Source organism: Zeus faber (genome assembly GCF_960531495.2).
Source record: "Zeus faber genome assembly, chromosome: 20".
Lineage (NCBI taxonomy): Eukaryota > Metazoa > Chordata > Actinopteri > Zeiformes > Zeidae > Zeus > Zeus faber.
In genome coordinates, this window is record NC_137207.1 from 20,943,842 (window position 1) to 21,060,073 (window position 116,232).

The following is a 116,232-nucleotide window of genomic DNA, read 5'->3' on the forward strand; positions in this document are numbered from 1 at the left end:
TTAGTCCCAGCTACTGCTTTTTAACTTGACTTATCCTGTGCATAGTATCACTTTTATTTTGCATTTTGTATGTTTGTATTTTTGTTTTTTTAATTTGCCTATTTTTTCTTCTGAAATTTGCCTATTTTTGTACGTTGGGCTATTCTTGTTTTATTTTTTCAAGCTGCCCTTTTCTTTCTTATGCAAGTAGTCAGTTCAGCAATGCACTGACTCTCAATGCAACAAATTCCCCAGTATGTGAATATGTATGAAATGACAAAATAAACAGATTCTGAACCAAACATGTTATTTTACTTTGTAAATATAGCTGAATGGAGCGTTCGTCAACACAACTGGATACATCAACTCGAGCGTGCGGGCGCTCCAGTAAGTGACAGAGTATTTGTCTGCCTGTCCATCTATCCGTCTGTCTGTCTGTCTTTCTGTCTAACCATCACATTTCATCCCAGGTGTATTATTCCAAATGAGGCCCGCAGCCTCTGGTCCCTGAGGAATGGTCCCTCCGTTAATGCCGAAGTTGAAAACTTCTTTACATTAAATGCCCCCGTCTCGACGGAGGTGATCGACCAAGTCATCCAAAGTGCAGCCACTGACAGCGACTCCCCCAACTGTCTGCTCTGTGGGGCGGTGTTCAAAGGTATGTAAGACACACACTGATGGAGGAAAAGGGACCTTCATGCTCTCGTTAATATAATACATTATCTATCTATCTATTCATCCATCCATCCATCCATTGTGCCAGCTTTGCCTACCACACGCCACCCAAGTGGTGTTTTAAGGGTCTCTCGCCACAAGGACACAAAATACGGGGTTTCAGACATAGTTTATTGTAGAGAGTGGGCTGAGTGGAATAATTCGCGGAGCAGATGGACACGTGTTATGACAAGGGCTCATCTCCTGGATGTGTGGGGACGGGGGTTTTACCTGTTGCTCGTTAGACCCACCAACGAGCAACAGCTATGCAGCCACACTGATCCTGGGCCCCAGTTACCTGGACCCAGGACAGGTGTGGCTGCTCAAACCATACCATCCCCACACCGCACCATCTATCTACCCAAATAGTTTTTTTTAGGTTCTTAAATATGAAAAAAACATTTAAGCAGGGATACAGGCAATATCATTCGGCAACGCCAACTGTTTCATTTCAACAGGCAGTCCACAAACAAATGAGTCGGCCTAATTTGAGATGTGTTTTACATTTATTGACTATTTTCAATGTATTCTACCTAACCCGATGTGTGCGTCTATAAATACCAAATGGAATAATAAGAAGGCAAGGTCAAGTCCTTGAAGAGTTGTAAATAGAGCATTTTTTTAAACATCAGATATCAAACTTAATTCAGATGGAAATGCACTCAAATCCATGTGTTCTTAGCCAAAATTTCAAGATGTTTATTTGTCACATACAAATACATACAAGCATACATACATGTAGTGAAATTACATCCTCGTTAACAGTTTGGGAACCCCTGAGCAAACATAATGCTTGTTGTAGCTTAGATCACAAAACGTGTTTTGGCTTTTCTTTGTTTTTACTGTAATTGCATTTCATTGCTTCCTTTCTCCGCAGACACTCCAGTGTGCAATAGAAATCCCTGTTCTGTAGAAACAACTATGTGCAAAAACACAAACAATGGCATCGCCTTCTGTGAATGTCAAACCGGTTACATCATGCAGATTGTCAGCAACAAAATATGCGGAGGTGATATTTCTTTAAATACTTGATAATGTTAATTTACAGATGAATGTATGTGTGTGTTTGGATGTGTGTAGCAGCCATAACTATGATCTCAATGTTCACACGTTTAAAGTTAAAATCTTTGAACAAGCAGACATTATTTGTGTTTAAATGAAAATTTTCTTCTTATTTCAGCTTGTCCCAGCGGTCAAATGGCAATAGGAAACAGCAGTTGTGATGAGTATGTGCTTAAAAGTCATTCTTAGTTTTACAATTTTCATTCAGCCAAAAAAAAACAAAAAAAAACTTTCAAACTACAATATTTACACACTTGATTTACACATTCTGATGTGACCTGAGCGGACAGGATCGCTCAGAAAGTAAACAGAATAAAACGGGATTTGCTGAGATTTTCGATCCGGTATTAAATTGTGATCCAGTTCTGCTGTCGTAAAATTAAGCTGAATTTAAACACATTCAGGTTTGGTAAATGCCACGCAAAATACCTTTCCATGTCGCACTGTAGTCGCCAACAATGTAGAGCTGAATTTACACTGAATGTGAAAATGTATTTGACAGTTGGATCCTACCGAATATGGTGACGTCCAATGTTAACGTTAATAACGTTGTTATTTTATATACGTAACCTATTTACTTCGTTTTAGGCCAGTTCCAATTTAAAGAAAAAAACTACTTCCAGGAGCACCACCTCAGTGCGTCGTAGCTTTTTGCTTGTGTAATCAAACTCTTCATGGGAATAAATGGACTTTGTTGTTGTCATTTGTCGGATTCAGTGTAAAGCCGGCTTAAAAGTAAACCAAGAGATGGGAAACAGAGAAATTGGCCACCGGGGGCAGTGGAAGTACAAAATTAATCCGCCTTTGGACCTGGATGCTGAGAAAAAGCGTTGCAGTAGTTCTAGCGTAATCCACCCAACACGGACGATCTTATGGTTTGCCACTTTAAAATGATGTAGCGTGTGGGGAAAACGCAAATTAAAACCAGATTTCATCTAAGAGCATAAATTAAATGCACACTGACTTGTGCATGCACGCATGCGAGTATTGAGCCGCATATGTTGAAATGCGAGTTTCACGGCATCTGTCTTGTGTCTGTGTTTTTTCTCTTTTTCAGTTGTTCATTTGGTCGATCTGGATTTAACTGCAACGAATGTGAGTACCGACTGACACTAGACAAAAAAAAAATGCTTTGCTTATTTAAATGATAACAGTACATCTCAATTTAAAGTGGTCATCCCAGCCACCTCCAGAATCTCAAATCTTTCATTTCAGTTCATTGGAGAGTAAATGAATCCTCCATCCAAATGAGAGTCTTCGTAAGAGTTGTTTGATGGTTGTAGCCCCGTAGCTGAGGCTCATTTGTCCGTTTGCGTCCTCCCTGATCATGTCTTTTTTTTGTTTTGTTTGTTTTTAGCCTGGGAGCTGCTGTTGGTGGTGATTGGCTCAGCGTTTGGAGGACTGCTGCTCATCGTGACCGTCGTCCTGGCCGTGGTGTCCAGCAGGTGAGCCTACCTGGTTGCCATGGCGATCACCACACGCACGCTTTGCGTTGCCTGTCACTAATAACTATTCTGTTCACGTAACCATTTGCATAATCAGTGTGTTTCAATTAAAGTGGTAATCCGTGAGATTCTTTTGGTCAAAAATCCCATATTCGATCCTATTTCATCCCATGGTTAGATATGTCCCCCTTTCTATTCATTTTTATTTGAATTATTGTTATCTTATTATTATTATCTATTAAACTAGGACTATAAGAAACAGCCGTTCAATGTATTTGTGTTACGGATGTGCTCCCTTTTATGCTGTTTCCATTGTTGCATTGCAAAAATCAGGCACGGTGAATTTGTCAAACCAATTGTACCATTTGACAACCAAGAAGAGAGTAAACCAGATTTTGGAGGCCGGACGGAAGTGGGCCGGGCCGGGCCAGCTCGTCTCTTCCTGTAGGCAAGATAGGCGGGGTGCGGAGAGGGAGCGATTGGGGTGCATTTTGCACACCTGCCTCCCTCCCCGACGGTACAGATGTGAGCGCTAGCGACGGGATGCCCTTGATCGGCGCGCCAAAACAGTGTGGTTTTTTTATGTCTGCTTATGGAACTTATGTCTGCTTACCGTGCGTAATAGGAACACTTTCTCCGCGACTTTCTCCCTGATAGCCGCAAAAAATGATCTTCAGGAGTCTACGAGTCATGCCCCGTTCCTCCGAGCTGTGTTTGATTGACACATATAAATCTACTGTATATTTATAATTCCCTTTTATTAATAATTCCTCATTACAATGTTATCCCTGTGCATGTTGTAAGCTTCTATCTGTTTTATCCTGTTATTGTAATGCACACTGACTCAAACACACCCCCCCCCCCAAAAAAAAAAGACTGCTCAACTTGAAGAATCTCAGTCGACTGACGGGTTTCTGACTGATGATTCGACTCGTCGACTGCCTTACTAGTAAATTTCCTCCAACATGAAAGCGTACTTGGCCAAAATAAAGCAGATTCTGATTCTGCTGATCTAAATACCCCGATGTTCAACTGGAGCATGTGTCCATTGGAACGAAACGTGACAATGGACATGTGACTCTTTCTCTTCAGACACCCAAAGAAATCCAGGGCAGGGCGAACGGACACTGAAACTCAGGCTCAGCCCTACATCAGCCACCCTCCGTCTGCCGATGCCACAGTGATGAGCCATGCGTCGGGCAACGGCAATGGCTCCTTCCCCGCCGCCGGGTTCCCCAGGATCCCGAGGGCCACGACCGCCAGCAGCTGGGAGCGCGGCACCAACTTGGAGATGATCCCGAGCGACAGCCGGCAGAACCTGACGCCCAGGGTCAGCAACTCGGTGAGTAGGACCTGGCGGGTGCGTTTTAACCGATACTTACTGTTTTTTAAGCAGGATTTGAGAGGAAAGAAATCACCAACCTTTTTTTTTTAATTTACCCGTGGACTGCATAGCGGTTGCTACGCGTAGACAGACAACCCGAGCCAATTCTGTGTTTAAGGGAAACTCGGAAAACTGTAACTCGGGGCTGCGTTTCACTGAAGCCCGAAAACTATAATAAATCACAGCACGATCATGATTAGGGATGTACCTGTATACCGTTTTAAGGTATACCTCGGTATCAAGCAACCATGGTTCTGAACCGTAAGCCTTTCCCCGTACTACCTTGCCCACGGTATAAATTTATGTTGCAAAATTGAAGACGTAAACTTTTTTTCGCCTCACCTTATGTTGCCACAGCGCTGTGTTCCGCCAGAGCTGCTTCCACCAATATTTGACGACACAGTGCTTTACATTACTTGGGGGAGCAAGTGTAAACAAAGATGGCAGGATGCGGTGCTCGGCGAAATTGCTCAGTGGATGGATTATTACAACATTTGGCATAAAGTTTATACTACACCCGGTAAAGACGCCCGTTTGTCGTTCATATTTGAGCCCGAGGCTGCAAATTTGTCGGCCACAACAAACTCGGGTCAAAATTTTGGGCTCCAGCTAAATTTGTGTCGAAATTTTTTCGGAAATCTTGGGAAAACTGTAATACATCACAACACTGGACCCTGTATATTGCTGCCTGCAGCTATATTTTTTATTTTATTATTATTATTACAAAACTGGAGCAAATCTCTAACCGGTGTCTTGCCCTGCAATGCATTGTGGGATAGGTTTGCCAGAATATTGTGCTGTTTTTGCGTATGAAGATATTTCAGCAGGTGTAGTAGTGCATCATCCTAGTACTTTTCACATACTATTTGCTGCATACTATGGTTTCAGTCATACTAAACACTAATGTGGCTCGGTACTCATGACAATACTAGGATGACATTCACCGTGAAAATAGAGTAAAGAAATAAGTTGATGTCATGTAACTTTATCTTGATATCAATATAAATGCACAACTGATGTTTCCCCTTTTTACTTTCCAGCATTCGTACGACAACGCCGAGGGCGTGAGGAGGGCGAACCCGCTCGCTCCGAACCAAGCGGAGGTCAACCCCCACGTGCAGAGCCGGGCCCAGGACAATCCGTACGGGCAGAGCCGCGCCCAGATCAACCCCTACGCCATCAATCGTCCCCAGACCAACCCCAACGCTCAGAGCCGAGGCCTGAGCAACCCCTACTACATGCACGACGACGGGAGGCATTACACCTGATTCAGAGCGTTTCAGTGATACTCCCGCATTTTATGATTTGATGCAAGGTTGCACCTTCTTTCTCCACCAGCACTGGAACACATAATGAACAAAAGAAGTGTTTTTTTTCATGTTGGTTAATTTTCGTTCCAAGTTTGCACTTGTGCTGTAAGTAGTAGTTAATTTATGATATAATATAATAATATATTTTATTCGTCAATATCAGTCATAAATAATTGATCTGAAACTATTACTAAGTGATGTAACAAATGAGGTATGGATTTAGCCTCAGTTGAATGTCCCTTATTTAGGAATGTGTGGTTGTACAGTATAAGGATATTTCAACCCCCGCTGCCAAACACACACACACACACACACACACACACACACACACACACACACACACGCACTCTCTCTCTCAGCCTTGTAGCGAGCCCACATGGCATGAACTGCTGTCTGTTGCTTTTGGATCAAGACCCGTTTTGAAAACAAAGAAAGAACGTATATTATAACTACCCCGGGGTTGAGGTGTCCCTTTTTACTGCAAACTTCTCTTCAGACACTCTCTCTTTTGCTTCCCACGCACAAGTGTTGGGTCGATCCGGTTCTTTTGAACGGCTCGATTTTGGGAACGAGGGGAAACCAAGTCTCGCCCACCCCCCCACAGTCAGTCACACAGAGCGTTACACTATTTATTTATTACAGACTACTATTAAATCTTCTTTTAAATTTTTTTAACAAACAAAAAAATATTTTATATATATTATTATTATTATTTTAAATATAAAGATACCGTAGCCCAAAAACCACGATACATACTGAACCGTGGGCCCACTGCACCGTTGCATCCTGAGTAAAAACGTTTGATTATTTATCATTATTTATCTCTCTCGCTATGCGTGTTCATGGCCTACCTTATGCATGAAGTTGTGTCCTCTGGTTGGTTCTGTTTGGGTCCCTGAGTAAAACTTGTGTGTTTGTCCGCTGTACTTGAGCTGTAGGCCGCACACCCCTGTCAGGGAACACGGTTTCTACTGTTTCATTAAATTACTGCCTTTGTTTAATTTCTTTCAATCAGTCAGTACCTTTGTTTCAATCGATGTTTAATTGAAATGGTCTTGAACCAAAACTGTGATTCGTTAGACTTTATATTGGAACACAAAACTGAAATGACCTGGGGGCCACTGGCAAGGTTGTCTTGTCCTGGGGGGGCCACGTCGACCATCAAGGGAATCAACTGTCCCGTGTTTTTTACTTTTATTTATTTTTTATTATTATAGTTAATTGCCTGATAATATGTCTGTTAGAAATAGACATCAGAAAAAAAAAATTGTGTTTTATTTTATTCTGTTTTATATCCTGAACACATTAAGTGAGATTGCTTGGAATAATCAGGCATTGTTTGAAAATGAATTAATAATACATTATAAACATGGCCGGTAGAGGGAGACCCCTGATCTAAGGTGACCTTTATCAGCAAGGTGCCCCGCCTGAATTTCAGTGCAACAAATTATAAAATTTGATTTGCACATCTTTTTCAATGGAAAAAAAACCTAATCTATATATATATACAGTATATAATATATATATATTTTATTCAAAAAAATATTAGAATAACATTAATAGACAGGAAATATCTGATTATTATGTTTTTAATATATTATTATAAGAAAAATGATGGTATATTGGATGTTATAAGGATTGTGTAGTGATGCTGTAGCGGCTGCCAGTCTCCCATTGCAAAATAAAAAAAAGCAAACTTTTATTAATTAAATAAAACATAAAAAAGCAAACTTTTATTAATTAAAATAAAAAAGAAATATATAAAAAATAAAAAAACAACTTTAATTAAAATACAAAAAAAAAAATAAAAAATAAAGAAAACTTGTGAATTAAAATGAAACATAACAAAATAAAGAAAACTTTTATCAGATTTAAAAAAAAAAAAGAATAAAGAAAGCAAACGTTTTAATGAATAAAATATTTAACAAAGAAAGAAAACTTTTATTATTAAAGAAAATGATAATAATAAAAAAAATGGATAAATCAATGTGATAAAGTACGTTTTTTCGTGCCAGTCTGCTGGCAACTGCTCCCCAGGGAGCGTGGAGAGGGTGTTAAACGGTCACGACACACGGGCAGACGGGGGCTCCCGTCCGGACCCAGTGGTGAGTGGAACCTGCCATGATACGAGGTGATGGATCGGTTATTTCAAGCGTCATTCTTTGCCAACTCTGTGTCATGATATGAAGATTATGAATCATTATTATTATTATTATTATGGTTATGATTATTAATTATCATTATTAACATGCTAGCTAGCGCGTTGTAGCAAGCGATGTGGCTACAACGTTTACATCCTTTATTTCCAGGTGGCTGGAAGTAGCTCACTCACAACAAGATAATATCTGGACTACTGCAGGAGTCTGATGGATTGTTATAGAGGTGCCGTGTGTACTTTTTATTTATATTTTTTATTAAAATGGTGTAGTTGTTTGTGTACAAATAAAAGTAAATAAAAGCAAAATTATTTAGTGCTTGAACAACTTAGGTAACTAGTCCGTCAATCCGTCCCTTCAAATAAATAATTTTCCGTATTGGAGAAACGTAAAATGACGTGTTCCTTTTTTTTATCGATAGTTCAACTGATGTTTTTAATTTAAAAAAAAGTACGCAAGGTATCGATTGAATTAACCCAATACCAAGTAGTATCCAAACTTCTTCAGTCAAACAATACCTGCATTTGGTCCTTTTTGTACACAGACCTAGAAAAAGAAATACTATTTGTATGGTTTTGCTCACAGCCAATCACCGTAAACGTTCTTGGATTTAATGCGACGTGCGATTGGCTCACTACCGCAGCCGCTACAAGCCGGCCAATCACCGCAAGCCTTCTTCGATTGAATGAGACGTGTGATTGGCTCGCTGACGCAGCCGCTACAAGCGAGCCAATCACCGCAAGTGTTCTTCCACTTAATACGACGTGTGATTCGCTCACTACCGTAGCAGCTACAAGCGAGCCAATCACCACAAGCGTTCTTCCATTGAATACGACGCGTGATTGGCTCGCTACCGCAGCCACTATAAGCCGGCCAATCACCGCAAGTGTTCTTCCATTTGATGCTTGTGTGATTGGCTCACTACCGCAGCCGCTACAAGCCAGCCAATTACCGCAAGCATCCTTCCATTTAATGCGACGTGTGATTGGTTCACCTCGGCAGCAGCAGCGACAACCAAACAGCAGTCAGGCGTCCGTATGAACAGTGAAAGAGGTTTTCCTCGCTTTAATCATTCCTCCTGTACAGACTATTTCTTCAAAATCAGAATCGTCCTTATTCCCAAGTAAGTTTACACGTGCAAGGAATTTGTCTTGGTGTACGGTGGTGCACATGAAACATTGATGTAAAATATATAAGAGTATGTCAAATAAGGCTGTTTATTTTTTTATTTATTATTTTTTTTTAAATAAAGCTGTACAGTTTGTGCATAAATGTGCAAATGTTTTGAAGGGAGGGCCGGATTTGAAAATGTGAAGATGCCCGGAGGCCAGTGGTCCCTACTGACATTCTTTTAACAATAAAAGTTACATACAAATGCACTGTTCTATAACAATTTTATTTTCATTGTCACAATCATATTTTTTTTTAAATGGCAATGTAAGCAAATCTAAGCCAATCAGGCGTGAACAAATCTAAAAAACAATTCTGCCTGTCTTTCACATCTGGAGTCAGATAACACAGGACAAACTGTATGGAATACCTTAAACTTCCATGAAGTTGATAAATATCTTAACCTCATGTTAATTTTAAACATGACTTATTATGAGTAATGCAATGTCTGTTAACATTAATTTAAGTCCAGGTGCATATATTTATAACTGTGCTTTTGGCTTTTCACTGTTAATTGTGACAGATGTTACCATTCAAAACACTCAGAATTTCAGATTGACCAAGAAACAGGTAACTTACTGACACTAATGTGAAGGGTGATCTGGATTTCAGTTGACAGGCCAGGTCTGGTTTGATGGCAGTGGTTGAGATGCGTAACATGTCACGTAGGTGGACGTCACTTAGTCTTGACCTCAAGCAGTTTTTGTTTAAGTTAATGACAGAGAATGTCTGCTCACACAAATATGTGGAGGCGAACAAGCTCAGCATTTTCTCCTGGCACGGCCATCAACAAGGCCAGGTCCCGGGCCTTGGTGATAAGGCCAGTTGCAGACGGGAAGAAACTGTTCTTGTGGCGAGAGGTTTTGGCCTTGTTGGACCGCAGCCTCCTGCCAGAGGGAAGTGTTTCAAACCTTTTGTGTCCGGGGTGGGAGGGGTCAGCCACAATCTTTGCTGCACGCCTCAGGGTCCTGGAGGCGTACAGGTCCTGGAGAGATGGTAGATTGCAGCCAATCACCTTCTCAGCGGAGCAAATGACACGCTGCAGTCTGCCCTTGTCCTTGGTGGTTGCGGCAGCGTACCAGATGGTGACGGAGGAGGTGAGAATGGACTCAATGGCTGAGGTGTAGAAGTGCACCATCATCGTCTCAGGCAGGTTGAACTTCCTCAGCTGCCGCAGGAAGTACGTCCTCTGCTGGGCTTCCTTGACGATGGAGCTGATGTTCAGCTCCCGCTTGAGGTCCTGGGAGATGATGGTTCCCAGGAAGTGGCAGGACTCCACAGAGTCGACTGGGGAGTCACACAGGGCGATGGGGGTGAGTGGGGCTAGTGTGCACAACCATCTCCACTGTCTTCACAGCGGTGAGCTCCAGGTTGTTCTGGCTGCACCAAGTCACCAGATGGTCAACCTCCCAATTGTAGGCAGACTCATCCCCACCAGAGATGAGCCCAATGAGGGTGGTGTCGTCCGCAAATTTCAGGAGCTTGACAGACTGGTGGCTGGAGGTGCAGCTGTTGGTGTACAGCGTGAAGAGCAGAGGAGAAAGAACACAGCCTTGAGGGGAACTGGTGCTGATGGGCCGGGAGTCAGAGAAGTGTTTAGGCTAAGTATGCTGAGCTCACCAGTGAGTGCCGGAGCAACGGCTGGAAAGCCCGCTGTGAGCCTGTCGAGATCGGGTGCAGAGGTTTCGCAGGTCATTCACTCCAGAGAGTGTTCAAACTCCTTGGTATTAGAGGACTGCAGTTGAGGAGAGCCACTAAGAACATTCTTGAGGCCGCAGAAAAGGCCTCGTGGTGGCTGTGGATCCGTAGGGGGGATCCGCGGTGCGCGCTACTTGTACACAAGCCGGGGGGTTGATCGCCCCTGGTTGGGTCGCCTGGTGGAGGGTGTCCGATGATTAAAGACCCGAAACACCCTGAGAACCCAGGTCTATCGCTGAAGATGTGTGTCCAAGTATCACTGTAAGGTATATTAAAGTTCTACCCAGCTTCACGTGCTGCTTCCTGTCAGACAGGAAATCTGTGATACACCTGCAGGTGGAGTCAGGCACGCTCAGCTGGGAGAGCTTGTCCTGCGGAAGAGCCGGGATGATTGTGTTGAAGGCGGAGCTGAAATCCACAAACAGGATCCTGGCGTAGGTTCCTGAGGAGTCCAGGTGCTGGAGGATGAAGTGGAGGGCCAACTTTACTGCATCGTCTACAGACCTGTTGGCTCCGTAGGCCACTGCAGGGACCAGGAGAGGGTCTGTGATGGATTTGAGGTGGGACAGCACAAGGCGTTCAAAAGACTTCTTCACCACAGGGGTGATGAAGTCTTAATGATGGTGATGGTGGAGGATTTAAAGCAGGCTGGTACATGGCTCATCTCCAGTGAGGTGTTGAAAATGTCGCTAAAATGACACGGCCCAAATACTTCATTGTACACCTTTGTCAGTTATTTAATACATTTTTCAAGAATAAAACTTTCAAAATATATGTGTGGAAAAATCATTTGGATTGAGAGGGGAGGAGTGGTGGCATTTTAGGCAACTGAATGTTTCCATTCACATGATGGGTATAGCAGAAAAAAAAAAGGTCTCGAGTGAAGTACTCTTGGTATCAGTATAATTTTAAGGATACTGGTATTGGGACTGGTATCGTCATTTTATTAACGATACCAAGCCCTACTAATCATGAACACTTACGCAGTCCACAGAGTCCATTTTTCAAGGATCAGCGCCGTTGAGGGCATACCAAAAGTTGTTTCGTCTGATATGCCATTTACTTCATTGCTTTGCCAACCAATGAAGTTGATCATGATTGGATTTACACGATTGGATTTTTTTCATCATGAAATAAATGTTTAGATTTTCAACTCAAAGTGCACCAGATTTTGATGCGTTTAGCTGTTAGCTGTTACAAGGGTTTCAAACTACAGGCCCGGGGACCACATCAGGGCCCCTGAGTCAATTTAATGCAACCTGGTACTGATAATGCCCAAATGTTTATAAGTGTACAGTATATATGTATAAAGGGGGTCTTTAAGGGGTTTAACTGAGCAGGAAGTGTTGATGTGGCCTCCCACTTGAGGAGTGGTTACCGTCAGTTACCGATACTGAAGCTCAATGGTGTGAATAGTAACTGTCTCCGGTATGTCCGATCAGTAACTGTCCAACGAGTGATGAAGCAAAATCAGACAGAGAGACGTTCGATAATGTCCAAATGTATATAAGTGTGTATATATATATATATATTGTGTATATACATACTGTATATACATACATGTACAGGTGTGTTGACGTGGCCTCCCACTTGAGGAGTGGCTCCAGTGAATAAAACTCCCAGTGGGCGACACCTGAGTCCACATCACATCAGGGCAACGCACTGAGCGCTCAGCTCTGCTTCTCACTCTGGGGGAAAAACATTTTTTGGGTTAATTTCAGTGCAAATGCCTAAAATTATGAGGTATTTGATTTTGTTGGGGCTTGCAGTGGCAGTCCTCGGATCAGGTGAGACCCACCTTTTTATTTATTAACTTTACTTTTGATGTTCACTCTCTCTGTTTATTTTTTAATTTTTTTAAGATCTACTTACTAACTTTCTTAACTTAAATGCTTATCTTTTCTTAACCAAATACTAAACTTCAAATAACAGATATGTATAACAAAGGAGTAAAACAGATATGTTGATGGAGTATTTAGTCTGTGTTTATACCTCTTTAGCTGTTGGGTTCAGAGGTAATACCTGGTATCCAGTGCAAGTAGTTGTCTGAGTTTTTACTTCTACCGTGACACAAAATGACTCTAGTAGAAGTAAAAGCATCACTTTGACATATATATATATATATATATATATATATATATATATATATATATATATATATACAGTATATGAGTGGCTGTTAGAATTATACGAAAGTGAAAAAGCTGAAGTGTTTCTTTCGGGATAACAAAAAGAGTCCCATGTTGTAATCCCGCGCGCTGTTTAATGTGCATTAAACTCAGTCGTTTTCAAGGTCGTCAGAGGTAATAAAAGGCTGTGTGGCCACACTGAGGGCAACGTCCACCTCTGTTGATATGAGCTGTTGCTATGTTCCAATAATCTACAAATAATCTCACCTCAGGAAGATACGTTTGTGATGATCCTGATAACAAGTATTGATCATAGCGTGTGTTTTAAACCTTGATACAAAACACTGATATCGCCTTCAACTAAATTAAGGCTTCGTAAGCGCAGGGTTTTTTTTACGTGGTTTAAGAGTAGAGGTACAAGAAGGTAGAGTAGATGTAGATTAGAGGAAAAGTAGAGTAGAGAAGAGGGACATGGAGTAGCGTAGAGTGTAGAGTACAGGGGCGTAGAGGTTAGAATAGAGGATAGGTAGGTAGAGGAAGAGAGCAGAGGTAGAGGAAGGTAGATTAGAGGTCCAGTAGACCTCAACAATAAAAGCAGTCACAATAATAGCAAAACAAACAAGCAAAAAAAGAAAGAAATGATCATGATAATTCTTTTTTCAATTGATTTATGCGCAATTTATTCTCCATATTAATTTATTTTTACAGTGGATAATATTACACTCATATTACGGACATGTTCTTTGATTTGGTTTATTCATTTCAAAATAACCTCAATAAAAGTCTGAATTAAAGAAGGTTTTTGTTTTTTTTATCGACCTACTACAGTTTCCATGGCCTCAACTACTCCAATCGCCACATCCCGACCTACTACAGTTTCCATAGCCTCAACTACTCCAATCGCCACATCCCGACCTACTACAGTTTCCATAGCCTCAACTACTCCAATCGCCACATCCCGACCTACTACAGTTTCCATAGCCTCAACTACTCCAATCGCCACATCCCGACCTACTACAGTTTCCATAGCCTCAACTACTCCAATCGCCACATCCCGACCTACTACAGTTTCCATAGCCTCAACTACTCCAATCGCCACATCCCGACCTACTACAGTTTCCATAGCCTCAACTACTCCAATCGCCACATCCCGACCTACTACAGTTTCCATAGCCTCAACTACTCCAATCGTCACATCCCGACCTACTACAGTTTCCATAGCCTCAACTACTCCAATCGCCACATCCCGACCTACTACAGTTTCCATAGCCTCAACTACTCCAATCGCCACATCCCGACCTACTACAGTTTCCATAGCCTCAACTACTCCAATCGCCACATCCCGACCTACTACAGTTTCCATAGCCTCAACTACTCCAATCGTCACATCCCCACCTGCTACAGTTTCCACAGCCCTAACTACTCCAATCGTCACATCCCCACCTGCTACAGTTTCCATAGCCTCAACTACTCCAATCGTCACATCCCCACCTGCTACAGTTTCCATAGCCTCAACTACTCCAATCGTCACATCCCCACCTGCTACAGATTCCACAGCCTCAGCTACTACAAGTGCCGCACCTTCAACCACAAATGATCCAGCTCCTACAACCCCAGTTCCAGGTCCTATAACACTTACACAACACTCACACTACCTATTTTACTTTGATTCACTTTTGTGCCTTTCTAATGTCAGTGAAACCATCATTGGAGATGTGTTATTCATTGTCTTATTGAAAAATATTTTTCTTTTGTTAATGCTTTGCTTCTGTAGGTCCTTGTGATGGAAGCCCTTGTGGCGGTGGGAGCACATGTCAGGCTCAGTTCAATGGAACCTTCGTCTGCCTGTGCTCTCCTGGCCAAAATTATGACGAAGAGCGGGGACATTGTGAGGATGGTGAGTATCTTTTGTTTCCAAGGGTTTGGGGGAATTCTACTCATATAGAAATACAAATATTGTTTCCGATTACATGTAAAACGCATTGGTCACATGAATTACCCAAGTAGTCCCATGACTAAAAAAGAACTATACACTAACAAACCCCTTTAGACCTGCTATTAATGTGTCTGTAGGGCCGCTGTAGCGCCCCTGTAGCGCCGCTGTAGGGCCGCTGTAGCGCCCCTGTAGCGCCGCTGTAGTGCCGCTGTAGCGCCGCTGCAGCAGCACTGCTGCAGCGCCGTGACGTCCACCCTCTGGCTGGGAGAGAGATGTTCACTTACAAGGGCCGTGGTGCAATTGGCTGATTTTGGAACCTCCAGCCCCAATTCATCCCTCTCAATTACCGCTGTAGCCAGTGCTGCGGGCACACCTTCCCTCCAATCTTTTAGAAGATTTAGGTGGTAAACTTGGGCGGACCCAATGGTGCTCTGGGAATTGCTGCTGGATTTCCCAGATGACACCCAGGACAGGCAGTATAGCGCGATGCATGTCCGCCCAGATGCCTGGCCAATAAAAATGAGCCATTATTCGCTCAAGTGTTTTTTCGTGTTTTTGTAGTTTTTTCTTAAGTGACTGGCCATCGGGTTATAAAGAGCTGCCTGGAAGGCTAAACGCAGACGACTTTTGGGAACCAACAATTGGGCTATCTCTTCTCCTAACAGAGCATCACGGTTTACTCTATAAAATTTATCCCTAATCACCACAAAATACGCAGTGCAGCGTCTGGGCTCACCAACACGCCATCGATTTTATCTACCAGCTCAAAGGCCCCGCAAAGTGTATTGTCCCGCGACTGTTCCAGAGGAAGGTCCTCGATAGGATGGACTAGGGGGTCCGGGGAAGTTCCCATCAGCCGCTGAGCCACGTCGAGGAGCTGCTGGGCGTGCAGGAACGGCCGGCCGGCGGCCTCATAGGGGAGGGACCGGAGGTGCAGGCGGTGGCCTTGTGGCGCTCCCCCGACCGGTTCCATCATCCCCTCCGGACGACAGCGTAGCTCGTCCATTGCTCCAGGGGTAGGGCATGCGCAGCCAGCTGGGCTTCGCCCGAGTGGTGGGGGACTAGCCGCCACGTCTGCTCGCGGTCAGACCAGCCGGCCGCCTGGGCCGTTTGTTCAAAGTTGGCGATGAACGGCACTTGGACCGTCTTTCCTCATCATCTTCTGTAGCGGGGAGACAGGCGGGCCCGGCGATCGTTCCTCGCTCTGTCCGGTGCGTTCCCGGAGTATGACCTGGATGGCCTGCCGGCTCTCTCCTGGTCCTGCTTGCGGATGCTCACTATTTCCTGGAACTGCAGGGCTTGCTGCTCCTGCATTGTGGCGAGGGCCGCCACCATCTTTTCCAGGGGGGGAAGGCATCTGCCACTCTGCCCCCCTTGGCCCGCCACAATGCTTCTTAAGGCTTAAACGTTGGACTGCATCTAAGCCACTGAGAAGCTGCAGCAGATTGGTACGTTTCTCATCAGTAAAGCGTTCAGCGAGGTTGTTGTATGAAAAGTTATTAACGATGGAAACCAACAATTTGATAAAAAGGGGTTGAAAATGAAAAATGTCAAAGTTGTATTGTTTAGGTGGTGGATAGTGCTTGCTCATCACAAAACCAACATATTTTCCACCCACAGCCAAGGTCTTCCCCGGACTTCTCACTGTACCAAGGGATTGTAAACCAACGATACAGGACAAAGATAAAGAAGAATTCAGAACCGTGTCCCAACAGATTATTTCAGAGGTGAGCCTTTGTGTGTCAATATTACCTTCCTTGCAGATGCCAGGTTGATAATGGATTCAATTAACAATAACATAGTAATAACTTATACCTACCCATTGTTATCCATATTCGTTGTGTCCTATTCATATTTATCTAGCTGTACAGTACACCCACCTATATTTAAATGTTATATTTTAATTTCGTAATACCCATAACAATACAAGCAACCACACTGCAGCTTAGTCCCAGCTACTGCTTTTTAACTTGACTTATCCTGTGCATAGTATCACCTTTATTTATTTATTTATTTATTTATGTGTATTTGGTTTTTGCTTTTTTGTTTTCTGAAATTTGCCTATTTCTGTACGTTGGGCTGTTCTTGTTTTATTTTTTTCAGACTGCACATTATTTTTTTGCAAATTGTCACTTCAGCAATGCGACAAATTCCTCGTATGTGAAATTGTACGAAATGGCGAAAAAACAGATTGTGATTCTGAACCAAACATGTTATTTGACTTTGTAAATATAGCTGAATGGAGCGTTCGTCAACACAACTGGACACATCAACTCGAGTGTGCGGGCGCTCCAGTAAGTGACAGAGTATCTGTCCTTCTGTCCATCTTTACGTCTGTCTGTCTGTCTGTCTAACCATCACATTTCATCCCAGGTGTATTATTCCGAGTGAGGCCCGCAGCCTCCGGTCCCTGAGGAATGGTCCCTCCATTAATGCCGAAGTTGAAATCATCTTTACATTAAACGCCCCCGTCTCGACGAAGGTGATCAACCAAGTCATCCAAAGCGCAGCCACTGACAGCGACTCCCCCAACTGTCTGCTCTGTGGGGCGGTGTTCAAAGGTATGTAAGACACACACTGATGGAGGAAAAGGGACCTTCACGCTTCATGCTTCATGCTCTTGTTAATGTAGTTAATTAATGTAGAAGCTCTATCTATCTATCCATACACCCATCCATCCATCCTTCTATCCCAAATAGTATTTCTTAGCTTCATAAATATGAAAAAACGTTTAAGCAGGGATACAGGCAATATCATTCGGCAACGCCAACTGTTTGTTTCAACAGGCAGTCAACAAACAAACGAGTCGGCCTAATTTGAGATGTGTTTTACATTTATTGACTATTTTCAATGTATTCTACCTAGTCCTTGAAGAGTTGTAAATAGAGCATTTTTTTAAATATCAGATTATTAGATATCAAACTTTATTCAGATGGAAATGCACGCAAATGCATGTGTTCTTAGCCAAGATTTCAAGATGTTTATTTGTCACATACATATACATACAAGCATACATACATGTAGTGAAATGACATCCTCGTAAACAGTTTGGGAACCCATGAGCTAACATAATGCTTGTTGTAGCTTAGATCACAAAACGTGTTTTGGCTTTTCTTTGTTTTTACTGTAATTGCATTTCATTGCTTCCTTTCTCCGCAGACACTCCTGTGTGCAATAGAAATCCCTGTTCTGTAGAAACAACTATGTGCAAAAACACAAACAATGGCATCGCCTTCTGTGAATGTCAAGCCGGTTACATCATGCAGATTGTCAGCAACAAAATATGCGGAGGTGATATTTCTTTAAATACTTGATAATGTTAATTTACAGATGAATGTATGTGTGTGTTTGGATGTGTGTAGCAGCCATAACTATGATCTCAATGTTCACACGTTTAAAGTTAAAATCTTTGAACAAGCAGACATTATTTGTGTTTAAATAAAAATTTTCTTCTTATTTCAGCTTGTCCCAGCGGTCAAATGGCAATAGGAAACAGCAGTTGTGATGAGTATGTGCTTAAAAGTCATTCTTAGTTTTACAATTTTCATTCAGCCAAAAAAAAACAAAAAAAAAACTTTCAAACTACAATATTTACACACTTGATTTACACATTCTGATGTGACCTGAGCGGACAGGATCGCTCAGAAAGTAAACAGAATAAAACGGGATTTGCTGAGATTTTCGATCCGGTATTAAATTGTGATCCAGTTCTGCTGTCGTAAATTCAAGCTGAATTTAAACACATTCAGGTTTGGTAAGTGCCACGCAAAATACCTTTCCATGTCGCACTGTAGTCGCCAACAATGTAGAGCTGAATTTACACTGAATGTGAAAATGTATTTGACAGTTGGATCCTACCGAATATGGTGACGTCCAATGTTAACGTTAATAACGTTGTTATTTTATATACGTAACCTATTTACTTCGTTTTAGCCCAGTTCCAATTTAAAGAAAAAACTTCCAGGTGCACCACCTCAGTGCGTCGTAGCTTTTTGCATCCTTTTTCTTTCCTCCCTCATTTACTGCCATAACTATGACAGGAAGAGGCCATGTGCCCAGTCGCTGTTCCAGCTTTCCTGGACCTAATTAACTCTGTTTTTTTGATACATGTTGTCGACTGATGTTTATGTTTTGGCGTGTACATGTTGTTTATTCCATGTTTATGTTTTTCAACGTCCATGTTGTTGTTTGTTTCCAATTATGTATGTTTTTCCGTGTACATGTTTGTGGCAGTTCCGCTTGCCACACGCCAACCAAGTGGAGTTTTCATGGCCCTCCAGCACAGAGACACAGAAGACGATGGGTTGTAGACATGAGTTTATTGTAGAGAGGAGGCTAGGTGGAATAAGCCAGGAGCAGATAGAACATGTCATGACAGGGCGCCTATCCTGAGTGAGTGTGAGGATAGGGGTTTTAACCTGTTACTCCCCAGCCATACCAACGAGCAACAGGTATGCAGCCACTCTGATCCCAATCACCCAGATCCAGGCCGGGTGTGGCTGCTCAAACCATCCCATCCCCACACCACAATGTTGTTGTTTGTTTCTCTGTTTATATTTTTCCGTGTACATGTTGTTTGGTTCTATGTTTATTTGTCTCACCCGTGGTGATTCTCCCCTCTTGGAGTAGTGATCAGTTGTTTATAAACCCAAACATGGTAAAATAGTTCACCAAAGAGGGGGGTTGGGTGCGGGTCAGTGTAACAGAAAACTGTGCTCTTGTCATCCTCCAGGTCGTCCACAGGACAGAGTTATTGCACCAGTTCTTGATGATTTAATAATTAATAAAGCGTTGCATTGAAGGTTGAGAACTTGAACTCCACTTGCAGACTAACACATGTCCTAGATGCAAGAGCACAAATACTCCGTGTTGTATGTCCAAAAAAAAAAAAGGAAAAAAAAGTTACTTACGGTCGTCGTGTCGAAACTGAATTTGTCGCAAGAGTTGAACATTTTTAATACATCCCGGAGCACCACCTCAGTGCGTCGTAGCTTTTTGCTTGTGTAATCAAACTCTTCATGGGAATAAATGGACTTTGTTGTTGTCATTTGTCGGATTCAGTGTAAAGCCGGCTTAAAAGTAAACCAAGAGATGGGAAACAGAGAAATTGGCCACCGGGGGCAGTGGAAGTGCAAAATGAATCCGCCTTTGGACCTGGATGCTGAGAAAAAGCGTTGCAGTAGTTCTAGCGTAATCCACCCAACAGGGACGATCTTATGGATTGCCACTTTAAAATGATGTAGCGTGTGGGGAAAACGCAAATTAAAACCAGATTTCATCTAAGAGCATAAATTAAATGCACACTGACTTGTGCATGCACGCATGCGAGTATTGAGCCGCATATGTTGAAATGCGAGTTTCACGGCATCTGCCTTGTGTCTGTGTTTTTTCTCTTTTTCAGTTGTTCATTTGGTCGATCTGGATTTAACTGCAACGAATGTGAGTACCGACTGACACTAGACAAAAAAAAAATGCTTTGCTTATTTAAATGATTACAGTACATCTCAATTTAAAGTGGTCATCCCAGCCACCTCCAGAATCTCAAATCTTTCATTTCAGTTCATTGGAGAGTAAATGAATCCTCCATCCAAATGAGAGTCTTCGTAAGAGTTGCTTGATGATTGTAGCCCCGTAGCTGAGGCTCATTTGTCCGTTTGCGTCCTCCCTGATCATGTCTTTTTTTTATTTTGTTTGTTTTTAGCCTGGGAGCTGCTGTTGGTGGTGATTGGCTCAGTGTTTGGAGGACTGCTGCTCATCGTGACCGTTGTCCTGGCCGTGATGTCCAGTCGGTGAGTCTACCTGGTTACCATGGCGATCACCACACACACTCTTTGCGTTGCGTCATCCATTTACCCGGTACTTTAAAAGAAACAGCCATTCAATGTGTTTGTGTTCTGTATGTGCTTCTTTATATGCTGTCTCCGTTGTTGGTGGCGGGGTCCACCTTTTCTGGCACAAATGCAAAGATCCGGCACGGTAAATTTTACAAACCAATTGTACCATTTTAAAGCCAAGACGAGGGTAAACCAGATGTTGGGGAAAATAAACCTCAAATGATTTTGAGTGGAGTTCTTCGACCTGTAGTGTGATCCACCCAACAAAGACGATCTGATGGATTACCACTTTAAGCTGTTCATGACTTTCAGTGCTCACTGTCTTTCTCCATTACTTATGTCTTTCTTTATTTCTTATTCTTTATTCCTTATGAAATGCCCTGCAATAACTGCAATACATTGTCAATAATTTGGACCTTTCATCCAGATTTATATATCCAACTAGGTTTACACTCAGTACTAGTAACTTGCTGCCACTTAGCGCCTGCCATAGCCACTTCATTTATCTTGTGCATGGATCACATTCTGAAAGTGATCCATGCACATCCATCTCCAACATGAAAGCGTACTTGGCCAAAATAAAGCAGATTCTGATTCTGCTGATCTAAATATCCCGATGTTCAACCGGATCCTGTGTCCATTGGAACTAAAACGTGACAATGAAAATGTGACTTTCTCTTCAGACACTTAAAGTACTCCAGGGCAGGGCAAACGGACACTAAAACTCAGGCTCAGCCCTACGTCAGCCACCCTCCGTCTGCCAATGCTGCGGCGATGAGCCATGCGTCGGGCAACGGCAATGCTGCCTTCCCCGCCGCTGGGGTCCCCAGGATCCCGAGGGCTACGTCCACCAACAGCTGGGAGCGTGGCACCAACTTGGAGATGATCCCGAGCGACAGCCGGCAGAACCTGTTGCCCATGGTCAGCAACTCGGTGAGTAGAACCAGGCGGGGTTATTATTATTATTATTATTATTATTATTATTATTATTATTATCGTTTTATTATTATTACACTACTGGAGGCAATCTTTTTGCCCTCACAATGAATTGTGGCATACGTTTGCCAAAATATTATGCTGTGTTTGTGTATTAAGATATTTTGGCGGATGCAGTAGTAGTGTGTCATGCGGTACTTTTCACATACTATTTGCTGCATACTATGGTTTTCAGTCATACCAAACACTGTATTGGCTCAGTACTAAACACTACACTAGGATGACATTTGGATGCAGCGTTTGTGTTTGACTGGAAATGTTAAAAAGGGTAAAGAAAGAAAGAAATATAGTGTTGATATCGTATACCTTTATATTGATATCAAATCAATAAAGGTATTCAGGTGCATTTGGTATAAATGGGCGAACAGGGCTAAGCCCTCCCCATAGTTTTTTGAGGAAAAAGATGAGAAAATAAGTTTAAACTAAAATACCCTTGTAGAGCACATGTCCTCATATTCCATGTGGTGAAAAAGAATAAAAACACAGGGTCTGAGTAATGTCAGGTTGGGGCTGGAGGGTCTAATTCCTCACTAGCCCCAAATTCTGCAGCATATTATTCTGCATATAATCTGTCGCGTGTTGCAAAAACAACATAAATGACACAGTGACACCCCCCCGCCCTAAATTTTGATAAACTTTAGCCCATTTATTTGAATACTTTCATTCCATCGGTTGAAACAACGCGATGGAAGGTTTGGCTCTGGATCGGTGAGTCGAGGGTTTAGCATTAGCATCGATATGAACGCTGTTGGCTGCTTCATCAAAAATCCAGTTTCCTGTTTTATAAAACATACAAAACATTTTATCAGCGAAAATATAAAAGCAGCGATGCAGTCGAACTGTCCGCTCGATGAAGGTTCCAGCTCTATGAAGACACAACAAACGGTAGGGAAGGTGTATAGGCTGTGGATGGTTTTATTATATAGTGATATTAATGGAGTGACATTTTCACACCGCGTTCCAAATTATTATGCAAATGAAATTTTTCTCTGAATTTTCTAAATAGCCGATGCAAATGACAGTCAGTATAATTTTCAAGTCATCAACCGTTATGGTTTAATTCCAGTGTTATTGAACAAACCTCCCAATGATAACAGTATTTTCAAAAATTAAAAACTCAAAAAGTACTGTTCCAAATTATGCACAACAGAGTTTCAAAACATTTTATAGGTTGTCAAGAGCTGAAAATGGTCATTTGTTGAATTTGCAGCATTAGGAGGTCATATTGACTGAAATCAAAAGCTATTTCAATCAAAAACTTCTTAACAGGCCAAGTTACATGTTAACATAGGAGCCCTTCTTTGATATCACCTTGAATTTCTTTGCAGGACGTCAGAATAGCCTCCCAGAGCTGCTGTTTTAATGCAAACTGCCTCCCACCCTCATAGATCTTTTGCTTGAGGATGCTCCAAAGGTTCTCAATAGGGTTGAGGTCAGGGGAGGATGGGGGCCACACCATGAGTTTCTCTCCTTTTATGACCATAGCAGCCAATGACACAGAGGTATTCTTTGCAGCATGAGATGGTGCATTGTCAGGCATGAAGATGATTTTGCTACGGAAGGCACGGTTCTTCCTGCCGAGGTCATATTCACACCTTCAGGGACCCTAAAGGGGCCCACCAGCTCTCTCCCCATGTTTCCGGCCCAAAACATGACTCCGCCTCCTCCTTGCTGACGTTGCAGCCTTGTTGGGACGTGGTGGCCATCCACCAACTATCCACTACTCCATCCATCTGCACCATCCAGGGTTGCACGGCACTCATCAGTAAACAAGACTGCTTGAAAATGAGTCTTCATGTATTTCTGGGCCCAATGCAACCGTTTCTGCTTGTGAGCATTGGTTAGGAGGGGCTTAATAGTAGGTTTATGCACAACTTCAAGCCTCTGGAGGATCCTACACCTTGAGGTTGGCGGGACTCGAGGCACCAGCAGCTTCAAATACCTGTTTGCTGCTTTGTAATGGCATTTTAGCAGCTGCTCTCTGAATCCCATGAATTTGTCCGGCAGAAACCTTCCTCATTCTGCCTTTATCTGCACCAACCCATCTGTGCTCTGAATCAGCCACAAATCTCTTCACAGTACCATGATCACTCTTAAGTTTTTGTGAAATATCTAATGTTTTCATACCTTGTCCAAGGAATTGCACTATTTGATGCTTTTTGGCAGCAGAGAGATCCTATTTCTTTCCCATGTTGCTTGAAACCTGTGGCTGCTTAATAATATGGAACGTCCTTCTTAAGTAGTTTTCCTTTAATGGGTCTCACCTGGCAAACTAATTATCACAGGTGTCTGAGATTGATTTCAGTGATCCAAAGAGCCCTGAGACACAACACCATCCATGAGTTTAATTGAAAAACAAAAAATGTAATGTTTATGACACTTAAATCCAATTTGCATAATAATTTGGAATGCGGTGTAGCATTAAATGTTGTGGACACATGGTCATTACTTGGAGGTGTACTTCGCCACTTAGTTGAGCAGTTATTTTTCGCAGCTGATGCTCAGTTCACATCAATCGCCATTTTGTACCAAAACCAAAGTGCAGCGTCGCCCCCCTGGAGGTGTTCCCTTCAAGCACAATTAACCATTCGTCAGCCGCACAACTGATGTTCCCCCTTTTTACTTTCCAGCGTTCGTCCGATGACGCCAAGGGCGAACCAAGGAGGGCGAACCCGCTCGCTCCGAACCGAGCGGAGTTCAACCCCTACGTGCAGAGCCGGGCCCAGGGCAATCCTTACGGGCAGAGCCGCGCCCAGATCAACCCCTACGCCATCAATCGCCCCCAGATCAACCCCAACGCTCAGAGCCGAGGCCTGAGCAACCCCTACTACATGCACGACGACGGGAGGCATTACATCTGAGTCACAGCGTTTAGCCACGGAGTGACACTCCCGCATTTTATGATTTGATGCAACTTCGCACCTTCTTCCTGGACCTGCACTGGAACGCATACTAAACACAGGGAGTGGTTTTCCCCTTCTGTCATGTTGGTTGTTTTGGTTCCCGGCTGGCATCTGTGCTGTAAATCACCATGTGTATTAATGACACGCGACATCAGTCGTCACCATGGAAGACCATCGGCAATTTTCGTGAGTCATAAATAATTGATCGGAAACCGTAACCACCACGATGTCACACATGCTGTTTGGATTTAGCCTAATTTGAACGCCCCTCATTTAGGAATGTGTGCCTTTTTTAATTATTGATTCCTAATTTCCCTCTCTCATGTGATCCTGGCATTACATTTGCTGTGTGACGATTTTTGGACGTCTCGTAATGATCAGTATGATTTTTAGCCCGAGCTGAGGATACAGCAATAATTTGACTTGTTTACTGTGGATGTCCCCAATGAGGACTGGAAGTCCGTAACATTATCTGGTTGTTATTCTCTTTTTTTTTTAAGCCATAATTATTATATCAATGTTTTGGCTGGCACTTTATGAGAAAACAACCGTTCAATGTATTTATGTCATGCATGGGATCATCTATTGCTGTTTCCATCGTGGGTGGCGGGGTCCGCCTTTTAAACTCGTATGTCGAGGAGAAACCGTTGTAGTGGTTATGCCGTGATCCAATCAACACAGAGGATCTTATGGATTTGCACTTAAAATGACGTAGTGCGTGAGGAAAAACACTCATCAAAAACCAGATCTCATCTTCAGAGCATGAATTCAATGCACAGCCCACACACACAGATTTGTGGAAGGTTTCCGTAAGTGGATTTTGACTAATATCTAAACCGTATATAAACAGTATGTATTGAGCAGTATATGTTGAAATCTCTCTGGTGTCCGTGTGTACTTCTGGAAACTAACCAAGTGTTAAAATATTCAAAGTAAGCTAGGTTTCGTTAGTTCTGACGGACAACCTGGGTGACGCTTTTCGCTTCCGCGCTCCGATTGGTCGGCTCACTCAAGCAGCCAAACCCACCGGCTCGGCCTGCTTCGCTTCGAATTCAAATTCATCGCTTTCCATGTTTCAAAACTCTGAATGTTGCGTGTCGGAAAATGGATCGTAAAAGATATATGGTTTTTTTTTTGTTCTGCTGTATGATCAAGATAAGCCATACCCAATAAACTAACCACCGTGAAGAAAGTGGAAAATGGAATGCCAAGTTGTTGCCTCTATTTGCTCCGAGTTACAGAGTCCAAAGTTGATTTCACGACACATCTTTGTTGTGCAAGCGCTTCTTGGAATGTCCTTATCGCAGCTGGCATAATAATGTTGCACAACGTTTAGTGCGGGGTGGATCCCTCCGTTCTCTCTGGTGCCGCTGGATGCGGTCTACAACCTGAACGTTTTTCTGATAGAAAGGTCAGGGCAGTTGGCGTAACGGATCTGGATGTAAAGTGATTGCCTGGCCCTCCGGCTGCGATATCCCAGGGAGACGTGACATCTGGAACACCTCCGACAAGCGTTGGGCGTGGTCCACGGATGTCCGGGATGAAGGTTGGCTTCGCGTTAGGTTTGGTGTTAGGCAGAAATGGCTGAGTTTCAGTCTCTGTGGCTGACAACAGGCTGAGATAAGACAGCCATTTACAAACCAATTGGGGGTCATAAGGAAGCTGGGAGCGCAGGCCACACCTGAGTTTCCTACACCAGGACAAATCCTTAAGCAATTTTCATTGTTTTACGATTTAATGACGGCCGGGTATAATGGTTGCACAGGATCTTTTTATTTTTTTATTTTTATGGATATATTCATTCCGTAAGCATTTTTTACAAAATGTTCTCCCTCTTCCCATCCTAACTTCAAGTCCCACATACAACACAATAAGGGATTAGAAGAGAACATTTGACAATTAAAATAAATATCTATTTTTTAAAAACAAATAAAAACAATACAATACAAAATATAATTATACGTTTAAAGAAAAGATATTTGGTTAAACCCTGTGACCCATCAAGCAATTTGATTGAATTAAATAATAAATAAACAAATTTAAATAAATAAATAAACAAACATGAGAACAGAAGAGATTACTGGAATAATGCACAGGATCTTCTAAAGCAGCACCATACCTAAAGGTAGAATGAGATGAAGTGTTTTCAAACCTGCTGTATATTCTCATGAAAGGTGTGCTCCAGAACAATCGGGGGAAACTGGATTGGAGGCCATATGCCCTTCTCAAATCATCTCAAAGAAAGATGATTTTACTGTATTCCCAGAATGTTCACATATTAGGCTGAGCAGAGCAGGACTTGGGGAGAAATTGTCAGTTTAACGATCCTCCCTCCTTCCTTCAAAGAGCAATTGAGTGTAATTTGGATTCAAAGCGCGCTTCCTCTGCTCCTTTTTACACATGTTAATATATCTGATATCTGACGTTCCCAAAACACGTTTTTGAATTTTTCTTTTGCTGAAAATACTACTCAGATGATGCATTACAGCCATTCTAACATGCGTCCAATCCACCCTGTCTGAAAACGGGGCTGATTCAGTGGGTGGAGCCGCCCTCCCGAGACCCCTAGTCATGCGAGCCAATGGCGTTTACTTTTTTTTACTTTTGTACTCTGTTACTTTCACTGATTTCACCTTATCATTCCACCAAAATGTGTTTCTGGGGGGTGGGGGAACTATGTGATTGTCACCAGACTGGTCTCCAAGCTCGGGGAACTCGGACTGAACACCTTCCTATGAAACCAGGGGTCCTCGACCGGCAGACGCCCGGCGCCGAGGCCGGGCAGCTACACCTCAAACTCTCTCATCGTCGACGCAGGCGTCCCCCAAGGCAGTGTGCTGGGCCCCAGGCTGTTTCCTCAAACACGACCCCGGCACCATAGTAACATACGTTTGAGGGCGGTGCTGGTCACCGACAACGGCGACAAGGCCTACCCGGAACAGATGGAGGAACAAGGGCCCCCTGAGTGGGAGCGGCAGAGCAACTACACCCCGGCTACAGGTACCTTGGCGTTCACATCCCTGGGGACCACACGTGGACACCGACACGCCTACACCCTGGTGAAGAAGCCTTTACTCCAGAAAGCCTTCACCTCCCTTTACTTCCCATATAGGGAAGCGCAGGGGGAGCGCTGAACATGATAGTAAACAGTGCTCTCACGCCCTCTAGTGGCGGGTTCCAGTACAACACCTAATTCAAGCCATTCCCCTTCACTGATGTGCAGACAGGGTCGCAGAACATTGAGCTTGGAAATTTATATCTTATATTTCTATATAATACATTTCAAAGATTCAATGATTACAAATATTTATTTGTCACATACATATTGCACTGTACAACATCTAGTCAATGTTTTTTGGCAACCTCCAGACACTGTGCCGGGCATAGTACAAACAGAAAACATTTATAAATATAAAATAAAAATATTGTAATAACAAAATAGGAATAAGTTATAAAATTGAAATATAGATTAAAAAAAAAAAATACAGACTTAAAAAGAAAAATATAAACAACAGAACCTATGGATACAAGCATATACAAATATAAACATATTTCTATGTATCTATGTGTATGTATATATTTGCATATCTATATATATATATGTATGAATATAGAATATATCCGGAGCTCAAATGAGCACAAATGCTAATTAGTTCGATACATTTTGTATTTTTGCTCATTGAGATGGGATCAACATATTTTTGATTGAAAATGGATGATTAAAAATAAAGTTAACTTAAGTGTTACAAGGGCTTAATGGCACCCTGATGGTGGCATCACCCATACACAGTGATTGCAGTGGAAGTGGGGGGGGGTTGTACTTTGAGAATGAATGAACCTTTGACCTTCATTCTGTGAAAATAGAATAAGAGAACTTCCTTCACTTCTTAACACGGCCTTCAGGAAATTAAATCCATGCAAATTGTTGTTGAATATTTGATTCGTGGAATATTCCAAATTAGGATGTGGGGGTAGGGCAATGAGGAAACAGATGAAAAAAATATACATCTATGAAATATACATCTAAAATAAAAACACACTGTTTTTATTTGTTGGCAGCTTGTGAGAGGTGCAGGTGCCATCCGGGGCGTGTTGCATTGCCCTGACCACCGCATGGTCGCCGGTCAGGGCAGTTCAACACGTGAGCTGCCTGCCACATAACTCCCACACTAAAAAACCTCTGGTGCTGTTTTTCTGCTGAGGTCGACAGCATCGCAGCCGGTAAAAGTTAATCTTAGATGAAGTTTACGCAAAACACAGAGGGCCATAAAACGCACAAGTCGGTCGGACCCCTGGGTCATTTGGAGCCAGGCATCCCGGTCCCGAAGTCACCGCTTTTTCGTTTAGAGGGGGGTGAAGCCGATTCGGCGGACTGCGGAATTCGAAGAGCCCCGGGAGGAAGGAGATCTAAATGATGGACCGTAAAGGTCTCCAGGCTCTGGGCATCATCTTCATCTTCCAAGGAATTCAGCTTGTTCAAGGTAGGGATGTTTTTATAAAAAAACAAAAAACAAAAACAACATTGTTTTTTTAAATGATTTCATACAATAGATATTTTAGGATCGTATAATTGTATATTGGTTATATAACGTGATATAGAATTGCAACGGAATGTATTACATATTTATCTCGTTTGTTTTTTTATTTTGTTTTATTTATGTGGTCTACGCACAGTGAAAGACAAACAAAAACATGAGATAGGGGTCATTGGATCAACTTAGAAAAATGACTTTAATTAGTTAAACCTCTATATTTTTTAAAGCTTTTCTCAGCTTAGAATTGACACTTTATTCATTTAACTTCAAGTTGAGAAAACCTAAAAAAAGATCTAGGTTTTTACGTATATATGTATACAGTATATATATGTATATACTGTATATTAAGAGTTGATCCAATGACTCCAATATAATTTTTTTTCCCCCCCATTTTTCAGTGTGTATAGACAATATGCAAATAAAAAACAAAAAAAAACAAAAAAAAAACAAAACAGACAAAACTAATATAGCAGAAATATTTTACATATTCTTTTGCGATTCAATTTCACGTTATAGAACCATTATACAATCGACCCGTTCTCTCGGTGCATGGAGACGTCGTCTTCACCCTGCGGTTCCATTGTGTTATGATGACCATTTAATTCGTATTTGAACGGTCTGGGAAGCGCCCGCTCTGAATCCTGAAGTGCGATTTGCCACCGGTGACTCACTGATAACTGACATTTCTCCCCAAAGTGAAAGTCTAAGCGGTCGACTCCTCCCGTGGAAATGAAACCACCCGCGTCGCTCCATCGGCTGGCTGATCCGAAGCCGCCCCGAGGAGGTCATCGTGGGGGTTTTTAACGATTGAACGGCCGGCCGCGTTGAGCTGCGTCACGTGGGGTGTGAAGGGTCGGGGGTCGGGTCATAAACTCGGCGACTCCTCACACCAGGGAGCGGTGGAGGCTGCGACCATCTGATGACGTCGTCACAGTCACGTGCCGATACTGCACATGCACATGGCCGGAAAATCACTCTACTACGATGACTTTATTGTGAATTATCTGTTAATTCTATCCATCTATCTATCCATCTATCTACCTATCCATCCATCTATATATCCATCTATCTATCTATCTATCCATCCATCCATCTATCTATCCATCTATCCATCTATCTATCCATCTATCTACCTATCCATCCATCTATATATCCATCTATCTATCTATCTATCTATCTATCCATCTATATATCCATCTATCTATCTATCTATCTATCTATCTATCTATCTATCTATCCATCCATCTATATATCCATCTATCTATCTATCTATCTATCTATCCATCTATCCATCTATCTATCTATCTATCCATCTATCTATCTATCTATCATCTATCTATCTATCCATCTATCTATCCATCTATCTATCCATCTATCATCTATCTATCCATCTATCTATCTATCCATCTATCATCTATCCATCCATCTATCTATCTATCTATCATCTATCTATCCATCTATCTATCTACCTACTTATCCATCTATCTATCTATCTATCCATCTATCCATCCATCCATCTATCTATCTATCTATCCATCTATCCATCTATCATCTATCCATCTATCTATCTATCTATCCATCTATCTATCATCCATCCATCCATCCAGGTTGTAGTAATGCAGAGTTCCAGTGCTCCAGTGGACAGTGTATTGACATCGACTGGAGATGTGATGGAACTAAAGACTGCACGGACGACTCTGACGAACTCAACTGCCGTGAGTATCCAAACAGATGCTATTCAGTTCAATGTCAAAGGGACGCATTCACATGCTGCCTAAAAATAATAATAAAAAAATGTTATATATAAAAACATTTGTTTTTTAAATGAAAGTCAGATGATATAAAACTAGTATATACGTCAGTTTGGTGGCAGTGCCGTTGGGACACACTAGGTGGCGCTGTGACATCATCTTCCTTCCATTGAACAGACGCGTTCCAGGTTTCCGTCCCGAGGCCTTTTCGTGGGTCTTGAAATAAAGTCCTGAAGTTTATCCACAAATCATTTCTGTCGATCGGAAAACTCGGATCCGATCTTTTTAAACTAAGTAAAAAAAAAAAAAACAACAACAACAAAAAAACAAAACATTTAATGACTGGGAACTAAATTCAAAGTTAAAAAATAAATCAAATGAAGAAAAAGGCCGAAGCGTCCGTCCCAGCTCATCCAGAATGTGACCGATTTAAGTGTTTGAATTCCACCCCGAAGTAAATAAATGCACCGACGAACGGAACGACCCCTTTCGACCGAGTGAGCCGCCAGGAACCGAATCTCAGGAACGGAGGAGTCGAAAGCCTTCAACTGCCGCGGAGCGTCCGTGGAACTCGGGCTCGAACGGACGGGTGCTGCCGTTCGGCCGGGGACGTGCGGGACCACCCGGGGACCCGGGGGCCTTCCACGCGAGGGCCGAGTTTCTGCTGTTTGTCTACGTTTTACTCCAGTCGGAGAGGTTTCCACTCCACGCCGCGGTGCCGCCGCCCGCGGCCGGGGCCCGTGTCGCATCCAATTAACCGCACTAGCTTGCAATTCGAGTCCGCGTCCGGCGGCGGCGGCGGCGGCCATCTTTGGGAAGCGTGAAACTTCCCTCCCTAAACACTTTCGACTCGACTCCCATCACGGAAACGTACGTAGAACAAGTGTACGTATCCGGATGTTTCGCCCCAACTGGTGAAGACGACATTGCTTTCTGAGTTTAGCTCCTATTCCGCTGCCGGGTGACGTCCGCGGAATCCGGTGTCGCGCCAAGGAGCCGTTGCCGTCCGCCCAAGAGCCGTTGCCGTCCGCCGGGTGGGTTTCAACGCGTGAACCACAAGCCTCAGGAGCGAAACCCGGTCGTTTTGAGGCACAAAACGACTTTCCAGCCACGCGGTGGGAGCTGCGGTCATTCCACTTTGGCAAGTGAAAGTGGGAAAGCAGCATTTTAAGGTTTGGGAAGTGCAAAACTGCATTTGATGGGTTGTGCTGTCCATTTAAATACATTTAAACGGGTAAAACGAGACGGGCTCCGCTGTAATCTCCAAAACATAACCCTCACGCACGAAACCAAGTTATTTCGAGGCATAAACAATCACTATAAGGTGATTTATGCCTCAGAATAACTTGGATTCGTTCGAGGTAGACGCTGCAATCACCTTTCGCCGGACGATCACTCTTTGGCGCCTCGGCCTCTATCGGTGGAGATGAACTTTAATATTTTGGAATGGAATCTTCTGCTAAACTTGTCCCAATTTGGGGGGGGGAAATACCCGAACAAACAACAAAAAAATATATCGTATTTCATCAAAAATAAGAGAAGGTTCTCCACACACACACACACACACACCACTATTTGTCCACGAAATCCACAAAATAGCATTGTCAACTATAGCACCTGCCAAAGTTACTTTTTGGGGCCTTAGGTTCTTAAAGAGTGGTTAAATGTATGTGTGTACAAAAATGTTATACAGTACATAATTTTCCTTCAAGTATTTTACATTTTCACAGTTTTAACGTCGTTCATCGAATTGGAAATTATGCCTCGACTCGTTGTTTGTCAAATATTCGGTGTCATGGTATCCCTGCGGGGTTTGGGATTATTATTTTTATTATGATTATTATTAATAACTTTTTATTCAGACGTTTTACAAGGATATTCCAATATAATATAACATGATTTATACCCAAGATTAAGCTTTTACCACTGAGTTAGACACTTTTCATTCTGAGAAAGCTACACTAAAAGGTGTAACAGCACAGTTTCCCTTCAGATTAACACTTTTATTTTATTAACTATTATTATCTTATATTTATTTAAATCATCTACCGTTTGTTTTTGTTATTAGGGTCCTATTAGCTATTAGGGCCTGAACAACATTGTTATTCTTCGGGCTCAAATTCTCTGTATTTTGAAATCTAAAAACTATCTGGAACACAATCTTCGGCAGAACCTACGAACGCGGTTTACGTCTCGTTTGAGCCACGTTGTCACAAACCTCTCGCGGTTGAAGTGTCATCCAAATTGATCCACATAGGGAGCAGATATGGGCGAAAAATTGACCAAATTTAGATCGACATTACAGAGACGAGCCAATGCACTTCACGTCGAAATAACCTGGCAAAAACTATCTGGTGGACGTTCTTCAGCAGAACCTACGGATGCGGTTGAGGTGTCGTTTAAACCGGTACGTCACAAGGAAAAGAAACGCAATTGGAGGGAAGATGAAACAAAAATAACTAAATATATTTGATGTACATTACAAAAGGGATTTATTGTCTATTCAACAACTATTACGTATTTAAATTTTAAATTAGTAGGGAAAATAGAAATGTTAAAAAAAAAAAAAGGAATGAGCCGTGATTGTGTTTTTGTGTGTTTGTTTGTTTCCTGCCACAGCGCCTCCCTCCTGCAGCTCCCTGCAGTTTAAGTGTGTGACGAGTGGCGAGTGCATCTCCTCTGACTTCGTCTGCGATGGGGAGGGAGACTGCGTGGACGGCTCGGATGAGCAGCGAACGTGCGGTATATGAAGACCTTTGCTCCCCCCCCCCCCCCCCCCATTTATTTTTCCCCATGTTGTGTACGGCTTCCCAAGACGTTTGATTACTTTTGTTTCTTAACATGTAAGAAACCATCGATAAGAAACACAAGAACATGGTGGAAAGAAAACATTCAAAAATGATTCACAAAATAATGTAACATCAAAGAAGTCACATTTATTTTCTCCTTGCACGTTCCTATATACTCCTATATTCCTATATTTAATTAAACTCTTAACTTAAATAAAGTTAAAAGTTACCATATGTAGTGTCCTGACACGACGTTTGGGCTGTTTGGGTCCGGTTTCTAAGGTAGCTACCACAAAGGTTTGCCTATGTTGAAGGTGAAACTTATAATACCGTACTAATAAACAAAGCGAATGCAAAACGTCACAGTCTCTATTCACATTGGTGAGATGTTGTGTAAATAACTGACCCAGACAACTCTTTTGAATGAAATTAAGTAACAGTTTACTACCTGCTTGGCATATGTACAAATAATAACTACCCTTTTAATTGGGGGAAAAAAAACCCAAAAACATCAATAATGCAAATCAGACCGCTTTTAGATGGAAAAACAAACAGTACACACACAACTTAAATCCCTTTTCTTTACTCCTATTTCGCCAATAATCAAACAGGTCAATTGAGCTACCTAGCACGACATTAACCAAAACTGTGGGCACACACACACACACACACACACACACACACACACGTGTAGATGGATACCATTGCAGGCCAGTGCGTTGATCAGGTGCGGTGCTGCCGAAAAACCCCTCTTGCCGAAAAACTAAGTCCAACTCACAAGCCCAAAGAAAACCCGGTAAAACAGGTTGTGGTCTGAAAGAATAAAACAGTGGCAGAGGTGAAATCCTCATTAGGAATCACTTGAAAAAGTCCTTCACAAGTCCGTCGGCAACGGCTCTCCCTGATTCCTTCGCTTCCTCCGTGCACCCGCACACGTCTCGCTTCCCAGCGAGTGAGAGCGGGGTGACTTCACTTCCGTAAACTGATCCCAGCGAGTGAGAGCGGGGTGACTTCACTTCCGTAAACTGATCCCAGCGAGTGAGAGCGGGTCGACGCCACTTCCGTACACTGAGCCGAGGCGTTGAACCGCGTGAACGTCGATCAATCGTCTCCCATGCCCCCATCTCTCGTTTCCCCGCCCTTAACCTCTGGCCAATTACCACAGGTGGCACTGTCGGATACCTCCAGTAACCGATCAAACAACTTAACTACTTATTAACCTATTTACATTCTACCCTATTTATGATTTAATTGTCTTACTCTTTCATTGAACCATTTTTCTATCTTTATTAAACTAAATTAATTTCAGTTTAATTGCCTTTTAACTTTTAGGAAATAACTTGTTTAAATCCTTTTAATTTACACTGGGCTACACATATCACTAAAATATCATAACCGTGATGTGCAAATATAATATATTATTGTTTATATACAGTACTGTGTGTGTGTGTGTGTGTGTGTGTGTGTGTGTGTGTGTGTGTGTGTGTGTGTGTGTGTGTGTGTGTGTGTGTGTGTGTGTGTGTGTGTGTGTGTGTGTGTGTATCTATATATTATTGACATAAGTTAATATTTGATCCTCCAGTGCCCAAGTAAATATTCAATTCTTTCAAAGGAATGGCGAGGAAACAGAGCCCCTATCATAATAACGCAATTACTCGTATATATATTCTTAAACTGATTTATATTTTTACTTTGTTTGAGTTCCACATCTAAACTGCTCCACAGATTCAAGCCACAGATTGTAGTACACAGCATCCTCTTAAGAAGGGTACATTCCGTGCGTTATACATGCTGTTCCTGGAGCATTCCAGAGCATCGCTGAGGAATCCCAGCTCTGTTTTCTCTGGTTCCAGGGGGTCGGACGTGCAGCCCGGAGCAGTTCACCTGCCACGAGGGACAGTGCGTTCCCAGCCGGTATAGATGTGACCGTGTGAAGGATTGCCTGGACAACTCTGACGAAGACAACTGCGGTACGGTTTTTTGAACCCCTTAAGCCAACTTTACACCGACTCTGACAAATGACAGGAACAGACCGGTAGTCCATTATTCTTATGGAGAGTCGGATTCACGCAAACGCAATGTAATTTTTTTTTTAATTTCTTACCAGAAAGTAATTTAGTGGTTTTGTTCCAGACTATCCAAGCTGTACAGAGAAGACATGCACTAACAGAGCGTGCTACAACAACTCTCAGCACTGCAACGGGATCCAGGACTGCCGAGACGGCTCAGACGAGTCCAACTGCAGTGAGTAGCGTCACCCAGATCTGATCACATTCAGATTTTAAATCGCATGAAGATACAATGATGACGGCTCTGAAGTGTCACTTCGATTCTTTAACTCGTTTGAATTAAAAATTATGGTCTCATGCAGTAGCATCCATCTATCCATCTTAGCTTATCTTATCTATCTACCAATCTTTTGGAAGTAACTAAATTTTTCTTGGGACCACCGGAACCTCTGGAAGAACCCCTGGGGGGTCCCACGGGACCCCGTGTTGAGAACCACTGCTCTGGAAGTGTATGGTTTAAGTGAGGCTTCTCTTTTTCAACCCGCCCTGGCAGCTTCTCAGAACTGCCTGCTGCACCAGTACCAGTGTGCAAACGGCTTCTGCATCCCCAAACCCTTTGTGTGCGATCACTGGGACGACTGTGGCGACAACAGCGACGAGTCCGACTGTGGTAAGGACCGGTTTAGGTAAAGTTAAATTAAAAAAAATATATCTTAATTGATTTTTTTTTTTTCTCGATGGACAGGTTCCCTTATATTTTAGTGTTGTCAGATAACGGTTAATGATCGATTAACGAAGGTCGGCTATTGGTCAGAATTGTTTTTTTTTTTTCCAAAATAAGCATCCCTAATCCAGACAACATTTTCTGTGATTTGCTACTACAGGAAAAATATCTATTCTAACCGAGCACTTTATAAAACATTAATAATGACTTATGTATTACAAAATGTGCCTTTCGTCCTTGAAATGGCCTAAAAACACCCGTTTACACATAGTCATAACTTATATGTAGTCATAACTTTTTATTAACTGCGCAGAGTAAAAAGTGGTTTGTACTAGTGTATCTTGTTAAAGACTGGAATAACATGGATTTTTGAAGTTATCACTACTTTCAGGAAATCAGGACTTCAAAGCTGAAATTGATATTTTGCTATCCCTTTTTACAAAGTGCTCTGAGTGTACATTGTGGTTTGGACTATCGTCATAAAGCCGGAAGCCTCATGCAAACAAACATATTGCTAGATGTTCTATTTTCTGTGCAGAGTACCAGAGCTGCAGCGGCAGTGAGTTCACCTGCACCAGCGGTCGCTGCATCCCGCAGAGTTGGGTGTGTGACCGATTCAACGACTGCGGAGACTACAGCGACGAGAAGGGATGTGGTAAGACGGAGGCTTCTACACGTCCAAATGCCTTTCGTGTGTGTGTGTGTGTGTGTGTGTGTGTGTGTGTGTGTGTGTGTGTGTGTGTGTGTGTGTGTGTGTGTGTGTGTGTGGTTAATTTGATTTAAAATAAAAAAAATTTGATTCGATTACGGATTACTGTAGACATTGTTGCATTAGCCTTTTTTTAAATAGATTTTCTTTTTATAGTATTTTCTACGCTTACTTAAAAAAAAACGTTTCATTGACTTTTCAGAAACACAATACAACGGTTCTGATAAGTTATCAAAACATTATTGTTTTTTTGTTTATTGTTTATTTTTTTACGGTATTCGTATTTTTTTTTAATGCCTTTAAAGCTATTCTTGAACTTATTCTTTAACTTACAAAATATATCTTGCTGTAACTTGTTTTCGTCTTGGTTCTTCTTTGAGTATTGATGTCCCAGCGAAGCACAAACTGATGCCCTCGCTTGTGATTCCCTCTATTTTTAGACAGCAACTCTCGAGACTGTTACCCTGGTGAGTGGGGGTGTCCGGGCTCCCCGCTGTGCATCCCCGTGGACAAAGTGTGCGACGGCACATCCGACTGCCCCGGTGCCACAGACGAGACCAACACCACAGCGCAACACACCTGCAGTAAGAATCCAAATCACAGTCATGACTTAGTGGCGCAGTACGTTTTTTAAATGTGTATGGAATACGACCTGGTGGATCGTGGGATTATTGTGAGAATGATACTGTTTAGTGCGGCAAACTAGTCTGTGAAAGCCTGCAGTGTGTTCGAAACCGGTATGTGAAAAAGACGTGATAAAAACTTTGTAATATGCAAACGCTGCGCACTACCCTGCCAAGAGTATCCCACAATGCATTGTGAGGGCGTGATGCCAGTATAAGCATCTATATAAAGCTATATGATGGTGAAAAAAGAGAAGACGTTGTTCTGGGTGAAATGTAACTATTAATAATTTTTTTCTGGGGACCCCCTGGAACGGTTGAAGGACCCCCGGGGGTCCCCGGACCCCATGTTGAGAACCACTGCTCTAGAAGTGTATGGTTTAAAGGAGGCTTCTCCTTTTCCACCCACAGGTGTGGACCAGTGTTCTGCCCTGAGCTGTGAGTTCCGCTGCCATATGTCCCCCCAGGGGGGAGCCTGCTACTGTCCGGATGGGTTCATAGTCGCCAACGACAGCCGCTCCTGTGTGGGTGAGTCCTGCCTCCCAAATCAGGGTGGGGAGCGCTCAAAACGGCCTCAGGCCTTAGTTGTAAGTGTAGACTGTATTCATGAAAAAAATAAGAGGACATAATGATTTCTGAAAATATGTTTTGAAGCTTTGAGTTTGGCTTTGTGTTTGTGTGGTGGAGTCTTGGTGTGCCGGATGGTGGAGACTGAATCCTTAATATATTGTTTAAGGAACAATACTGGTCAAAATCACAACCTGGACACCCAATTGATGGAGTGAACTTACATGCTGAGACCCTAAATGCTTGTGGAAAAAAAATAGACTATTTCTATTAAGAACTTTCCTCTTTTTCTGTTGACTTCCGTTCAGCCTGGGGTTTTTCTGGGGCACCATCTAGTGGTCATTAACCAAACTGCATTTAACACCCAATTTAAGCCTTGACAAAGAATTTAAAGCGATGGTGTGTCCGCAGAAACGGTGTGTTTTTATTTTAGATGGTTATTTTATTTTACGTCTGCTTATGGAACAAAGCCGTGCGTAATGGAGACACTTTCTCCGTGACTCTCTCTCCCCGATCGCCCCCTCTCCATGCAGTATGCGCCGAAAAATATCTTAATGAGTCTACGAGCCGTGCCCCGTCCCCACACTGTTTACTTGTTTTATTTGGAGGAACTGGGCAGGCGAACTGGGTGCACTGAGAGCCGTGTAAGATTCACATACAGTATATGAATATATTTATTTATTGAGTTTCAGGTGGCAGCCCTACAAGAGACCAAATGATCTGCCAGCCATTTAAAGAAACACTAAGTAAATTTTTGACCTTAGAATAACAGCTTCAGAATAATTTTGATGGCTTGTAATATAGAGAGACTGTCACTTTGGTGTTTTGGTACGAAACTGCGGGAAAAGTGCGTTAAGCTTTACAGCACTATGTCACTTCCTTGATGCTTGGTTCTGGTAATTACCGCCAAATCCCAAATACCAAAAGTTACATAGTGCTGCTTTAATTAATATTGCAGAGTCCTACATCTATCACTAACTACTACAAACCCCATTGTAAGCATTGTTGCCTATTTTTGGTTTGTTTGTTTTTGGATGTTACCTGTACGAGAAATCAAAACAAAAATCATTTTCCCTCACTCCAAATACACTTTGAACTTCTCAACCTGATGTTGATTTATTTCAAATTCAAAACCCCAATTTAAATTGGAAGGGCTCTGTTTATTTTTATTTCACAGATTACAATGACTGTAACATCTGGGGGATCTGTGATCAGCTGTGCGAGGATCGTCCGGGGACTCATCACTGTAGCTGTGCTGACGGCTACTTCCTGGAACAGGGACGCCTGTGCCGGGCCAACGTGTCAGGTACCGCGAGCACCGTCGCATCAGAGGTCGTGGGTTGTTACAGAAGGAAGCAAAAGGGAAACGAGAAAACAGCCCATGTTAATTACGATGTAGGTTAAGATCACTGGAACATCCATTGACACTTATTCAAGCACTTTTGGCAATTCTGCCAAATTAGATTTAGCTTTTTGAAATATTAGTGTTTTTTTTTTGGTTTTTTTTTAAACGTGTGTGTGTGTGTGTGTGTGTGTGTGTGTGTGTGTGTGTGTGTGTGTGTGTGTGTGTGTGTGTGTGTGTGTGTGTGTGTGTGTGTGTGTGTGTGTGTGTGTGTGAGATAATATACCTGTATATAATGTTCCAAATGTTATATAAACATAATTATATGATGTGTTATTGTATTCTATATAAATAGTGTTGCAATTGTGTATTTTAAACAGTTTAGTTCAGGTACATAAAGTGTTTAACTTCACAGATAACTCTCTCCCAATAATAATAATAATCAGCATCATCAAACTCCTTACACCTTGTGCTTTTAAGCTGGAATGCCACAGATCATCTACACCAATGGCGGGGATGTGATGATGGCCGACATCCACGGGCGCTTCACCAGGACGCTGGTGCCGTCCCAGGGAAGAGGCTACTCTGTAGGGGTGGCCTACCACTGGCAGAGCCAGACCGTCTTCTGGACCGACACCAATACTCAGAAGGTCAGACCCAGAAAGATTTAGTATTTAATATTGTTGAAACATACAGGAAGGATCTGTGCAAGGCGAGAAACTTACCAGCTCAGCTGCAGCTTAAATAAAGAATCTAATGAAAATAAGTTAAACAAAAGAAAGCTCACAATATTTTAAGACCGTCTTTATACGTTATTTTCTAGAAATGGTTGCAAACCGTGCATTTTATCAAGTTATCCAGGGTTTTTGTTTGACTCTTTTGGACTTCCAGCAGCTCTTTTGTTCCACGCTTACATAAGAGAGGATGTAACATGAAAATTGCACAAGTAGTTCTAAATATGATGTGATATTACTGTTATTCAAAACATGTCAAATCAAAAAAAAAAAAACACAACACATTTTAAGTTTGTATATGATGGGTATGATGGGAACCAACATTTTAAGACCCGGGTCAAAAATGCTGAACAATAAAGAAGGGAATCACTTCCTTGCACGGGAGCACACAAAGAAATAAATTTCCCCTGTTCCGCCTGTCTCTTTCTCCAGGTTTACTCCGCCAACTACGACGGAGGAAACATCCGAGAGGTTCTGACAGCAGCGGTCCACAGTGCCCAGAACATCGCCGTGGACTGGATCAACTTAAAGCTCTACGTCCTCGAGGCTGGGGTGGAGCGCATCGACATGTGTGACTTCGACGGAGGGAACCGCGTCACGCTGGTCGCCGAAAACCTGCAGACGCCTCATGGACTGGCCCTTGACCCGACAGTGGGGTGGGTGCTGGAGTTATTAAAAAAAAAACCGCTCCACTGTAATGTAAGAAATGGTGGTTTTCTTATAGGGCCGGGCCGGTTATTTCATAATTGGGCAATTGACGGTTGTCGACGGTCACCAGCACACACGCAACTGTCAAACGCCAGATGTTAATGTTTTTCTAAAATGAATAAAATAATCTTCCTTTCCTATAAATATACATAAATAGCTTCATGTATGCTTCAACACCATACCATCCCTCTAAAACAAAGCCAACCATACTTGGATTGCGTGTGACGTGTAACATACACTTGAGGAGAATCCCACTGATATAATAAACATATTATTTAAAATGATAAAATTATTTGAAATGATGCCCCGTTTTGCCTCAGCTACTACAGCCACTGCCGGCTCAGTGGTGGATCTTCAACGTCCCCCCATTCCCTGTTTGTACTTTTACACAGAACTAATAATAATAATAATAACCTAATAATAATTAAAACAATTCGGCTACTACTACTACTACTACTACTACTACTACTACTACTACTACTACTACTACTAATAATAATAATAATGATAATAATAACCTAATAATAATAACCTAATAATAATTAAAACAATTGGGCTACTACTTATAATAATAACCTAATAATAATTAAAACAACAACTAGGCTACTACTAATAATAATAATTAAAAGTACAGCTAGGCTGCTACTACTACGACTACTACTACTACTACAAATAATAATAATAATAATAACCTATTAATAATTAAAACAATTTGGCTACTACTACTACTACTACTACTACTACTACTACTACTACTACTACTACTAATAATAATAACCTAATAATAATTAAAACAATTGGACTACTACTACTACTAATACTACTACTACTAATAATAATTATAACCTAATAATAATTAAAACAACTAGGCTACTACTAATAATAATTAAAAGTACAGCTAGGCTACTACTACTAATAATTATAAAAATAATAATAACAACCTAATAATTAAAACAACAACTAGGCTGTTGCTACTACTACTACTAATAATAATAATAATTAAAACTACAGCTAGGCTACTACTACTAATTATAATAATTAAAACAACAACTGGCTATTACTACTACTACTACTACTACTACTAATATTAATATTAACTGAATAATAATTAAAACAATTGGGCTACTACTACTAATAATGATAATAACAACCTAATAATAATTAAAACAAAAACCAGGCTACCACTACGACTACTCCTGCTGCTACTACTACTACTACTACTACTACTACTACTACTACTACTAATTATAATAATTAAAACAACAACTAGGCTACTACTACTACTAATATTAATAACTGAATAATAATAATTAAAACAATTGGGCTACTACTACTACTAATAATAATAATAACAACCTAATAATAATTAAAACAAAAACTAGGCTACCACTAAGACTACTCCTGCTACTACTACTACAACTAATAATAATAATTAAAAGTACAACTAGGCTTCTACTACTACTTCTATTAATAATGATAACCTAATAGTAATTAAAACAACAACTAGGCTACTACTGCTACTACTACTACTAATAATAATAACCTAATTGTAAATTTAACAATAACTAGGCTACTATTACTAGGTCTACTACTACTAATAATAATAAAAACAACAACTAGGCAACTACTACTACTACGACCACTACTACTAATAATAATAATAATGCATCCAAACGGGTTTTTAGCACCGCCTGAAACGTAGTAACACCCCCCGCACTTGTGCCTCAAACCAGAGAAGGTGAACATGCTCGTCTTCTTGGCATGGAACCTTGATAAAGTCAACCGAAAATCAAACAGGCCTGACATTTTCTTTTATTGTTTGTTTGTTTGTTTGTTTGTTTGTTTATATTACAGATCTATTTGATTTTGTTTTATTTGTATCTGAGAATGTTCAGAAAGGCTTTCATTTTATTTGACGGAAAGCCTGACAAAACAGTGTGTGTGTGTGTGTGTGTGTGTGAGAGAATAAAATTTTGTTTTGGATTGTTGTATATATGTGCATATTTACAACATTAAACATAGTCCCTCTCCAAATTGTCTTAAAATATACTATTATTATTATCATTATTCATAATAATAATGATAATAAAATAGCTGCAGACAGCAATACACAGGCTCCGCTATCGACACCAATTTTCGAGTCCCCGTGGAACATAGCATCCGTTCGCCTTGTCGGATGGGATGGACCCCTGACGATACATTATTATGCCATCACAGCCTTGTAGTTTTATGTACTCCTGTGAGCATGGTACAAATAAACCTTCAAATCTTTGAATCTAGAAATCATCACTTTATTCATTTGATATTATTTCAACCTGCACTAACCTTCACTCCATCCACTACCACCTCATGCCAGCAACATTTAATTCTGTACAATTTGCAGGTATATGTTCTTCAGCGACATGGGCTACATCAGTGAGGACATGAAGCTGGAGCGTGCATACATGGACGGGAGCAACCGTGTGGAGCTGGTGAAGAACAGGCTGGGGATGCCGACCGGCGTCACCCTAGACATAGTCACCCAGAGGGTCTACTGGTCCGACAGCCATTTCGACATGGTGGAAACGGTCACCTACAACGGTTTGGACAGGTAGACTGTGTGTGATCAACACTGTGTTAGGTGCTAGGTAGGTTAGTAGGCTGTCACATATATTCAAGATTCAAGATTCAAGATTTTTATTTGTCACATACATATACATACTTCCATACATATATGCAGTGAAATGATATTGATGTAATGTCAATATTGTGTGATGAGACAAGGTATCGTCTGGGGCTTTGGTTATCATTATATCGTGATATAGCTTAATGTTGTCTTTAAGGCGGAAGTACAGTAAAATAAGACTGTATTTTCTGAAGTCCATACTGTTCTGCTCAATCAGCTGTTCTAATCAATGGTGATATTATCCACATTAATAAAAAGGGTTCTTAAATATTTATGCATGAAAATGCCATGAAAGTACCAATAGTCATTCCCGAAATATTGTCAAATTATCAATATTGAGGTATTCGTCCAAAAATATTGTGATATTTGATTTAGTCAATATTGCCTAGCCCTATGTCCTAGTGCCGGTGTCCGGACATTGATTAAAAAGTTACGTTTTTAAATAACTTTTCTAAAATGGAGAGGTTTGGTTTAAAACAGGGTTCTTGCCAGGTCCTTGACGCAATGGCGGAAGCGGAAATTGTATTTCGGGTTGGCAAAGTACAAAATTGGGTGGGCCATCTTTTCCCAGAAAAAAATGTGGCTCTGGGGGGGTCTGTCCTGCTGACATTCTCCTCTGAGCAAGTTCTGATCAAATGACTCTTTTCTACACCCAAAGCATTTCATCGTGTCTGATAAACAAGTGTGACACAAACAGTGTAATCCATCTCCCCATTCTGTACTTCAACGTTATTTTCAGTTCCAGACTTTTTTTATATTTTTTGTGACAATGTATTGTAATCAAACTTGGCTGTGGCCCACCCATAGCTACCCACTTGCCTCGAAGTGCTTGAAGTGCTTGAATTTCACCCTCAGAATTTGAAGTACTGGAATACCTTGAAAATAGCCCCTTTTGTGATCATTGAAAACTTGTGATATTCCCCCTCGTTGCTTTTTTTTTTTTTTTTTGTTAAAATGGGAACGTAATAAAAACATTTCCAGAATCGCTTTTACAACATAGATGATGCAGGCAAATGTAAATTGAATCCAGCGTGAGATTGAGGGAAATCACTACAAACTCAGCTTTTTTTTCTCTATATGGCTCCGTAATCTGTTATCTCTACTATCTCTATTTGACCCCAGGAAAACTATATTGAACGGCGCCGTGCAGGTTCCACACCCGTTCGGAATCGCTTTGTTTGAGAACCACGTGTTCTTCACCGACTGGACCAAGATGGCTGTGATACGAACCAACCGCTTCAATGGCAGCGACCCCAAAGTCCTGTACCGCACGGCCAAGAGGCCGGGACACCTCGTCGTCTCACACTCCGTCCTGCAACCCCTCGGTAAACTTTTGATTGGAGATGAGAAATATTAGAAACAAGCCAGATGGTTTGATGTTGGAACTAAAGTAAATGCCTTTGTAACAATATGCTACTCTAATCCCCTAATTCTGACCTAAAATCTACATAATTGAGGAAGGCAAGGACAGAATCAGGGAATGAGTCAAGTTCAGGCACTGAGTACGACTTATAGTCCTTAAGTTAGTAGAACTTAATACCCGATACTTTTTTCACAAATAGCTTAATAATGAGAATTTTTCAATATTTTGGGGATGGCTGTTGTGCTTTCATAACATATTTACTCCAACAATATTTAATAACGTTGGTATTTTGACCAAGCAGGCAGAAACGTTGATTAGAACATGAAATTTGGAAAAGTTGCATCACTTTCCCGTAACTATAATCACAATCCCAGACGGTGACTCCTCTGTTTTCTCCGTATTCAGTGATGAACCCTTGTGGCCGGCACAACGGCGGCTGCCAGCAAATTTGCGTCCTCAGTCATCGCTCCGACAACGACGGGCTGGGCTTCCGCTGCAAGTGCCGCCTCGGGTACGACCTCCAGCAGGACAGGCGGACCTGCTTCGGTGAGTTCCTCTCGCTTTCGGATCCGGTTTCACACCGAAAATGTACATCATGTTGATCAGCATGAGGCCCGGACAATCACCCAATCATTGGATGTTGTGAATGAGTCTGTATTGCATGGGAAAGACACAGCGATTTATTTGTTTGTCTCCATGGGGAATTTTAATTGTTGCACCTAGGAATGCAATTTTAAAGGACTGTCCTTAATTGATAGTAAAACTTAACCGCTAATCGTCGACTAATTGATAACATAAAAGCTAATTAAGTCGCCAGGGGGTGCGTCACCAGACCTACGCAACGTCGCGCACCTCCGAGATTTTGTGACGGGGTGCGAAATCTCGTTTCAAAATGGAGAAGTTGAAGGCAAGACTCGCTGCGCTGGGTCGCTCATAACAATTCATCACTCACAAATATTTACGACCTGTCTTTGCGAGAGTTAAATATTTGAACTTTTTGCCGACCTCTGCGACGGAATGATCTTACGTTGCAGATCAAGGCTGGTGCAGATATGGACAACCAGAGGCTGATAAAATGACTGGACATTACTAAAGTTTTTAAATATAAACAGACACAAAAAATATTAAACATTTAGTTTAATATATTTTTTTGGGAGTCGTTGCCATAGCAGCACATTGCTTGTTTTGGTTTTGTCGTACCTCTCCCTCGCTTTGAGGTCTTTATTCTCCCCCCGTACGGTTCAGAAAGTGCCGTTATCCGTCTAAACGCAGCTTTAGTTGTTGAGCAACAATGAACATAGTTTCCTCCTCAGCATCGAGACGTGCGCAGCCATGTTTGTTGTTTGTCGTTCTTCCGAAAGCCTCCATCCACTTCTTACGCTACTGGGCCTTTTTTTTTTTTTTTCTCCACTGTCCCCTGCCGTTCTGGTGAGAACTACTTCCTGGCTGTCTTTTTTTTTTTTTTTTCCCCCTCTTTTCTCGAAACGCCCTGTGCCCCATAAAGACGGCCGTTGATACAATTACAGCAAGACCGCAGATTGTTCAGTTCTCAAAATCTTAATCGTATAATTCTTATTAGCAACGAATCGATAGTCGATTCATTGTTAACATCCCTCATCCACCATCAAGCTAAAGATACACAGTTGTGATGAAGTTTGTTGTTTTTGAGTCTTGCATAATAAGCAAACAAACAAACCCCAAACCCCAAAAAACAATTGAATATACTAAAATAAAAACATATCCAGAGATAAAATTAACAATAATAAACAATAAATCAACCATAATATAATGTGAGCATTTCACAGGTTCTGATCCTTCTGATGTATTGGGTTCAATACAGTGGCGGACCAAAAAAAAAAAAAAAAAAAAAAGATACATAAAACTGAACAATGTTGTTAATGTTCGAATCTTTCTGCAACTCCACAGTTCCATCAGTTATCCGATTTATTTGAAATAAAGCAGCGATTGCGGTTTTAAAAGAAAACGACGAATAAAAGATGACAACAGCAAACGCGCCCAAAAATCTAAATCATTCCTCAAAGTCAGCCATCTTACTGTCTCGATAATCTAGAAATGTCGTAAGGCACGTAGCCAGGGGCGACGAAACAAAAAAGGAGTCACCGGTCTGACCCAAAGCTCTGCTTGGAACAGAGCTGAAGGACTACCTGCTGCTGGCCACCTCGCTGGCGGTGCGGGGCATCCCCCTCAACATCTCCCAGCAGGAGGACGTCACGCTGCCCCTCACCGGCCTGGGCGTCACGCTGTCGGGATCCGCCGTGGAGTACGACGGGAACGAGGGGGCCATCTTCTACAACGACAGGGGCAGAGGCCTCGTCTACAAGTCCAACCTGAACGGCACCAGTGAGTCTGGAAAACTTTCCCGGAGAACAGTTTGAATGCAGTATCATTCATCGGAACACGCGTCGCTCCGAAAGTGATGACTGTGCTCTTTTATTTTTTATTATTATTATTATTTTTTTTTTAAGATTTGGTTCTCGACAAGTCACTCGGTAGAAAGGCTCGTCCTGATTTTTCCTACTCTTGGTTCAGTGATTATTTTCGGTCTGCGAATTGAAGATTCACTCCTGTACTGACGTGGCTCCTGAGCCGTTTAAAAGAATTGTTCGCTATGAGCAAATTGGTCCGCGTCTTGTTCCCGATGTTTTGAGTGGATAACAGGATAGTGATGTGCCGTGGGAATACTTCATTGTAAAAAGTGTTCCACGGCGGAACACAGGTTGGGGAGCACTGGTAGATGGAGGAAAGAAAAGAGAGAACCAATTTACAGGTAGAATTCCTCCACCCTGCCATCTAGCAGACACATCTTGGCACACAAATAAAATGGAGACCTGCTTCCCCAAACACCTTTCCAATGTCTTTTTTCTTGCTCATCAGGTCAACAGATTTTGACGGGTTACAGGGTGGGTATGGTCGACGCCATGGCCTACGACTGGACCTCCAAAGTCCTGTTCTGGACCACAAGCTCCTACAAGGCGGTGGTGGCATTCAGGGTGACGGACAAGTCCAGAAGAGAAATTGCGAATGGCTTGAGGAACCCCAAGGGAATCGCAGTGCATCCCAGCGCTGGGTGAGCGCACGCCCGACGATCCAAACCAGGCTTTTTACCGTTCCCTCAAAGGAGAGCTTTGCTGTTCGTTACCGTACTCGTTAGATGTATGGTTCCCATCATTTCCATTTTTGAAAAGCAGACCTTTTTTTTTTTTTTTAAATGCTTAAACATTGACCCCCATCGGATGAGGTTGAAACACATCCTTGTAGTGTTCTCTTTTTTTTCTTCTTCCCCCCATCGAACATAGTCCCACAGAAATGACTGAGACCCTGAAAAACTCCAGTGAAGGCCCCCCACAACCGATTAAACCCCGTGCTCTGGTTCATCATGGCGGCCTACACCATTGTTTTTGTGTGTCCAGTAAAACACTATATTTTATTGAAGATGCAAATCAAACGTGTGGAATATATAATTGTTTTGTTATTGGTTTGGTTCTAAGTCTTTCCTGTTTTTTTCCCTCACTTCTATGTGTGTGGCTGTTGTGTAAATGTTGACCTGTGGATCCCTTTGAGCCTGTAACTGTGATAAAGGGCCGATACACAGTGAACACAGGTGACTTGACCGACACTTCATCTTCCCTTTTTTCTCGCCTATCCCTAGCTTCCTGTTTTGGTCTGACTGGTACCGCCCGGCGGTCATCCTAAGGGCCTACACCGACGGCAGCAATGCAATTCCTCTCGTGAACACAACGCTGGGATGGCCGTATGGACTCAGCATTGACTACACGTGAGATTGTTGTGTCCAATTTTAGGAGGCGGTCATTATCACACATTTTGAAAGGGTGAATTCATTAAAAGGGATTTGATGGGAATCCGTCCCTGTAACGGCTTGGACTGAGAGAGGATCCCAAAACTCGGCCCTGGAGGCAGGTGAAGTCTTTAACGAAACATGCATAAGAAAGACAGGCTGCCTCTGAAATGACATTATTCATTTAGCTTTAGTCCAAAGCGACTTACACGAGAGGCGAGAAACAATCAGAACATTTTGCACATTGACCATTGAAGCAACCTCAGATTTAAGTGCCTGAGTACCTGTTTCAAAGTGCAAGATCGCTGTAAGGAATCAGTATAACAGTTGTGTTATTTGTGTTTTGTTTTTTTTGTGTGTATTTTATTTATTTTTTTAAGGATATGTTAGTGCAATATGATAAGCACTCATGTGTTCTTAGTGCAATAAGCCAATACAACAGCTTAAAACTACTAAAATGGCATACTAGCGTACTATTTAGTATGTGAACCTTGGCAGTATATCTAAAACCATGTCATGCTCAAGCTGTATGTGAAAAGTACCGTATGAAGGTTTGGTGGATTCTTTGTGTGCCGTCACTGGCAGAATGGACCGGCTGTACTGGGTGGACGCCCTCCTGGACCAGATAGGACACATCGGGATCGACGGATATGATCGACAGACGTTCACCAACATTGGACAGATCACTCAGCCCTACTCCCTCACGATTCACTCAAGTAGGACCGTCATAGAATCTTGACCAGATTTCCAAAAACTGAATGGTTTAAAATCATAGAAATACAAAAACCGTTAGGCTTTGCACTCTTAAATAGGATTTCTAACAACCACAGTAAGTTTCCGGTACCATGCCGACCTACCATGTAGATCCCTTGACTTCAAGTAAAAAATCGAATAATTGGTGGAGATGATTTTATTGTATTACATTGCTTAAAAACAAATCTGTACAAAAAAATGTCTTCTCAAAATAATGACAGGTTAAATGTCTTAAAAAAATGAAAGATGTCTTGAAATGTTGTCTTTCAGAGTGGAGAGCATCATAAGTTTAAAAGGTTAGCCATTTCTCTAAAATATATCCTGAGACTAAGTAATCAAATAATGTGATACACAATTTAAGATCTGTTGTTTATTTTCAAGATAGATCCACTCCCTAAGGTGAAACCTAACTGTCCGCTAACTGTCCGCTAACTATCCAGTAACTAAATAACTATCCAACCAACTATCCACCTACAATCATATAACTAACTATCCACTAACTGTCCGCTATCTATCCAGTAACTTATAACTATTCAATTAACTATCCAACTAACTATCAACATACTATCCAACTAATTATCCAACTAACTTTCAATCCTAGTAACTCAAGTTTGCTGTTAGGCGATCTAATCGCCAGGGGGCGGCAGGCGTAGTAGGGGATGGGAGGAGTTACGTCATAATACCCCAGTGAGATGCCAGCATGGACGACGTGGAAATAAAAAAATATTTGTTTTTATTACATTTATTCTCTGTTTAGCATTTATTTTTATCATTGATGTTAGAATTGTATCGTGACTAAAAGATTTTGGATGATCATCTTGAGCATGTCTGTCTGGCGGAGCTTTGACATAATCATACCTTTAAGCCTCCTGCAATCGGTGCTCCAGAACAGTGTTTTTCTATTTTAGATGAAGGTTATTTTATTTTACTTATGCTTGTGCAACAAAACAAGTGCGTATGGAACGGTATGGAATGAGGCCGTCCATAACGGGGAAACTTTCTCCGCGACTCTCTCCCCAATCGCCCCCCTCTCCATGCGTTACACAGCAATTTAAAAACCTTAACAAGTCTACGAATCGTGCCCCGCCCCCACACTGTTTTGAGTTGTTTTATTTGGAGGAATAGGGCGCGGCTCTCCGTGTTTGCCCTCTGCAATACGGGGCGCGGAGAGCTGGGTTAGCGTCCGGATGCGGACGATTCAAAATATAAAAACACATTTACGATTCCCCTTATTTATAAATCCCCCAATGAAATGTTATCCCTGTGCGTGTTGTGAGCTTCTATCTGTTTAATCCTCTTATTGTAATGCACACTGACATAAGAAAAAACAAACAAAAAAAAAAACGACTGCTCGACTTGAAGAACCTCAGTCGACTGACCGGTCGTTTAACATTATTATCTTATCTTTGATATTACAATCCAAATCATATCCATAATGTTAACTACTCTTACGGAGCGTGTACCGGTGCGTACCGGCACTCCTCACGAGCTGCTGATACTTGTCGTGCCCTCTCAAGTAAACAAATGAACTGGACATATTATAAAATCCTCATATTTTATTGAATCCGAGCACACTTTTTCTTTAAATTATTAGAAGGCAAAAGCTGCGAGCTCTGGCTCCTGCGGCTTCAGCTGCGACTGACAATTTGTTCACAGATAACGTTACATTATGGGATCACATTTATCTTTTCACTCGCGTGATCGACAGACTCGAATACAGAGTTGACTTGCCCCGGGATAAGCGGGCTCGCGTTCATGTTGAGCCCCGTGAGTGTATGACCAACGGTCCACTAATGGGTTTTGCCCTCTGTCAGGCTACCTGTACGTATCCGACACCAGGATCAGGGCGGTGTTCCGCATGAGGAAGCGCGACGGGGGAGAGAACGTCATGATCAGAAAGGGCCTCAATGGAATCATGAATGTCAAGGCCTACGCCGCCGACCTCCACCGCAGTAAGGACCCCGTCCCACCACAACACTTAGATATTGGGGCATGTTTCGAAAGTCCCTGACATTTTCAGCTGACGTGCGCGCTTGCCGACCCTCCCGATTCTGCTGGGAGAGTCCCGATTTTCATTGCCTTCATCCGGCGTTCTCCCAAGGGGGGGGATCCTGGATTTTTTCCTGAAATTTCTCTTTCTCACGTTGGGACATGTTTTCCTGTCGTTATCACAACACAGCAACGGCAATGTGACCGGTAGGAGAAAATACATTTGTGGTCAAAGTCAATACAGTGGATTTGCTCTTTGTTCGGGGGCTTTAGGGCCGTTTTTGGCCGCCTACAAGCAACCACCAATAAATAATAAATGAATAATGTAATAAAACGTATTTATTTATCTATTTATTTTTATCTCTGGATTGATATGACTCGGTATCAGAGGTTTGAATCGGGGATAATTTAAGTTGCAATGTCGCTCATGGCAAACACGCCTGACCTCACGTTAGTCCCCCGCCATTAGTCAACAGCCGGTGCAGCCAGGTGCCCAACGGACGTTGCAGCCACTTCTGCTTCCCCACACCCTCGTCCAGCCGGGTGTGTGGCTGTCCCTACGGCATGAAGCTGCAGGACAACCAGAGGGACTGCATCGAGGACGACTCCGTCACCCCGCCCGACACCAACTGCGGGGACTTCTCCTTCGAGTGCGACGAGGGACGCTGCAGACCCAACGCCTACCGCTGTGACGGCATCGCCGACTGCATGGACAAGAGCGATGAGGCCAACTGCACCGATACAGGTTTGGGTGGGCGGGTGTCTGGTTAGGTTGGGGGGCGGCGGCATAGAAAGTTACTGTTGTTAACAGGACATTAACATTGTCACATAAAATTTTAGCCGATTTGGCACACACATCTTACACGACCCCTGTTGGACCAGGAGATTTTTATTTATATTTTTTTAATATTAAGGAAGGTTCCTCACCATATCGAATTTTCCAAAACGTACTGTTTGGTGAGTTTGACACCTTAAGTTCAAAATAAAACAGAACATAGAAATAATGGCTTTGGTTACTAATTACCAATTAAATGGCAACTCAAGTTATTTTCAATGAACTGAATAAATTACTTAAAAAAACAAAAATAACGTCAGATCTGACCCGTGTATAAAACCCCACCCCCCCATCTTATTATTTTTAAAATGTTTTTTATTTCCCAGGAATGACCTGCTCTCCACGTGCATTCACCTGTGACAACAAGCACTGCATCCTCTCGTCATGGCGATGCGATGGCAACGACGACTGCGGCGATGGGTCGGACGAGGCCGACTGCCCCACGCGGGTCCCGGCCACCTGCGCCGCCGACCACTTCACCTGCGACAACAACAGGTGTATAACCAAGATCTGGCTCTGCGACGGCGACAACGACTGCGGAGACGGATCTGATGAACTCAACTGCAGTAAGAGACGAGGGTTTTGTTTATTTATTTATTTTTGTGGCCGTGGTTAGTGATTAAGATACTATAATCAGTAATAAAGTAAAGGTTGGTAGAGTTTCCAGAATTTAATTAGCACTCTGGATAATGGAGGTTGTATAGGTTTTTCCTCCAACAGAAAACCTTTTCCAAAAATATGTCCACCAAATGTGGAGACTAACAACCCTTTCCCACTGCGCCAAAAACACGGTAACGCCCGCCAACATCCGGCGTTTGTCATCAGTGGGAAAGGTAAAACCCTGGTTTCGGTCCCGAGTCAAATGACCCGGCATTAGACACAGGTTTTCATCGGCTCCATCTCCGATCGGCTCCGAGATGAACAGTAAACCTGTGTCGAACGGCTCATTTTTGGTGCCTTTACCCACGTGTTGAAGTTCCATAGGTTGTCGCGTTAATAGACAGGAATATCTGTGTATCATTCCATCATTCCATCATTTCATTTCCCATTTAGAATCCAAAATCTTTTTTTTTTTCCGCACGGGGTGCCAAGAAATGTTTTGGGTAAAATGAAATGAATTGAGGTGAATAACATATTTTATTTAATTTTTGAATTGTAAAAAGAAAAGCCAATCACAGTAGAATATTGACTGATTGATTTAACTTCAAGCCTTGTCATTGCTAGAATCAAAAAGTTAACATTTGAAAGATATGCAGTGTTTAAGCAGAAATTGATTATTTTTTATAAGAATGTTGCACGCATACATGCACGTGTGCTCAGGGACAGCTTTATGTTTATTAAATAAAAAATAAAAGGGTGGGGGGAAAAAAACAAACAAGCAGACGCAGTGTTCTGGAAGAGGCTCTGTCCGGACTCTACTGATGTTCCGGGCTCTGCCAGTAGCACACGCCCTGCACGGGGCTGTTACATAATGAGACGTAAAATAAAAACCCACCGTTTTGGTGCGCTGATAGCCGGCACCCCATCACCGGCACTCGCACCGCTGACAAGCGTATCGTCTGTACCGTCGGAGGAGGAGACAGGTGCACAAATATCGCCCCGATCACTCCTGCTCCACCAAACACCGATAGGAGGCGCAGGCCCTGGACAGCCTTATTGGTTAGATTGTGTAACTTGAAAAAACACCCCACTTTATTTTCTAATCGCAGCCTTTGTGATTTAATAATTGCGTTCTATTAAATTGCAATGTCAGTTTGAATTTGATTAATAATTCAACCCTAGTACACAGGTTTGTTTTGATGATATAAATGAACTGAAAGTTGTATTATTGGAAGAACAAGCTGTAGAAAGCTGTAGTATTAAAACCAATTATTGAGTTAGAGTAGAGATAGATTGGTAGAATGGATTCTGGCTATTCCATTAGGATACTTTTATGAACAGGTTTGTACACATTCTTATAAGTGGTCTGTTGAGACTTTTGTACCTGTGCCAAGTCTCAAATAATAAATAAAACAAAACATTTATTATTTTTATTTTATGTATATATTAAAGTATTTATTAATTAATTCATAATTTTTTTTTATTATTTATTAGTGTTTTTGTTTGATTGGCTTTAAAATGAACCTGGTTTCCGTGTGATCTCTACGTATGTGTGCCTGTGCAGATTCCACCATTTCCTCCTGCCCTCCAAACTACTTCCTGTGCCCGGACCACCGCTGTATCTACAGCTCCTACGTGTGTGATGGGGACCTGGACTGCATGGACGGCTCGGACGAGAACAACTGCGGTAGGTGGAAAATTTCTGCCCAGTCCCGCTCGAGTCGCCATCAAAGTGTGAGACTTAAGCAGAAAATGTTATGACACATGTTGTAACATTGTCAATGTCATGACAAAAATAGATGATGTAGTTTGGATCTTAAATAAGTCGATATACAATACAATGTAGAAATTTGTGTGGCACGGTGTGGTTGTCTATTTGTCTCATAGGCGTCAATATGTGTGGTTGATCATGAGACTTTGTAGGAAAACACTGTCTTAGTTTTCAACTTTTAATAACTTGACGTTCTGAGTACAAAACTTAATCTGGCGTACATGTTTGCAGATACTGGTATTCAGATATCAGTCTAATACCAAAAACTGTGTCAAATGTGATAAATAAAATATTTTTCTTGTGTGTTTGCTTTTTTGATGCTACAATATATGGAAGCATATTAAATGTTATGGAGAGACATTTTGTTCTCATGATATTAAGCTGCAAGCCTGCACCGTTCAATAAGGTAGTCGACCAATCAGAGCCGATACAGAGTTCTGATCTATTCTCACGTTTCCTTTTCTCGTATTAGAGTTTGCCTGTGCGTCGTATGAGTTTGCGTGTGCGAGCGGGGACCAGTGTATCAACTCCAGGTATCAATGTGATGGAGTCTTTGACTGCAGGGACCACTCTGACGAGAGAAACTGCCGTAAGTTAACATGTCTGTTATTTAAACAGAGCGGTTGTGACCATTTTTTATTTATTTAGTTATTTTTTGAATCATAATGAATGATAATTGTAAAAGCACAATTTGTAACCAGGTATTTTTTTTTTTTTTTTTTTTTTTTTTTTTTTTTTATGTCCGTCTAACTCCACCCTCCTCAAGCCACCCGTGGTCCTGGCCTTTGCCACGACGACGAGTTCCAGTGCCAGGCCGACGGCTTCTGCGTCCCCGGCGGTTGGGAGTGCGATGGACACCCGGACTGCGAGGACGGCTCAGACGAGCACAACCTGTGCGCGCCCGTCACCTGCAGGCCCGGCTATTTCCAGTGTGCCAACAAGATCTGCGTCCCGCAGAGTTGGCTCTGCGACGGGGACAATGACTGCCGGGACATGAGCGACGAGCACAACTGCCCCGCCCCGCCGTTCAGCTGCCCCTCGGGGCAGTGGCAGTGCCCCACCGACCAGCTGTGCATCGACCTGGGGAAGGTGTGCGACGGAAGGAGGGACTGCCCCAACGGTGCAGACGAGTCCCCCATCTGCAGTGAGTGATAATCATAAAACTGTGACAGAATTAAGATGGGTGAAACAACATAAATAAAAAAAATTTTAATGAACATTTCATTCGTTATTAAATTAACATTTTTATTTTATTAAGAATTTTAATTCAAATTTTTAATAATGCTGGGTTATTTGTCTGCTAGGCTTGGGCAGATTCACGATTCAATCGGCGATCGACTCAATCAATCGCAAATGACATTGATGACAGACAGTTAAAAACAAAAAATGGATCCGCCAGGATAAATCTGAGCATTGAAACGGCGTAAGTGCAGTTAATCATGTTCTGAGAGAGAGAGAGAGAGTAACCACTTGTGATCGGATCTCACTTCCCTGTTCTATATGCAAATCTTATAATCATAATTCAGCAATATATAATATAACATGTATTTCATTTCCTTAGTTTCTTACTTGTAAGGAAATTGAAAAAAGGAAACCTAACTCAGAGAATTTAAGCAGATTTTTATTTTTGCTTATTTCTCCTCCGGACAGCGGTGCACCGTGCGCCCGCCGGTTCCTGACTGCCATGCCTGTATCTTTATTTCACATCTGTTTGTTTGCATTTGTTTCCTACATGTGTGACAACATTTTTAAACCCAACCAAGTTAAGGGACTGTCTCGTTCTGCACGTTCCAGACAACCTATGTGTTCTCACTGTTTGCTATAACTAATTTAAATTTGAATCTATAGAATAATCCTTCAGGGAATACAACAATAATGGACTATGCCATCTAACTATGCTGTCACATATCTTTTTTTTGTTGGAGGGAAGGTTTTGTAGATGTGTAATAATCCCAAGGCGATCAATAAAAACGTCTTGGTAAAAATTCTCATAAAGGAAAAGCAAAACTAACTGACAACAATCGAGACACAAGTGAAGTACCTTGCGTACATAAATAAACCCATTCTAAACTCCCCTGCGAGGAGAAACACGGAGGGTTAAAACCAAGACCCAATCTGACAAGCCGTTTCCTTTCCCCGCGGCCTCGCCGACAGACCAGAACGACTGTGCGCTGAACAACGGCGGCTGCAGTGACGGCTGCGTCCAGGGGCCGTTCGGCGCTCAGTGCACCTGCCCGCCGGGATTCCGGCTCCTCAACGACTCCAAGACCTGCGAGGACGTTGACGAGTGCCTGATCCCCGGCTTCTGCAGCCAGCACTGCTTCAATGAGCGGGGGACGTTCAGGTGCTTCTGCTCGGGCGGCTACCTGCTCGAACCCGACGGACGCACGTGCAAAGCCGCGGGTAAACGGAAAAAAAACACAGAATGACCAAGTTTTGAAATCTATCTGACAGCTGGAAAAATTGGTGGGTGGGTAGCAGAGGTTTACCCAAATACTGAAAGTGCAACATTAAAGGGATGGCTCCAGCTTTCTGAGATTCAGATGAGAAAGCCAGAACCAATTTCATCCCTTTGTGTCCATAATCAAGATATATTTACATAAACTACTCAGATTTTGAGATGCTGCAGGGTCGATTTCTCAGATTTTTCAGGAGCTAGGCTAGTCAATCCCATCTGCAGCCTTGCTTTGAGCTGTTAGCATGCAGCCCGTCCCTATCTCTGTACTGGACACACAGGGATGAAATTGGTATCACCATCTCATCTGAATCCGGGTAAGATCAAGCATAAAAAAAAAGCATATCTCCTGTAGCCCATATTGCCGGGAAAACATTTCTTCCTTGAAGTTGTGATTAGGCCACGTGTTTCATCAAGGGAAATGCTGATTAAAATACTTTTCCTGCTTTGGGTCCCGTCAGACCCGACGTCCGCTGTGCTCCTGGTCACCAAGCGGAGTCAGATCATCGCCAACTCCGTCAACCTGAGACCGCCGCAGGTGCGGCCTGTCATTAGTGGATCAGGAATCGTGGCCGTGGACTTCGACCGCGTGACCTCCAGAATCTACTGGGCGGACGCGTCGCAGAAAAAGATCTGGAGTGCCTTCCGGAACGGAACCCACAGACGAGAGGTGGGAAGTAGGATCTCACTCAGTTGGCCTATTCCATATTTGTTGTGCACTTTAATACGGCCCTGTTCCTCAAATTGTAAGTTATTCACCTGAATTTCTAATGAATTCCCTCAAATTATTTAATTCTTTCAGTCAAATGACTCATTTATTAACCTCCAGTGTTTCCCAAAGAATTAGATTCTATTTGCGGTGGTAGCTGACCAGGGGGTGGGTAAGAGAGTGACTGAGAGAGTGTCTCCGTTACGCATTGTGCTTTTTTTTTTTTTTTTTTTCGTTAAATGTGGAAATTTAGTAAAATAAAATACATCAAAAATAAAAACACAATGCTTAAGGGCTGAGGAACACATTCCTCTGCAATGTCTCCATTACGCATGGAGAGGGAGACGGGGACCCAAAATGTACTTGCATTTTTGGTCATTGATTTCCTATTATTTTCGAGGGCTTTAATGCATGATTGGAATGACAGATGAATGAATCCAGGTATATATATATATATATATATATATATATATATATTTTTTTTTTTAATCTTATTTTTGTGAAAAATCTAAATTTTAATTCTATATCTGGATTATTTTAGAGATTTTTAATGAACTTAACCCATTTGTCCTTAAGTACTCTTCATAAAGTTTTAATATATTAATGTTATATGTCACATGTTAACAATTAACTGACAGTTTGTGTGAACTTTTACGACGCCTCTTTTGTCTGATTGGCTAAGTATGGTATAACGTGACATTGACGTGCACTGCTGCTGAGACTCTTTATTTGTTCTTTCAAATGACTTAATTTGTTTCCCTCAAGTTTCTCAATCGGTTGTTTGAATCACTTCATTTGCTCATTTGTGCCGACAAATGTGTCCATTTGATCAGAACGCCGCGTTTCCGCAGGGGGTGCTCAAAGGCCGTTGTCGATGTTTCTCCCTCGCTCCAGGTGTTCTCCGCCGGTCTGATGGTTCCAGAGAGCATAGCCGTGGACTGGGTGGGTCGAAACCTCTATTGGTCCGACTCGGTGATGGAGAACATCGAGGTCTCCACCCTGGACGGCCGTTTCCGGAAGGTTCTCCTCGCCGAGGACGTCGTCAGCCCCCGGGGACTGGTCCTGGACCCACGCAACAAGTGAGAGCTTGTTCATTCCCTAAAAAGGGTGACAGGGTTGTTTCTTTGAATGCGTTCGATGCTAAACGTGCACTGAAGCGAGAGGTTGTGATTGTTTCACCTAGATTTCCGCTCCTTAGGCTGGGTGTCGGTCAGGATCTCGTGACTCGATTGGATTTAGATAAAAATTGTCACAATCCATCTCAATATCGATTCAATCTCAGAATGATGACATGGTTCACGATACCCTTCTATATTGATATATTGACAATATTTCCCGGGCCAAATTCAGTCTTAAATATTTCAACTAGTTTGATCATGGTGCTATTTAAGTTAAACAGTAAATGCTTCATTAACTTGTAAAGAGAGTATTGATACTACAATGTAAATTGATTGAAACAATAGAAATTCATCGTATCATTTCTTTCTAATCGTATAATACTGTAGTGCTGTAATGTCTGTGATGAGTTCTGTATTCATCATGTCATGACTTCATGTGTTGTTTTATGTTGTGTGTTCTCTGAAATGGTCCAATGCTTTCTCTTGTCAAAGACAATCTGAATGAGGCTCGACACACAGACCAGATAACATAACACGACTCACTTCAGGACAAACTGCAGGTGATAGCTCACATTATTAAAGCAGCACAATGTGACTTTTTTTTTTTTTTTTTTTTTTTTTTAACCTTAAAATAACAACTTCAAAATCATTTTGATGGTACACTGACTTGTACTTTGGAGAATGGCACCTCTTTCATTCCCGCCCCCCGAGGGCCTGTTCTTGCACTATGTAACTTCTGTGTTCGGGTTCGAAACTGCGGGAAAAGTGCGTTACGCCACTGAGTCACTTGATTGATGTTTGGCTCAAGGTTTCTGTTAGCTGGTAATGACCTTTGTATTTTTCTTAAATTTTCTCTTCCTGGTAAAGGTTATAAAATAAAATTAAAAACTCCGGTAATAGACAACATAGCCGCTCCACCTCCCCGACAGCACGGGAGGGGCCCGCGGTGCGCCCGACACGCATGCCGGTCATCACTCTCACTTTCATTGCGCCACCGGGATTGTGTCACCCTCTGCCTCGCGTTGGCGAGCCGACCTGGCCAGGCCGAGCACATGGAGCCTTCACCGGCAGCAGGGGGTCCCGTCCCTCCCCACGGCTTCCCGGCGGTCCATGCCAGGGGCGGTGTAACCTAGCTGTTCATTGTATTGGCGTTGAAAACATAAACTGTTATTGAAACGTGACCGACAAGGTTGAATTTTATCCGGTAAAATAAACTTCTTTCAGACACCGGACCCAATTTTACAACAGTACGACACTGTAAAAGTGCAATTTTTATATATATTTTTTCCTCCCAGCACCAGATTCATGTTCTGGGCCGACTGGGGCCAGAACCCCCGCATAGAGCGGGCTGACATGGACGGAGCCATGAGACGGGTCATCGTCAGCACCAAGATCTACTGGCCCAACGGCCTGGCGCTGGACTACACCACGCAGAGGGTCTACTTTGCCGACGCCTACCTCAAGTACATCGACTACTGCAGCTACGACGGCAGCAACCGCCAGCAGGTCATGGCAAGTGACATGGTGGGTGGAGTTAATTAGACCTTATCAATTATGATTCATGTGCTTGTTGACGGGGAGGAATTTAGATTGGAACAGATTCCAACATCTTCGTGAATGCACATTGCAAATGATTTCTGTTGACTTTCTATGTGTGAGACTGTGCAATGTCTAGTTGCTAGTTTCTATGAAACACTTTATACACTTTTTAACAAGTGCTATGAACCCAGTTTCCCAAACTGTCAAGGTCCGCTTGGCAGACTAAGCTCAATGGACCCCTCGTGCAAAATAAGTTGTACACACGTGGTTTATGTGGAATGTGATAAATGCTGGCATGTAAATACAGCATTTAACTTCAAGTTTACTGACAAAATCAAAGATCTAAAATCCGAAATCTCCATCTTGGGTGAGTTTATGAAACGTATGCATTCAAATGAACAGATTAAAATACTAAAACAACTAACAATTTGGCTGCGAATAACCTGCGCTCCTTCCTCCACTGCCCTGTTGGGCGCCGCTGACCCCAGTTTGGGGACCCCTGTAGTGGGCTACACTCCCTGCATCTCCTCTACCTCTTCCTTCACCTACCCTCCAGGTTCTCCGACACCCGCACGGAATGACCGTCTTTGAGGACAACGTCTACTGGTCGGAGCGCTACACCAGCAAGGTGATGCGGACCAACAAGTTCCACGGTGGGAATGTGACCACGCTGCTAACCAACGTCTACCAGCCCATGGGCATCGTCATGGATCACCACGTCAAACAACCCGCAGGTAGGCAGGGTGCACCAGCTGCGATAATGGTTGATTTGTTTTATTTCTTTCAACCTTCAAAATGAACGATCGGCAATACCTTCAATCAGAAGATAATCAAAGAGATTATTGGGTGGATTACACTAAGGCCCAGAATTCCATCCCAAAGTTTGCCTTCTTTTGATTGATTGATTTGGGTTTTTTTTTTTTTTTTTTTTAGGTGGTGTTGGATATTTCTTTGTTCTTTTTCTGAATGTTCATCCACATTGACAGTTTTCTGACCACATTGAGCTGCGCTGCTTTACCGAATTCACCACTGCTGCATTTCACTTCTTCACACTCCACACTCTACTCATTTTTTGCAGGGAAAGGCGGACCCTGCCACAAACAATGGGAAGGACATACACTACTCACAAAAAGTTAGGGATATTTGGCTTTCGGGTGAAATATATGGAAAATGTGAAAAGTTCACGATACAGTGATATTATATTATGAAAGTAGGGCATTTAAGTAGAAGCATGCAATGGTGATTTCCTCATCTCAAACAATTTATTGAAACAAAAGCCAACAACATTAGTGGGTATACCACAACAAAAAATGTCAATGTCTCAATAACTTGTCATGCGCCCTTGAGCATCAATTACAGCTTGACAACGACGTCTCATGCTGTTCACAAGTCGACTTATTGTCTGCTGAGGCCTGGCCCCCCCACTCTTCTTGAAGGGCGGCCCTCAGGTCAATGAGGTTCTGGGGTTCAGAGTTACGAGCATCTACACGGCGACTCAGCTGATCCCATAGGTTTTCTATGGGATTCAGGTCTGGAGAAAGTGCAGGCCACTCCATTTGAGGTGCCCCAGTCTCCAGCAGCCGTTCTCTAATGATGCCACCTCCATGAGCTGGAGCATTGTCGTCCATGAAGATGAAATGAGGCCTGTGTATTTCATGCAGGGGCACAATGACTGGATTAATGATGTTATTCAGGTAGTATGGGCTTGTCACTGTACCATTCACAAAGTGTAGGGCAGTTCTGTATTGACTAGACACACCTGCCCACACGATAACACCACCACCACCAAAGGCTCGTCTGTGACAACAGTGGCTGATGCATAGCACTCTCCTTGACATCTCCAACATTGTTGGCGGCATCATTTCTGCTCAACCTGAATCGACTTTCATCAGAGAACAGCACTGAGGCCACTGGTCCCTTGTCCAGCGTAGACGAGAACAGAGAACAGCAAGTTGTGCAAAAAGTACTGAAACATTGAACAGTTGGACATGTGAATTCAAAAGTTTAGAGAAGGTCAAATTAAGTTCACCTGTAAAGGTTATAGTGAATTTTCGGTTCATCCTGAAATTTCACTCGAAAGCCAAATATCTCTAACTTTTTGTGAGTAGTGTATGTCACCCACCACATCCTAACCTGTTGGCCAGACGTGATAAACATCGGAAATTCCTTTTCTCGGTCCTTTTTATAGTAGTTTATAGTCCGGATTATAGTAGATTCATGTACCTCAGCGTTTTTTTTTTTATCTCAACTTATTTTTAAAACTGATTTGATTTCTAAATATTAGATAAATATTTAAGGCTGAGGCTAAGGCTGCTACCTGATCCACCAGCATTTTACAGGGAGGGGGGAAAAAAAAGTCACTCACCAACTTGTTCAACAGTGCAAATGGCAATCTTACGGTTCACTACAATTTGGTGATTAATAAGTAATTAAAATGTGATAGTTGAATCATTAATCAGTCTCATAAGGGCACCACCTTCATTTTGCTTAGTCAAAGGAAACTAACATGTTTTAAATTTAAGTGAATCAGTCATCAAGCTTAATGAAGTCAATCTATCATCTCATTTATAGACTCAGAGAGCGACCACGCCCTCACCACCGTCAGGGCAGAGAAACGACAATGACATCCCCCCTTTCTCTCTCTCCTCTGAGAGAGAGAGAGAGAGAGAGAGAGAGAGAGAGAGAGAGAGAGAGAGAGAGAGAGAGAGAGAGAGAGAGAGAGAGAGAGAGAGAGAGAGAGAGAGAGAGAGAGAGAGAGAGAGAGAGAGAGAGAGAGAGAGAGAGAGAGAGAGAGAGAGAGAGAGAGAGAGAGAGAGAGAGAGAGACTATTTGGGGACATTTCTCAGCTCTTGGTCCACTAACAGTGAAGGTAAAATGCCCAAAGCATTGTAAGAGAGGATTAAAAAATAATAAACTTGATGATACCGAGAGAGGGACTCCCTCTCTCCCCCTCAGGGCTGTCGAGAAACCACTGGGTTTCGGGTCTCACTTCCCCGCTCCACGAGCCCATGCAGAGACTTTGAGAAGAAAATAAGTCTCTGTTTAGGTCTATTTATTTCCTCCATTTCATCCTCCCATTGGAAACCCATTTTTTTGAACAGAGTTAAGGGACTGTCCCGCTCCATACTGTTCCACAGTGCGGACACACGCGCCCCCGTTGCTTTTAATTAAGTAAAAAAAAATTGTGTAAATACTTGTTAATAATAAATCCTGCACTTCTGGTCGATGCATGCACGCAATGACACAACAACATTTTTCCTGTGTCCAGCTTTCAACCCGTGCCAGGATCACCTGTGCAGCCAGCTCTGCCTGCTGTCGAGCGTCAGACCCAGCTTCTACACCTGCCACTGTCAGTCCGGGTGGACGCTGGATGCCAACAAGCGTAGCTGCATCAAAGGTTCATCATTTTTAAGCTCAGTTGAAGGTTCCTCTCTTTCTGAATGACAGGCGCCTATTTAAATATTAACAGTGGAGTGTTTTGGTCGTTAGGGGCATCAGGAATGCAGGAATTTCAAGGCACTCATTTTCCATATATATATTTTTTTATTATGCATCAGACAACAATCCTTTCCTGATGGTAGTGAGGGACTCTGTGATCTTTGGCATTCCTCTGGACCCGGACAACCCCTCTGACAACGCCATGGCCCCTGTTTTGGGCATCACGCAGGGGCGCGACATAGAGTTTGACGATCAGGAGCAGTTTGTCTACTGGGTGCAGAACACTGTGAGTGGCACGTCTGAGGTGGAACCAAGGGGGGCAAATAATCTAGGATCCTATGATCACCAGTTCAAGTGGATGGATGGATGGATGGATGGATGGATATAGCAAATAAATACAAATTGGGGAATATATGATGCCTCAAAATAAATAATGTTATAAGGTTAAACTTTAAATTTGTGATGTTTGACTTTAGAATTTTCAGAAATTGAATCAGCAACTGATAAAAGATAATTCCTTTTCAACAATTAAAATAGCCAAGAAAATTTGAGATTTGTTTTGCTCCCTTCACTTTTTTTTAATCTGGTAAATTCACAAAGTATTTATTTATCATAAACCATGAGAAAATTAACACGTCACAGATTATTCTCTTACGAAATCTTTAACACTATGCTACGTTGAAGTGTCTCTCTTTTTTTCTTTACATTTTTGTATTACATGTTTTTTTATTGGTACTTTGACAAACAGCTAAGTATAAATGTATTTCTGCTATTCTTGGCATTAGCATTTGATGGTGTCACGTTTGCTTCCCTGCACACCTACTAATAAAAGAGTGTGTTCTCCTGTACCAGGGATCGATATGGAGAGTTAAAACCAGTGGCACCAACAGGACCCAGTTTGCTCCGGTTGCCGTGTTAGGCTCCCCTCATGGTCTGGCCTTCGATTGGATGAGCCGTATCATGTATTACACCAATCCCACCAGTAAATCCATAGAGGTAAGGCCTTCCCGTCACCTGGATAGGATCAAATGCAATTAATGCAACCTTGAAAAGTCATGAAGGAATGATGTAAAGCAGTTTAAAATAGAAAAAGAAAAAAAAAATGATGTACAGTTTTAGCTCTGGGGATAAAGTACTGCTTGGTGTCTATAATTCAGGGTTTTGTTTTTTTTCTGGGCTTTTTTACTTTTTCAAATATGCTGAGGAGTATATAAATTAAAATGCCTACGCAGGTAATCCGTGTGGATGGGAGCCAGAACTACAGGAAGACCCTCGTCGCCTCCACAGGGAAACCAGAGGGAGTTGGAGAGCCGGTCGGAATAGCCCTGGACCCGGCCCGCGGGTAAAATATATTTTTATCGTCTGTTTAAATTAAAAGCAAAATACCAAAGTTAGAAATTAAATCCCTTGAAGAAATCATTTTCGTATAGAGAGACTCAGAACCCTGACAGCGTTGTGGCATGTCACATGTGGAAATGATTCTTTATTATTTGATAAACTGTTAAATCGACTCATGCCATATCACTAAAAATACTTGAACGTGTTCTGTTACATTGTGACCTTTGCCCTCCGACCTCCCTCACAGGAAGCTGTTCTGGACGGACAAGGGCTCCGACAACGGGGTTCCTCCCAAGGTTGCCAGTGCAGACATGGACGGAGGAAACCTGAGGAACCTCTACACAGGAAACCTGGCCGGCGTCGGGTTCATCGCGGCTGATATCGCCGCCCGAAAACTATACTGGGGAATCGTAAACACCGGAGTGGTGTGTACGCATTCACATGCTACGTATGAATCTACACGTCCATTTGTAGCTTCATAGTGTCAGTGTTTAATATCCAGGACCTTACAAGGAAGCACCCTTCTGCCTTCGGAACAGCAGCAATCCCTCTTGGAATGCTGTCATAGAAATGTGAACTGTGTGTAGAGGGATATTGCACTGTTCTTAACGAAGAGAAGACTCCAGTTCTTTGAGGGATGAAGGAATGATGGAGATCTACTCCACCCTCTAGGTTTGGCTGCATCGGGGTGTTCATGAGACCTCTGTTGAAGTTGCTTAGCGTTGCGTATGAGGGGCAATATCATCCTGGAATATTGCGGGGCACCCCAATATTCAGGGTTTAAGAACCTTAGGGTGCAGCTGATCTTGTGAAATGGCCTCATTTCAGTCCTTGACTATAACTTCCATGAGATGGCTTCAGCATTACAGGTCCCCCACTATATTTAAACAGTTTCCAACAGACATGGGGGGCTTGAAGGAGTCGTTTGGCCTCCTCCAAACATAACCCTGTCTGGAAGTAGGAAAAAGGATGAAGGATGACTCACAAGACCATATTACTTTTTTCCCTAGGGTTTAGGGGACCATGTTGGGTGGTCCTTACACCAGGTTATGCATCTTTGTGTGCTGGCCTTGGATACAAGCTGTTTCAGAATGGTCGCCCTGCCATGAATTCCCGTTGTTGTCCCGTTCTCTCCTCAGATCGAGAGCGGGACCATGACCGGAACAGGCCGGGTGACGGTGGTCCGCGGCCTGTCCCACCCCTGGGGTCTGACCATCTACCAGAACCACCTGTACTACACCGACCTGGACTTGGAGGTCATCGAGAGGGTGAACAAGGACAGTGGCGGCAGCATGGTGGTGATGAGGGCCGGCATGGCCGGGTTGCGAGCCCTCAAAGTGCACGCCAGAGACGGTAAGAGCCAGAGACCTGACCTGTAGTGGACACATCAAAGTTAAAGTACTTATTTAAGTGAGGAGGGGACATCATGGACTATGAATAGTGGACGACCGATAGAGGTTTTTCCAATGGCCGATGTAGATAGCCGATATTTAGAGATGGCATATTTTTTGTTGCATTTGATAAAATACAATTTACAGGAAATCAAAGAACTAAATAACTAAACTAAATAAACACAAACAAAAAAAACCTTATGAATGAAAAATAAATAATTATAAACTATAAATAATAATAAACAGCATCATATCAAAGTCTGGTTGGGAAATTGAGAGTCTGCCTGTTACAAGTGCAGGATCGATTACTTACAAGTAAAGTATTTACACAAAAACATCCACTTTCTACTAAATTAAGTCCCATGCATGTAGCAACGGGGGTCCACAGGTGTTCTTGTAAAAGGACGGAACGGGACAGTCCCTTAATTCAGTCGCATTTGAGTGTTACGGTATTCAACTATAATTGTATGCTATGATAGGGAGGACAGTTAATTCATTCATCACATGTACTGCACTTGTATGATAATTAATCGTCCTACTCCTGTCTCTCCCAGACTCGGCCGGATCCACCAACGCTTGCAGCTCCAACAACGGAGGCTGCGCTCACCTCTGCCTGCCCAGGTCGGGAAACCAGAAGACGTGCGCGTGCACCGCCGGCTTCTCCCTCTCTCAGGACGGTGTCGGCTGTGAGCAGTACGAGTCTTTCGCCATCGTCTCCTCTCCCAGGGCCATCCGGGGCTTCCGCATCAACAGCTCCGACCACTCTGAGGCCATGACGCCCGTGGGGGGATGTATGTTGGCTTTACTTTGAGACTAACAATTAATAGTTCTGTAATAATAATTCTCCCTTTTTTAATAATTAAACTCTCCAAATGATTTCTCTCAGGTCAGGTAACTTTTAACCAAAAACTCTCCCCATTGCAGATTCCTCCTCCTTCAAGGACAGGCTGGGCCTGCACATCGCCTCTAATTTTGTGTACTGGACGGACAACAGCACCATCAGTTCTTACCGCGGGATCTACCGAACCAAAACGGACGGAAGCGGTTACAGCCGGATAGTCAGCACTGGGATCGGAAAAGGAGGCATCCAGGGCATTGCCGTCGACTGGATAGCCGGTAAGGAGACATTAATATACCCACCTGTTGAGCAGTCTGTTCTATCTTATCAATTTCTGTTTTGTTTTGTCCAATCTGTCCATCTCGGAGTCAAATAGTAATACTTTTTGCTGCATTTCGGGTTTGTATTATGCATTGCATTATGGCAGTGTACCACCTTGAAATGTCAATGAAAATCTCTATGCAGATGTTACATTAATAATACAGTATATTAATAATAATATATTTGGTTGACTTGATGTTTTGGTCCAGCCATTTGAACCGGCATACATTTTATCCTTAGTCTATCGCAGCTACTAGACTGTACCATTGGGCTGTAACTTTTCTGTGATTGCAGCAATTAGACTGTCCCATCAGACAGCAACTTCCATCTATTGCAGCAAACAGACTGTACCATCAGACTGCAACCTTTCTTTCTGCCTGATGTTCGATATTTTTCCGAGTTTCCTGGTCTCACCCCCTCCCTCAGGCAACCTGTACTTCACCAACGCCCTGGAGGGCCAGACCTTCCTGGAGGTTCTCTCCATCAACACCTCCAATCGCTTAGTCCTCCTCAAGTCCTCCATGGACCGCCCCCGCGACCTGGCCGTCAGCCCCAAGCTTCGCTACTTGTTCTGGGCTGATGGTGGCCAGACGCCCAAGATCGAGCGGGCACTGCTGGACGGTACCAGCCGCACGGTGCTGGTGTCGGAGAGCCTGGCGTCCCCGCGGGGGCTCACGGTGGACTACACCAACGACTTCCTGTACTGGACGGACGACGTGCTGGACATGATCTCCCGCATGGCCGCCGACGGCACGCAGAGAGAGATTGTCCGATACGGGAGCCGAATGCCCTCGCCGACTGGGGTGGCCATATTTCAGAGCTCTATGCTATGGGTGGATAGGAAACTAGGAAAGCTCTTCAAGGCCAGTAAGGATCCAACCATTACTGGCCAGCCGGAGGTAAGTCTCAAAAGTACAACTTGAAGTACAGTCAGTTGATCATTTGTAAAACTTGTTTTTATTTTTATCTATTTTATTAGGCAAATAGTAATGGACACATTTCACATCCTCATTTGAGATTAAATACCATGGAAAAACATTAAAGGATAGGTTCCCAATTTTTCAACCCGGGCTGTGTAAAAATGTTTGTTCCAATCATTTATAACTGTTACAAAATACAGTACTGTTGAGAAACGTAGCAATCTTCTACTGAAATGCAGGTAAAATCGGGCAAAAGTTTAAGACTTATCCTTTTCAAAAACATGAACCTTGCCTTATGCACATGTGTATATTTTTGAATAACTGCATAATAACCGCCATTTTATTTAGATTAAATGGCTTCTATTGCCACAGCACATACAGAGTGAAAGAGTAGATCATTCTTACATCCGTAACGTATTGCTCCTACAGACATAGATCACCGACATCATCGCAATAATTCGTAAATCCGTCCTCCAGGTAATCCGAGATGGCATAGACGGCCTCCTGGACGTGATCGTGTTTGACCCGAGCGTCCAGCCCACGTCCGCCAACCTGGTGGGCTTCAACCCATGCCAAGAAGACAACGGGCGCTGCCAGCAGCTGTGCTTCGCCCTGCCGGACCAGCTCAAGCCCAAGTGCGGCTGCGCCCACGGCTCGCTGCTCAGCAATGGGGTGAGCTGCGGTTACGGGCAGGAGGAGTTCCTGGTGTTCACCACGGACTACACGCTGAACAGCATGAGGCTGGATCCGGACGACCACAGCACCCCCTACCCCACAGTCAACCTGGGCTTCAACCTGGTCGCACTGGATTTCGACTTCAAGGAGAAGCGCATTTTCTTCACGCAGTACATGGGGATCGGGCGGAGCAGGATCGGCTACGTCAGCACCACGTCCGTCACCAGCCCGCCTGTCATACTTGCCTCAAGTAAGATGGAGGCAGAGGCGACATCACTGCAGGAGATAACGTGATGCCTTTTGATAGAGCTGTCGCAATTATTTCAATTAATTGCTTATTGCAATTCTTTGAGCCAAATTTAAGCAGAGTTTTGAGCCAATATTAGAAATCTTGCAATGTATTTCCATCAGTTGGGTTGAGGCAAATTAACTGTGTACCTGAAATCTCATCGTCTTCATCAAGTTTAAGTTTGGATGTATATTATTATTATTATTATTATTATTGTGTAATAATAATAATAATAATAATATATTAGTATGGCATAAAATCAACACAAAAAGACAATTTAATTGTAAAATTGCAATTATTTGTCTGATATCAAAATTCGTCAAAATGTCATGATTGGGACAGTCCAAGCCTTCGACATTATTTTCTCACTATTTTCATGAGAAAGGTGGTCTTTAGTGGATCTGATTGGGGATGTTACCAGCCCCAAGGAAAGGGGAAGATGATGTAGAATGTACATACTGTATGTTTAAATGCATTTTATTTTTAAAACTTGAGAATTTTCTTCCCGCACAGCAATGGGGAACCACAACAATTAGACTGAATCATTTGGCTGTGATCATTGTGCTTAATATAATATATAATAAATATGGTAGATATACTGTACAAGGAAGGGTTTAGAAGGTTGTCATGTTTATTTTTCTGATCCAAATTAGACCTATTTATTTATTTTTAAACGTCCTTATACCTCTATCCGCCCCCAGATGTGGATGACCCCGAGGGCCTAGCGTACGACTGGGTCAACAAGCGTCTGTATTTCACCGACTCCTACAGACGTAACGTCCAGGCCATGGGGGTGAACGGCTTAAACCGCTCTGTCATCGCCAACGCCAACCGCCCACGGGGGATTATCGTGGATCCCTGCTATGGGTAGGAGGGGTCCAACTTTAAATCAGTTCCCAACAAGCCAGAGAATGATCTTGAAAATAATCCTTATAATACACCTTCATTTTCTTTTCTTTGGAGATAAATTCACTGCTCTCAAAAGATTGTCGGGACATCTTTTGAGAAAATGTCTTCAACTACCTTACTTAGGGAGAAGGTGTACTCTTTTATTATTTGAGATTTAATCAAGAATTTATTGAGGCTAATTAAGATTATTTCCGACATTGTTGTTATTTATTTAAAATAAATCGGATATAATTTCAATTACAATAACGTTTTAATGATAATTTTGCTTGATTTGATTGTTTAATTTATTAATATTTTCATTTCATTTCATTTTTTACATTTATTTGTCGCATTGAAAGCAGCAGGTTGATTTCAGTCCGCTTTTTCACACTTTAAAACCCACATTCCCCTTTTCTCTCCCTCCATCCATCCCTTCCTCCCTCTCCTCTCCTCTTTCAACCCTTCAGCTACTTGTACTGGACGGACTGGGGCAGCCCTGCTAAGATCGAGAGGGCCACACTGGGAGGAAACTACCGAACAGCCATCATCAACAGCAGCTTGCACATACCCAACGGCCTGTCGCTGGACTACCAGGAGAGGATGTTGTACTGGGCGGACGCCTCACTGTATGACGACGCCTTTCAGCTTTTTATTTTTTTCCCCTTTTGTCACTGCTTCTGAAGTCTTTATCAAACCATGGTTTTAGTGCCACCGGTGGTTCACACCGCCCTCTAGTGGTGCACAGGTAAAGCTACGTCCCTTTCTGAACTTCATTGACCGTTCCAGCTTGCTCATAATCCACATTACCGATGAAAATTCCTCAACTATTTCTGAAACTCTGCAAGAAGGCTCAAGGAACAGAAGTACCATAATATACAATCTGTGCTCTCGGGGATTCAGAAAGTACAGAGCTATGTCATTTTTAACTCATCGCATGAGAGCCAAATGTGGCTGAGACCCTGGTTTAAGGGTCCAGTGACGAGAGTGGGGAAACTTTAAACCAACTAGTTTAAGGCACCAAACTTTATTTTTTCAAGCCAATCTTTAATGTGTTGGTGTTTCGGCAAACAAATTCGCCTTGTTTCAACCAGGCAAGCGACCCTTTCTACAAATGTATGTTGTTGTTGTCTGCCAGCGCGAATGCCAAAATTAGAGCGTACAGGGATGGACGAATCAGGCCACTATGCATTTGATAAGTGAAACTTAGAAACTTGGATCTTACCTGTAATCCAGTGATTCTGAAACATTCTCATATCAAGGAGCCTCAATTTGATAAGCATTAGGCCACAGACCCCATAAAATAAGATTAAGTCTCTGTTTCAATCTGAGAATATCTTTATCTTAAGATATGATTTTGTGTCTATACTCTAGTTAGGTAGATGACAGTGACAAAAACGGTCATTAATATACAGTATATTCTCTAATGGTGTTAATGTATTTCATTATAAATTAAATTATGTTTTTTTGGGTTTTTTTTTTTTTAAAGTAAATTAAAGTTTAACTATTGAATATTTTGCTGAGGACCCACCCGGAGCCTCTTGAAGGACCCCTGGGGGTCTCTGGAACACAAATTGCAAACCGCTGCTCTAATCACAACGGTCACCTCACCTTCTGCTGCTCCTTTCAGGGACCAGATTGAGCGCTCCACCCTGACAGGGGCCAACCGGCAGGTGGTCCTGCGGGGGGTCACCTACCCCTACAGCATGACAGTGTTCCAGCAGGACATCTTCTGGACCGACTGGACCACCCGCTCAGTCTACCGGGCCAGCAAGGACGACGGCACCGGCCTCACGGTGCTGGCCCAGGAGCTGCAGTACCGACCCAACGACATCCACGTCTACGCAGGGTCCAAGCAGGAGCCCTGCCCCAGCCCCTGCATGCAGTTCAACGGAGGCTGCAGCCACATCTGCGCTCCCGGTGAGGGCTCCGTGTCGTCATCTGTCCCAAACCTGGGTTGTTTGACAACACTTTAGAAGTGTTTGCCAGGCCGGCAACCATGCATCAGCAGTTGGTTGCCAAAACTGATAAAACGGTTGCTGAATTTTGAGTGAGAACAAACCTATGTCATTTGAATCTAAATTTCAATATTCTTACTTCACGGTGAGCATGTTTTTTTTTTTTTTTTACCCATAATGTGAAGTTGTTGACAACGGTACAATAGACTGCACGAGGCGTCTTCTGCATTTTGTCCACAAATACATCCGCCTTCTGAAGAACATAATTTATATATATAATTGATATTTATACATTAAACATAGGAACATAACAATTTAAGTAGACGGTTAATGGATGCAATGCATCAACTTTGCAAATATTTTGTGACGGTGATAAGCTTCAAATAATAACGGTCAGGAGAGTACGTAATAATTGTCACAGCATCGTGTTTGATGTGTTCCAAATACGTCCCTGAACACTCATCCCTGAAGACAACCCCCTCCGTCCTGCAGGTCCATCGGGCCCAGAGTGCCAGTGCCCTCAGCAGGGGCCGTGGTACCTGGCCAACAACGGCAAGGACTGCGTCCGCGACACGGGGAAGCGCTGCCAGCCGGAGCAGTTCACCTGCCTGAGCGGAGACTGCATCTCCGCTCGCTGGAAGTGTGACGGCGACAGCGACTGCCAGGACGGCTCGGACGAGCTGGAGAGAGTGTGTGGTGAGCGGAAGTGAACGGAACCGTCGAAACCTGCGGCATACACTGCGAAAAGTCTTATGTCTAAATGTCAACCAGTGGAGTGAGGACGTTCTCTATTCTACCTATTCGACCTCTACTCTGTATGGAACTGATGGGGGAATTTGAATTTTCCATCAATATCTCATTGGAAATATGATTTGTGTCTTTGATTTGTCGATCAAATGAAATCCGTTATTTGTCGTTTATCTGTTTTCACTATGTAACGTTCTTCAACGGCTCTACGTCACATCCTCCTCCGTCCTCCTTCCGTTCCGCAGCCTTCCACACCTGCTCGGCCACGGACTTCACCTGCGACAATGGCCGCTGCGTCCCGGTGGGCTACGCCTGTGACTACATGGACGACTGCGGCGACGGCAGCGACGAGCACGGCTGCCCTTTCCCCACCTGCAACCCCGCCACTGAGTTCACCTGTGCCAGCGGCCGCTGCATCAGCGCCTCCTTCGTCTGCGACGGCCTCAACGACTGTCGCGACAACGCCACCTCCGACGAGATCAACTGCCGTGAGTCGCAGCCGTGCAGCTGATGGTGGATGGAGCAGGGCGGAGAGCGGGTCATTTCATTGTTTCATATAAAATTACATATTGCATTAGCAATATTAAAATTAAAATATTGTCGTAAAGGGCTCATAATGTAAAACAAATACAGAGTAGACTGTTTTGACAAAAAAAATGTAAATCCATGAAATACGTTTCATGCTGTTGTATGGTAGAAAATATTATATACTGATTAAAAAATATAGATAGATAGATGCCCTGGATGACCTTCTCCCTCTTCTCCTCTCTTCTCCTCATCCTTAGCCGACAGAACGTGTCCCGCAGGCCAGGTAAAGTGCGATGGCACCAACATCTGTATCTTCCCTGACAACCTGTGCGATGGATACAACAACTGCGGCGACAACAGCGACGAGAATCCTCTCTTCTGTGGTGAGTCCAACCTCCTCAAAGATCTTCTTCCATCAACATGAGCACACGACTGGAGCTGTGTTGCGAGAGAGACTAAAATAAACTCCCTGAGACTCGCGATGGAAGCAGCCTCAGAGATTGACGCCTTTTCTTTGTATTAAAAAAATAAAAAAATAAAAGTTAAATATATAGATTTTCTAAATCAGAATGAGGTTATTCCACCATGTTCATTTTCATATACAAGGAATTTGTGGTGGTGAGGAGTGGTGTTTCTCTACAGAAAATTTGCTTAAAAAAAAAGAAAGCTTAACACTCTGAAAATGAAACAAAATGACAATGAATAAAAACAATATACACAAAGTCAAAAAATAGAGAACAGAAATAGCAAAATATATATAAAAAAAATATATTAAATATACACACGATTCTGTGAAATACATTTAATAAGTCAGACACTTTGTGGCTTAGAAAAGTATTAAACATGAGTTGCCTTTCTGATGCATTTCAGCCTACATTCCTTTATCAGGGTACGATGATATTTAATTATTTTTTGGCTTTTCACAATAAGTGAATTTGAATCCAGTCCAGTTTTCAGTAGTTCTCTCTCTCTCTCTCTCTCTCTCTCTCTCTCTCTCTCTCTCTCTCTCTCTCTTCTCTCTCTCTCTCTCTCTCTCTCTCTCTCTCTCTCTCTCTCTCTCTCTCTCTCTCTCTCTCTCTCTCTCTCTCTCTCTCTCTCTCTCTCTCTCTCTCTCTCTCTCTCTCTCTCTCTCTCTCTCTCTCTCTCTGTGTGTGTGTGGAAGTTAGCCCTCCATGTGGGTTTTTATTTGTACACATTCATCATTGTGTGTGTCTCCGTCCAGCGGGTCGCACGTGCTCTCCCAACCAGTTCCGCTGCGACCAGGGGAAGTGCATCCCTGCATCCTGGGTGTGCGACGGTGTCAGGGACTGCAGCGACAGGACGGACGAGCCGCTCTCCTGCGGTGAGCTCACTATAATATACGATATCTAACCAGGAGGAAACGGCAATAACAGTGATGGCAAGAAGAAACAAATGCTGTTTTGTACAGAAATGCACATGTCTAGGACAGGGGCTCAAATGACCCGCGGGCCACTGGCCGGGTGGTCCACAAAGGGGAAAACCCTGTGATTTTTATTATTATATGTAGGGCTGCCCCCTCAAACTCAACGAGTCGAATCATCGGTCAGAAACCCGTCAGTCGACTGAGATTTCAGTCAGTGTGCATTACAATAACAGGAAAAACAGATTTTACAGCTTACAAAATGCACAGGGATAACATTTCAATGAAAGGTTATAAGTAAGGGGGATCATAACTACTGGATACACGAACACGGCTCTCGGTGTGCCCCCATCGTCGCGCCCCATTCCTCCAAATAAAACAACTAAAAACAGTGTGTTTTTAGTTGTTTTATTTGGAGGAATAGGGATGGGTTTCTTTAAGATTTTAATGGTACTACTACTCTTACCGATTACTCATTATCGATCCGGCACTCTTATCAGTACTTTTTTTTTTTTTTTTTTTTTTAAGAGAAAAACTAAAACAAATTAACAGCAGAATTAAGACTGTTTTATTTTCTGTGCATTACGCATGGAGAGGGGGCAATCAGGGCCTAATCTGCGCTCTCGCCTGTGCGTGTGTGTGTGGGGCAGGCAGAGGGAGCTGGCCCCGCCCACCTCTTGAATATCTCTATTCCTGTGATGGAGCGGGAGAGAGAGAGAGGACAGATGTCTCTTCTAATAATAGCCAAAATATTTCTTAGACAAATATCTTATTGCCAGTTAGAATCGGGCTGTATAGCCTAAATAAATAGAAAATACATTTTCTTAATTTCTCCAATAGCGTTATCAGTACCAGTAACGTCAGAGCTTATTGATATTACGGTCTTAAATAATTTAACCCCGGGGCCTGTTTAATCCAGGGCCCCGGTACCCAACAGTTCCTCTTTGCCATGAATAACTGAATATGATTTGACTGACAAAATTCTGAATCAGGTTTTTTGTTGTTTATTTTTTGTTTTTGTTTTTTACTTTACACTGTGCTTTAGTGAGTTGCCTTATAATATGAGTTAAAAATCATGAAATTGTCAAACTTTGTTGTATTCAGTTTTATTAAAAAAATAAAATCTGAAAACATTGAGTAAAATTATGTGAATTAATTAAGCATTATGATTCTAAAATAAATTTATTGGCTGGATTTAACAATATATTAAATTGTCACAAGGGCTGGATGTCGCCCCTGAGCGTGGAGGTTGAGCCGGTGGGTTGAGATAGTTAGAGGTGGTTTAGGTTTATGATTGGAAATGTATTATTTTTAGGTTAGGGTTACAGAAGGTGAAGTTGAGGTATCAGATATGGCCAAGATAAGATAACACTTGAGTAATGTTCAGTTATTGGATACAACAGAAGTTTAAATTAAGGTGTAAATTTAGAAATGGTTATTTGTGGGGTTGGAATTGGTTATGTGTAGCTACAGTATAAGATGAGAGATGTGTTAATAGTATCTAGGGATGCAACTCTTTTTCCCCCACATATCAAACTTGTATTTCTGAACCTGCATCCAAAGTATTGAAATGTTACACCGAGGTATGTTTGTCTCTCTTTCCCAGAGGATGAGGTCCAGACCTGCAGCCCCAGCCAGTTCACCTGCACCAATGGAAACTGCATCCCTCAGTCGCTGACCTGCGACGGAAACAACGACTGCTGGGACAACAGCGACGAGGCGCCGGAGCTGCAGTGTGGTGGGTTCGAGTAAAAAAATAAATAAAAATAAAAAAATCTAAATGACAAGCCAATTAGGTGAAGAAATGTTATTTGATAAGAACCTTGTGATGTGATATTTTAGAGAATAGGTGATGAGGAAAAAAAAAAATCTTTCTTTGTGGAGAGCATCAAAGGTCTGCTGTTCTCTTTTAAAAAGTTGCTTATTTCAATTAAATAGATCCTTCAACTAGGAAGTAAGATGACAGTCAATTGGACTCAAAAGTATTGAAATTGTATCTGTATTACAAACACACATCTTTATAAAGCATAGCTCTGAAGCGGCATATAAAAAATGTAAACGCTGGCCAATGTATTTGCTTTATTGGCTAACAACACAAAGTACAGTGCAGAAAGAACACACACACTAAAAAGTGTTTACCCTCTGTATTTCGATTGGGAGTGCCGCTGGAATGACTCTTAAAACCTGGAAGTGAGTTTGTATTTTCGCACTTCCGGTTCCCTCGTCCCGAAGTCAATGGGATGTTTGAATGGGTTTTTGGTTCATTGCCTGAAATAAGGTCTGTGGTTGACACACATTTAAGAGATTGTCATTTTATGTGCCTCTGGACCAACAGTTTTCACCTTTAGAATCCAGATAAAGGCGTTTGAGTTATCTCTTTCTAGTATCATATCTGTCCAATAGATGGCGTACTTAGACACCCGTGAACAAGCACTGGCTTAGGGAGGACCAAATTACGTAAAAATGAAATTTTTAAATCAATATATAATTAAATTTAAAAAATGCAAATATTGCAATTATTATTAAAAAAAAAAGTTTTAATTATTTAATAATAAGGAAAAAAATGGCCTATAGACACATGATTACTGAATACACAAGCAAACTCTGAAAATAAACTCTAAATATTGGTGCCCAATTACCATTAAGTGACCTTCTCCACCTCCGTCAGGCCAGCGCACGTGCAGCTCCACCCAGTTCACCTGCCCCACCTGGCTCCCCGGCCACCCTCGCTGCATCCCGCAGAGCTTCGTCTGCGACGGGGACAAGGACTGCAACAATGCAGCCGACGAGCTGCAGAACTGCCCCAACAGAACCTGCCACATGAACGAGTTTGCCTGCGCCAACGGACTGTGCATCTTCCTGCCCTACCAGTAAGAGCACAAGGCTGCTGTCTCCAAGGACGAGGGTCAACGCTTTGTTTAACATAGGAATTAATTTGAAAAACTTTATTTATAAAACCGGGACTTCTTCTTCTATATAAGTGTTGTCTTATCTTCAAAGAAACCAAGCATTGCTTTTATCTTTTTTTCATTGTTTGAAAAAGTTGTAAAAAATGTAATCTGTTCTGAAATGCACGGTTTGTGCTTATTTCCTATAGAAGATATTTACACATTAGTTGTTTTTTTTCTTCATCTATTGTCCATGTTAAATTTTGGCTTTTGGTACACACATCAGCTTTTAGATAAGTATCACAGACCAGGGACCAGGGATAGTTTTTTTTTTTTTTTTTTTTTTGTGAAAGTTCATCCACATCCACAGTTTAATGACCATGCTGCTTTATCTAATTCACCATGGCTTTACACTATTATCGGCAAAGGCGGACCCCGCCACCAACAAAATCTAAATAACATACAAAAGAGCACATGCATAACAGAGGTATACATCGAATGGCTGTTTCTTTAAAAAGCACCAGCTAAAAAAAAGAAGGGGGACTTTTAAAAAGAAATGAATCTCACGGATTAACACTTTAATGTATCAGACTCAAATACACGAGTGATGGACCGCTCTCACCGCTTCCCCTGTAGCTGCGACCGCGTCAACGACTGCGGCGACGGCAGCGACGAGCGGCGCTGCACGTACGACACCTGCTCCGGCAGCCAGTTCACCTGCGGCAACGGCGCCTGTGTCCCGGCCCTCTACGCCTGCGACGGCGAGAGCGACTGCCTGGACGGCTCAGACGAGGCAGCGAGCCTGTGCGCCACGCCGGGGCCCACCTGCGCCCCGCAGCAGTACATGTGCACGTCGGGCCAGTGCGTGGACGCCACCAAGGTGTGCAACGGACAGAAGGACTGCCAGGACAACAGCGATGAGAAGGGATGCGGTGAGACACGGCAGAAGGAGATCATTAACCAAGAAGATGCGTGTTTTCTTTGGGGGGTTTTTTTTTTGGTTTCTTGGTTTTGTTAGAAGGTGCTATAATAAGTGTAAGGGTTATATGCAGGCTTGGAAAGTTTAGTAAGAGTCTACTGATTCCTGAGTTCACCTCCGGGATTAATAAGGGTTTTGTTTTTTTAGAAGTGTGTTTTCTTTTATACGTTTTATAGTGTAGATGTATCATAAGGGTCACTACAAGGTTTATTTGAAAAACTTTTAAATTAAAAGTAGGATCAAAAGAAGTGTTATTTGAAGTGTAATTTGAACATTTATTTGAAATTATAGTCTTATAAGTGTTGTTAGAAGTGTTTTAAGTGTTGGTCAAAGCGTTGTCATAAGTGTTATTAGAAGGTTTAGTAGAATTTACCTCTGTTGATTAATTAGTTATTTTATCTTATGTTATTAGAAGTGTTATTGCAATATTTAGTGGAAGTTTATTCAAAGTGATAGAAGTAGATTTATTAGAAAATTAAAGGTGTAATTAGAATATTTAGGAGAAATGTTGTTAGAATTGTTTTCAGGAGTTTTGTAATAAGTCTTATTACGAGTGTTAGACATTACAATAAGAAAGGTCATTAGAAAGTTTAGTGGTAGTGTTATAAGAAATTGTATTTTAAAAACATAAGAAGTGTGATGAGAAGTGATCAGTGCATGCGTGGAGCAAAAATATGGCAGAGCTTGGACTTCCAAACCTGGAATATCCACCTCGGGCTGAAGGATTCTGGGTACGGTGTGATGACACATCTCAGTCTAAGATCCCAGACTAGGATATGTTACCGTTGGAACAACGTACCCTCATGCTTGTGGAATCATCTAAAGCCACATTTATTTATTCTTGTACGTAGGTGTCAACGAGTGTCGCAGTCCGTCGGTCCACAGGTGTGCTCAGATCTGCACCGACACCCTGACCAGCTACTACTGCTCCTGCAACCCCGGATACCGCCTGATGCCCGATGGCAAGGCCTGCGAGGACCTAGATGAGTGCCGGGACACGCCCGAGGTCTGCAGCCAGATCTGCGACAATGCGGTCGGCTCGTACCACTGTAGGTGCGCCCCGGGGTACGTCCGCGAGCCGGACGGCCGCACCTGCCGCCAGAACAGCGGCATCGCCCCCTACCTTCTGTACAGCAACCTCTACTACATCCGCAACCTGACCACGGATGGCTCGCAGCTCAGCGTGGTGCTGCAGGGGCTCTCCAACGTGGTGGCGCTCGACTTCGACCACTACGAGAAGAGGTTGTACTGGCTGGACGCCGGCGCCGGCAGGATCGAGAGGATGCGTTTCGATGGCAGCGACCGGGAGACGCTGGCGGGGAACAACATGGGAGGCGCCGAGGGCCTGGCGGTGGACTGGGTGGGAAGGTGTGTGCAGGGGGCGGTGCTCTGTTGTTTGTCCTTGAAAGAAAAGTTCTGAAGTTGATAATTCCTGGTTCAGAAAGTAAAAGTCCTGTTACCATGTTTTCTCTCCAGCGGTGGACTGATTCCACACCGCAGTTGGCGGTAATTAGCAAACCTAAATGGTTGGCTCAAGATCCTGGAGTGGAATTTTACTTTCTGGACCCCTGATTTTCTAATTCTTTACTTATTTATTTTAACGTCTGACAGACTCACTGTCATGGAAACAGGCAGGAATTTATGTGCGTCCAATCTTTTTATTCATTCATCAACTTGCTCTAAATTGGTCCCTCTTGAAGATATAAAGGATCAATGCAAAATATTTTGTCATGCTTGCAATCGCTAAAGGAAGACCGAAGCCCTTGACTGGGGAATTTGCGTTTATTCCAGCTTTTGATTAATTGATCGAGTTGGAATAATTCACCGCCTTTGCTTTTATTTGAACTAAAGGATATGAAGGATCAGTGCAAAATGGCGGTCAAGGTCATTGAGGGTTTCTTTGTGTCTGTAACAGGAAGTTGTACTGGGTGGACAGTTACTACGGCTCCGTGCACGTGATGGAGCTGGACGGCCGCTACCAGAAGAGGCTTCTGTCCGGAGAAATCCGTGGCAGTAACTCCACTTACGTCATCACCCGCCCTCGAGCCGTGGCCGTCAACCCCGAATATGGGTACGGACACAATCTCACACACAAACACACGGCATTTCTCAAATCATTTTAAACTATATTCGATTTATCTGTATTGTTTAAAATCAGTCTATTAATCAAATTGATAGACTCGCTATTTTATTCCCGGGAGGAAAATCAAGGCTCTGAATAATCACTCTCAGGGCTTTCCCAGTTGTCCCGGGCAACCACATCAACCATCTTGTGCAGTCCGGTTGCCAGGTTGTCAACCACTTTTCATAAAATAAAATCCAATTTTATTTTAAAGTGTTTTCCCTGGCATATTGATTTACTCTGCAGGCGCTAAAATGTATACCAGTGTATGCAAAAATGTTGACTTTTCTTTCCACTGTCTTTCCATTCCGTCCACACATCCCTCTCCCACTGTTTCCTCTTCTCAGTTGGTTGTACTGGACGGACTGGGGGGACTCGGCCTACATCGGCAGGGTCGGCATGGACGGCACCAACGCCAGCGCCATTATCACAGCCAAGCTGGAGTGGCCCAACTCGCTGACGGTGGACTACACCACCAACAGGATCTTCTTTGCTGACTCGCACCTCAATTTCCTAGAGTGAGTTGGATAACTTGGGAGATTATTCCGATGTTGCGGTGCCATTTGCATTCAATAAGATGTTTCGTTCATAAGCAAAACATCTCAATAAAACTATCAAGCGCAAAATAAAAAACAATTGTGGAAATTTGAGCTGTGGGACAGGAAGAATCTATTGCCCTTAAACAGTTGAGGAGGACAAATATTGACGTACCCGTAACATAATTCAGTTAAGTCTTTCGGCGGCTGTCCCTGATGGGGAATTTGGCTTGCATCAAGGAGTCAAACATAAAATAAAAAAATGGGTTCACTGCAGAGAAATTCATGTAAAAGAAAAATCATTTTTTTTCTCAATTTAGAAAATCATTTTTGTTGTTTTTGTTTTGATTCGTTTTTTTTTTATAAAAACAATATATGAACTCCCAAAAGGAAAAATGTATAAAAAAAAAAATGTTTTTCTTTGTTTTGGTTTTTGATCGATTTCCTGTGAACTCCAAACAAACTATCCCCAAAATACAGCGCTGTTCTACAGGTGTATATGTTTTGTATTTACCCATGACAGCTTTGCGGACATGGACGGCCAGAACCGGCGCCGGGCCATCGCTGGGTCCCTCCCCCACGTCTACGCGGTCACGCTGTTCGAGGACTGGCTCTACTGGACCGACTGGAACACGCACACTGTGGAGAAGGCTCACAAGTACACCGGTGCCCAGCGCACCGTCATGGGCAACAACACACACCGGCCCTATGACATCCACGTGTACCACCCCTACCGGCAGCCTCGCCGTACGTACACCAACTCCAGAAATACACCGTTTACCCAACAGCATTTTTAGCAAGAGCTTCTCATATTTAACTTTTGATCAGTTATTTGTCAAGAAATGTACTCGTGTCATGCGTTAAAAAATTGGAATTTGGAATGGAGTGGATTTTTTTTTTATTAGAAATAATGAATAAATACAATATATTATATGTGAATTAGGTGAGTATCCATCAGTTTGGTTGAGAACCATTAAGTGTCTCCCCGTACTTTTATGTTCCAATGCCAAAAATATAATCAATGTCTCTACTGCAACAGGCAGACATGAATTATTGCGAGTTTCATTTTCTACCACTATTATAGAAGTATAAAATGAAAAAGACGATTAAATATGTAATAGATTAATCGATCGCTAACCTGGCTGATCGCCAGGTGTCATGATTGTGACATGCTTATGCATAATACAATGTTCAATAATAGCTCACATTTACCCACAATGCACCAGGTGACAACCCCTGCGACTCCCACCTCCTGACCTGCAGCCACCTGTGCCTGGTCGCCCCCGGGGGAGACAGGGCATCCTGCCAGTGTCCAGACCACTTCATTGGCCTCTCCCTGGGGCTGACGATCCAGTGTGTGGCCGACTGCTCCAGCACGCAGTTCCGCTGCGGGGACAACGAGAAGTGAGTACCAAAACGGAGAGAGAAATATGTCTTCCTGGAGTCAAGTGGGTTTTCCTTATTTTATTTTTTTTAATAAAATGTGTTGTAAAATGTTTACTTCTTGTTCCTTTGTCTACTTTTCAACTATTCTTAATATGTGCCGTACGTTTTAAAGTGTTGAGCTAGTATCAGAATTTATCAATGACATGGATATGGTCAGTCAAATATCTTCAAAAATTAATCAAAAATTAAGGCCTTCTAAAAAGTCTTGTGATAAATATGTGTTTGGATGCATGTATTAATTGAGAATAGTGACATTAAGGACATTTTCCCCAATGGACTAAAAATACATTTCGTATATACAGTATACACTACTCACAAAAAGTTAGGGATAATCGGCTTTCGGGTGAAATTTCAGGATGAACCTAAAATGCACTATAACCTTTACAGGTGAACTTAATTTGACCTTCTCTAAACTTTTGAATGTCCAACTGTTCAATGTTTCAGTACTTTTTGCACAACTTGCTGTTCTCTAACAAGGAGCTGAACGGCAAAATTCACAACAAGTGTTTGATCCATGAATCCACCAATACATTTCCTGGTTCAATTAGAATTGGTATTTAAACAGTCCTCTTCATCATGCTGTTCACATTTTGACATCATGAGACCAAGACGACACCTAACAACTGATCAACAGTACCTCGCTATTGCGAGGCTTCAAACAGGATGTTCTCAGGGGGAAGTGGCCACTGAGCTTAGAGTGTCACCAGCAGCTTGCAACAGAGATACAGAGAGACTGGAAGAGTCACAGAAAGGCATAGAAGTGGACGTCCTTTGGCCACATCCCACACTGATGAGCGCTTCATTGTGAACGGTGCCCTGCGGAACCAGATGATGATGCCACTCAACTCCAGGCAAATTTAAGGGAGGTGAGAGGCCCCAAAGGTCAAGTCAGACCATTCAAAACTGTTTCCATCAGCGTGGTCTGCATGCTAGACGACCTGCAAGGGTACCTGACCACACCACCAGGCACAGGCTTCATTGTCTTGCACGGGCCAGGGAGCATTTACGCTGGACGAGGGACCAGTGGCCTCAGTGCTGTTCTCTGTTGAAAGTCGATTCACGTTGAGCAGAAATGATGCCGCCAATGATGTTGGAGACGTCAAGGAGAGCGCTACGCATCAGCCACTGTTGTCACCAGACGAGCCTTTGGTGGTGGTGGTGTTACAGTGTGGGCAGGTGTGTCTAGTCAATACAGAACTGATGAGATGATGAGACATTGACATTTTTTGTTGTGGTTTACCCACCACTGTTGTTGGCTTTTGTTTTCAATAAATTGTTTGAGATGAGGAAATCACCGTTGCATGCTTCTACTTAAATGCCCTACTTTCATGATATAATATCACTGTAGCGTGAACTTTTTACATTTTCCGTAAATTTCACCCGAAAGCCAAATATCCCTTACTTTTTGTGAGTAGTGTATACAACATTTTTAATGTGTTCTAAACTCACAAAGTACGTAGGACTTAGAAGTAGAACTAACTTTTCTTTGATCATAAAACAAAAAAAGTCATCTGATTTTGCAGAATAATATCCAAAGGACAAGGACTAAACATTTGGAATAAAACAAGTTCTTGAATATAATCTGCCGATACCTTCAGATTCTCTGCTTGACCTGCTCTATAGTCTAAAATATTTAGTTAGTTCTAGTTAGTTAGTTCAATAATTGGATTGGATTGAACTAGATTTCATTGGATTTATATTAAATGAGATGCGCACTTGATTCAACCTTGATAGAATATTGTGAATGCAGCAGCATAGAAAATTGGAAAGTACAGGTTAGAAGGTAAAACAGACTACACTATAGTTATAATATAGTTAGTTCATTAAATGATTGGCCCAAATGAGTACATCTAATGAAATCAAGTTAAAATCATGTAATATAATCAAATCAAGTAATAGTCTAATAGCTACATACAGTAAATGTCCCCCCAACTCCAGGTGCATTCCAATCTGGTGGAAGTGCGACGGCCAGTCGGACTGTGGCGACGGCTCGGACGAGCCCCTGACCTGCCCTCCTCGCTCTTGCCCCGTCGGCCGCTTCCAGTGTCAGGACGGGAACTGCACCTTCCCCGGCTTCCTGTGCGACGGCAGCTCCAACTGTCCCGACGGCTCTGACGAAGACGCTGCACTCTGCAGTACGATGCACGCGCATGCACACACACACACACACACACACACACTTCAAAAATATAGCAATCCATCTTTAGTTAAGGCCTTGTCCACAGGTATATGGATATTTCTGAAATTGCATTTTTTCCCCCCCTGTTTAAAATAAATAAATAAATAAATAAAAATCTCGACATTTGAAGACAAAATTGATTTAAAACGCTCACATAAGCACGAAGAAGAAATATCACGTGGATCAAAAATCCTTTTTTTTACAAACAATCATTTTAAACAGATTTCCCAGAAAATGCAGTGTAGAAATTTTGTGAAATTTTTGACTTTCCTCAGGTTGCTTGGAACAGAAAACTGTTTAGTAACCAGGTACATCGTTAAGGAAATAATGAGGGGATGATTAAAAAATAATCCCAGTGTTCCAGTGTGGCAGACATTGGCTACATCCTAGTGGAACCGGACTAAATGAATTGGGTTTTTAATAAAAAAAATAATCTGAATGTTTTGTCAACAAAAAGGACATAAAAAGAAAAGTTGTATTGCTACAGGTTTTATTCAGCTACATTCAGATTTTCTACATTCTAGATTTGTGAACATTTTGCCAGTTTTGGGGGCAGACTTATTCAACATGCAATTTACGGTCTCAAAAACACGTTATCTTGATAAAGAAATAAAAAATAAAAAAAACAGAAATACCTTGATATCTTTCAAAATATTTTTATGAAATTCCAAAAATAGGAAAAAAAAAGATTGATATTTTATGTATGTTCTTGGAATTCACCTCCATCCATAAGGTGAGTTATTTCTCAAATGAACATTGCTATTTTTTGTGAAGAATAAACATCCTTAAACTTTATCAGTACACGTTTTCCTACTCAGATGTGCGCCTACCAGCAAAATAACTGATGTGCTTAATGCTGGACCATTGTGATCGGCTGAGGAAACAACCAACAACAATCGCAAATCAAACACCCAATGTCTTCCGTGATTTTTTTTTTCAGCTCATTGATCATCCTTAAACACCCCCCCCCCCCCCCAAAAAAAAACAAAAAACCTGTACTAAATGTTGTCAAAATTGAATACGGCATATTACAGCATTCTTTTTGGCAGAGAAAAGCTTGAAGAAGGCCCCAGCCCATCCTCAGTGTGCTCCTCTCTGCAGGTGACCACCGCTGCCAGGAGAACCAGTTCCAGTGTCAGAACAAGAAGTGCATCCCCGTGTCGTGGCACTGCGACGGCGTCTACGACTGTGCCGACGGCAGCGATGAGGAGCCGGAGGGCTGCGCCCAGAAGACCTGCCGCCCGGGGGAGTTCCGTTGCGCTAACGGCCGCTGCGTGCCATCCAGCTATGTTTGCGACGTCCAGGACGACTGCGGGGATGCATCCGATGAACCCCATGACACCTGCAGTGAGTGGGACTGGGGAGTGGGGATGCAATAATAATGTTCATTAAAAGCACACAAATCGAGTAAAAACATATTTGTGTGTGTGTGTGTGTATATATATATGTATGTATATATATATATATATATATATATACACACACACACATGATTACGTAAGAATGTTGTGCCCCCTCATGGTCTGCTAGGGTACTGCAAATAATTTAAAGATTTTAACGAATATATCATGTCCCCCACCCTTTACCTCAGGACTTCCAAAAACTAGATAAAAAACAAAACATTTTTATAAGCAGTCAACAGTATCAATGCATTTTTGAGGTAGATTAAGGAAATATTTCTTCTTGGAGTGTGGTCCATAAATCAGATATTATTTATATATTATGTTAGATTTAACTTTATATTTATATATTATGTATATTACTCTCTCACTCTCTCTCGCTCTCCACCTCCGTCTTCCTGTCTCCATCCACCTGCAGTGGGCCCTGCATATAAGTGTGACGAGGACACAGAGTTTTCCTGTAAGACCAACTACCGCTGCGTTCCCCAGTGGGCGCGCTGCGACGGAACCAACGACTGCCTGGACAGCAGCGACGAGCAGGGCTGCGGTCAGTTTCACATTCCTTAGAAAGACAAGTTAATATTTTAAATATAGAGTCAAAACGATTTCGGACCACTAGAGGGAGTGCTAGTTTTTTGTGACCAGATCAAAACAGCGCAAGAATGCCTTGGAGTTCTTTGCTTCGCTGAGAGTTTGATATTTTATAAAGACTAAAGACATAAAAGGAACCGCTACAGGGACCTTACAGAACTGTATTTGGCAACACAAGAGTGAAGAAGCTTTATGACAAAACATCAGCCGAGAGTAGTGTTAGATACACCTCAAGGGCAAGTAAAGCCAAAAATCACCCATGATGTAAAATGTAATGAACGGTGACTTCATACCCCCCTCCACCCACCCTTGACCCCACCCACAGAGGAGCTGACCTGCGACCCGGTGGGAGACTTCCGCTGTGAGAACCACCGCTGCGTGCCTGTGCGCTGGCGCTGCGACGGCAGCAACGACTGCGGAGACGGTTCAGATGAGAAGGACTGCGGTGAGGTGCCGCTCTGTTGGTATTCATCCATCCATCTTTCCATCCATCCATCCATCCATCCTAGCTATCATACATCCAACCAACAAACCATCTATCATCCATCCATCCAACTTTCTATCCCTCTAGCTGTCATCCATCAGTCCAACCATCCATCAAATTGTCCAACCATATATTCATCCTACTATCCCCCCCCTCCCTCCCTCCATCCATCGAATCATCCGTCCCTTCAAACATCTATCTACCCATCCAACTTTTCCACCCTCCATCATTCATCCAACTGTCTGTCCGACCATGTATCATCCATCCATCTATCCCTCTAGCCATCATCCATCAGTCTAACAGTCTATCCAATTATCCAGCCATATATTCATCCAACTATCCCTCCCTCTATCGTGTGTGTGTGTGTGTGTGTGTGTGTGTGTGTGTGTGTGTGTGTGTGTGTGTGTGTGTGTGTGTGTGTGTGTGTGTGTGTGTGTGTGTGTGTGTGTGTGTGTGTGTGTGTGTGTGTGTGTGTAGAGCCAAGGCCTTGCTCGGAGAGTGAGTACCGATGTGACAATCAACAGTGCGTCCCTGGGAAATGGGTGTGTGACCATGACAACGACTGTGGGGATAACTCAGACGAACGTGACTGTGGTGAGAGAGTACACACACACACACAGTCAGCAAAACTTTCACATTTTCCAAAAACAATCAATCTTAGTTTACCCGCAGATGAACATGACAGGACTACTGTATGTCCTCAAAAGACTGCTGCTAATGGCTGCTTAGCAACAGCTGATGAGCACTAGATCAGGGGACTGGATTTTTTTTGTTCTTGTCTTGTGATTGTTGTGACCAGAAATGCTTGATGTGCCATTTGTAGTTTGTAAGCTTGAATTTGTTTGGTTTTTCTTTTTGTATTTTTAGTTTTTTTGGGGGGTTTTCTTGCAATGAAATTGCAGTAATTGACAAATAAATGTTATTTTATTTAACTAAGAAACTACTAATGAAGAAAGAGTCATATGTAATCACTTTCGATGATAATTTCCATTATACAGTACATTATGCCGTTTCATGCCGAAAAGTTGCATCAATTTCGCAAAATTGCAAGCTCATGGAGATGTGTAATTCGCAGTAATTATTGTTATCGCAAGATTTCAATTTCCTGGAAGGACTGACCGGTTGGTGGAAACCCCACGAGTGTGATGTCTCACATTAAACTCTATTCTTTGTTGTATGTGCACACCAGCACAAACATTCACACAGTAATACACAACCCCCCAGTGCATTTTCTAGTTTCTTCAACAAACTCACAAACATGCAACCAGGCACAGGCCAATGCGTTGCAGGAACTTGATATTCTACATAATCTCAAAGCAACCTCCCCATATGATTTCCACACAGAGCTGAAGACCTGCCAGCCTGGCTCATTCCAGTGTGACTCTGGTCACTGCATCCCCGATACTCTGCTGTGTGACGGGCACCCAGACTGCCAGGATCTGTCAGACGAGTTGAGATGTCGTAAGATAAACACTCTGCTAACCCTAACACTTACTGGTAGCTTGACCGGATATATATAAAGTGTGTGTGTGTGTGTGTGTGTGTGTGTATGTATATGTATTTATATGTGTGTATTTGTATATATATATATATGTGTGTGTGTGTGTGTGTGTGTGTGTGTGTGTGTATATATATATATGTATTTATGTATTATTATATTGTATTATATATATATATATATATATATATATATATATGTATATATATATATGTATGGCGGCAAATTGATTTTTTGCCTGTTTACTAGTCAGCACACACATTTTAGCTAAACCATGTGTGTTACTGATGATTGCTTGCCTATTAATCCTATGGTATAATTACTGTTTTAACAAGAACCTAAAATATTTGTGGTTAAAATTGTGTATTTGTCAAAAACATGTGGCAGTTGCTTCCGAAATCAATTAATTCAATCAATTTTTTTCAGTAGAGAGTGACGTGCAAAACAATAGTAGAACTATTAAACTGTCGGTGTCTATTTAAAGCTACTTTAAATCCCCTTCGAGCTTTAAATCTCCTTTAAATCCCCTTCAGAGTGTTTCAGAGTTGCAATTTTTGACCTGTGGGCAGCAGCCCATAGTGGTCCACTTGCGTAGTGCAAACGGGCTTCAAAATCATTGGCAAAATGTATGTAAGATTTTAATTAATTATTTTATTTTAATACGATTTGTAAAAACTCATCACAATATTGAAAGAAAACAAATTGAATTTCATAAAAGGTTGGGAACGGCTGTTCTAGTGTGACCACAGCAGGGCCAACAAGTCTTTGTCGGAGGAAGAGAGGCTGCCCTCTGACCTCACATGGATACTGACCCTCAGCCCTCACTACCCCCTCCAGCCACTCGTTTCCCCGGGGGCCGTTGGTGCCCTCATCACCAATTCCAGTGTGCGAACCGGCTGTGTGTGAGCCAGGGCTGGGTGTGCGACAGCGTGGACGACTGCGGCGACCGATCCGATGAGGAGCTCAGTCTGTGCTGTAAGACACGTTTCATATACAGTGGGGGAAATAATTATTTGATCCCTCACTGATTTTGTAAGTTTGCCCACTGACAAAGAAATGGTCTATAATTTTAGTGGTAATTTTTGGTAGGTTTATTATAACAGTGAGAGACAGAATATCAAAAAGAAAAAACAGAAAATCACATTAAATAAAAGATATAAGTTATTTTGCATTTCATTGAGTGAAATAAGTATTTGATCCCCTATCAAAACATGACTTAGTACTTGGTGGAGAAACCCTTGTTGGCAAGTACAGAGGTCAGACGTTTCTTGTAGTTGATGATCAGGTTTGCACACATCTCAGGAGGAATTTTGGACCACTCCTCTTTGCAGATCCTCTCCAAATCTTGAAGGTTTCGAGGCTGTCGCTTGGCAACTGGAAGTGTCAGCTCCAGCCACGGATTTTCTATCGGATTAAGGTCCAGAGACTGGCCAGGCCACTCCCATGACCTTAATATGCTTCTTCTTGAGCCACTCCTTTGTTGCCTTGGCTGTATGTTTTGGGTCATTGTCGTACTGGAAACCCATCCACCGCCCATTTTTAGTGTCCTGGCTGAGAGAAGGAGGTTGTCACCCAGGATTTCACGGTACATGGCCCCATCCATCTTTCCCTCGATGCGGTGAAGTCGACCTGTCCCTGAGCAAAGAAACACCCCCAAAGCATAATGCTTTCACCTCCATGCTTGACGGTGGGGATGGCGTTCTTGGGGTCATAGTCAGAATTCCTCTTCCTCCAAACACGGCGAGTCGCATTGATACCAAAGAGCTCGATTTTGGTCTCATCTGACCACATCCCCTTCTCCCAAGTGTTCTCTGAACCATTCAGGTGTTCATTGACAAACTTCAGACGGGCCTGTACATGTCCCTTCTTAAGCAGGAGGACCTCACGGGCTTTGCAGGATTTTAATCCATTACGGCGTAGTGTGTTACCAATGGTTTTCTTGGTGACTGTGGTCCCACAGCTGCCTTGAGATCATTAACAAGCTCCCCTCATGTAGTTCTGGGCTGATCCCTCACCTTTCTCATGATCATTGATACCCCACGAGGTGAGATCTTGTGTGGAGCCCCAGACCGAGGGAGATTGACGGGCATTTTGTGTTTCTTATATATTTCGAATAATCACTCCAACAGTTGTCTCCTTCTCACCCAGCTTCTTGCCAATGGTCTTGTAGCCTATTCCGGCCTTGTGCAGGTCTACGATCTTGTCCCTGATGTCCTTAGACAGCTCTTTGGTCTTGCCCATGATGGAGAGGTTGGAGTCTGATTGATTGATTCTGTGGACAGGTGTCTTTTAAACAGGTAACAAGTTGAGATTAGGAGTACTTTCTTCAAGCGAGAGGACTAATCTGTGGGAGCCAGAATTCTTTATGGTTGGTAGGGGATCAAATACTTATTTCACTCAATGAAATGCAAAATAAAACTAAAAGGCACTAAAAGTCCCAGAATTCCCTTCGAAACTGCAAAGTTTGCCTTCTTCTGATCGATGTGATTTGTTTTGTTTTTGTTGGTCACCGGAGGCGGTGGGGATATTATTCAGAGGGCTTTGTTTCTTTTCATGAATGTTCATCCATTTTCACAGTTTGATGACCACAACAAGCTATGCTGCTTTACCTAATTAACCGTGGCTGCCTCAAAGGCCACCAACAATGGAAACAGCATACACTGTCATGGCTGTAATTTGAACGGCTGTTTCTTATGAAGTTCTACATTCAAAAATAAGCATCAACTGTGTGATTTTGTAACAAAATTATCTTACGGTTACCACTTAAAATATTCTATGATCATGATCAGAGATAAGTGCAAAGCAATTTTCCTTTTTCTCCAACACTTATTTCTAGTCCTTCATCACATACCTGATAGTAGAGCTACGGCAAAGACTGGATGAAGCCGTTCAAAGAAAATAAACACATTTATATTCATGTTTGTTTGTGCTCGTGTGAGTAGTGAACATCACCTGTGAGATGCCGTCCAAGTTCCGCTGTTCCAACGGATACTGCGTCTACTCAGGACTGCTGTGCAACCAGAAGGACGACTGCGGAGACGGCAGCGACGAGAAGGAAGACCTCTGTACGACATTCACACACACACACACACACACACACACACACACACACACACACACACACACACACACACACACAAGAACACACCGCACACACTAAGATACAAATCACAAATCCATGCACAGAGGCTCAGACATACAGACAGATAGACAGGGTAAAACATACACATGAACATAGTGCAAAAGTAAAGACAGGCTGGAAAAAATATACACACGCAGACATATACATACTCTAATAACGATATGATAAAAATGCATTCCAGGCTATATGTAGGTCATTTGAATCGCTGAAAAACTTCCGTCCGCCTCAATCCATTCTTTTAAATCAGACCTTTCTATTTACTGTCTGTCTGTAAACCCTTGGCCTTTCTAGCGCCTGATGTGGATATCCCCTCAAAGGCAACAGTACTCTGCACAGAAAAACCAGGGAACTATAACATGGAGAGCAACAAAAAGTCTAGACTGAGCATCGGATTGCTGCATAATCCGTCTTAAAAAAATCGATTGGAACAAATTATTATGTTTGAAGGAGATTAGATTACAGAAATAGTTTGGGGTCAGCAGGGGTGCAGTGACTGATGGCTGGCACAACCAACAAGGAACATGTGTTCAATTTGATAAGTGTTTTTTGGAGAACATATGTTTGCATGGATGGATTATATGTCAATATACTTTTCTGTGTATTGGCATGTGTGATATTAATATCTTTATTATAATAGCAGTTATTTGTATCACACTCATAAAAGCCAAGTCAAAATGCTGTGTGTGTGTGTGTGTGTGTGTGTGTGTGTGTGTGTGTGTGTGTGTGTGTGTGTGTGTGTGTGTGTGTGTGTGTGTGTGTGTGTGTGTGTGTGTGTGTGTGTGTGTGTGTGTGTGTGTGTGTGTTAGGCCGGGAGCCCACGCTTCCTCCGTGCACGCTACAGGAGTTTAAATGCACCAACGGGCACTGCGTGGCTCTTCCCTACGTGTGCGACCACAACGATAACTGTGGAGACGCCACGGATGAGCTCGGCTGCAGTGAGTCTCCCTGCGCCTTTCGGTTGTTTGGATCCCCATTCACACGCATGACATTCCACCTGGACTTTATATCCTGACAAAAACGTATTATAAATCTCAATAAGCAAAATGAAACTTTATAAATAACTTACCAATTCTCAACAGATCAGATGAATAATTGACTTAAACTCATCCATATTTTGATTACCGCCTTAACTGAAACCTCAGCACATAGATTCCATTACTGGCAGTCAATTGAAAAGATTAAGATTAAATAGTTGAATACATTTTTATTATGTACTTGTTTGATATGCCTTGGAAGTGAAAACTTGCGCTGAAATTGACGTATTTTTCAAATAATACAGATTGTGAGAGGACTGAGAGGTTAATTTGATTCACATTATTGATAAGAAAGTTGTTGAAGAATCCCATTAAATCCCTGTCGTGGGAAATAACAGATTCACTCCAAAAGGAAATTATTATCTGTTGTTCCTCCTGAAGAGAGAGCCAACGGTGTCTACAATGCTACTCTCAATGATTATACTGTACTTATACTTATCTTATTTTGTGTACAAATACTCTTTTTTTCAGATTTTGGTACTGACCTCAACTGCGAGAAGAAGCCATGCGAGCACGATTGCACTAATCTGAATGGCACCGGGTTCATCTGCTCCTGCAGAGCCGGCTACAGAGTGGACCCCGACAGCACCTACAACTGCCTTGGTACAGCAACATTCTCAAAGGACACAAAGTCCTCAAAAAATACAATCAGTAGACTGGCGGGCCCTCAAAGTGCCTGCGACTGCCATAACCGGTGGAAGCATAGGATATTTACTACATAGGTTCTTTCGGCAGCAGCTTCTCACTGGGTTTAAATGCAGTCCAACAGGGGAAATGTTTAAGCCTTAACAAAATATATGAAATCCCTTTTTCAAAAAAAGGAATCTTTTCTCTTATTTTCAGTAGGTTATAAATTACGCTTGTCAGATTTAGGATTAAATCCTCTATCGGCGAGCTACTCCATCGATTGCGATTGACATTGATGACAGACAATATATATTTAATATCTGATATAAAAATCTGAGCATTGAAACGGTCTTAGTGCAGTTTACCGTGTTCTGAAACTGGAGAGGAGACGAGGGAGGGAGAGAGGGATCGAGGCTGTCTCCCTCTCCGCTCAGAGCTGTCCAGTAACCACTGGTGATCGGATCTTACTTCCCCGCTCTACAGTCCCGTGCAGAAACATTAAGGGGCAGGTGCTCAGAAAAAGAAAAGGCACATGGACCCCCAGCTCTGGTTCAGGCTCTCCCTCTAACCCTCTCCGCTCCAGTTTCAGAACACAATGCTCAGATTTTTTCCTAGCAGATAAATTAATAAAAAAATAGTCTGTCAACAATGTAAATCGCTATTGATGGAATTGATAGACTTCTGAATTGTAAATCTGCGCAAGCCTAGCCCAGACAATCTAACTCGATGGCTGTTCTCGCTTAAAAAAAAACAAAAAAAAAAAAAACCCACCGGGATGAAAATTGACACCATGTCATTGCCATGGGGCATCAATGAGCAAAGGGGCAGGTGCTCTGTGTCTTTTGCACTTTCAAAAATCAGCTGATTTGGCTGCATCTGCGTTAACATAAGTGACTAGAAACAGTAAGTTAAGTGGCTTCCTACTGGCAACCTGCTGTGGCCAACCTAACTCTGGATGTACTGGGCAATTGCAAAAAGTAGTTATTAGAAAGATGTAAGTGTAATTTTTTTTACCTTTTTTGAATAACATTAAGGCAAATGGAACTTCAATGAATAAAATAAATTGGGTTTTAAATGTTTGCCCCATCGGGCTGTATTGAAGCACAGTGAGAAGCTGCAGCAGAGTGGCACATTTCTCAACAGTAAAGCGTTCATCCAACGAGGGGTAGATTGAGAAATAAAGGAACCTTTCCCCCTATCCCTAACAAACCTATTCCCGACCCATCCCTTTGCTCTTCCAGACATCAATGAGTGCGACGTCCATGGTATCTGTCCCCAGATCTGTAAGAACACCAAGGGAGGTTACGACTGCGAGTGCGCCCCCGGATACCAAAAAGTAGGCGACGGAGACATGTGTGAGGCGGAAGGTGAGAGGAGGCGGTCGAGAATAAATGAATGCCGAATAGATGACTCAGACCGGGTTAAGGTGTTAAAGGTTTCCTACACGGTCGCCCCCAGGCTCCGCCCCTCTGCTACTGCTGCCGGAGAACGTTCGTATCCGAAGGTTCAACCTGCAAACAGAAACCTACCACGACTACCTGCAGGAGGAGGAACGCGTCATGGCGCTGGACTACGACTGGGACAGCAACAACACCGGGCTTAGTAAGATGGAAATGCAGAAATAAAAACGATAAACAAGAACAGCCGTTAGCAGATTTAAATATTCTTAAATACATCCATTTATTTATTTGCTTATTTACATAATTATTTGTTTGTATTTTGTAAAGATTCGAAGACTTTCATTTAAATTGGTGGGTTTTTAGTTTTTTTTTTTTACTTGCTGTTTATGTATAAGCTTATGGGTGTCTTGTGAAATGAAAATAAATTGTGAAATTTAAAAATTCCTAATATAAAAAAACGTCACAACTGGGTACAACTGTACCACATGTTCATTAAGACACACAATACACACCACCACCACCATAATAAAATACTTTGAAGTTCAAATGGATCACTTCTTTTCTGAAAATACATGAATAGAAATGATTTATTTTGTGTTGAACGTGACTACATTTGTCATTTTGTGTTGTATCAGGTATGGTGTACTTCACTGTGGCCGGTAAGGACTCTGCACCCGGTGCCATTAAGCGAGCGTACCTCCCCACTGTGGACGATGGCAGCAACAACATGGGTGCGGCCGTGGACCTCGGCATCAAGTACATCACCAGGCCAGATGGCATCGCAGTGGACTGGGTGGGGAGGTGTGCTGATGGCTTTATATATAGATTTATTATTTTAAAGCAAATTGTTTTTTATCCCGATAGTTGTTGTTTTTTTTGTTGTTGTTACTTTATTTACTGTACGTGTGTAGTTAAAGCTGCATCCTGTGAGATTACTGAACGGCAAATATAACCTACTCGCAATGAAACGGCGTCTTGGAAACAGAAAGTGACAGGGATAGCCCCCTGCACATTCTCCCGCTTATTACAAGGCTACTTACTAAATAGAAGAATACTCTGAGACTGAATATTGATTGGAAATGATTTTGAAAACGCTGTGTGTGTAGTTTAAGAGATTCCACTCAGAAAAATAGTCCACAACAACTAAGCCTAACACTGCACCTACAAAGAAACCCGACAAAAAAGAAGTCTCCCTACATGACATTTAACATATTTCCTGTTACGGTGACAAATTGGACATATCCACATTCCATTGTCGTTTCCATAATACTTTATACAAAATGACTACTTTTTCAATTGCAACTTGAAAATTAAGGATTCTTTTCCTTTTTTTTTTTTTTTTTTTTTTTTTTAAACACGCGTTTTCCCTCCTTGCAGAAATCTGTACTGGGCTGACTCCAGGGTAAAAAGGTTAGAGGTAGCCATGTTGGATGGACGCTATCGGAAGCACCTCGTCAAGACCGACATGGGCCAGCCGTCGGCCGTGGCCGTCAATCCACGACTTGGGTGAGACAGAGGCAGCGCTACGGGACGCAGAAACACGGAAAATATCATTCAGAACATTTTCAAACAAGGAATACAGTATGAAAGCTGCAGAAAGTTAAGGAAATTCCACAAATTGAATTATGTGAGTCACAAACTACTAGGTGTGCTTTATTTTGGTCGAATTTGGGTTTTTGGCTGCCCAGTTGCTAATTGGTAATGTATATATTGTATTAGATCATATTATTTTTATTTATATATTCAATTTATTTGACTTTTTTTTACTGTTTGAGGGCAATTTTGGGGGGAACTCGACATATATATTTTTTTACAATGCATTCATTCTACATAAATAATTACAATTAAGTACTCTGAGATTTTCACGATGTTTTTGTATTTGGTCTTGACAAAAAAAACCCACATCTCATCTGTTTTGTGATCTTCACCTTTTTAATTCACCCTCTCCCGCTCGCTTGCTCAGCATGCTGTATTGGGCGGACCGCAGCTCCCAGGCAAAGATCGAGTGCTCCTGGCTGGACGGGCAGCAGAGGAAGGTGCTGGTGGCAGATGGCCTGGGCTGGCCCACCGGCCTCTCCATCGACTTCACCAACGGTGACCGGCTGTACTGGTCCGACTCCAAAGAGAGTCGTATAGAGTCGGTGCTGCCTTCTGGGGAGGATCGCAGAACTGCACTGTACATCGGTGAGGAAATGTTTTTCTGTCCCACTATGATTATAATCAAAATGCTGGAAATGGTTCCGGAAATTCTTTACCGTTAAAGAGGTTCACGACTGTCAAAATTATTCATTCCCCATTTTGGACAAAATGTTGAGTCCAGGATCCCTCTTTAGTATATTAGCTTTCTTTCTTTTTTTTAACCTAGATCTTATTTCCCCATCATTGGAATCAGAATCTTTTAAATTAAATTAAAGTGATCTGGTATTGAGAGAACAAAATTCTTGGTGACTGGCTCATCGTTCTAGGTATTGCAGCTCGTTGTGCTGTGACTTGGCTGAAGCTATTCTCTCAATACTGGATCAATTCAGTCCAAAAATAAGGATTAGTATTCAAAAATATTGGAGTTTTCCTTTCATGCGTTTTTTGGGATTGCCGACCACAAGCACTGTCCTTTCGCCCGTTTCATCAGAAAATGGGAGAATCCAAAATACAACACATTATAAATAGAAAATTCCAAGTTTTAATTTCTCTGAAGGTTAGCGAGTTGTCCATATCAAACATGATGATAATATTTATAACCACAGGTATCCCTACTTCCCAAATGTCCACTTCCATTAACCATGTGCTTGAACTCTCGCAGACGTGCGGAACCCATTCAGCGTCAGCGTGTTCGAGGGCCACATCTACTGGAGCACGCAGGAGAAAGGGGAGGTGTTCCGGCAGGACAAGTTTGGGCGCGGTACCAAGACCAAGCTGCTGAGCGCCGGACCCTGGCTCACACAGATCTCTCTCTACCAGCAGCAGAGATACGACTCCATCGCCAGTCAGTCTCACACACACACACACACACACACACACACACACACACACACATACATAGACAAGCTTTTATCGATGCGCAGATGGACACACACTGACACACACCGGCAGAAATGCACACATGGTCACACAGATGGCCCTTTAACACAAACAAACACACACAGATGGACACGTAACCCTGAATGCCCGCACACTTACATAAATGCACACACACACACATCATAGCACACAACACCTCATGTGTAAAATAAAATCAACCACATTTTAATTATTTCTTTATTTCTTTATTATTAATCTGCTGTGCTAACTGCTGTACAGAAAATACTACTAACTTCAAACAAACCAGTGCCTGCCCTGATGCTAAATCAATATATTATGGAGATCTAACATATTGATATTGTTGTTGTTTTTCTTGCATTATTTGTCATTTCAATACTGCATTTATAATGTTTACAGCATTTAATTTAGCATTTAACACGTGACAGTGATATCACAAGGTGACACCGAGGCAGGTGTGTGAAATTAGTCAACTTCCACTTTATCTTCATTAAAGTAAAACATATCTAAGAAGAGATTTGCAATATTTTAAAGAATACACCAATTAAAGTAGCAATCTCAAACAATTATTTTGTTTAAAAAATCTCATATGTTACATTTATACATACAGATGATAGTATGAATTTCTACTTTAATTGTATTTGTTTCCAACTTTAATTGTAAAAATATTTAATAAATAATTAACAAAAACATATTTAAATAATAGAAAAATAGGCATAATCTTTTGTAATACACTCTAGAATATAGTAATATATTGATATATTTTGCAAGATATATGTAGAGTCCTTCATTCAAATTAAGATTTGCAATATAATATTTATAGTATTTTTTTTTTTTTTTTTATATATAATATTTTTCACTTTGTTTTTTCCCCTCTCCAGTGAAATCTCCATGTAAGGGAACCTGCAGCCACCTGTGCTTGCTCAGGCCGGGGGGCTACACCTGCGCCTGCCCTGAGGGGACCTCCTTCTTCCCGGGCAGCAACACAGAGTGTGATGCTGGTGAGAGCTGCTTCATCTGTTTTCTAAAATACAAGATGAAATAAGACTTTTTTTTTTTTTTTTTTTTTTTTTTAAATCCCTGTATCAAATTCAGCTTCAATATGGCAAACGCATATCTGAAACATCAACCTTTTCGTTTGTCCTTAGGATTTGACCCAGCACCCATCATGCCACCTCTGTGCCAGTGCCGAAACGGCGGCACCTGCTACTTTGACGACAACAAGGCTCTCTGCATGTGAGCATGTGAATATATACATAGTGAACTGATCAAGGGTAGATAACGAGTAGATGACATAGGCCGCAATCATAGAGGTTGGGGTGTTACTTTTTGACTGGTTTGATCTGATGTGTTTGACAGATGCCCTCCAGAGTGGATGGGAGACCAATGCCAGACCAATACATTTGACATATTTGCAACGTCAGGTACGCTCCGTTCCTAATGATCGTGGGGTTGTCGAGCAGTGTTGAGAAGTTTGGGGTTGATCTGAAGTCCCTTCACTGTCTTTCAGTGGGGCTTGTGATCGGTGTGACCGTCATGGTGGTGGGTCTGCTCATCTGCCTGGTCTATATGGCCAAGAGGAAGTCCAACATCATGGAGACGCTGATCAGCAGCATGCCCAGTATGCCCAGGATGCCCAGTATGCCCAACTTCAGGTACGGAGAGAAGACAGCACTACTGTTACCTGCTGTCTCTGTGTTATTTCATTTTTAAACATTTTCTCTTGCCAAAGTAACTTTCAAATTCACCATTTAAGCCAGAAGTGTCCAAAATACGGCTTGGGGGCCGGATTCCTCTGACAGACGGGGGGTCATTTTGGGCTGGAAGAAAGAAAAAAGTTGTAAAAAAAATTATGCATTATTCAGTATTTCAATATTGTCAATGTTTGTCATATTTTTAATGTTATTTATATGTTGGAGAAATATTCACATTCAGTGATAAATACGTGTGCAATTTACTTGAAGCACACAGTGAAAGTCCAAGTGAAATTGGTAATATCGTCACTTCCAACATAAATAGTATTATTCAGAATGATATTTAAGTAAAATTTTCATATTTACGATAGGCGTAAAACTTTGTTTTGGGAGTGAAAAAGAGATCTAGGTCCATCTCCACCCGTTCGCCATCACTAAGTCTGAGTGATGGATGAAAACAGGCGTTTCTATGGAGACGCAGCAGTCAGCCATGATAACGGTTAATTTTTTATTAAATTTTTAGAAATGCTTGGTCTCCAGATGCACCCGCATCCTTTGGGGGTGAAACGAGGCCAGATCCTGAAGTGGTGAGTGGGGATTGTGTTTTTACAACGTCTCCCGACAGAACTGAATGTTTCAGCCTCATAAATGAAGAAACTTTAGACTTGCTGAAGTGTTTTTGTTTTTTTGCTGTCTAATACCAGGTGCCCTGTACGTCTGTGTGCACGGTGGATGCCGGGGGGAAGACGTTTGACAACCCAGTGTACCAAGGAGGAAGTAAGGAAGGACCGGCTCCAAACGGTGGGGGCACCACCCTCCTCGTGCCGAGGGGAAAACCCGCGGTGAGTTCAAAACCCTCTGGAGAGGATGTTTTCTTTTGGGCATTTTGGCTTTGTTTATATCCATGGAACCATTTTTTTCAGTGGCAACTCTGCGATAAATCCAAAAAATACAATGATTTGTGTCAATTCAGGAAAATCTATAGCTGCCAGCAGCCAAAAATCGAAGAAAAGTAAAACTTGGAGACAGCACTATTGAAAGCTTAATTTTTATTTTTTTTCCATATGTTTTAATGTAAACAAATGAATTAATAAATGAATTAATTAATAAATCATTATCTTATCTCATCTTATATTATGTAATGAGATGAGTGACTTATGGCAAAATTTATAGAATAGGTTTTTCTATGGGCACGACACAATATCTTGTCATCAAATTCACATAAAATCTCCACCTATAGTCATAAATCCTGTGTTGTTTGAAAAGTTTAAAATCTGTACTTTTGCCAATTTTTCTCCCCTTGTTTCGTTCGAGCTATGAGTGAGAAGTGATGAACCAAGTAATAAAACCTGCTGGTTGTCGTCCCCTGTGAACGGAAACATTTTATTTTTTCCATCAAATTCATTGTTCGCTTTAATCACTTTGTGGGCTAAGATTTAGTTAGATGCCTCAGTTGTGTGATGACAAATAATGTACCTAGAAATACTTATAGCAAAGTAACAAATAAATCATTGTTTTCCAGTTCACCTTTTCAAGATAAGTGAACAGACGTGAATCTTAAGTGTTCTTCTCTTGGTTCTCAGGAGAACATTCCAAATGCTCTGTACACAGAAGAGGTTCGGGTGGCTTCCCCACCCAACGGCGCTGGAGAAGAACCTTCCAGCGCCACTTCTGCCAAGGTCTGTTCCATAGATTGTTATTGCAGTGGGTTTTTTTTTGTTTGTTTGTTTGTTTGTTTGTTTTTCGGCTTTTTGTTTTTTAGTTTTTTCATTAAAATGCTCTCCAGTCATTTTAAGGCAACATCTTGTTTTAAAATGTTTGAAATGTATTCACTTTTTTTCCTCTCAGAATGAAAAAGATCTCTTATTTTTCCTGATATGGCTATTGATTAATATCTTCTAGTACTGGAGTTCCCAAAGTTGTATTTATATATATATATATATATATATATATATATATATATATAGTATTTCTTTCTCCAATTCCTCCAATAACCCATAGGGGATCCCAGTTTGGGAACACTGGTTTTAGATAGCTGTCATGTGTTGTTCGCAAACCAATGTCTAATTGTTACCACTGTTGTTTTCGTGTGACGCCCCTTGAAGCCATTTTCAATCCATTTTAGGGTTTTTTTGAAAATCCAGCGTTTGTGTCAGAATCGCCGGATCATAACTTCACTTCCGAACAACCAGCTGCCCAGAAGGAACAGGTAACCATGGAGACGAGCCCTTCACATCACAACACGCTGCATCTGACACACAATAAAAAAAAAAAAAGCAATAAGCCAATAATAATATTACAGTAGGTGCTGTTAGACTGTGTATCATCCCGGCGGTTCATTATTCAATCGTTGAATAATTACGACCTTGCTGATATACAGTATGACATCATCACCTCAAGTGTGGTATTGCTTCTATAAAATATTTCCCTGGGGATTCCATGAGCAAACAAAAGTGTTGCAAAGCTGCACAGGGACACTCAGTGTGCCGTGAGTAATGCTGAGCGAGGGAGTAAAAAAAGACAAAAGTTGTGCTTGCGTGTTGAATAATCTCATCTACACATTGGCTTCATGTCAACTTGACAACTTATTGGCCTCAAACACAGCATTTATAGGAATTGCAACGCCATTGTTGAGATGATTACCTTCTCAATCATAGAACATTTATTATTCGTCCTCCGCTTGGATTTTGCTTTCAGTCAAGTCAATTTTCTTTGACCTCGTAGACAGAATTCCACAAAAGTCAAAGTGACTGAATATATTTTTTTTCCAGCTGAACAACGGTTTCACGCTGGTGTGCAAGCTTCCATTTTATAAACATTTCACTGCAAATATCTTTTGTGCTGGGAGTGGCGGACCCCGCCACCAACAATGGAAACAGCATATGGAGGAGCACATGCTCAGCGCAAATACATTGAATGGCTGTTTCCTTATAAAGTGCCAGCTTAAGAATGTATCAAATATTGGATTTAAAAAGAATAAAATAAAAAATTATATGGATTTTCACTTTAAACTTTCTCCACTTACGGAAATTAAACTTGGGAAATTAAAGGTATTGAAAAAGAAAGCAGGTATATGTGATTTAATCTTTGATCCTTGTGTTGTCTTGGAAGTTTGAACCCATAGGGGACGACGATCAGGGCGACTTGTGTATAAATCCCTTGTACACGGTAAGTCCATGGTGGAAATAAACGAGTCTGATCTTGGAACAAATCCAATCACGAGTGGCTGAACTCAAAATGAAAAGAAAACTTTTCTCATGTTCAAATTCCTTTGTGCAAAATTTAAAAAATACATTTGGTTTTCAGGAACGTCCTTTATAATTTATGCTCTACAATGATATATTTTTTGTTTTTGCATGCGGGTATTTGAAGGTTTCAGACATCTATTAAACTAATCAAATAATCAATTAACGACCTGTTCGATCATCATTAAATTCACCACAATTCATTTCATTAAGTCTGTTTTAGATTGGTATCATTATAAGAAAAAAAATGAGAACACCTGATATTGTCTTTTGTTTCGGATTATGAAATGAATACAATTTTATACTGCATTTTAAACTGCTGGGTAAACTCAAGCAAGTTCAAGATGTCTGTTAGATGTCATCAATTTAGATAAATATGGTACAAAACCATATTGTCAAATTGACATTTTAGGCTACAAATTATTTGCATGGACGAATCAAATAATTTCAAAAGAATCGACGATGAATCATTTGGTGAAATAAAAGTTACTTCCACCCCTCGTTCCCTATTTTGCCTTCATTTAAAAATCACCCCATGTTCAACAAAAAAAAACAATTCAATGTGCGCTACTGCTCATCCAATAGGATCCCACGCAGCCAGCTGCTCCATGCCAGTCTGATGCATGATTTGGCCTCTGACCTCTACTTCTGGGACCCGTCTAGACCACATTCCATGAGGGACCAGATCCGGACGACTTTGGAATTTTTGTTTAGCGATGGATGGGATGTTCACGTCCTAAAGCCCGAGTGGGATTTTAATTGATCTGTGGAAAGTTAAAGTCATCCATTCAAGTACAAAAAAACCCATCTTAAATTGGTTAAAATACTTGATATTAAAAGTACTAGCTCAACATCATGACCGTATTTCTCGGTGTGAAGTTCATCCCTAATGCTGTTTTGGTGAAGCTAAAAGCAAGTTTTGGTTCCTCTAATGGTTTCTTTGTGGTTATGGTTTATGCTTTTTGTAGAGGAAAAATTAGGGGGAACATTTTTGTTCAACATCAGAATAATGAAAAATATTTAATTTGTATTTTTTCTGTCATTTGTATTAAAAAAATCGAATTTCATTATTCTTAATGAAGACAATTTGAAATATGGGACACTTTATATTAAGAGCACATTTTGATATAGAAATATAGATATAATATCAAATATAAAATAGAAATATATATCAAGGGTTGAAAATATGTAATTTAACAATAATATAAGAAATCATAAGAAGGTTAATAGAATAAATATTTTATGTAGTATATGTTTTTATTTAAAAAATATATATATGCATGTGAAATATAAAAATACTGTGATGATATTTTGGGCATATCTCCTAGCTCTAGATGTACAAATCACAAAAGGAAGCAGGATAGGATGGGGGAGAGGGAAGAAAAGGGGGAGAAGTGAGGGGCAGCTCGGTGAGGAAGGGGCGGAGAGCAACGCGTGTGAGGGAGGGAGAGAGAATAAATGGATAAAATACTCTATTTTATTATTTTTATGATATTGTGAAGTCCATCCCGAATGCCATTTTGCTGAAGCTAAAAGCAAGTTTTGGTTCCTCTAAGGGTTTCACGTAGTCTTCAAACTAAAAAGCGAATCATTTTCATCAGTTTTATGAAAAAACATTTTATTACAGATTCATGTGCTGGAGTACAAAGTATGGTGTTTGCTTTGAAATATAGTGGAGTTAGTCTCCTTGAAACGGAAATAGTCTGTATACCTAAAAACTCTACTCAAGTGCATTTACTTGAGTAAAACTACTGTGTTGCTTCAAAGGTACCTTCCATCAGGGGTTCCCAAACCAGGGTCTGCGGCCCTCTAAGGGTCTGTAGAGGAATGGTAATGAGTCCACAGGAGACATTTTTTTTTATTTTATTTTTTTGGTGTCGTAATTTTTGTTTGTTTATCCTCAAAATCTATATCGGCCTACACTACACATAACTAATAAGCACTAATTGTCGGTGAAATTTAAGTAAAATCTTGTATTTATATTTCTGTAGCCTGTAGCCCTCTCCCCGGCCAGGACTTAAGGCGTTTTTTCCACCAAAAGTACATGGTCAGAAATATTTTTCTGATTGCTTGTATAAAATAGGGCTTTTTTTAAAGTAGAGGTTTGATTGCTGGTGTCCACTCTGCAGTGTTTGTCCTTTTAAAATGGTGGAGTTGTTTGAATGCATTCAAATAACAGAAAATCATGTTGATTGCTTCAATTTTTGGGTCTGTGGTGTCCACACACACGTTTTTACACTGGTATCAAAGTGAGGTCCGTTTAAATACACGTGATAAGTGAGGACCCGTGTTTCTGGTGCACTGTGAATTTGGAGACTGGTCCTCACAAGTATAGTAAAACAAACACACACACACACACACACACACACACACTGCTCCTCTTGTCAACTTATTTCGTATTTATATGCAATAAATGTCCACTGCTGTGTCCTTTCCAGAATACCAAAACAGTTTCCCAACCAGCCCGTCCTTCCCTGTAGAGACCATTTGACACACACACACACACACACACACACACACACACACACACACACACACACATATTCTACTCCTGGTATCAAAGTGAGGACAGAGTAAATACACCTGCTCAGGGAGCACCCATGTTTGTGGTGAACTTAGAAACCAAAACATTGTCAATTTGGAGACTGGTCCTCACAAGTACACAACACAACAGTAAAACACACACACACACACACGTGACCCAGTGAATGGGGCTGAATTGCTTTGTCATCATCCATTTAATCACTCAGAGAGCAACCACGCCCTCACCGCCGTCATGGCAGAGAAACGACAATGAAACCACCTTTTTTTTTTTTTTTTGCTGCTGATCCTTTCCTCCTCTCCCATCCTCTTTTCTCTCCTCTCCTCCGTTGCCCCCTCTCTCTCTACACTCCCACGTCCTAAGATGTCTGATCACATTAAGGCCTCCAACGCCGAGGCGTTTTTCACTGCACGAAGGCCGGGGGGGGAGATGGAGGGAGCGAGCGAGGGAGGGAGGGAGGGAAAGGGAGGGGGAGAGAGAGATGGTCAATCAGGATTTATTGGCTGTTTTTTTTTAGTGGCTACGCTGTGACAAGGTGTTTGCATATACTGTAGCGTCGGGCGATGTATAATGTTTGAAGGTGCAGCTTCATGTTTTACTGATGTTTGGTATTTCATTTTCTCTTAATAAATACATTTGACTGTTGCATTTTGTAGCAGTGGCATCAGGGAAGGAAAATTGTGGAACTTTTTGTAGAGTTAAACCAGAATAATGAACAAGATGTCTAATGCGTGTTCTTTGCATAAAAAAATTGAATTCCATTATTGTTAATGAGGAAAATTTTAAATATAGGACACTTTATATAAGGAGAACATTTTGATATACATATAGATATAATATCAAATTTTAAATACAAATATACAGTATATCAATGTTTGAAAATATATAATGTAAAAATAATATAGATTATAAGAAGGTAAATAAAATAATTAAATAGTATACATTTTAATTAAAAAAAAATACAGTGTATATATATGTGAAATATAAAAATGCTGTGATAATAATTTGGCCATTTCTCCCAGCTCTAGATGTACAAATCATTAAAGAAGGGAGGATGGGGGAGGGATGGAAGAAAGGGAAGAAAAGGGGGAGAAGGGAGGGGCAGCTCGGTGAGAAAGGGGTGGGGCAAAGATGGAGAGCAACGTGTGAGAGAGGGAGGGAGCGCATGAGTGAAAGGGAGGATTAACAGAGTGATTGTTTGCATATCGAGGCATGCCCACAGGTCCGTGCAGGAGACGCCGCGCACGGAGGATAGAGACGCACAAGGAGGAAGGAGAAGGAAGGGAGGGAGGGAGGGAGGAGTGGAAGCTCCAGCAGACACCAGGCGTCAACAATAGATTCCGGTGGGATTTCCACGCGGCGCGTGCGCATGTGAGTGCGCGCACCACGCACGGTGCACCGCACGCGGCTGGGGAGAAGCGGGGGTACAAGGTAGGTAGGATTCACATAGATAATAATATTTATCATGTAATGAACTGGCTGCAGGGCGATGCTGGGGGGAGGGTTCTGCAGAAAAACATTAACATTTTTATAAATGAGTACAATATAACAAATGCATTTTAATATTTGAAAGGGATCAATGTATATTGTGCAAGGCATGCAAAGCTATTGCATTTTTCTTTAATATATTACAAAATGATATAACCTGTTTCTCTATTTTTGTATAATCTGAAATATATTGCCGGTGAAGGCAGTTTTGGAAAGCAGCAATGTGTTTTACAATGCACGCAAAGCAGCAATAATTGGTATTTATTGCAATGCATTGCAAATATAAAATTAAAATTTGAAATAACCTGTGAAGGTGATTTTGCCTGCTGTCATCAGTGCTGCGTGTGATTTAATACTGAAATTACAAAGACAATCCAGAATGTCAATAAATAACAATTTAAAAAAATGATCGTAATAATCTCAATACATGATTTCTCCAAATATGGAGAAAGTATTCTGTTGAATGAGGCATTCTGTTAACTCCTCCTGTCTGCTTTCACTATCTAGGTATTTGTGAGTGGGAGTTTGCGTGCGTGTTTCAGTTGATGAAGGGAGCGTGTGTGTGTGTGTGTGTGTGTGTGTGTGTGTGTGTGTGTGTGTGTGTGTGTGTGTGTGTGTGTGTGTGAAATGGTCTCTCCAGGGAAGGACGAGCAGGTTGGGAAACTGTTTTGGTATTCCGGAAAGGACACGGCGGTGGTCATTTATTGTATATAAATACTGAACAAGTTGACAGATTTGTCAGGAGGTCAGTGCAGGTCGAGCACCTTGTAGAAGTGCTCTGTCTGTGGCAGGGCCAGAGGGACTTTGAATCCGGCTTTACACCGAGTGCACATCCGCAACCGACACCCTGTCAGATCCTCCCCCTAGTGGCCGTCGGATGATCTGCGTCCGGGTTTCGCGTCACAAAATCTGAGGTTAATGAGCTTAAAACTTAATAAATGAGAGCTTAAAACAGCTTTCATATAGTGTTTGTAAAGTGTGAAAACAATACGCTCGGTACACATTTAAACAAATATATTAATTGATGGTGAAAATGGTGGCATCCAACGTTAACGTCAATAACGTTATTGTTCAGTCTGTACGTGCCTTATTCAGTTACGGTGGAAGTCCACCGGAGGCGTCGGCGCGCCGTAAGCGCACACTTCCTATTAAATCCATGTAAATCCACTGCTGCGGCTCCACCGGCCACGTCAGCCGGTGCGCAGCCTTTTCCATAGAAATACAAGATAAAACTACATGGAAATGTTTTTGTAAAGAGTGCAATCAATTTAAATGAGTTTTGCCTGAGTCTTCATTGTACCAGGGACCACAGCTGCTGTCGGATTTGCTTATTGATCAAGACCCGTTTAAATAGAAAGAACAAACAGTGAAAACACTGTCTGTGTGTATGACTGTGGGTGTGTGTATGAGGGGGTTCAAGTTCATTGTTATAATGTGCATGATCTGATTAGAGGGGGCATGTCTAGGACAGTGTGGGAGGAGAGGAGAGAAGGAAGTGAGGAGAATGCTGGGTGCAAGTGGAAGGAGAGAGAGAGAGAGAGAGAGAGCGCCTGAAGAGAAGTCCGTAATAAAAAGGGAAGCGGCCGTCCCAGCTTGTGGACAGCTCAACCCCGGGGTAGTACTGCACCGCCTCAGTCTTGTCAAACTGCGTTCAAAAATATATTTAAATCGTGGTTGTTTCCAGTACTCCTCCTCTCTCTACGACGCGTCTGGGACTCTTCACCGCGCGGCCGGTGGAGCCGGTGTGAAACCACGCCGCGCCATAGGAATGAATGCACTTCCGGTTTGTTCTTGTCGTTTGTTGAAGCCTGCCTAAGAGACAGTTTTTACCTGCATTTTGGAAACAGCAGGCAAAACTCCTAGATGCATAAAAATATACTAATTGATGTACTTTGCTGTGTAATAATAATAATAATAATAATAATAATAATAATGAGAATTCTCTTAAACTGAATATTTAAAAATAAATTCCAAATGTTTTCACATCAAAAGAGTTCACAACCCCTGTTGGAAGATTATGCCATTGCAGTTTTATTTGATGTTCTATCACAATATAAAACAATATTTCATTACAATATAAAAAAATAATATAGACATTGAACACTGTGCCGAATAATTGTTTATGAACCAGATTGACTAACAGCGATATAAAATGGGGAGGTTTTTTTTTTTTTTCCATCCATGTTTTAAACCATACATTCACACACACACACACACACACACACAGGCACGATGTCTCAGAAGCATGTTTAAAGGGACTGGAGGTGATGTTCCCGTCGTAAGCCTCTTATAGGCTGCCTGGCTTCTGACCTCACTTGCACTGTTTTCTCCTCCCTTTATCTTTTGGTTTTTATTGTTGTTATTATCTGCGCAGTTCTGAAGGTGGCCATGTGGCTTGCGGGATTAGGCTGCAGCATTTTGGGGCCGTTCGTTCGGTAGTGGTAGTTGTTTCCTGTTTTTGTCTTTGCTTATTTTCCTTTTGGCAGTTTTTTTGGAGAACCGGGATTTGAGTGAACTGTGTGAAATAATCAGCGTTGTCTGAGGAGTTGTACCATTTATTATATGATTAAAGATACAGTTAAGAAGATATTGTTGGATGACACCAATACTGATGCTGGTGATTTACCAGTCTGAACTGAAAAGTAAGACTTGTACTTTTTAAGATTTTTACCCTGGGGTCTTTTAACCTGCTTTACTCCCTCAGAGACGTCTTTGATGTACTTCTATTTGTCAAAGACGTTGCCTTTTTTTTTTCCCCTGATACCGACGGTATTAGTCCCTTCCTTTTCTCTAATTCTCTTGACATCCTTCTCTCGCATCACTCTGAGTTTTTTTCTATTGGTGAAACAGGTTCATATAGTGATCAAAGGTTTCATTCCACGGTCGATTCCACCGTTTGAATCTCCCGTTCGTAAAAAGCGCGTTCGCGTGGAGCCAAACTGGTGAAGCGAGGGCGCTGACCTTGTCCCTTTCCCCGTTTCCCCTGCAACTTCCAGTCGATACAGAGAGCCTAGCAATTTGGGAGACTATAATGGGAGTGAAGCTGTTTTGAGAGTCAGATGGCACGTAATCCCTAAAATCAGAATTTTAAAACAAGAAAATCACCCTTACAGGAATTATACGTCCCCCGCCCCCGTGGACGATGAAAACCGTGGATTCCCAGTGGTCAGTGGACACTATTTAGACACATTCTAGTTTGGGGCATCGAAGCTGGTCTCATCTTATACAGTGTGGAACATAGATACACACACACACACACACACACCCACCCTCGCAGAGTAGTAGGCAGATGGTGTTGTAGTGTGTGTCTGACCTTGCCCCTTGCGCTCTCTCTCTCTCTGGAATTGTCTGACTGCAAATGAGTCTCCCGAACAGGTGGTGTGTGTGTGTGTGTGTGTGTGTGTGTGTGTGTGTGTGTGTGTGTGTGTGTGTGTGTGTGTGTGTGTGTGTGTGTGTGTGTGTGTGTGTGTGTGTGTGTGTGTGTGTGTGTGTGTGTGTGTGTGTGCGCCAACGGAATTGACTTAAGGTTAAGCTTCCCAGACGGCAATGTGATCAAATGCTGCAACCGTTCAAAAGAGAGAGGAGAATTTGGGGGGAGAGTTTATTTTTGATCCAAACCATAGTCCAAAACCTCCACTCCGAGGACCTCCAAGAGTTTTGTCTCTTTAAAGAGAGGGTTACGACTGTGGTGTTTCGCCTCCTACATTTCCACGTCTTCCAAGGTGTAAATGTTGTTTTGTATTGTATCGCTCTTCCCTTTGTGTTGTTTTTTTGTTTTATGTTTTTATCTATTTGGTAATATTGTTCTGCTGCTTGGTCTCTTGTAAAAGAGATTCTGAATCACAATGAGAATAACCTGATAAAATAAAGGTTAAATGGATAAAAAATACCATATTGAGAAATATAGCAGGGGAGACAGCCGCAACGGCATATAACCATCTAATATCAACCATTTTATTTTTTTGTAGCAATCGAGAGGATAACACTGGTAAATATATATATATTTACCAGTGTAAACGTAACATTGGATTAAAAAAAACAAAAAGAAAACTACATCCAAACACATTATTTCTATTGTTTAAATTTCTGCATCGATTTGAAAATTGCAATATCGATAGACAATCTCATCGTGAGGCGTCTTGGGGTTAAATCCATGACCTTTTGTATCGGAATTGAATCGAAATTTGTGAGTTCCCGCCCAATATCCAGCCCTAGAACCCCTGATCTATACCAGCGAGGTGTGTGTGTGTGTGTGTGTGTGTGTGTGTGTGTGTGTGTGTGTGTGTGTGTGTGTGTGTGTGTGTGTGTGTGTGTGTGTGTGTGTGTGTGTGTGTGTGTGTGTGTGTGTGTGTGTGTGTGTGTGTGTGTAAGGAGAAAATCCAGCGGAGTTTGATCATCGTCGGATCAGATCAGCGCCCCCCCCCCCCCCCCGCCCGCCCGCGAGGTCTTACGGACGGAGGCGTCGTCGTCCAGTATTCCAGGGCTCTCTGAGGGGACGACATCTGGGAGATTAAGCTGGAGAGGGTGATGTTGCGGCATAGTAAAAATCACTGGACAACAAAGAAGGACAATCAAGGAGCTTTGTGAGGATGCATTGATCTCCCAGCGCGTCCTTTAAATCACCACAGTGACGCTGGAGCCCCTTCTCCCGCTTGCACTGAAAGCCCTATATCTACCGGCAGTGTTCTGTATTGGCATCATGTGGGGAAAAGGAGCCGGTGTCGACGTTCTGTAAAAGTCATAAAAAAAAAAGTAATTTCCAACCAATTGCCAGAACTATGTGGGAATGGAAGCAGCAGCATTTCCGTAAAGTAGGGGTGGAGCCTAATCCAAATAAAGCACAAATAGTGTTTTTTATTAATATTTGCACAAATATTAAAAAAAAATAATAATCTTTTCGGGCAGAAAAATGCCGAGTCGGAACGGTGGAGCTCAGCTGCAAAGTGCTGTTACTGAAACACGTACAATCTACGGAGACAGGTTTTTATATTCCGAAATTGGGTTCTTTCTTCTTAAAAATGCCGCTCTGACCCGGAGCCTGGTTGGCATTTTTCCTCCGCTCAGGGCGGAGCCGGAGGGAGCAAGCGGACAGGTGGAGGGGGGAACGGGTGGAGAACGTTCCGTCTCCGGAGGTGGAGAGCGTAGGAGCGCTTGAAAACGACCACGCCAGTTTTAATAATTTTGGGTTAAGGGTCATTGTGTCCGGGACGGGGGCTCAGTCCGCGGGGCGTGGAGACGAGGTCTTAAAACCAGATTCCGTTGCCTCGTCTCGCGTGGTATCAGACGCCTCTCGCGAGCATCACGTAAAGTAACAGTCGTCATGTGGAACGGACGCCGTACGGAGGTTTTGGAGAGACGACCTACTGCCTTTGCCTGACTTTTTTTATTTTTTTTATTTTTTTTTATTATCCAGCAACCCTACGGATTCCCGTGGGAAAGGGGCTTCGGGGTGTGAGACCTTCGCCCGTTAAAACTGAGCTCTCTGAACAGCATTGTGTGAGGCTGCGAGGGGACCAAGAACACGCCCTGTCTACCGCTCTTTTAAAAGTAAAGTTGGTATATACTGTAGTTCTATTTGGAACAAGGGATCTCTTACCTGCCGATTAATTGTGACTGGCTTTAATTTGGATCGTTTTTGACTGTTTGAATTTCCGGCCATGCGTGCACATCTCTTAAAGTTGATCGGAGCCGATATGGGGGTGCCTCTGGTGGCTGTTTCGGGAATAACCTTTAACTCCACCCACACCAATGGAAAGGAGTGGGGCTGCTGAGTATTTCGGCGTCTTTCGCCTCATTTCCACGGCAGTGCTGGCGCGTTTTGAAAGCCTCCCGCACAACCACACAGGTCAATGTTTCAAGCCGCTTGCATACAGTGTGCGTGAGCGTTTTGGTGGTCAAGCACCTCCTAGTGGTCGAGCAAGGAAGTGCCGATTCTGCCTCGTTTGACTCTACCCGTAAAAACAAGACAGAATCAAGTGGGTTTTTTTTGGGGGGGTGGTTTATTTGATGAAATGTGTTTTTATTTTTTTTATTTTTGTGATCGCATCGCCAAATCCCCTATTGGGTGTATATAAATGTCCAGTGCCTCTGATGGCTGTCTCCAGAACCATTTTAGCCACACCCACACCAACGCAAACGAATGAGGGGCCAACCTAAAAAGTTGTAAATGCACGTTTGATAGAGTGTTTAATGTCATTTCTCCAAGTTCCCATCATGTTAATAACTGTCATGTAAAGATATTCAAAAGGGGACGTGGCCAGGCCTGGGGGGGGGGGGTTAAGTCACAGTCTTGGGGTTGGTGTGTGGGAAAAATAATACATTCTAATCTCTACTTGATCAATACAATTTTGACAACTTGATGCGGCCACATGGTGGCAAGTGGTGTGTTGTACTTTATTAAAAGTATTATTACTTTAAAAAGATATTGACTCAAGTAGAAACGAAACAGGTTTTCAAAATAACTCATGTACCAGTAAAAAGGTGTATATATATATATATATATATATATATATATATATATATATATATATATATATAACATTGAATGAAACCTCTTTTGAAATCTTACACTGAAAAATGAAAGAGGTGTAAACAATAAGGAAGCAGTTTCATTGAGCTTACAAATACAGGATGGAACTCAAGTTAAAGACGTATTTTCCGAAATCCACTGAGAAAAGTACTTTTGCTTCAAAATATCGCTTGAATATGTGTAGCTGAGTACATGTATCTAGTTACTACCCAACTAACTGGTGGAGGAGCTGGAGCCCTGCATGCAGCCGTAGTCCAACCAAGAATATCAGAGAGTACAACCATATGGCAGGAGTGTGTGTGTGTGTGTGTGTGTGTGTGTGTGTGCGCGTGTGTGTGTGCGCGTGTGTGTGCGTGCGTGCGCGCAGAGGAGGGTGTGTATATCTGCTCTAAGTCCTTCTCAGCCTCCTGAAATGAGAGAGAGTCGGATTGAGGAATGAGACGCGGGGGAGAGGAGCGGGGGCCGAGCGGGCAGACAGACCCAGTGGAAGACAGACAAGAAGGAAGAATAAATGGTGGGGGGGGGGGGATCAGTTTGGCCTGTGTAATCTGGTGAAATGACATCCGACTGTGTGAGGGTCAGGGGTCAGATTGCAGTCCAACTGTCCCACCCACCTAATCCCACTCAGGCAATATTGTATAGATGAATTTAAAGCGTATTGACATGTTTCCTGAATATTAATCTGTCGGTGCGGCCCGTACAGTAAGTCCTGATTATATGTGACATGTAACATGATGTTTTGTCACGTATTTGGTGACCACAACGAGGGCTTCTCCCAGTCCAAATGTGTGGCTTTTAAACCACGGGACGATGTCGATATAAAATGGACGGCGTGACTCCGTTCACTCACGTAGAGCTGTTTTGAAGCTGAAAACGTGACAGACTCGTCGCCATCCAATGTCACCTCCTGACAAATGAACAGATATTAACATGAGGGGAACTGCCATTTTTAAATTGTATTATTTATTTATTTATTTATTTTAGTTTTCCTCCATTCACTTGCATTGTCGTGCGTCGGGTGGAAAGTTGTTCTGGAAACAGCCACCGGAGGGACGCGGCTATCTTCACACCCAATAAATCGACTTCGCGAAGGGATCACAATAATAGAGAAAATATGAATTAAAGGGGCAACAGACAACTTTTCAATTGTTAAATTCTCACAATTTTAGTTAAATTTTATTTATTTTGGTTGTGCAATCATGGACATATATGCACAGGCACCGCATTGACGGCTTGGGCTCGTCGCTGCGATATGTCAACATCGCCGCCATATTGGAACAGGCGTGACCGGCCTGTAAAGGGATACAAGTAAACGGGGAACTGCGCTTTTTCGGGATAAAATGCTCTATAACGTTCATATTTCTGCCTACCTACCTGTCTGTCCTTCCGTCCCGTCTAGCTGTTCTGCTCAGCTCATGATTTTCCCTCGGGTGAACATTTCTCATGAAAGCACCGATAGTCGTCCCCCGAAAGAAATTATCGCTATTGAGGTGTTCATCCAAAAAAAATATATTGAAGCTCGATTTCGATTTTGACCTTGAACCCCAGAGCCTCATGAGGGATTCAGTCCGTCCCCACTCTCCTTGTTTCGGGAATATCGTCCTTTTATCCCCCTACGTGTGTTGTTTTTTTATTTTTTATCGTGTTCGCTCTGATTGTTGCAGCCGCTCGCCGTCGCCACGTCGGACACGTTCCATTCACTGGTCTTTTTTTTTTTTTTTTTTCTTCTTCTTCATTGTATGCGGCGGGGAATCCAATTCCCTCCCAGTGTTGCCATGGGGACGGTGGTAATCCACGGGGGAAAGGGGTCCCCCGGCGGAAGGGACCGGTGGGGGGATGGAC

General features: G+C 42.3%; 1 protein-coding gene across 1 annotated transcript; it reads left to right on the forward strand.

Moving 5' to 3' along the window:
* Positions 1-29,130: 29,130 nt before the first annotated feature.
* lrp2b (low density lipoprotein receptor-related protein 2b) lies at positions 29,131-105,852 on the forward strand (the record flags this gene model as incomplete). Its single annotated transcript, XM_080021283.1, has 80 exons — positions 29,131-29,197; positions 30,859-30,966; positions 33,622-33,744; positions 35,645-35,761; positions 35,925-36,035; positions 36,354-36,470; positions 37,063-37,179; positions 37,674-37,817; positions 38,268-38,384; positions 39,601-39,729; positions 40,246-40,415; positions 40,932-41,155; positions 43,591-43,797; positions 44,995-45,197; positions 45,641-45,781; positions 47,387-47,596; positions 48,131-48,323; positions 48,906-49,031; positions 49,638-49,768; positions 51,620-51,757; positions 52,264-52,539; positions 52,956-53,195; positions 54,794-54,916; positions 55,473-55,589; positions 55,767-56,144; positions 57,155-57,403; positions 57,917-58,125; positions 59,059-59,243; positions 60,578-60,806; positions 61,378-61,555; positions 64,090-64,218; positions 64,379-64,545; positions 65,112-65,255; positions 65,492-65,601; positions 65,845-66,022; positions 66,737-66,950; positions 67,543-67,779; positions 67,913-68,104; positions 68,574-69,046; positions 69,545-69,992; positions 70,733-70,898; positions 71,387-71,545; positions 72,547-72,836; positions 73,367-73,570; positions 73,867-74,109; positions 74,407-74,532; positions 75,372-75,491; positions 77,137-77,268; positions 78,199-78,400; positions 79,055-79,350; positions 80,249-80,765; positions 81,313-81,468; positions 81,867-82,037; positions 82,579-82,802; positions 83,282-83,459; positions 85,440-85,636; positions 86,782-87,027; positions 87,499-87,627; positions 87,997-88,116; positions 88,633-88,749; positions 89,500-89,616; positions 90,491-90,628; positions 92,596-92,718; positions 93,602-93,730; positions 94,301-94,432; positions 95,698-95,823; positions 95,915-96,058; positions 96,492-96,657; positions 97,234-97,362; positions 97,820-98,040; positions 98,657-98,839; positions 99,774-99,893; positions 100,041-100,128; positions 100,252-100,316; positions 100,403-100,547; positions 101,110-101,173; positions 101,291-101,428; positions 102,170-102,265; positions 103,698-103,754; positions 105,823-105,852. The coding sequence occupies 80 exons, from the start codon at positions 29,131-29,133 to the stop codon at positions 105,850-105,852; spliced, it is 13,773 nt and encodes a 4,590-aa protein (XP_079877409.1).
* Positions 105,853-116,232: the final 10,380 nt, after the last annotated feature.